Consider the following 122,086-nt stretch of genomic DNA (forward strand, 5'->3'; position numbering starts at 1 on the left):
CTAAAATTCAGCACACACTTGCATTTCTAAAATGTCTTTCAGTATGCTGCAGAACTAAGTTTGCCAATTCTTAAAAAAAATAAACCAATCAAAATTTACCTTAAAAGACAATAATATAAAATGATCTGTTTGACAAGTTAAAATTAAGAACAAGACATGCATTCAATTAAAGAAATTTAAAAATTGTGTTGTTTTCTGTTTTCCCCTTAATTGGAAAAAGAAAAAAATCAAGATCAACACAGAAAGGAGAGTGCTCATGTTCTTAGAAACATCTTGACATAAAGAAAGTAACAAATATGTAAAACTGAAGAAAAAGACAGATTAGAAAGATCCTAAGACTTAGGTGAACCTAGGAAGAAGAGGTAGTTCCATTAAAGATGAGCAAGCTAGTGTGGTAGCTCACACTATAATCGAAGCACTTAGGAGGCAGAGGCCAGAGGATCAGGGTTCAAGGTCAGCCTGGGCTACATGAGACTATGTCTCAAACCTTTTGTATTCTAGTTTTATTTCTATTGCTTTGATAAATACTCTTGACAGAAAGCAACATAGGAAGAAAATAATTTGGTTGGATTATAGTTCCAAGTTATAGTCCATTGTTTTGAGAATGTCAAAACAGAAACTCAAGCAGCTAGTGACATCACACCCACAGTCAAGAACAAAAAGAATAAACGCATGCATGCTTGCTTGCTCTCAGGTAGCTTCTCCTCTCTCATACTGGTCTAGATCCCTTGCCTAGGGAATGGTTCCACCCACAGTGAGCTGGGTCTTCCTACATCAATTACCAATCAAGATAGTGCTGACAAGCATGCTCACAGACCAACCTGATCTATATTAATTCCTCATTAAGACTATTCACAGGTGATTCTAGATTGTGCTAAGTTCACAGTTAAAACTAACCAGCACATCTCCCCCCAAAATAAAAAAAAAATAAGGAAAATAAAAATGAAGTGTAAGTCTCTGTGTACATAGTCAAAACATGTAGGGGTCAGGAAATAAATTCAGACTCAGGAAATAAAGATTCTTAAACAATGTTCCAGGTTAACATTCTTTTTTTTTTTTTCTTTTTTTTTGGTTTTTCGAGACAGGGTTTCTCTGTGTAGCTTTGCGCCTTTCCTGGGACTCACTTGGTAGTCCAGGCTGGCCTCGAACTCACAGAGATCCGCCTGCCTCTGCCTCCCGAGTGCTGGGATTAAAGGCGTGCGCCACCACCGCCCAGCCCAGGTTAACATTCTTGTTCCCTGGGTAATCCTTGATGCTCTCTTCTAGTTTATATTCTATTTACATATGTCCTTTGTTTTTATTGCCATTTTCATCACTTCCTCCTCAGTTTTGGTAGATGTGCACCAGCTAACACACATGTAATCTAGATGTGTTTTTATTTAACCATCTTTTTCTTTTGGTTAACAAATTTAGCCTACTCATATATATTGTAATGGCTGATATTATTGAAATTGTTCATGCAACTTCTATTTTCTATTTAGTATGTTTTTAAGTCATCTAAGGATTTGTTTTGTGTGGTGCTAAGGATCAAACCTAGCGATTTGTGCATGCCGGGCAAGTGCTCTTCTACTCCTAAGCTACACTCCCAGCATTTACTGTGCCTTTTAGTTATCTCTTTCTTCTTTTCTTATAGTTCAATATATCAAATTTTCAGAGGTTTTGCCTTTTTTAAATAGATAAAGTTATATTTAAAGCAATTCTGTGGCTATTTTGGCCCAGTAGTCAGACAGCACACTTTTACTTCCTCTATTTCATGTTTAACATGTCTCTAGATTTTTTTGTTCCAGTTATTTTATTTTATTTTATCTAAATTATCACACACACACACACACACACACACACACACACACACACACACACACACAGAAAGAGAGAGAGAGAGTCCCTCACACAAATCTTCAGTGTCTGGCTTGGTGAATTCTCCCAAGGTGAATACATCCACACAAACACTCCCTAGGTCAAGATACAAAGCATTCTCAATCATCCGAAGGTTTTTCTGTATCTCCTTTCAGACTGCAATTCTGATTTCCATCACCGGCCATTGTCCTGTTTTCCAATTTTATGTATGTATCTGACATCTGCTAGCCCTCTGAGCACTCCCCACAGATGTGAGATGGTCCTACTTACCCCCCCCCATCACCCCTTCCCCATGGTATTCTCTGTTATGACTGTTTGGTGAGTTTTCTGGTCTCCTATTGGTGAACATGTGTGGGTACCAGGCTGTGGGTGTTGTAAATGATGTTGCAGATTCTACCTTTTGAGTTCAGGCATCTTCGAGTTCTTTTTGAAGCCACACCCAGGAACAGACTTGCTAGCCTGGGAATGCATATATGTCTAGCATTTGTGGCACAGTCAGCTTTCTAAGCCATGCCCATACTATTGCTTAAAACTTCATGCTTTATCATTAACACGGGTTGGAGAGATGGCTCAGCATTTAAGAGTACTTGCCACTCTTTCAGAGGACCTGAGTTCAATTTCCAGCAACTACATCTGGTAGTTCCTAACTCCAGCTCCAGAGAATCTGACACCCTCTTCTGGTGTCAGGCCACTGCACTTACATGTACAGACACGCATTCATCCACGTAATTAAAAATACATCTTGAAAAATATTAATGCTCAAGTTTTTTACCCAATACTAGGGTTTGAACCCAGGGCTTTCTACATGCTGAGCTAACCCCAGCCTCTCCACACGTATTCTGGCAGCTTCTACTGTTGTATCTGGTCACCAAGGTTTCTTGCACTCCCTCCTATGCATCTTCACTTTTCCTCTTGCTTCAGAAGCCTTCTAGTGTCTATTTTAGGGAAGTATCTGCGAGTCCTGAAATGTTAGGTTCCTTTCATTCTTGGAAGATCTTTATTCTGAGTGATAATGTTTTATAACAGGCTGAGTCTATAATTACAGGTTCCAAATGGTTTTCACTCTGAACCCTGAGGATACTGCCCTGTCATCCTGCTCCTCACGTGAGGAATCTGTCAGTCCCAGAGCTCACACCTTCTTCTGAGGGGGAGAATTGCTTCTACAATTTCTTGAGCGATAGTTTCTTCATTCTATCTGCTCTCTCTTTCTAGAACTCAATGCCATGACATTTTCAGTTTCTCTCTGTTTTGTGCTCATTCCCTCCATCTTAGACATGTTACCCACATTGGTCTCAAACTCCTGAACTCATGTAGTCATACTTACTCAGCCTCCTGAGTCCAGGGGTTACAGGTGTGTGCCACCCATTTGCTTATTACTAAGTTACTTTTATGGCCTTGGGATAGAGCCCACAACCTCACACATGCTGGGTAAGCACTCTGCCACTAAGCCCAGCCCCAGCTGCCAGCCCATGCTCTTATTTCTTAATAAAATACTTTCATCTTAAAGATTTGTCTTATGTGTGTGAGTGTTTTGCCTGCTTGTGTGTGTGTGTGTGTGTGTGTGTGTGTGTGTGTGTGTGTGTGTGTGCATCCAGCCCAGTACCTGCAAAGGCCAGAAGGACACCAGATGCCCTGGAACTGGAGTTACAAATGGCTGAGAGCCACCATGTGGCTGCTGGGAACCAAGAGCAGCCAGTGCAGGAAACCACTGAGCCATCTCTCCAGCGCCTCTTTTTTTTTTTTTTTTTAATGTTCTGTTCTGGCATCATGCCTTAGCACATCTTCAGGTCACCAATTTGATCTCTGGCTATATTCATTTCACTTCTCAATCTGCCAGCTAAACCATTTTCCTAGTTGAGAAATCGAAATTTTTGAATTTGTATTTTTATGAAGTCAGTATCCTTGACCAGCATTCTCCAGACATCCCTTATTTGAATTCAAGATCCCTGTTCTTTATATTAGGTCTGATTCCTGAGGGACATGTCCCTGTTGACTGACTCCGGCAGCTGTTCCACAGTGTCACCAGAAAGACTAATGCTCAGATTTTCAAACCAGCTTGTAGATTTGCAAATAGATCTGTGCAGTTAGCAGCTCCTACAGCTACCTGGGCTGAGCAGGGGCATGGGTAGGATTAAGGCAGGGGCAGTAAGCCTACCATGCTCCTTTCTTCCAAGTCTCCTGGACTTCCCTGTTCTAGGCATTCTTGACAGGTTAGCTTGGTGTACTTTAGTGGGGAGGTAGTGAGTCCTTAGGAATCGAAGCAAGGTGGAGGTTTCCTCCCTGGTGGAGGGCAGAGGAAGAGGAGAGAGTCAAGATGTGTTGCAGTCTCGGGTTGTGCTAAGGGTTGAGTCGGGAAATGAGATCAGTTGGCCAATGTAGAAGTGGTTGAAAGAGGAAACCGAGGCTGGTGAAGAACTGGAATGGACCACTCTGAGTGTGGTGGTAGGCGGTGAGTCAGTGCTAGGCAGTGTGATGTGCTAACCTTGCTGAACCACAGGGGTCTGTGTGTCAGCCCACCCGGCTGGCCCAGAGACAGAATCTCACTTTTTACACTTCCAAGTCTTCTTAATTTTGCTTTTGGCAAGAAAAGCCATGGCTCTACGTGAGGTGTCAGAAGGAAAGGAGGAAGGGGGAAGAAAGCCTGGAGTTATTTGTGTTCTTGAGACCTGGTAAGTTCAGGGCTATCAAAACCCCAGAGTTTGTATGTAAAACAGCCTCCAGCTCTTCTTCTGTGCCCCACCTTGACATTTTTGGAACTCAGATTGACAGTCTTGTTGGCTATAAACATCTTGCTTGTAAGACCTGAGAAACTCTCCCACACTCCCCAGCTGCTGCGCTCCCCCGGAGCCCAGGACATCCTTCATTCTAACTTGACAAAAAGCACTGTGCTTTGAGGCCTGGTTTATAGGTTTTCTGTGCTACAGGTTTGCGGTCCGTTACTATCATCTGTCAGAGTTATAAAGCAGCAGTGTGCTCACTTTCCTGTTGGTTGATTTTATTTAGACACTAATTCCTATAGCTGTTTAAAAAGAAGAAAAAGGACAAAGGCAGACAGGAGCACATTCCAGTCTCTCGGCAAATTCTCTTCACCTGATCCGTACATCACAGACTCAGGACAAGAAGCACAAATAACTCTGCAAGAAAAATGCATAAACAAAGCCACCCTGACTTTAATAACAGACAATTAGTGGTCTCCTAAGTTGCTCTCAATTTCTGGCTGTCTCCAGATACTGGCTCATGCAGAAGGCAGTTTCAGGGCCAGTAACTATTACTCTACATCTTTACCAGTAGACAGTGGAGGCCATGGAGGCACCAGAATAAATTCTTGTAGGCAAAATGATTTCTGTAAGCAGGAACCAGATCTGAGAGGCCAATGTGCTGGGCCAGGTTTCTGGAGCCATTATTTAGTGCCTGGGAGAAGAATGGAAGGGGGAAGCACTCTGGGAAGGAACCATGGGTATTCTTGCCCAGGTCTGCAGCCAGCTCTGTCCTTCCCAGGCTGTGTCCCTGAGACAGCCTTCTCCACAAAACGAGACAGCTATGCTTTGATCTGTCACAGCCCAAAAGCTGCTCTGGCAGCAGCAAGAGGGATGTCACCCCAAAGACACGGTTGGTCTCACTCTTTATTTTTATTTTTCTTATTGTGTAAAATTGGTACAACTGCTTAGCCATGCGTATGTCTGTTCACTGTATATGTAATCATTTACATATAATAATTTTCCAGCCCCAGCCTTAGCTGCTAGTGAGTTCTATCATCTACTTCAGACCCAAAACTTGAAGCATTTACTTCTCAAAGCAAAAGGGCTTGTCTTTTCTCCTACTCAGCCTTAGTGAAGGATGTTCATTTTAAAATAAATTTACTGTTTTTCTTAGATGTATTTATTTTATATATGTGGATGCTTTTGCCTGTGTGTATGCATGTGCACCACATGTGTGCAGTGCCCTCAGAGGCCAGAAGAAGGCATTGGATCTCCTGGAACTGGGGTCATAGATGGGACATAGTCATACCTAATATGGATGCTGGGAACTGAACCTGAGTCCTCTGCAAGAAAAGCAAGTGCCCTTAACCTCTGAGCCACCTCTCCAGCTCCTATTTAAAATTCTATTTTTGCCGAGTAGTGGTGGTGCAGCCTTCAATCCCAGCACTAAGGAGGCAGAGGCAGGCAGATCTCTGTGAGTTCCAGGACAAACCAGGGCTCTGTTACACAGAGAAGCCCTGTCTCAAAAAAGCAATAAATAAATAAGTAAAATTCTATTTTCTATATTTTATTTTATTTTTCGGTGTTACATGAGACTTTTTCCACACAAGTATGTATGTGCTTTGCACATACTCCTTGCTCCACTACTCTTCCCTTCCTTCTTCTCCCTCTAGTCCCCTTCATTCACCTAGAAAGTTTTATGTCTACTTTCATAGGTGATTTTATGTGTCTGTACAGTGTAGGACCCACCAGGGTGGGGAAAATGTGATATTTGTCTTTCTGAGACCAAGTTAATCTGCTTAAAATGACAGTGTCTAGCTGTACCCACTTTCCTGCAAACTATTCATAGGGTTGAGGAAAACTCCATTGTGTGCATACACTACATTTTCTTTATCCATTCCTCTGTTGATGGACACGTAGGTTAGCTCCATAGCTTAGCCACGTGACATTTGCCCCTTGCCTTGTGGATCCCCTGTAGGTAGCTCTTCTGTGCAGCATGGATGGACACACCCATCAATGGGGGCAGCATGCAGATAGAAGAGGGAGCTGAGACCAGAAACCATGCAAACAGCATCTCCAGGCTGCCAGGATCAGCCTTTCCACTACTGCATTTCATCTGTACTAGGGCAGTGGCTGTGGGCTGGAAAGGGTCTCATATTGTCCCCCAGCTCCCTGCAGGTAAAACCCATAAAATGACCCTACTTTGCCATGAGCATTTGGCTAGAAGAACATTGTAAATACTGGTAAAGTGCTGTTAATATCAACAGTAGGGCTTTAGTCTAAGTACCACTTTTAATGTTTATTTTTGCCATAAGTGAGCTAAGATGCTGGGATGGGGGGCAGCTGTTAGACCTTTTCCTTGTTCTTGGCTGCCTGCAGTAGAGAGCTCTGGGCCTGCACACCCCCTCTGGTGTCATCCAGACTGCCCCCACCACAGCCCCACTGCTTCCAAGTCTTCACAGCTATGGACTACAGCAGAGCCCAGCTTGGAAGGTGCTATCCCAGCCACCACTGCTTCCATAGTTCAGGGGACCTTTCTGCCATCACCAGTTTTGGTGATCTCTAACAGGATGATGGGGAGCACTCCCCTGGAGGCTCAGCAGAAGGCATGCAATGGCTGCACAGTGGTCTTTTATTTGCATGAAGGAGTGTGGTGACTGGTACAAACACTGACTACACCCTCTTCTGGGCAATATGAGCAGGCTGATGAGCTCACTTTTGGAGTCAGCGTGTGGTCTGGTGTTGAGACATTTGGCCCCCAAAAGTCTCCTCTGAAGGCCCCCCTGAAGGTCTTTTCTTGCTTATTTGTGAAGTTTATCATTAGCAGGCCAGGATAGCTGAGATGTGAGGAGCTAACAGAGTGAGAGGGTGTCTGAGGCTCACCCAAGAGCACTTGGGAGCCAGGAGTAAAGGCCAGGGAGGGAAGGCTAAGAAAAGATGGCAGCCCTGTTTATCGGAAGGTTCAAGGGAGCTGCTAAATCCTAAGGGTTGAGGGCCCTGGCATCTTGGCCCAAGAAGTGTAGTCACATTAGCTGTTGTGTAAGCAGAGGGGCCCACCACGGCGGCTGCTTGCTGCTGTCACTCATTACTGTTGGGAGCTAAGTATCTTCACAGGTAACCAGTGCTGGGGGAGGGGAAGCCCAGGGCAGTGAGCCTCCAGTCTAAGCACCTGGAGCTCCTGAGTCTCTACTGCAGCCTGAAACATCAGGGCCCTGGTTCTCCCAGCTTGAGTTACAAACCTCTGGCTCTGCCAACCAAGGCCCTGGGTCTCTGATGCTCAGGGACTGGGACACCAGCCCTAGGGAGCACCTCCCCGGCTCAGATTCCTGTCAAGGGGCATTCGGACATGACCAGCTGACCAGCAGCACTGGGGTCAGTCTCCTGCCCCCGTCCTGCCTTCTCCCATGGTATATGTCTCCAGAGTCTTTCCCCACTCACATTTCTGCCTCCATACTGACCACTCAACATCATGCCACAAATACCTTAAGCCTTGGTTTCCTTGCCTGAACACAGCAGCTCAGTGAGAATCAGAAGTTGCAGTATATGGATGCTAAGTGCTGAGTAACCTGAAGTCAAGGTGCCCTCTACAGGAATACCCTTCCAGCTACTTACCCTGCCCACCACAGTGGGTCTCGGCAGCCCACCCAGGACAGCTTTTAGGAGCTGCCTCTTTCATTTCATCCCCGTGCAGGCTCCAGCCTCTGTCGTTCACAGGACACGCTTACCTACCACAGAGAACCCATGTCATCCTTCCCACTGCATTCAAGAGGAAGACAAGACCCAGAGAGGTGGGGTCAACTGAACTGGAACACTTCTCCCCAGGGAGCTGCCTGCACTGACCACGCCTGGGTGGTTGTCGCATGCTGAAGCCAGCCGGCAACTGGCCCCTTGGTATCCTTTTAACAGGGCTACCTTTCTACTTTGTCTTCATCGTAAAAAGCTTTGGCACCACCCAGTGGTCACCTAGAGAACTGTGTCTTAGTACCGCAGTTTTGAGATCAACCTGGAGGGTGGCACCCTTGTCCAGCCAAGGGCTTGCCAGGCTTACAAATCCTGGTCCTTTGGCCATCCCATCACCAGAGTAGGTCAGTTCGGGCTGTCTCTCGACCATTGCCAGCAGTCTGTTGTGGGGGTATCTTTGTGGATTTCTGTGGGCCTCTCTAGCACTTTGTTTCTTCCTATTCTCATGTGGTCTTCATTTACCATGGTCTCCTATTCCTTGTTCTCCCTCTCTGTTGTTGATCCAGCTGGGATCTCCCACTCACCCAAGCTCTCTTTCCCTCGACCCTCGCCCTTCATTACCCCCACTCATGTCCAGGCTGTTCATGTAGATCTCTTCCATTTCTCCATCATTGGGCGATCCCCGTGTCTTTCTTGGGGTCCTGTTTTCCAGGTAGCCTGCCTGGTGATGTGAGTAGCAGTCCAGCTAGAAACCTCATCCAACTACTGAGGGATCTGGATGCAGAGATCCATGACTAGGCCCCAGGTGGATCTCTGGGAGTCCAATTAGCGAGAATGAGGAGGGTTTATATGAGCGAGAATTGTTGAGACCAAGGTCGGATAAAGCACAGAGACAAATAGCCAAACAAACGGAAACACATGAAATATGAACCAATGGCTGAAGGGTCACCAACTGGATCAGGCCCTCTGAGTGGGTGAGACAGTTGATTGGCCTGATCTGTTTGGGAGGCATCCAGGCAGTGGGACCGGGTCCTGTGCTCATTGCATGAGTCGGCTGTTTGAAACCTGGGGCCTATGCAGGGTCCCTTGGTTCGGCCTGGGAGGAGGGGACTGGACCTACCTGGACTGAGTCTACCAGGTTGATCTCAGTCTGTGGGGGAGGCTTTGCCCTGGAGGAGATTGGAATGGGGGGCAGGCTGGGGGGAAGGTGAGGGGGGCGGGAGGGGGGAGAACAAGGGAATCTGTGGCTGATATGTAGAACTGAATTGTATTGCAAAATAAAAATTAAAAAAAAACAAAAAAACAAATCCTGGTCCTGAAAGCTCATCCCTGCCTGGGTAGTCACTGAAAATGGAAATGAGTTTTTTGAGGATGCTTCACAACGTACTGAATTCACGCTAGAACCTTCCATTGATGCCAGGCCCTGTGTCCTTCAATGAGAAAGCAGAGAGACGCCACGGGGTGTGGCAGAGAAGGATCTGTCTGCCAGGAATGGAAACAGGAGGGCTTCAGGGCTTCCAAGTGAGGCCAGCTGGACTGTGTACTGACTTCTAAGTGCCAGGAGCTAAGCAAAGTCACCCATGCTGAGGGTGGTCTCCTTGCCCTTATTGTTGATCCAAATCCTGAATGTCAGGCTTGCAGTCTTTCCTGTCCAGGGCTGTAATTATCAACACTAGTAACATTTGATGTGGCATTGGGGATTGAACTCAGGGCCTTGCAGATGCTAAGCAAGCACTCTGCAACTGAGCTACACCCCAGTCATTCAAAGTTCCTTCCAGCGCTTGAGTTGACAACCCTTTCTAGGAATTCTTGTCTGTATGCAAGGCCCAAGCACCAGGGGTTGTCACAGAGTGGGCATACCACATGTCACCCAGGTTCTAGGTCTCTGAGTCTGTCCACCCTTCCCTATCCCAAGCCTCAGGTGAACCACACAGCCCTCAGGCTTCCATGAAAAAAAAATACAGGTTCAGAATCCAAAGCCGCTTTCTCCCCTGAGGGCTCTTGGGGCTTGTGCAGATTTGCCATGGCCTGCTAGCTGGCTTTGCTTGTTAAGGCTGCTGGACAGGCAGGCATTTCCATACCAAAGACAACAGCTTCTCTCTACACCCTTTCTCAAAACAGCAGGGCTGAGGATGCCCTCATTTATACAACTTAAGGGGACTCCAGCGATAATAAGGCGAATCTGTTCCAAGGTGACTTCAGGTCTCCTTTCATAGACAGGGGAGCAGCTGGCGTCATTCTAAGTTTCCGCCTGAGTAGGCACTTCTATTACCCTCTGCACCTCGATGGCTCTCGTTTCTGGAAGGATCGACTCCAGCAGGGAAGGAAGGGGGGGCGCTCCTCCTCCCCTGGAGAACCTCAGTCTGAACCCTCTATGGCTTCCATGCATCACAGCCGGAAGGCATCTCCTTCTGCAGTGCTCTGCTGCAGTGGGTGATAAACTGGATTTACTCTGGAGGCATCTGTTAGCTCAGGGGAGCCTCGCTGTAACCACCCAAGGGCCTCTCTGCATGTGGAACATAATGACATGACAGCATAAAAATGGTCCATGTGTGTGTAAGCCCTGCGGGGAGGAAAGACCAGAACTCTCATGTAGGATGAGGGAGGGAGACTTTGTGCTACCTTAAAAAGAAGGAAAAAGAAAAAAGAAACATCTTTGCCCATGACAGAATGATTGCAAAAATGGCCCCTGTCTTGCTGTCCTTCCTGTACCTATGCCCTTAGCACTATGATCATGCAGCAACTTCTCCGACGCTCCTTGTGTCTCCGACCCCTTGGATGGACATGAGTCAGCCTTGGGACTCAGTGTGGTCAACAGAGTGTGGCAGAAGTAAAACAGTTTTCTAAATGTAGGCCTCAAAAGACTGCATGTTTTCTTTCTCTTGGCTCTCTGGGCTGGACTGGTAGGGTAAGAGGATACTCGGAGCCCAGAGAGTCAGCCCAGTTGCCTAACTGAGCCTCCAGACATGCTAGAGCCTATACAGCCATCCCACAAGGCTGCCGGACACTGCGCGCTGTTGATACGTGAGACCCTGCAGAGCCCAGCTAAGTAGAAGCACCCAACACTCAGGAGAGATGCTGCATGGTGGATACAAAATGTTCCTGCTTGGTGATGCAGCAATGGCTAACCAGCACACCTGCTGTACCCTTCCACAGCTAGACTTGTTCAAGTTCATCCAGCTGGAGAGCTAGGCCTCTGGGTGTCTGCCTGCTGTCTTCTGGAGCCAGGCATTAGGAAGTCCTCCGCTACTAAGGAGTCTCTGTGGACTTGGAGAGTTATCAGACGATACACTCAGCTTGGAGGATGCACCAAACCAAGGAGATACTGCTGGGAAAATGGGCAGAAGTTGGGGTTCAGCCTCTGTGACTTCTACTTGGCTGTCATCTAATGAGGGTGGTCCTCAGCTCCTCCCATTCTCCAGGAACAGCTTGTCATTTTGCTGATGAACAGCCCCAACAGACTTACTGGGAAACGTGTGCATGGTCAAGCTGAGAATGTCTGTGTTTTGCTTTTAACATTGGCTTGTGCTGGATGTTTGTGTTTAGAATGATTGTCTCTCAGGTGTTTGAGGGCAATACTCTGATTTCTCCTAGCTCCCAGAATTCCTGGTGAGTATGTGACGTGGATTGCATGTCTCTGGCTCTCACATGCTTTGGAAGGTTTTAGGAAGGTTCCATGCTCCCTGATAGGCTGGAATTTTGTGCTGAAATGACATCTTTGCCCCTTGGAGTAGGCCTCGGGGCTCTCGTTTAAGCCAAAGGCCCAGGGCTTGGGGTGTAGCTCAGTGGCAGGGAACTTGTTTTACAAGGTGACACATGCCTTTGACCCCGGAACTGTGAAGCCGAAGCAGGAAAATCTGAAGCCCTGTAGCAAGTTCTAGGCCAAACTGAACTACATTAAAAAGAGAAAGAAAGAGACTGGAGAGATGGCTTATCAGTTAAGAGCATTTGCTGTTCCTGCAGAGGACCGGGGTTCAATTCCCATTACCCACATGTCAGTTCATGACCATTTTTAACTTCAGTTCCAGGGGATCTGATGCCCTTTTCCAGTTTCTGCCTGCACCAGAAATGCAAGTGCTGCACAGACATACATGTGAGCAAAACACTCATACACATGAATTAAAAATAATTTTAAAAAATAAATTGTTAAAAATGAAGGCCTGTGTGGTTTTGTATCTGCAAACTATCCTCTGCTTCTAGCGTTCCTTTAGATGCCTTGGCCTCTGGGCTGATTTTCTTGGTTTCTTTACTTTCCTGTTTGCTGCCTTTTAATCTATTGTTTCATGTTAGGGGACACTACCTTTTAAAAAATTTTATTTTTATGTGTATGCATGTTTTGCCTAAATGCATGTATGCGTACCATATACATGACTGGTGCCTCCAAAGGCCAGAAAAGGGCATGAGATCATCTGGGACTAGAGTTACAGATTGTTGTGAGCCATCATGTGGGTGCTGGAACCAAACCTGGGTCCTCTGCAAGAGAAGTGCACTTAACCACTGAGCCATCTCTCCAGCGCCAAGGGATTTTCTTAGACAAAGACATATGCATACATGTATATATACAATAAAAGCATACATTTACTACTTTTCCAAATTTTGCAGTATTTACAAATGCATACAAATGAGTTTTTACACTACTTCAAATCTGTCCTAGTCTTTCTTGAGTTTTATTAATCACTTATTTTTCATACCCTATTCTTGCTTTGTTTCCTTATTGTTTTCAGCTCATGGCCTTACAGTGGACAATTAAATAGATTTCTGTATATTCACTGAGTTTTTCACCAATCAGGAAAACCAAGTCTCAAGTACCTTTGTTACCCATTTAAAAACCCCATGCAACCCGAAGCTATTGCTCGAATCCCCAGCACACTATATTCCGTGTCTCCTCTTTCTGTTGGCCTCAGGCAAACCCCATCTGCATGTGCACAGAGTATTCTTGGCTTTATAGTCTGATTTTAATATATTTCTTTTCAACTAATTAAGAATTTACAAGGGATAAGAGGGGATTAATTAGGCCGTATCCATCCTAAGCGGCATATACAGAAGGAAAGGACACGTAAGTAGGAAGGGAAAAGAATGGTGTTACAGTTTGGAGCTTATATGTGTCTCAAAGGCCAGAGCTTGGAAGCTTGTTCCTCAGCCTACAGCACTAATGAAAGGTGGAGCCTTTGGAGGTAGGGTATAGTGGGAAGAAGTTAAGTCGTTGGAAACATCTCCATGGAGTGGGTATTGGGACCCTTAACGATTATATTTGGGAAAAGACGTTGTATTTTTTATTTTTGTGTAGCTGTGATCAAATATCTGACAAAGGCAGCGGAAGGAAGGAAGGGCTTCTCTGGGCTCTCAGCTAGGGGGTGGAATCCGTACGACTGGAAAGCATCATGGCAGGAGGGTGAGGCAGCCAGCGGGTCACATTGCATCCACACTCAGGAAGCAGAAGGCAGAAATACTTGTGCTCGGCTCACTCTCTCTTTTTTTGGTTCAGCCCCGGACCCTGGACTGTGAAATGGCAATGCCCACAGTTGATGTGGGTCGCCACCTCAGTTAGCCTAACCTGGAAGCTTCTCGTAGACATGCCCAGAGGATAGTCTCTGAGCTGATTCTAGGTCCTGTCAGACTGAGAACATTCACCATCACAATTACAGCTCTGTGTCTCCTTCTATTGTTTAAAGGCCTGTAAGGATAGCTGGAAGGATGCTCATCACACGGACAATGGTTTTTATTTTTTCAGAGTTGGCATGATGTTGTCTCACAGTTGCGTTTGTCCTTGACAATTTCATGCACTGCATGAGATTGTTGAGAAAAAAACCCAGCGAGCACGTGCTATTGCCAAGCAGGTGTTCGTGTTATAAAAGGGAACAAGCTGTAAATGAATTAAATGCAACTTTGGAAATAGGGGAAAAATACAAAATGATTATGAGGAACAAAGAAACTAACAGGTCAAAGCAGAAACTCACGGTTTTGAAAGAAAGCCATGTGAATTTCATCAGTAAAGTAGAAACTATGTCAGGCAGAGAACTCTGGTAGAAACAGTTCAACAGATAGTATTGGTTTTTGTGACTATAATGGTGACAAAATGCTTGAAGCAATCCACTTAAAGGAGGTAATATTTATTTTGGTGCATGGTTTCTGAGGCTTCAGTCTGGTTGCTTGGTCCTTGTGCTGTGGGCCCCGTGGTGAAGCAGAACGACATGAGGGGAATGTGAAACGGAGCAAAGCTGTTCGCCTTATGTAGCCAGGAAAAAGATGAGGGAGAGAGGAGTGGGGATGAACAGAAGAAGGAGAGGGGGGAGAGGAGAGGAGAAGGGAGGAGAGCAAAAGGGGTCTGGGGACTAGATACACCTTTAAAAGGCACATCCTCTGTGGCCTCCTCCCTCCATGCAGCTATGAACGCATGAATGAATTGAGCCACTGAAAAGGTTGGTACCCTTGTATTCCAGTCACCTCCCAACAGCACCACCAGCTGGGGGACAAGCCTTTAACAGTGAGTGTTTTGAGGGGACACTTTATATACAAACTACAGCAGAGACTAGAGACAAGACAGAGTAACGAGAAGAGTGGGGACATCCCTTTCATTCTGTCATCTTCCTTCCTCGCTTTCCCCAAACCCTAACTCCTATTCAGTCCACAGGGCCGTCACCTTTCTGATGTCGCACTTCTTTGCATTAGGTTCCCATTTGTTCCCTGGAGACTATACAACAGGTCACGGGCCTCCGCCATCTGCCCCACTTACTCTGTTGGCATTAATTTTTCCCTCACTGCTGCCCACTCTTGGACTCCCAACGTGCCCAGCAGTGCTGTCTCTGCTTGGCTTGTGTGACAGCATCTTGGAATTCAGGGGGCATCCTTCAGTGTGTCAGCACCAGCTCCCACGTACCCTCTCTGTGAAGCTGCCTCGCCAGTCTTGCCCCTCAGTTTGGGCCTCTCCCTTAAGGGCGCTGACTCCTGAAAACAGGTGCTGTCATTAAGCCTGTGTCCTGAATCTGACCATAGCTGGTTGGCATTGTCTGTGGAATAAAGGCATGACATGGGTCACACAGGCCCTGGACAGGGGTGGGGATGGAGGGCAGCTCCTAAACACATGGTCTATGTGCCACCTGCCTGATTTGTTCTAGATAAGCGAGATAAGGAGGAAAAGGATTTGAGATCCTGACCTGTCATATAGGGATAGGAGGGTGGTGTGGACCATGTGGTGGATGGCACAGACCCCATGGCGACCATTGCTGCTTTGCAGCTCACACTTCTCCAGTACCCTTTTACCTTCATTTTTAGTAATTCTCACTATGTGTTATGGGAGTTCCCTTATGCCTCTTCCTTTGGGAAATTTTGTGCGGGCTTTGAGGGATGAAAATGTATAAAACGGCAGCGCTCCTCAGATCATGCCAGTCTCCTCCTTCCCTTCACCAGCTCCACACCTCCTCTTTAGGACCTGAACCCCACTGGAGCTGGACTCTGGCAGGAGCAGTATTGTACACACTGATGATTTATGATCCAGGTAAATCACTCTGTAAACTTCACAGCTTTCCTGCTATGAGCCAGGCACTGTAGGGCTAGAGCTGTGAGCCCAAAGATAAGGAAGCCCCTCCCTCATGGAGCTCACATGGGATAGGGGCTGGGGTATAAAGAGCAAACCATTAAGCCAACATGGTGGAGCTCAGTAGCTCAGCACTTGGGAGGTGGTAAACAGGAGGATCTGGAGGTCAAGCTCATTCTTGGCTACCCAGTAATTTCAAGTCCAGCCTAGGCTGCTGTATTAGTCATGGTCCTCTGAAGGAACAGAACTGATGGAATGAAGACAGACAAACAGATTAGTGATATGTTGGATGGGGATGTATTAGAGAGACTAACTGGCTGTAGTCCGAGTAGCCCAACAGTGCCTGTCTCCTGACACAAAGGCCTATCGATAATCTGTTAGTTGTTCAGCCCATGATGCTGGATGTCTCAGCGATCCCAATCTGGCGTGGAGTCCTAGAGGATTCCTAGAGAGCTGGTTATCTTTAGTCTACCTATGAATTTCAAAGACGTTAGTTCTAAAACTGGCAAAGGAATGTCTCAGCAACAGGACAGATGGACTCGCCTGTGGGAGCAAGGGCAAGCAGGTAAAAAACAAACATTCCTTCTTCTGTGTCTTGGATCTGGGCTGCCGCCAGAAGAGGTGGCCCAGATTTAGGGTGGATATTCCTGCTTCAAATACTATGATAATGAAAATCCTTCACAGGAGTGCTCAGCAGCTTGGGTTGATTCCAGATGTAGTCAAGCTGGCAGCGAATATTAACCATCACAGCTGGGTAAGAGCTCATCTCAAAACCAAAAAAAACAGTAATCAGAGCATTACCATCAACTGCGTGGGCTCCTTATACTCTTCCCAAACAGATATCACAAATAGGCCAGGAGAAACTCTAGCCATGCTGTGTAGCAGAAAGTGGTAACCGTTAGGCAGGTGGGAGCGGCAGCAGGTGGCGCCCCCTAGTGTTACATTCCTCCTGCAGGTCACCCATACTGGGACCCTTAGCATTAGGAGCACCCAGAGCTTGTGTGGCCTGGGGTGGTGGTGTTAGGATTCCTCAGCCTTTGGCAGAGGCCTCTGTTACAGCTCTGGTGTAGGTCTGGAGGGCAGTTGAGCTTCCCTAGTCTTAAACACTGGCCACTGTTAGAGCTCAGTACGGAGCCGTCCCTTGGCCCTGTAGCTCTCTGGAACCCTTCTGGTGACTAGCGCTGCAGTTTACGTTCCTGGCTCCTTACTGCCTTCTTTCCTTCAGTGTCAGCTCTCTGCCTTCTCTTGTGGCCTCTCTACGTCCACCACTGTTATGGTTTGGATGTGAAATGTCCCCAGAGGCTTGTGTATTTGAACATCTGGTCCCCAGCTCTCGGCACAGTCTAGGGACATGTTGCACAGCTGGCTGACCCAGGGCTCTGGGGATAGAGCTGCGGGCTGTAAGCTGGCCTGAGTTTCATCTGGAGTCTCTCTGTGTCTTGGGTGGCTGAGATGTGAGAAAGCCGCATGCTGCTTCAGCCACCTGAAAGCCACCTCACCTTTCCTGCCATGAGTCTGTGAGCTAAAATGAAGTCTTCTTCCCCTAAATTGCTTCTGTTAGGCATTTTGTCCCAGTGACAAGGAAAGTAATGAACTCAACAGCCCTTCCCCTTCCCTAGCCCCCTCCCAGTTGCCCTTTCCCCTTCCCTAGCCCCCTCCCAGCTGCCCTTTCCCCTTCCCTAGCCCCCTCCCAGTTGCCCTTCCCCCTTCCCTAGCCCCCTCCTAGCTGCCCTTCCCCCTTCCTTAGCCCCCTCCCAGCTCAGCCTGCAGACTGCCCAGCCCCCTCCCAGCTCAGCCTGCAGACTGCCCAGCCCTTGCTGGGATGCCACCAGCTGCTTCTTTCTGCATGTTACCGCTCAGTCCACACTACCAAGCGTAGGCAAGGAAAGACCACTCTGGGGGAGCCTGGTGCTGCAACTCCAGGGGAGGCAGCACAGGAGGGCATCTCCCAAGTGAGCCTGAGCAGCCTGCTTGTGCCACCCAAGAAGGGGCATTTGGATCAATCATAGCCATCGGTTTATGTGTGTACCAATCACAGCCTTGCCACTTAACAACATTGGCCCACTCCAGGAGATGGAACCCATATCTGACACCACCAAAGTGTCCAAGAACCCGAGACCAGATAGATCATGGAACCTAGGGGAAAACTTACTACTACCATTCTGCTAAAGGAACATAGCAATAAAGTGACTCCTAATGACATTGATATGACTGTTCACAAGATCAGTGCATCTGTCAACCCTCATCAGAGAAGCTTCTTCTTGCAGTAGATGGTAATTAACACAGAGGCCCACAACAAGAATGTGCAGAGAGTGAGAGACTTTGGAGCACTCAGTTCTAAACGGGATGTCTTCAGCAAACTCCTCCTCTCGGGGCTTTATGCAGAAGAGAAGGCAGAAAGGTTGTAAGAGCCAGAGGTGATCATCTTCCAGGCACAACCAAACGGATACATAAATGAACTCACAGAGGCCGTGGCGGCATGCACAAGGCCTGCAACAAGTGCAGACTGAACAGATCCCAGGTTCTCAAGCTGTGGGTCGTGACCCCAAATGGGGCTGAATAAAAAACGTGGGGTTGTGAAAAATTTGACAACAGTAAAAGGTTTCTCAAGGGGGCTGGAAAGATGTCTCAGCAGTTAAGAGCACTTGGTGCTCTGACAGAGGACCTGGTTTGGGTTCCCAGCATGTACATGGTGGCTTCCAACTGTCTGTAACTCCAGTTCCAAGAGATCTGACACCACTTCTGACCTCTGTGAGCTCTTGTGTGCATGTGGTGCACACACATGCACTCTATACACACACGTTTGTGCACACATGCACACACACACACACACAAAACCACCAAATTTCAATAAAAGTTTTCTGAAAGTCCAACAACCAATTCAAAATGAAAACATAATGAATCCAAGGTGATTCTGCTAGGCAGGGCTTGCCAGTGTCGATTACCTGACTTCAGTGGGGCAGCCTTGGTTCTGAACACAAAACACATGCATGCATGTTTTCCTGTGCATCTCCTCAAACCTACACATGGCCCACAAACAGTGCCTGAAACATGTTGCCTCAGAATGGAGACTATGGAATGTCGTGCATTGCAGTGCTTTTAAAGCTACAATAAATTTTTTTTGTTGCTATAAAAATGAATGATTTAATTACAGAAAACAAAGACTTTTAATATTTTCCTCCCAGCATTCCTCAGCATGTAAGGAACAAATTAGTATATATTTAGACTTGTATTGTGTTAGAATGTTTGATTTCAAAAATTGCTATTTGAGCTGCATACTTGAGTTTCATAAAAAAATTGTTAAATGAATGTTGGCTTGGGATTAGGGCAGAATTTCCAACCATTTCTGAGATAGCTCTAAACATTCTTTGTATTTATGCAAAGCAATAGTCCCAGCATTGACAATTAAAAAAATTAAAATATTGATCAATTATGAAAAACACTGACAATGTTCTACCTTCTTCGGTATCAAATTTTCAGCAGTATTTGTTTTATGTAAAAACAAACAAGCTCATCCATTTCATTAGAATGCAAATTTGCTCTCATCTTTAATAAATGGAGGAATTATATAGATACCTAAGATTTTCTTAAAAATGAAATTCATTATGACTTGTTGCCAGCAAACATTTGGTTGGTGTGTCTATTTAGTGCACATACACATCTGAGTCATGTGAAATTGTTCAGGTTGAAAGGGGTTGCAAGTGAAAAATTCTGAGCTTCGGCAGGTCTTCCAGGACTGAGGCTGGCGGCAGCAAGGCTGGTATACATGTCTGAAATGGTGGAGCCTGCGCCTTCAGACGGGGTCAGCAGCCACATTTGTTGCGCAGTTTTCTCAAGTCCTCTGGCGAGTGAGGGTTCCAGACCACGGGTGCTGAGGGTAGTCTAGCTAACTGCCTGACTAACAATGGCCACTAACTAGAGTCAGTGTCTTTGCTTATTTACGTTTACAGGAAGATGAACTTCAGAAGGGGTGCTTACAGGAAGAACGTCATAACTTGAGCCTGGGGAGAGGGCTCAGTCGACAAAATGTCGGCACACCATGTGTCCTTATTTGACTGAGAGTGAGCCAGTAAGCCCTCTGGCCTTCTTTCCAAATGTCGCCCATAGGATTTGTCTGGACAATGGTGGTTTAGGGGTTCATTTGTTGGGGGTGGCTCCGGAATACTATATTCTCTAGTTACTTTCTGTTGCCACGATAAAACACTGACCAAAACCAACCTAGTGGAGGAAAGGGTTCATTTGGGTTGCAAGTCCCCAGTCACAGTCCATCATTGGGGAAAGGTGGAAAACTCAGGAAGGAGCAGAGGCCCAACAATGGAGGAGTCCTGTTACTGGCTTGCTCTTGATGGCTTGCTCAGCCTGCTTCTTACAATGTAGGACCACTTGCCCAAGGGTGGTACCCCTCCACAGTGGTCTGGGTGCTGCCACATCAATCATTAGTCAAGGAGATGCCCCATAGGCTTGCCTACAGGCCAATCTGAAAGAAGCATTTTCTCAATTGCGTTTCCTCTTTCCAGGTGTTCCTACTTTGTGCCAAGTTGGCAAAAACTAACCAACACACTATGTCACAGGGAATGGGGATGGGGGTTTGTGGGTGGTAGTGACCTAGGAATCTCATATTAAGACTGAATTGCAATGGGAAAGTGATGTTTTATTCAGTTTCGGTAATACAAGCTTAAAAAAAAAATCTGTATTTCCTAGATATAGTTTTATTCACGATTCCCCAAATAAAATGTAGACATCTATCCTTCCTGAAAAGCACCTATCTTGAGACTGGTGGAGAATCAGGAACAGAAGGTACAGCAGAGAGGCCTCTGGGCGGCAGAAACGGTAGTTTCTGATAAAACAATCATTTCAAGAATAGCAGAGCATACAAGCTTGATACCGCACCTTTGAAAAAGGCAAGGGACTGCTGCTGGGATACACTAGATGGCCTGGTTCACCTGCACACAGGGCTGTGCTAAGGGGGCGTGGCTTAGCCTTAAGAAGGCCTTGGAGGTGGGGCGAAACTGCCCGGGGGCGTGGCCGGTCAATAGGCAGGAACTCTCCGCGGGTGCGGTCGCGAGGGCGGGAGCGTGGCCCCGCAGCTGTCCCGTGCGCCGCGTTCTCAAGTTCTCAGTGGCGTTGCTGGCATCGTCCCCTTGGCGGCCGCTCGCGTCGCGGTTCTTGAGCAGGCCCGGCTCTGCCGGGAGCGACAACGAAACCCTGGAGAAGCCACCGTCCCCACCGGCGCCTCCGCGGGCGCAGAAGTCGCCCGGGCTGGGGAAGGCGGCAGTCGCCCCCAACCGCCGCCTGGGCACGGTCCGCGGCGGGCTAATGTCATCGCCACCGGGCCGCCGCGCCCGCCTGTCGTCCCCTGGGACGAGCCGCCAGACCCCCAACGCCCGCGAGGAGGTGCGGCGCCGCCTGAAGGACCTCATCGAGGGCAACCGGGTGATGATCTTCAGCAAGAGTTACTGTCCACACAGCACGAGGGTAGGCGGGGCCGGGCCTGATTGGCAGGGTCTAAGCAGTTCCTGGTGGAAGGAGCGAAGTGGATGTGGACCCCTGGACCTGGTGGGCGTGACGGCAGGAGCGTGGTGAAGGGACTGGGCAAGTTCCGCGAGCGGGATCTAGGGGTCTAGGCACCAGCTCAGTGGGCGGGGCGGAGGTGGAGTTCCCTGGTTGGCGCCTGGTGGGCGGGTCGGGCGGGTCTGAGCACGCTCAGTGGGCGGGGCGAAGCCAGCGCTCAGGGGTTGGCGCCTGATGGGAGGAACCGTTGGGGGGGGGGGGTCTGGGCGGTGCTCATTGGGCAGAGAGGAATCATAGTTTAGGGACAGGACCTGGTGGGCGGGGCTACTGGGGAGGGTCTGCGTGGAGCTCAGTGGGAGGGACCGAGTGGATGGGGGGTCTGGGTGGAGCTTAGTGAGCGGGCGGTCTCGAGTTGACAGGGGCGAAAGGGTGGGCGGGGCTTGAAGGTGGGCGGAGTAGGCCTTTTGTGGCACTTTCCTAGGCGTGTTTCAGGGAGCTGGTTGAATTCTCGTTTCTGAGCATAGTTGCTTACCTATTCCGACCGAGTCCCAACCTACAGACCCCTAGACGCTTGCCTTACAGCCTGATATGGGCTTATCAAAACTTAAAAAAAAAAAAGCGTTTAAAATTGTACTACTAAAATGAAAGAGCGAGGGATAGCGAGGTTCGCTGAAGCTGGATCCAGATCACGCTTATTAATTAGCATGTTTGGCTCCTTGACCAGGTTTCAAAACGAGGCGGGGCCTTGGCTTCCACTTTTTTTTTTTTTTTGAATGCTGGGATTAAAGGCGTGCGCCACCGCTGCAGGGCGACTTCCACTTCTAAGATGAAAGTAGAGGAGGTTTTAAGTCGAGACTAGTTTAAACTCTGTTGCACACTCCGTAATTTGGGGCTAGGTGGACATTCAGCATTGGTACCATATAATGAGTTAAAAAAAAACATTGTCTTAGAAACAAACCTTTGGAAGGAAGATGCAAGATGGGGATATTCAGTATTTTGATGTTTACTTAACATTATCAGGAAGTTAAGGGCCTGGTGTGTGACTTAGTGGAAGCAAGGCCGTGGGTTCACTATTTAAAAGAAAAAAAATAGATGTTGAGGCAGGAGGATCATGCATTCTATGCCAGCCTGGGCTACTATAAGAGTCCCTATCACAAGAAACAGAATGAATATTGCCAGCTCTAGGACCCAGGTTCGATCCCCAGAACTCATAAAAGTGATGAGCATAATGGAGTGCACTTTACCCCAGTGCCTGGAAGTTAGAGGCAGGTAAGTCCAGACGACCTAACCTCTATGCTTCAGGCCAGTAAGAGACTTCATTGAAAAGAAAGTGGACAGACAGAGCATCTTCCTTGGAATGGCACCTGAGATTGTCCTCTGGCCTCCACAGCTGCAACTGCACACACACACACACACACACACACACACACACACACACACACGTATTCATTTTAAAAACTAGTAAAATGACACTGGCAGCATGGAGACTCCTGGATGTTCCCTCCCTCCCCACAGGGTAAACGCATTCCCTGTTCTTCTCTGAGTCACTAGATGCCTACACACCACTGGCAGTACTCTGTTCCTTTTGGCCTGCGTGGGCCTTTTTGTAAGTAGAATCACATACTGTTTTACAGTTGTTCCTTCAGCAGTTTTGCTTAGAGACTCATACATGTTAGTACCTGTAGCTCTGCTTCGTTGCTTCTCACTGCTGTGACGTTCCTTAGGCTAGCATTGAACTTGTGGTAATCCTCCTGCCTCAGCCTCTCAAGTGCTGGGATTACAGACATGAGCCACCACAACTGGCTGAGTATTTTGATCTTAAAAACAATATGGCTTGATGCCTATCCTTGGGTACATCTAGAAGCACACCCCTGACCGTCTTATCTAGGTAGCACTCGATCTTAGCTGAAAAGCCTAGAAGCGATGGGTGTCTTTTGGCTGATTGATTCGTGGAATCAATCACGGGGTCAGGGCGTTTCCAAATGCTTACACCAATTTGGTCTGTGCTAGTGAGTGTGTTACAGTTCTTGCTCTGCAGCTTTGCTGACAGCTACTTTTTTTCACTTTTGTAGTTCTGGTACATAATACTCTTTCTTTGTGACTTGAATTTTTCATTTCCCTAATAAAGTCGGTATGCTTATGACACCGTTGAGTTTTCTCCTGCGAACCATTAAGACCATTATTCTTGTTTTTCTTTTGTTGTGCTGATTTGTAGGTTTTCTTTATATATTATAAATACTAGTCCTTTGGGAAATGTTGGGAAATCTCCCAGACTCTCTTTATTGAGTCTTTTGGTAATTAAAGTTTGTGAGTTCTGCACAGTGAGACCTGTCCCACTTCACTTCGCTTTCATGGTGTGTGGCTTTCAAGTCTTATTTAGGACTTATAAACACATTCTTCTGATTTGGCTCCTGCAAGTTTTGTAGTATGATTTCCACACTTGTTTTCTTTAATCCACTGGGAATTAGTATTGGTAAAATTCAGTTATTTATGATCTCAGCTGCTCCTGTTTTATACACTGAGGAGTCCTTCCTTTCCATCAATCTGATCTTCATATGTGCTGATCTCTTTCTTGATGTGTGTGTGTGTGTGTGTGTGTGTACATGCATGTGTGTGTTGGGGGGTTGGTTTTTAGCAGGGAGCAAAGACTCTTCTTGAGGCAGGGTCTCTTCACAGTCCCTGCTTCAGTTTGGATGGTAGGTCTTCCAGCCAGTTCCTGGGTGTTTTTTTTTCTTTTTTTCTAGGATGTACACATCCTGGAAACCTATCTTTTGGTGACCATTCACTGGCTGATTTTGTGGTGGTTTGTTCATGGGCTTATTAAATGTATGACCCACAGTCCACTGCTGTTTCCACATATGGTCCATACAGTAATCAAGAAGAAAGATTTGTCCCTTTATTGAAGTGGTAATGGCATTTAACAAGCATTAGTTGTTGGGTACTTAGCACTGTAGAGATGTGAACATGGGTCTGGCCCCCCAGGAACTCACAACAGCCAAGCAGCCACCAGCCAGCTCTCAAGTGCAGAAAGAAGAGCTTGTGATAAACAAGGGCTGTGGCAGTAAGGCACACAGTAGCTACTTCAGACGATCTGGACGGGCTAAGGAAAGGACAGGTGGGCTTGTCCTCCGGGGTAAAGAGGAGGTGTGCCTGTAAGGGAAGGCACTTGACATAGGAATTTATGTAAGCGAAGACAACAGGAAGGAAGTGTGGCTGAATATAAGGAGTAAGAAAGGAAACCTGGGTGAGGGCTCCCTGGAAATGGCTGGAATTTCATTTCGAAGGTTTAAGTGTCTCAAGATGTTTTACTGATAAGTGTGGATTAAGATTATTAAGATTATGGTTACATGTTAGCCCAGAGCTGAAAGGACTGACCTGGCTGTCACACAAAACCCAGCAAGCTGTGGAGACAGATGGACTCCCAGACAAGATAACCCGGACTAAACCAGGGCAAAATACCTTGATTTTTTTTTAAACACGTTTGTCACATCAGAAGAGTAGAAGCCAATGATACTGTGTGCGGAGAGTGGAGGAAGCCCTGAGTGAATGTTTGCTATTGACATGGGCAGCAGTCATGCCAAGGACTCAAGTCTCAAGCCTGTGGGAAAATGGCAAAACCTTCCCCAGGCTATGCTCAGAGAAATGACAAAGCCTTCCCTCCTGGTCTGAGTGCTAAAATAAGGAGTGTGTGCATAGAATGTCCATCCTAGCTTTCTGTTCCTACCTCCCTGGATATTTGCAGCCTAGAAGACTGCTTCCCTCCAGAGACTGTTCCTACTAATGTTGGTTAAACTTGCGTCCTTGGCTCACCTGTCTACCATAATCCCTGCCTCCTTGGTTCAGCTGTATGCAATAACCCTGCCTGCCACCCCCCCACCATTTCACCTCTATATGATAAAATGCTTGGGTGGGTGAGGGGATGCTGAGGTTCCTCCATCTGAGGACTAGACCACCATTTTTGTGCATCTGTGTGTTTGTCTTTTCTTCATTCCCTTGTCACCTTGAGTCAGGTTCAAGTCCCTGGAACCACGTGCAAGGACTCAGCAATTAGACAGAGTCACATTGTTGGCTCTCATCGCCACGGTCCATCTCCAGAACTTTTCAATCTGAAATTCTAAACTCAACAACACAGTAACTAATGTTTCCAACATCCCAGCCCTCACCAACCATCTCACCAAAAAGTGAGTTTGACCACTCCAAGTGCCACATACAAGTGACATCATCATTCAGCGTTTGGCCTTTTACATCTGGCTTGTTTTGCTTAGTGTAATGTCCTCAAGGTTAGTCCATCTTGTAGCATGAGCTGGAATTTTCCTAGTTCCTCAGGGTAAATAATAAGCCATTGTGTGTGTACGGGTACCTTTCCTATCAATCCAGGCACCAGTTGATACATGCCTTGCTTGTGGCTGGTGTGAGTGAAGCTGTAATGAACATGAGTGAACATGTGAGTGTTGTGGTATCTTTAATTGTAGTTTTCTGAGGAATTGTTGTCCTTTGCCATGGTGGCTGCCCTCATTCACCGGCAGATTTAGCCTGTCCCTCTAATGGCTGTCTTTGCCTCCTCTTTCTTTCCTGGTAGTCCATCTCCATTGCCTTTGAGCTGGAACTTCCCACAGCCTGTTTCAAAAGAAGTTACTCAGGACTCTCTGCTATGGTGGCCTGCCCCTCCCCTTGCAAAACCCCTGTACGATATTCCTGAGCTGGAGGTGGGGATGCTTCCTAATGGGCCTGCAGCATCTGCTCTTCCTGGCTTACTCTTCTCTTCCTGGGACTTGACCTTACACAGAGAGTTTGATTTTCCAGCTACCTATGTAGAGGGTTTGACCTCAAATAGGGTTGAGTGTTTTGAAGCTTCTGTGACTCAGAGCTGAGAGATGCTGGCGACCTGCCATTTGAGAAGATGTTATTTTGGAGCCACACTCACTTGAAATAGAGTTCTTGCTATAGGAGAGGAGAAAGGGGCAGGACCAGGCTACAGGGCCATAGACTCTGCTTTTCCTTAGGTGATTTTCTGGAATAAATGTTCATTTGCAGAATGCTTTTAGGAGATTTCCAAGACATGAAAGGGTTACTCTTAGGTAATTATCATGGTTACAGATGTGTCATCTGCTTAGACCTTGGAGCCTCTGGGTTTTATCTCAAGGGTGGAGGGTGTTTAAGGGTGGTGTCACAAAATGGCTATGAAAAGACCAGTCAGTGGCTGCCACTGGGTGAACTGGAGAAGACAAAGCTGGGAACACCTGAGATGGAGTGACTGTTGGGAACTCGAGAGTGGAGCAGTTCAACAGAGAACTAAGACTTAGCCATTGCTGTCCGTGGATGGGTGGCGGGCAGGTTAGTGTGACCTGGAAGATGTCTGTCTGAGAGGCAGGTGTGCAGGTGAAGCCTAGCCAGAGCTTTGCACAGTGGTTACCATGCAGATTTGATGCTGAATGACTCACAAGCTCTGGGTGATACCCACACTGTCGTCTCTCAGTCAGACTCTGGGGCATTTTGATGGGCAGCTGGTAAATGGGCTATAGTTAAACTATCATCATGCTACTGAATTCTGTCCTAGAAGGCAGAGAGTGTGTCTGGTTCATCGTTGCATTTTGTGGACTTGGAATCATGGTTGACTGGTCCTAGATGCTTGATGGTTGATTTAGTTGGAGGAACTTAATGGCTGTTGAGAGGAAGCACAGAAAAAGGAAGCGACATGGTTGAAGAAGATTTGCACTGAGGCGTAGCACCCGTGGAGGAGTGCCATGAACCTGTCCTGAACCAGAAAAGAGATTTGAGCAGAAAAGTTGATTAGGAGTCATAAGGAGACAAAGAGTAAAAGAATGGAGGTGGCAGACAGGGTTATTCTGGGGAAGTATATGGAGGAAAATGAGAACACTGTGGGCCAGAACTCATGTCCCTAAGATTGCCTGTGCTGGGCAGCTCGTATCACTGTATGTCAGTCACATGAACACCTTTCATAGCTGCCGAACCTTTTGAGAGCAAGAGGCTCACAACCGTTTCTCTTACAGGTTAAGGAACTCTTTTCATCCTTAGGAGTGGACTACAACATCCTGGAACTTGATCAAGTTGGTGAGTAGCTGTCAGTAATGCTGCTATTTGTAGTAAGTGCCAACATGACTGTTCCACTTTGTTCAACTCACTGTATTTCCATGTCTGTCTGTCAAATGAGCTTTTGTTTGTGTTCAAGCACACCGAAGATGAACCTTCATATGACAAACAATTTGATAAAGATTTTCCATATTTGAGGACAGGAAATGGGAAGTGCTGTGGGCTGCTAACTTTAAAGTGTTTGAGGCATTGGATACTTGCCTGCCAGCATTCTACAAAATCGATTAAACTGTCATAACAAAAGGAATCCGCTCCATTTCCTGGTTGATTACCCATGGGGAAGAGCATGTTAAATTTTCAGCTTAGTTTTGAATCTTTGTCTTCCGTGGCCATGGCAGTCACTGAACACTTCACATCTGCTATTCTTTGCAGGAATTTGGGATGAGATAGTGACCAGAAAAGACCTTCAACTTTGCCTTCATGGCACTGGCTTTTCACCAAGTTGCCTTAAGAAGCAAGGTGCTCTTGTTTCTTACCAATAAGTGCCAAGTCCCAAGTATCATGGCCCCGTTGCATCTTCCAAGAAGAAGGGTGGATTGCAGACCATACTTACAAAAACTTTTAAATGTAATCATAGGAAGCATTTTCTTGTTAGTTATTATAACAGGTTTCACTTGAGTTTTGCTCTCTTAAAGGATACTTGTCCCTTGTTTGTGGCAGAGCTATTATGTATGCAAAAGCTAACCCAAATGTTTTGTCCTAACAGCAATCCATAGGTAGGCCTTTGCGTTTAAGGTGTCCTCTGAAGGTGTAGCTGCTTTCTCATCTTGAGTCATTATTTCCTGAAGTCATGGAGCACATTGGCCTGTCACGGATGTGAACTTGTAAGCAACGAGCAACGAGCAGTGAGCATCGTAAGACTTGAGCTCTGCAAGGGGATCCTTTATAGTGTCTTCATATACTGTTTCATTCTTCAGATGATGGGGCCAGTGTTCAGGAAGTGCTGACAGAAATCAGTAACCAGAAAACAGTGCCCAATATTTTTGTGAATAAAGTGCACGTGGGCGGATGTGAGCGAACTTTCCAGGTAATGATCGTCATCACTCATGGTCCTCAACACTGTTTGTTCGCATTGTAATTTATCAGTGTCAAAGGGGAGTACCAGTGGAAAATCACAGAGGCCAGTCACCAGGTGACCCTGAAGACTGCCAGGGAAGTGAGCTTTCCCACCAACTAAACCTGAGAAGTTACACAGTGCTGACCCAGGCACAGGAGGGCCATTCTTAGCCTGAAGTCAGAGTGGCTGTGACCATTATAGGACTGGGTCCATCACCACTCCCCCTTGTGTGTGTATGTGAGGAGGGAGCATCATGAGGCTCATGAGGGGTTCACAGTGGCTCCGGAGCAGCTCATGACTCAAGAGGTGGCTCATGAGGTCCCATCCCTTCCTAGAGATAGATAAGCTGTTAATTCCCATGAAGACAGACCCTTCTTCAGTAGTGCAGCTGACAGCAAGTCCACACTCCCCTAAGCAGCCCAGTTAAAACTCATGAGTTCACTAAGCCACACCTGGAATCATATCTTTGTTTTGCCCTATCTGTGGTAAACAGATTTGTTCACGTAGCCCCAGGAAGAGCGACAGGTAGGTCACTGGGGCCAGGACAAGTCTCTTCCTCCTGATAGGGGGTGAAACATGCTGTTCTCCAACAAGAGTTGGTCAACACAAACACTGTTTTCCAGCGAGTTAGAACCCCTGTCAGGGCTGCCAATACTGGGTACAAAGCATGGGGCTTTAACTTCTTGATTCTTAGAATGTGGCCATTGGGAAAGAAACATTGAGAGGTGTGTGATAAAGGAAGCCACCCAGCACAGCTGTGGAATGAAGGGTCAGTTTGTGAGAGATCATGAAGACAGCTGTTGATGCATAAAATCCAGGTTTCAAATGAAGACCAGTCCAGAGGACAAGGACTGGAAAAGTGACACTTGATCATTTATCTGTGGAAAGTGGCCTCATTTGACATGATAACTGTCAGAATGTCTAGGTCACAGTGGACATATATGTATGTTGGCATAAGTTGTGCTCTACTTAGATCTAGGTAGATTTACAATCTCAACACAAATGTTTTGACCCATCATTCCTGAGGTTTTTCTTCACTTTTATTTTTTATTTTTGGTGCCAGGAACCAGACGTGGGGCCTTGTGTTCCATTACTAAGCTAAATCCCCAGCATTGAGTATTTTTTTAAAAACATTTTTCATTTTTAAGTTTGTGTGTGTGTGGAGTGGAGTATGCTTGTGTGAGCACATGCACAGATGTCTGCAGGGGACAGAAATGTCAGATCCCCTGGAACTTCAGTTTCCAGCAGTTGCTTGCCAACCATCTTGGTTCCTAGGAACTGGACCCAGTTTCTCTGTTAGAACAATATGTGCTCTTGACTGATGAACTGTCTTTCCAGCTCCAGATTTGTTTAGACAAAGAATCCATGCTGGTTGAAAATGGAGTCATGTGCTATTCTGTCTCCTTTGGTAATCTGTAGGCACATAAGAACGGTTTACTGCAGAAGCTCCTTCAGGAAGACTCGGCTCATGATTATGACCTCATCGTCATTGGCGGGGGCTCTGGCGGCCTCTCTTGTGCAAAGGTGTGAACACAAGTGAACCATCAATGACTTTTCTGAAAGTTAACTGTAATCTTGCAATCTAGGCTTTTATAATAACTGGTTCGATTGGGGGTGGAGGAGTATCTGGCAAATTCAGACTGTTCACTTAAGGGAGAGAAAAATGGGAGTGAGAAGGTGGCAAGACACTTTTTATGTGGTTGTTTTTGTAGGAAGCTGCCAACTTGGGAAAGAAGGTCATGGTGCTAGACTTTGTGGTCCCATCGCCTCAGGGCTCATCCTGGGGTAAGCTGTAGTTCCTGCTTGGCCTTTTAAATTTATCTATCTATCTATCTATCTATCTATCTATCTATCTATCTATCTATCTATCTGTTTAATGTGCATTGGTGTTTTGCCTTCATGTATGTCTGTGTGAGGGTATCAGATCCCCTGGAACTATAGTTACAGACAGTTATGAGTTGTCATGTAGGTGCTGGGAATTGAACTTGGGTCCTTTGGAAGAACAGCCAGTGCTCTTAACTGTTGAGCTATCTCTCCAGCCCTTGTCCTATGCTTTTACAGGCAGCTTCTTTCCTGTAATCTCATGTAACCCTGCCTGGTCTCAGGAGGGTGAGCCGTCCAACAGTGTAGACTCTGCAAAGGAACATGCTAACAGTTCAGCTTTACAAAAAGGAAGGCGGTTCCGTGGCCCAGCACCCACACTTCTGCCATAGATTTTTTTGGCATACATGCACTGGTACTTTTACATGTTGCAGGCACAGTGCATATGCTGTGTCCTGCTCACTCTCTGTTTCTGCCTTAGTCTCACAGCTGGGCTTAATGGCTGTATAGTGGCTGCTATTGTCATTGTCCATCATCATTACTCTTTGGTTGCATGGTACATGGTCCTGGCCATATACCTCTGCTGTGTGCTGCAGGGCACAGTGCTCACCTTGCCGTGTGGGGTTTTTTCCTCCTTCTCAATAAAATAGAACATACAGATTTTGTGCAGAATATTCATGTATGTTTCATTGCATTCTTTTGTCTCTGCTCTGCTCTGGCCTAGAACCCTGACCACTGGTTGTCTCCGTTTTTCTGGTTTTAGGTTGGGCTTTGTCAGTTTGGAGCAGGGGACAGGGAAGGGAAGCTAGGGTCCTGACACTCTTGGCCTCATCGTCGGGAAGGCCACACATGGTTGATACCACTGTCCTGGGACTCACTCTGGCTCCTTGCCCCTTCTCGTGGCCACTGCTATTGCTAGCTTTGGGTACTGCTCTGACCTTTGTTACTCTCCTGTCCCAACTGTGTCCTCATTGCTCTATGGACTCTATTCTGTACCCAGCCTGACTGTGCTGTCTCGTAAACGTAGGGAAAGTATGGGGAAAAAAAAAAACCCCAAAAACAAAAACACTGTTTGAAATTCAAGCTAATTCAAAGGCTTTAGCCTAGAATTCCCAGGCTACAGCAGCACACCTTGCTTGTTCTTTGACTTGTCTGGGTGTACCCTTGACCTTTCCCTCCTGCCTCTTCCCTGTTTCTCTCCTCCCCCATCTAGAAAAGATCCTGCTAATCTGTGGACTGGAAGAGATTGCAGCTGGAGAGAATTCCTTACTTGGGTCCTGCCAAGGGGTACACTGGCCTGGCCTGTTTTGTGTGGGGCACATGAGGCACACAGGCCTGGCCTGTTTTATGTAGGTCACATGCAGAGTAGATGTCACCAGGCAGCTTTTGCGGACTGACAGTTGGCTCAGAGGAGTGAGGGTTAGAGAGGCTAGAAGCTGTCGTTCCAAGAGTGCAGTGCTTATCTCATTAGCCAAGGCAGCTCTCATCCCTTGAGCACCAGACAAGTGCGTTCTGTCTCCAGAGCTCTTCATGTAGACTTATATTTTCACTCATTATTGGGTCTTCTCCACAGATTGCAAGTTAGATAGTTGACTTAACCATTTGTGCCTCGTTTGGAGGATGACAGTTGTCCCTGCCACCGCCAGAGCTTATCTTCTTACATATTTTAATAACCCCACATTGATGTGAGAAACATCATACAAGCACGCTTGTTACACGGGGAATGTTGACATGTCGCTTTCTTTTCAGGCCTGGGCGGCACCTGTGTCAATGTGGGCTGTATTCCTAAGAAGCTGATGCACCAGGCAGCCCTCCTGGGGCAGGCCTTGCAGGACTCGAGGAAATTTGGCTGGGAGTATAACCAGCAGGGTGAGTGGGGGTTGGAAAACCTAGACAGGCTGAGTCCATGACTCTGCAGTTGGTTCTGACAGTCACGCAGTAAGCATTCCTTAGGTGTGACCACTCTGCCCTTCAGTTGCAGAGGCCACAATGCCAGCTGCTATCCTGGGACTTAGACCTAGAGACAAAACTTGAACAAGTCCAGCAGAAGGTGAAAGGCAGTGATGGCCATTTTCATTTTTTCCAGTGTGAAAAAAAAAATAGAATGAAAGTTTGTTGTAGCGGTATGGTGTTGAGTCTGTGTTAAGCATCTTGGCTGAGTCCCATTCCTGTTTGCTGTTGGGACTCGGCCTTGCGAGGTAATGATAGCAGATCCTGCCCGGAAGTAACAGCATCTCTGCAGAGCACGTGAGGGGTACCTGGCGTACCCTGCAGCATCAGAGGAGCACCAAGAAAAGCTTTGAGGATGAAATAACCCTTGACCCATGTTATGTTAGCCAACCCCCGCTTTTGACAGGTCTTGCTCACTATGTTCCCCAGGTGGGATTTGAACTCGTAGGCTCAAGTGATCCTCTTACCTCTACCTCCTGAGTAGCTGGGATGACAGGCATGCATCACCATGCCCAGTTCAAGCTGCATCTTGGAAGTCACAGGTTGGCCAGAAGTGCAGATGTGAGAAAATATGGTCTCTGAGGGGCAGAGTGAAGATGGTGGACGAGGTGACCTCAGACAGCCAAGCAGTTAGCTTTACCTGAGAGGTAAGGGGGGGTTGAGCTCAGGCGGGAGAGAGGCCCAGGCCGCAGCTTGAAGTCCAGATCCCCCCTGACGCACTAAGGAACTTAGAAAGGGGAAGAGAAGGGAGAGATGAGGCAAGAAATGCTACAGGCCTGAGCAAAGATGCCGAGCTGAGAGTGGGAGGTGGATTTAGGGAAGCTGGTGATGCAGATGTGATTGGCTGTGGTGGCCAGCTAGACACAGACGTAGTCTTCATGGTGGCCCTGTCGGAAGATCTTGTGGAGGTTTTCAAAACCATGAATGAGTCGGCTCTCTCCAGAGACCTTGATGCCAATGTGGGTAGTGCCAGTATTACAGGCGACTGATAGCCATAGACCCAGTAGATTCCCTGAGGTGGAGGAGAGAGGCAGGCATTAGGTTGTACACTGGGTGTGGGCCGTGAGTAGTAGTTCAGTTAGTAGCTGGGATCAGTTGAGTAGTAGTTCAGTTAGTAGCTGGGATCAGTTGAGTAGTAGTTCAGTTAGTAGCTGGGATCAGTTGAATAGTAGTTCAGTTAGTAGCTGGGATCAGTTGAATAGTAGTTCAGTTAGTAGCTGGGATCAGTTGAGTAGCTGGATGTGGTAGCTGAGACTAGACCCATTTCACCAGGTGACTCAGTGGAGAGTATTAATTTAGGACCCGCTGGTTGTAGATGGAATCAAGTCTCTCTTTGCAGGTTGGTTTCTGGGTGGGATTTCTGTATTTAAGAATACTCCTCCACTGAAAACATCTGCAGAATGTCCTAGAAGGTTGCTCTCCGGAGAAGGGTCTCCTGGAGAGAGAGCTGAGCAAGAGCTGTGATGCAGAGTCACAGCATATGGTGATAAAGTGGGGACAGGGGATGTACATAGATTGACAAGACTAGGAAACAGGAGGCTGGGATAGTTTAAGACTTGAGAAAAGTTGAGACTGACGTAACTATAATACTAAGTGAATCTAAACTAAAAAAGTGCATCCCATAGGGGTGACCCACGTGACAAGCATGAGTGTCTTAAAGGAGTATGTGTTGCTTCTGAGGGCTCACAGTAGGTAACAAGAGGGGCCTGACCAGAAGTACAGTGGTGACCCAAAGGCATTTATGAAAACCTCATACCTGCTGTGCTTAAATTAAACTCTGATAGTAAGGCTAACATTGAAACTTTTCAGATGAGGAGTGGAAAGCAAAGATTTATTGAAGAGCTTGATTCTGTGTTAAATATGAGTTGGAGCTGCCCAGTGTATGGCCACAGTGCCCCAGAGCCACCTAGTACATGGTAACAGTGCCCCAGAGCCACCTAGTACATGGTCACAGTGCCCCAGAGTCATCTAGTGCATGGTCACAGTGCCCCAGAGCCATCTAGTGCATAGTCACAGTGCCCCAGAGTCACCTAGTGCATAGTCACAGTGCCCCAGAGTCACCTAGTGCATAGTCACAGTGCCCCAGAGTCACCTAGTGCTTGGCTACAGTGCCTCAGAGCCACCCCATGCATGACTGTAGTACCCTTGGCCACTGCACAGGGAATATGGACAGGACAGAAAGGACATCTACTTGTAAAGGGTTAATGGGGGAAAGGTCTAACTTTATGATATGATATATCTAGAACATATAAAAGATTGAGCTTAGCAATATTAGAATTAATTAGTTCAGTTAGTGTGAAAATCACATTTCTTACTTGCCAGCCATAACAAGCTAAAAATATAGTGAAAAATGACAAAAATGATGAGATGCCTTGGAGCAAAGCTAACGGTGTACATGGGAAGACTGTTAGTGCACACCAAAAAGTACTGTGAATTAGAGGGGTTGTGTCAATATTATGAAGAGGCCACATCTCAAGATTAGCTCATGACTATGCAGACCCAGCACAATCTGAGACTTTATTTCCCCCCTTCAAAGCTCAAAAGTGATCATTTTAAAGTTTATATTGAAAAATAAACCTGTGAGACTAGCTGAGCTTTTTCTGAAGAGAGGGTGACTTTTTGCATCCAATTTAACAGTGAAGGAATAGACACAGGGTGGAACACAGCCAGGCCCTAGATTTGGCCGGTCTCCTAGGAAAGCTCAGGGGATCTAGGACTTGGTTATTTGCAGGATATGCAGGCTGATGTACAGCTATGTTTGAAACTCTTACCTTTTACAGAAAAGGTTGTTTGGCTTGTGAAGAGAGTGGACAGGACCCCTGCAGTCAAAGTTCCCCAGAGGGTTGGAATGAAAGGTCTTCTAGGGCTGGAGTTTGCAAAAATGTGCCACTGTGGAGAACATTGCTTCATGAGGGTATGCAGTAACGAAAGTGACCTTTCCAGGCTGCAAACCCCTAGAGCTCTCCTTTTACCCTGGTGCTATGGAAGGCCGATGTCCACACTGACTGTGCTGGGGGCTGGGGAGGGGCTTTCTAATAGAGAGAGAGAGATGCGACCCCACCCCTCAGTTGCTGGTGTGTTTTCTGGACTCTCATCCAGTTATGACCAGATTGCCCAGACAGGCCCTTGTGTCTTCTGAATGTGGAGTTACACAGAGGTGGGTGTGAACCTCCATATCTAGTACCTGTAGAAAAGATGCATTCCTACCTAGAAGAGGTGGGGTAGACGAAAGGCCCAGCAGTTGAATCCTAGCCTCATGCCAGAGAGAACTGGTCAATAATGTGAGGCAACTCTGAGTTCAAGTCTCAATTATTATAAAGAAGTATAAAGACCTGGTAGAGGACTTGCCTAGTGTGCACGAGGCCCCGGGTTCCATTCCCAACACTGAGAAAACAAACAAACAAACAAACAAACAAACAAACAAACAAACAAAGATACTATCATGAAAGCATCTCACAGGGAGCCAAATGGGAGTGGAAGTGGGCAAGGCCAGCCAGGTGAGAGGACTGTGGTCACTGACTGTCACTGTCTGCTGGCTGGACTCCCCTGGCTCTCTACCTAGATCCTGGTGTTCAGCAGGGTGTGGATTCAGACAGGAAGGAGCAGCAGCAGATGGCGCCCTCTAGTGTTACAGTTCTTGAGCTTAACAGGAAGGGATGGGTATCTTGGCAGGCTTAGGAGCAGGATGGGTGTTGCAGCTTGCTGGCTGTTACAGCTCACAGCTCCACAGGCATCTGACTCTTCAGGAGTCATTGCCACCTCTGCCCCTTGGTCAAGAGCTCTGGTGGTTTCCATAGCCCTAACCTTGGCCTCTAGTTGTCTGTTGCATGCAGAGCAGCCCTGACTCCTTTGCTGCCAAGGCCTTGTTAGGAACATGGCTCCCCCTTTCCCGTTGCCTGGCCTGCTGGCTGCTCTCCACAGCTCCACCTCTGCTGCAGCTGTTACGGCGGTGGCTGCTCCACAGTCTGTTGTCCCTGCTGTTGTTTTCAGCTCAGCCTGCTCTACTAAAAATAAGCAAGGACGACACCTTGGGATAAGTGTTTTCCTTGGCCTGATATTGCAACCCTAGGGGATGCAGCGGAGGAGTCTTTTTGTAGATGATTCACTGCATGAGGGGATGTCTTAGTTAGGGTTTCTATTGCTGTGAAGAGACTCCATGACCACAGCAACTCTTACAAAGGAAAACATTTATTTGGGGTGGCGTGTGTACAGTTCAGAAGTTTAGTCCATTATCGTCATGGTGGGAAGTAAGGCAGTATGCAGGCAGACATGGTGCTGGAGAAGGAGCTGAGAGTTCTTACATCTTGATATGTTGTAGACTCCAGGAAGTGAACTGAGAAACTGGGTGTGGCTTGAGCATGTATGAGACCTCAAAGCCTGCCTCCACAGTGACATACTTCCTTCAACAAGGCCATACCTACTCCAACAAAGCCACACTTCCTAATAGTGCCACTCCCTTTGGGGGCCATTTTCTTTCAAACCACCACAGGGGAGCAGTCTTTATGTCCAGAGGAAGGGCATTGCCACCACAAAGACAAACTTTTCATGCAAAGGAAGGTTTCTGTTTGCATCAGTCATAGTCACGTTATTGACCCCTTTAGCACCAGGCACAGCAGTCTCTGCTGGGTCACCAGACGAAGAACTCCCACTCTGGCCTGGGAAAGTGGCTACAGAGTCATCAAGTGTTCACCAAGGCTTGTGACAACAGAAAGTCCAGTGCAAACTGAGTCAGCTTGACGGGGCTGTGCCTCAGGAGCGGGAGCAAGCGGCTGTGATGGGTGTGCAGTTTCTTCAGGGTGTCTGTAGAGTTCTGAACGGGTGGTGGCGGCATGACAGTAGTCCCACTGGCTGTTCGTCCTCTTCTTTAAGGCAGCCAGGGCTCAACCGCTGCTAAGGAGGGAATCAGATCACTCATCTCCAGACCTCCTTGTTTATCTATAGGAAAGTGGACAACGGAAACAAAGCTTGTATCGTGAACTTCTTACACTGTGATTTTAACAATGTTGTACAATGGTCCACACCTGCCTGTGCCTGTGCCCCAGGGCGAGGTGGGTTTCCTTGTCTGTCTCAACCCAAGAACTTCTTCCCACCCAATGGGATGAGGGAAGCAGGCTCCATGGTGTAAGAAGGGTTTCTGGGAGATGCTTCCTGACAGAGTGGCTCTCCCTTGCATGCTGGGCATTGCCATGTGGGGTGTGCACTTCTCCGTGGCTTTTTCCCTTTTTCTCAGAACTCTGCATCTTCTCCCACACTTAGTAATGTAAAGCAGGAAGAAGGAAGCATAGCAGGCGCAGGAAAGATTTAAGCTATACCATGTTCTTGCTCTTTAAATCAATGGTGTGGCTCATGTGTGGTCACATGTAATCTGTCTGTGTGTGGTGGTGCACACATAATTCCAGGAGGCAGGAGCATCACAAGGCCAGCCTGGGCTGCAGAAAAGCACCCTGTTTCAAAAATGAAAGAAACATCAGCACCAAACCTCACTGTGTACTTTGCCCTGGTTATTTTCAGTGAGACACAACTGGGAGGCCATGACAGAAGCGATCCAGAACCACATCAGCTCCTTGAACTGGAGCTATAGGCTGACCCTTCGCGAGAAAGGTGTGGCCTATGTCAACTCCTATGGGGAGTTTGTCGAGCTGCATAAAATAAAGGTACTGCCTGGATTCGCCAGGTTTTTTGTCTTCCATTACTATCTACTTGGCCTTGCTCGGAAAGTAAAATTCCATGTTGCACATTAAGGACTGCAGCTGGCCTGTCACACACACATGTGGCCTCACATACGTGCTTTTCACACCACTGCTTGTTGATTATATGTCAAGATAAACTGTAGCACGTGCATTTTAAAGAACATTTAAAGATATTGTTTGCCTTTCATCTCATTGTTATTCAAAATATTTAAACAGCTTGAAGTACAAAAGACTAAAAGTAAATATTTCAGCAGTGGGGAGCTTTTAGAAAATGAAAACGTAATCTGCAGTCTGCAATGTCCAATAGAGGTGACTTTACATGGTTCCATATGTGATATTTATATACTGTCAGATCTCTGTAAAGAAATGAGGTCATTTGGATGAGCACAGAAATTTTAAATTGGAGTTAGGAAAAAACATCAGCCATTGCCCTCTGTGGATCCCTGTGCGATCAGCATCACCCTTGACATCTGGACAGTTTTGTATTTTCTTTGCAAACACAGCATGAGATAATCTTGACAAGATCTTAGGTTCTTTTGTAGTCAGTTGTTAGACCAGTAGAGACGGGTGCGGGCTGGTTAACTTGAAGTTGCCCCTTCAGACCTTCCAAACTCTGTAGCAGCATGAGGGAGTTTGTTTCTCCGACTGTCCAAGGCCTGGCAGATGGTCCTGTTGCCCTGCCCCACCTAGCCTCCTCTGGGGACGTCCTCTCCCCCACGGCTCAAGCTCAGAGCCTCTCCCCTCGCACCCTCACTTGTCTGCTTCACAACTGTCCTAAGGAGCCACTGACTCGAGGTGTCGCCTTCCCCCTGGTTGTGTCATCCACTTGTTTAAATGCCATCGTTGGCATTGGAATTTCTTACCTGGAAATGTGTTTTGAATTATTCATGCAATCACAAATAACCAGTAACTCTTGCTGGCTCTCCTTAGCTGAAGATCTGTGGCATGGTATGTGAGGGCTTTCATTTTTAGCTCCAACCTTCCTTCCAGGCTTACACTTCTAGGTCATTCAGGGCAGGGATGCAAGGAGGAACGGAGGCAGGAACCATGGAAGAAAGCTGCTTACTGGCTTGCTCCCGGCTCGTGGTCAGCTGGCTTTCTTATACAGCCTGCCCAGGATGGTACTGCCTTCCCACATCAGTCATCAGACAAGAAAACTCAGCGTGGACTTACTCACACCAGTCTGATAGAGGCAATTCCTCAGTACTCTTCTTGTCTCCAGGCCTTCTGTGAAGCCCTCCTAAACTGGCTTTGTAGTCTGCCACCCCTGCCCCAGAGTGAGGCTGTGGCCACTGTGCTGTGTCGACTTGAGCCGTCTGTGTGGGGCCGGTCACATGGCACTGCTGGCTTCTGCATCCCCGTCACTCCTGTTGAATGAGAGGCTGCGAGGGTGGTGATGGGATTGCTAAGATTGATTTTCCTTTATTTCAAGGCTACCAATAAGAAAGGACAGGAAACGTTTTACACTGCTTCCAAGTTTGTCATAGCAACAGGTGAAAGGCCACGGTACTTGGGAATCCAAGGAGATAAGGAATACTGTATTACAAGGTAAGAGTAAAGAGACCATTTCAACCTTACTGTATTGTGTGCATTAATGTTCCCATTTTATATGCTCCTTGTCTTACTTCACAAAGGATTTGAGTTCATGACAAGTATACACAGCACAGGAAGCTTCAGTTAACATAATAAAGCAGAGATGTAAGGTCAGGCAGGTAGCAGGGTCACTGCTAGAACCCACGCAGAAGCCATGCTGTTTCTAGGTAACTGCCGGAAGAGGCCAAAGCAAAGACTGACTAGCTGCGAGGTTGCATGGCCCAGGGTAGATGAGCTAGCTGGTCTGGGGCAGCACTGCTCTTCCTATACTGCAGACCCACTCCAGTGTTCCCCAGCTGTCAATAAGAGACCGTGACACAGCAGGGCCTTCAGACTGTGGAGCAGATGTGCGTTGAGAAAATACATTTTCATCACACTGTTGTTTGGTTAGACATACATCCACACACACTGGACATAACCATACACACTAGGCATACCTCATCCACTGTACACGTCCATACAGACTGCACACACCAAGCACCACACATATCACACACATCTCATACACTGTACACATCTGCACACACCACACATACCATACTTACTACACATATCTTATACACAGTATATACTACACATACCACACATTATACATATCTCATAAACCTTACACATCCATGCATTCCACACACCACACATACATATATCTCATACACTCTATACATCAGCTCATACCACATACCACACATACCATACACACGATACACACTTACACATATACACTGTACACATCCATACACACCACATACCACACTTATCAACACACCACATATACCATATGTACTACACATATCTTATACACTATACATATCCACACATACCACTCACCATACATACTACATGTACTGCCCATCTCATACATCATGCACATTTGCACATACCCTATACTACACATATCTCATACACCACATACCATATACTATGCATTTCTCAAATACCATGTACATTCACACACACACACAGACACACACACCACATACCTCATATACCGTACACATAACATACAGTGCCCCTGCAAAACAAAATATTTTCCTTTCTATTTTATTATTATTATTATTTTATTTATTTATTTAGTTTTTTTGAGACAGGGTTTCTCTCTATAACAGCCTTAGCTGTCCTGGAACTCACTTTGTAGACCAGACTGGCCTTGAACTCATAGAGAACCACCTGCCTCTGCCTCCTGAGTGCTGGGATTAAAGGCGTGTGTCATCACACCTGGCCCTATTTTATTTTTTTAATTAATTTACTTAACCACTACGTTAATTCATTTAACCACTGAGCCATCTCTCCAGGCCCTCTGTTTCATTTTTTCAGTAATTAGCTTGTCATCTCACTTGATTTTGAATGTACTGACCCATGTCTTCTCCACATCCTTTCAAATAGACCTCACTAGAAGCTTCTAGAAACTGTTGTGTTCTTTTGGTGTCTCCACTTAGGCACTGAATCGCCTTTCCAATAACAGATCAGCACACACGAAACCCGTTTTGTAATTTCCACCTGCACTCTGTTTCTCTTGTCTCTTTCAGTGACGACCTTTTCTCCCTGCGGTACTGCCCTGGCCGCACGTTAGTTGTAGGCGCCTCGTATGTTGGTCTGGAGTGTGCAGGGTTTCTGGCTGGCTTGGGATTAGACGTGACAGTTATGGTACGCTCTGTCCTTCTTCGTGGCTTTGATCAAGAAATGGCAGAGAAAGTGGGATCCTACCTGGAACAACACGGCGTCAAGTTCCAAAGGAAATTTACCCCTGTTTCGGCAAGTCTGGGCAGCTTGAACCCTTTTGCTGTCTTTTTTATCTTTTAAAAATTTTGCCCTTTTTCATTTCATCAAATAAATTAATCTGCATGCACTCACACAGTGCTGCAGGTGACTTGTTTACCCCAGGTCTGCATGTACTCACAGTGCTGAAGGTGACATGTTTACCCCAGGTCTGCATGCCCTCACACAGTGCTGAAGGTGACATGTTTACCCCAGGTCTGCATGCACTCACAGTGCTGAAGGTGACATGTTTACCCCAGGTCTGCATGCACTCACAGTGCTGAAGGTGACATGTTTACCCCAGGTCTGCATGCACTCACAGTGCTGAAGGTGACATGTTTACCCCAGGTCTGCATGCACTCACAGTGCTGAAGGTGACATGTTTACCCCAGGTCTGCATGCACTCACAGTGCTGAAGGTGACATGTTTACCCTAGGTCTGCAAACACACTCACCCGAGTCTCCCTTCTTTCCTTCTACATTTCAAGGTTGTGACATCTTCAGTCTCCTGTCTTCTCATCAGCTTTCATCCTCAGACAAAGCGGCCCTGCGTGCCTTTTGACTGGCTCCCTACGTTCCTTTTCCTCTAAAAACACCCTCTGCACACTACCTCTAGTTTGTTGCCTGTTTCACACCCGTTTTTCACTTCTTTAAAGCTGCTTTTCAGAAGCCCAGTGGTCACATCTGTGTCCACACATTACAGGCCTCTCTGCTGTGTATAGTGACACGTCTCCTCTGCCAAGCGCTTGCTGCTCTGGCTGATGCAGCCCCAGCCTGTGCCTTCCCGTCCAGTCTGCTCAGCCAGCAGACACTGGTGCCCATTTATTTTTGTCTGCATCTCTTCACCATCCTATATTTTTTATTAATGATCTTCTTGGGCCAGGAGCTTTAAATTCGATGTGAGTGCTCAGGGCACTCATCTCTCCTGAACCCCATGCTCATTCAGAAAAGCCTATGGACAGCCCTGCTTAAGTCCTCATGAGCACTTCAGATTTAACAAGATGACATTTAAGTACTGTATTTCCCACTTAGACCCCTGCTAATCTTTCTGACCTACCCAGTAAGTGGAACCACTTAATAAGCCAACACCTGGAAGCCCCACTCTGTTTCTTTTTTTTGGGGGGGGGTCTACAGTCTCAGTGAATCCTTGATTTAGTTCTAACTGCAAACTGTAGACCATGGGTGTTTTCTTTCTCTGCTTGTCCAGAGATCTCTAGTGTGCTCAAACACACGTGATCATCACCCAGCAAACACACGCACACACGAGCATCGTTTGGTTAGTTTGTTCTCTGCTGTGGTAGAGCCAGTACCTTGTGTGTCCTTACAGGTTCAACAAGTGGAGAAAGGCTCGCCTGGGAAACTGAAAGTTGTGGCTAAGTCCACTGAAGGACCGGAAACAGTTGAAGAAATGTACAACACGGTGAGCGTATGTGGTGAGCGTTCCTGTGAGGGAGCGGAAGCAAGGGGTTGGGAAATGACGCAAGGTTTAATGTTTCCAGTTCTTTGTAAGAAGAGGTGACAACTGTGAGCAGGGGCTGCCACCACACTCATGTTCAGTGATGTGTAGAAGTCTGTGGTGAAGTGTATACACGTGGGACTGTCCACAGAAAGCTCTGGAAGTCGACATCCAAATCCCATCAGTCTCTTTTTCTGGAGAATCAGATATTTCATACATAAGTTTACTTGGAAATTTTTCTGGTAAATATCAAATGTATTTTATAAACAAATAAATCAAGCTTTCCTTTTCAAAGACAAACAATTCCCCAATCTTGAACCAGTGTGAATGATCTGAGAGGCTGAAGCGCCAAAGGTTCTCTCAGTTACAGTTTTAGTAGAAACTGTACACTTGCTATGTACTCTTTATTTGTGTGCATTATATAAATATCTAAAAACTAAACATGAATGTACGGAGGAACAGACAAATTAAAATTACATAACCAAGCCAGAAGACCAACTTTCAACTGTTGAGGCTTTGATTAGGGTCACGTGGTGTGTACAGATGGTGGCTATTTGCTGTGTTTAGTGGTCCAGAAACATAGTGAATCAGTCCAAGTGCTGAGATCTTAGTGGCTCCAGCAGAGGTCACCCAGGCCTCTAGGAGATGGATTCATCCCTGAGTGCTTATGTGTTACATGGTCACAGGTGGTTTATTTGTGTGTGTGTGTTTAAATTGTCATTGTATATATTTTTCCAGTTTTAAATTAATATTTTCCCAGCTTGATCACATTTTCTAGTCCCTCCTCTCCTCACAGTCCCTCCCCCCAACAACCTCCCCTTTCCCCCTCTATCCACTCCTCCTTTCTCTTCAGAAAAGGGCAGGCCTCCTATGTTTGGCTTTTTTTTTTTTTTTTTTTTTTTTTGGTTTTTTGAGACAGGGTTTCTCTGTGTAGCTTTGCGCCTTTCCTGGGACTCACTTGGTAGCCCAGGCTGGCCTCGAACTCACAGAGATCTGCCTGGCTCTGCCTCCCGAGTGCTGGGATTAAAGGCGTGCGCCACCATTGCCCGGCAGCAGGCCTCCTATGGATATCAACTATCCATGGTATATCAAGTTGCAGTAAGACTAGGCACCTCCTCTCCTATTGAGGCTGAATGAGGCATCCAGAAGGAGAAAAGGGTCCCCAAAGCAGGTAACAGAGTCAGAGACAGTCCCTGCTCCCTCTGTTAGGAGTCTCACAAGAAGACAAAGCTGTACAACCTAACATGCAGAGGGCCTAGGTCAGCTCCATGCATGCTCTTTGGTTGGCGATTCAGTCTCTGTGAGCCCCCATGAGTCCAAGAGTTGATTCTGTGGGTTTTCTTGTGGTGTCCTTAGCCCCTCTTGCTCTCATAATCCTTCCTCCCCCCTTCTTCCACAGGGTTCCCCAAGGTCCACCTAATGTTTGGCTGTGGGTCTCTGCATCTGTTTCCATCAGTTGCTGGGTGAAGCCTCTCTGATGACAGTGGGGCTAGGCACCAATCTATGAGTATAGCAGAATATCATTAGGAATACCTGCATTGATTTTTGTCGTTGTTGTTGCCAGTCATGTTTGGTTCTACCCTAGGTCTCTGGGCTGTCCAGCCTCTGGGTCCTGGCCCTCCAGGCAGTGTCGGGGCTCCCTCTCACGGTATGGGTCTCAAGCTGAGCCAGTCATTGGTTGGTCACTCCACAATTTCTGTGCTGCCTTTACCCTAGCATATCTTATAGGCAGGTCAAATTATAGGTCAAAGGTTATGTGGCTTGGTTGTGGTCCCAATCCCTCCACTGGAAGACTTGCCTGCTCCCTATTTCCCATTGCTAGAAGTCTTAGCTAGGATCACCCTCATGGATTCCTGGGAGTTTTCTTTGCACTAGGTTTCTAACTCATCCCAGAGATGCCCTCTGATTCCAGTTGTCTGTCCCAGTACTGTTTCCCTCCATCCTCCCCCGACTTGATCCCTCCTGTTCCCATGCCAACCCCCCAATACAGATCTTTCCCCACATCCACCTGTGATGTCTATTCTATTTCCCCTTCACAGTGAAATTCATATGTCCCCCTTGAGCCTTCCTTGTCACTTAGCTTCTTTGGGTCTGTGGATTGTAGCATGAATATCCTTTACTTTATGGCTAATATCCACATATAAGTGAGTACATATCATGTTTGCCTTTCTGGATCTGGGTTACCTCATTCAGGATGATCTTTTCTAGTTCCACCCATTTGCTGGCAAATCTCATGATGTCATTGTTATTAACAGCTGAATAGTACTCCATTGTGTATATGTACCACATTTTCTTTATCCCTTCTTCCATTGGTGGACATCTGTCTAGGTTGTTTTCAGGTTCTGGCTATTATGAATAAAGCTGCTATGAACATAGTTGAGCAAGTACCCTTGTGGTATGGTGAAGTGTCCTTTGGGGATATGCCCAGGAGTAGTATAGCTGGGTCTTGAGGTAGGTTGATTCTCAGTTTTCTGAGAAACCACCATATTGATTTCCAAAGTGGCTGTACAAGTTTGCAATCCCACCAGCAATGGAGGAGTGTTCCCCTTGCTCCATATCATCACCAGCATGAACTGTCATTTGTGTTTTTGATCTTAGTTACTCTGAAAGGTGTAAGATGGAATCTCAGAATCATTTTGATTTGCATTTTCCTGATGGCTAAGGATGTTGTGTGGGGTTTGATGTGTGACTTAAGGTTTAGTAATGTTTCTTTTACAAATGTGGTTGTCCTTGTATTTGGGGCATAGATGTTAAGAATTGCAATGTCCTCTTGGTGGATTTTTCCTTTTGTTAGTATGACATGTCTTTCTTCATCTCTTTTGATTAATTTTGGTTTGAAGTCTATTTTGTTAGATAATAGAATGGCTACATCAGCTTGCTTCTTAGGTCCATTTGCTTGTAAAATCTTTTCCCAACCTTTTTTTTCTGAGGCAATGTCTGTCTTTGATTTTGAGGTGTGTTTCTTATATGCAGCAGAAGGATAGATCCTGTTTTTGTATCCATTATGTTAGTCTGTGTCTTTTTATTAAGGAATTGAGTTCATTGATATTGAGAGATATTAATGACCAATGATTGTTAATTCCTGTTATGTTGTTGTTGTTGTTGTTGTTGTTGTTGGTAGTGGTGGTGGTGGTGTGTCTGTGTGTATTTCTCTTCTTTGGGTTTTGCTAGTGTGAGATTATCTATTGCCTGTGTTTTCGTAGGTGTAGTTAACCTCCTTGGGTTGGAGTTTTCCCTCCAATACCTTCTGTAGGGCTGGATTTGTGGATAGATATTGTTTAAATTTGTCTTTGTCATGAAATACCTGTTTTCCCTTATATAGTGATTGCAAGTTTTGCTGGGTATAGTAGTCTGGGCTGACATCCATGGTCTCTTGAAGACATCTGTCCAGGCCCTTCTGGCTTTTAGAGTCTCCATTGAGAAGTCAGGTATAATTCTGATAGGTCTGCCCTTATATTTGACTTGGTGTTTCCCCCTTGCAGCTCTTAATATTCTTCCTTTGTGTTCTGTGTGTTTAATGTTTTGATTTTATGCAGTATGGGGACTTTCTTTTCTGGTCCAATCTATTTGGTGTTCTGTAAGCTTCTAGTATCTTTATAGGCATGCCCTTCTTTAGGTTAGGAAATTTTTATTCTTTGATTTTGTTGAATGTATTTTCTGGGCCTTTGAGCTGGAATTCTTCTTGTTCTTCTATTCCTATTATTCTTAGGTTTGGTCTTTCATAGTGTCCCAGATTTCCTGGATGTTTTGTGTTAGAATTTTTTTAGACTTAAAATTTTCTTTGACTGATGAATCTCTTTCTTCTATCATATCTTCAATGCCTGAGATTCTCTCTTCAATCTCTTATATTCTGTTGATGATGATTGCGTCTATAGTTCTATTCACTTATCCAGATTTTCCGTTTCCAGAATTCCCTCAGTTTGTGTTTATTGCTTTTATTTCCATTTTCTGGTCTTAAACAGTTTTCTTTGCCTGTTTGTTTTTTATCTTGGCTTTCTTGGCATTCTTTAAGGGATTTATTGATTTCCTTCAATTTTTTGTTTGTCTTTTCCTCAATTTCTTTAAGGATTTTTTTTTCATTTCCTCTTTAAAGACTTGTATCATCTTCGTAAAGCTGTGCTTCAGGTGTCGGAATATTCAGGTCTTGCTGTTATAGAATAGCTGGGCTCTGGTGTTGCCATATTGCCCTTTCTGTTGTTGGTAGTGTTCTTACACTGGTATTTAGGCATTTGGGTTTGGGATGCTTATACGTCCAGATGTTAATCCCTGAGTTTGTTTTTGTTGTTTCCTCTCTGGTCTTCTGGTCTAATTGTCCAAGGGTTCCAGTGACTGGGGAGTCTTCAGGTCCAGTAGGGTATCTCCGCTGGGGTTTTTGTGGCCTGAAAGACCTCTGAGTTTGGGGTGCCAATGTTGCCTCTGTGGTTGCAAGTACCTGTGTAGCCCTTGGGATTCTGGGTACCTGCTTGGTCTCTAGGGTTCCTAGAAGGGTATGGCCTCTAGTACAGCAGAAGCTTTCTGCTGAGGTTGTGGGCTGGGATATGGAGCTCAGGGGAGGGGTTGCACTTGGGGGTTGTTGGCCAGCTTCAGGGAGTGTTAGCTGGCTGTGCTCAGTTTCTTACCTTGGGCCCTTAGAATAGGCCTGGCTTCAGTTAATGCAGAAGACTTCTGCCAAAGTTGTTGGCCGGAATATGGAGCCCAGGGAAGCATTGGTTTCTTTTAAACCTGTCAAGGTGTTGAGTGATTTTGTAATCATCAGTCAGCTTTGGATTCTTGGGATCAACCCATTTCAGTGATTTCAACTTGATAGTTTAGAATTTAAATACCTATAGTTATGAGTCATGTTGGTATATGTATGCATAAGCACATATGTGTGGTGTGTGTGTGTGTACACATGCGTATTTGTGTATGTATGCATTTGTGTGTCTTTATTTGAGTCAGTCTCTCACTAAATAGACAAGGCTGGCTTTCAACTCACTGTGTAGCTCAGGCTAGCCTTAAACTCACGGTGATCCTCCTGCCTTGGTCTCCTCAGTGCTGGGATAATTGCCTGGCTTTGGCTTATAATTGTCTTTTACATCTTAAATATTTTGGGCTTAATTCTTAAGCTTATTCTGATTCATGAAAGACATTGATAGTGTACTTCCCCCCATTATTTATTTTCTGGTCATATTTACATAATATTAGGATTAGATTTTTATGTTTAGTGGAATTTACTGATGGAATAACCTAGATTTAAATTTTCCAGGGGAGTGTGTGAACATGTTTTTTTTTTAAAGAAATATCACTTTTGATTTATTATTTCTTCTTTTAGAAATTAGTCCATTTTAGCTAAGATTTCCAACACATTGGTATGCAGTTGCTCATCTATAACTTATAAACAGATGAGCAGACTTATTGTGCAGTTGATCATTTTTGGCAAACGCATGTGCTGGTGCAGGGCACACTCTTTTAAAGCAATGGAACACGTCTGTCAGTTAAGAAAGCTCCATGTCCTTCCCAGTCCCCAGTCACCCTGCTTGTTTCTGTCACCCCAGACTTCATATCACACTATCATATTGTGGCATTTGCTCCTCAGTGCTTGGCATGGTGTATCTAGGAGGCATTTCTAGGGCCATTGGTGTTGTATGTCTCTGTAACTGGGGGCAGGAGGATGGGGTAGACAGTGCATGGTTGTTGGCACAGTTCCCTGTGTGTGGTTTGGGTTTATGGCAAGGCAGTACAGCATGGCAGGTGTACTTAGTGGGAGCAGTGAGTGAAAAGAGTGTGAGAAAGGGCTGAGGTCCCACAATCCCCATTGAGGGCCTGCTTCTAGTGACCCCACTTCCTCTCTATAGACCCCATCTCTCAAACGTTCCTCAGCTCCCTGGGCACCACAGGCTGGGATCCACTCTTTTAACACAAGAGCCTTTGGAAGACATTTGTTCCAACAATAGTAAGGACACAGCTGTGTGGCTTCATTTTCCTTTATTATCACCAAAGCCTTCTTCCCTCCTGTCTCCAAATCCTGTCACAGACTGAGGTGCTCTGGGCTAGTATAGAAATGTGTAGGTTTGGAGGGGACACAACCCATAAGCTTATGCAGGTTTCATGTGTGAAATTGGTGTTATGGTTAATGCTGGACAGACTCCAGAATTACCTGGGAGATGGACCTCTGGGCATGCTTGGGGAATTATCTTGATTGTGTTAACTGAGTTGGAAAGACTTGCCCACTATGGGCTTTGCCACTCCCTGGCTGGAACCTTGTCCTGTATAAATCAAGAAAGAGACCTGAGCAGCCTCTGCGTCCATCACTCTCTGCTTCCTGATTGTGGATGTGTGATGACCAGTTGCTGCAAGCTTGAAGCCCTGATTTTCCCACCGTGAACTGTGGCCGGAATAAACCCTTTCTCCTTTAAGTTGCTTTTCTTGGACTATTTTATCACAGCCACAGAGAAGAAACTAAGACAGTTGCTAAGCCATGTCTTTCAAGGATTCCATCAGATTCACTTGTATAGGTTGCTTATGACATTTCACAGTTACCCTTGTAATGCCTCCAGTATCTATAGTTCTGTCTCCCTTGTCATTCTCATGGGGATTATTTATGATTCTGGTCTCTTCTCTAAATGCAGGTTTTGTTAGCAATTGGTCGTGAATCCTGTACTAGGAAAATAGGCCTGGAGAAGATCGGGGTCAAAATCAATGAGAAGTAAGTGTAGGGTTGTGGCACTGTTACTGCACATAACCCCATAAAAACTCTGTAAATTGCTAAGATATAACATTCTGATGCCTCAAATTTCTCACTGTAAAAATGATGCCAACTTGTGTATTAATTTCTGGATTGGCCAATTAGGGACTTCTAACACAAGCTTTAAAGAGCTTATGTTCTCAATAGCAATCCAAAAACATATTTGTAGAAACGTTCTCCCACTGTCTGTGATTTAGAGTGAATTCTGATGTCTTTGACCAGTCAAAGAGATAAATTCTGAAGTCCTTAAGGTGATCATGGGGAATGTGAAAGTTTCAGACCTGCAGGCAGCATGGTCTAAGCCATTTCTTGTAGGCCACTGGACACCTCGGTGCCCGGACTGTGCGAGCCGCCATGTTGCTGATCTGCATGGTGCCAGGCAGCAGTCCAGGGATTTAGTGTGTGCTTTCCTCCTCACTCTACCAGGACTGGCAAAATACCAGTAAATGATGTGGAACAGACCAACGTGCCTCATGTCTATGCTATTGGGGATGTACTGGAGGGCAAACCGGAGCTCACACCTGTTGCCATACAGGCAGGCAAGCTGCTAGCTCGAAGACTCTTTGGGGCCTCTTTGGAAAAGGTACGTTTTTTTCTATAATTGACTATATGCTTTTCTATAATTGACTATGTGTGTCTCTGTGTCTCTCTATGTGTCTGTGTGTGTGTCTTTGTGTCTCTTTGTGTGTCTGTTCTTTGTATGCCTGTATGTATGTCTAGGTATATGTGTGTGTGTATCTCTTTGTATGTGTTTGTATATGCATATGTGCATGTATATGTGTGTTTCTCTGTGTGTATCTGTCTCCCTCTCCCTCCCTCCCCCTTCCTCCCTCTCCTCTCTGTGAATGTGTATATATCTTCTATGTAAGTATAAGTGTATATGTGTGTCTATCTGTATGCATGTCTTGGTGTGTGAATGTCTATGTATATATGTGTGTATATCTGTGTGTTTGGAGCTGAACTCTAGGTCTCATGAAGGCTAAGTGCTCTACCACTGAGCTTCATCCCAGCCCTGAGGTAGTATCTAGACAAAAATTAAGATTTCAAAATTGGTAAATAATGATTCTTAGAGATAATTTGCAGTTGAGTTACTACTGGTTAAAGAGTTGATAAAACTGGTGTTTTTTACTTCCTTGGGCTGTCCTGTGATAGTGAAAGATTACTGTGGGTCCAGCCCCAGGACTCACCAGATGGGTGGAGGCTGAGTCAGCAGGCTCAGGCGGTCCACAGATGACAGTCCACAGATGTGGTTATGTGCCAGAGTGCTGTGAGCCAGTTGCTCCAGCGCAGGAAAAGATGCCTGAATTATCTGACAGGCTGGAAACAGGCTTCCTAAGTGGCCTGCTGCAGCTGTCCATGGAGTGTCCCCTCCTGAGCAGGACACTAACCTCTTACACCGCCTACTTGGTAAGCCCCATTCACTTGTGATTTCACAGTCATCGTTTGCAAGGCCACTGCTATGAAGTGTAGTTTCCTGTCTTGGTATTCCTTAGTGAGACACATGGGATCTAGGTAATTCTCCAGAGGAAGCAATGGACTTTTTTTTAGTAGGTGTATCATCAGATAATAGAGGGAATAATAGTGTCCTCATGGGGTCTCACCCTCGGGAGGAAAGCACTGTTTTATCAGTAGTACTGGGGACCTGTGTCAGGGCTAGCAGATGACGGGTCGTGGCTGTCCTCTTGTGAGCTTGCATATCCCCTCAGTGCACTTGGGGTGTGCCATGGGGGAGGCGGGAGGCCATATGTTCCCCAGCTTCATTTAGCAAGACACAAGACAGCAAGGGTGCTGAGGTGGCTCCTGCATGAACCTCTCACTAGATGCTCAGGTCTCTTGAGTTGTCCTGCTCAGCCCATTCTCCTCTTTGGAATAACTCTGGCAAGCATACTTTTCTCTTCTGAGGTTTTTGAAGTGGTAGACATCAGCCTAATTTGTCTCTAGCTGCTGGTGCTTGTGTCACTTAAGTACAACGGTACCCTACCTTTGAGACTTCAGTTCAGATGTTGTCTGAGAACTCAACAGAAGTTCAGCAATGTGGGAAGGTGGGACAGTGGTTAAATGATTGCCACTAAGTGTGAGGACCAGAGTTGGGACCCCTCAAGACCTATGTGTGGTGGCTCACATGTAATTCCAGCCTTGGAAAGTAGAGAGGGGATCCCTAGAGCCAGCTGGCCAATAAGACTAGCTGTACAGCCAGCTCTGAGTTTGACTAAGAGACGCTGTCTCAGTCGATGAGGTAGAAGAGTGATGGAGGATGATTCCTTGCATCAACCTCGGGTCTCTACATGCACACACACAGGCGTGTGCGCACACACACACACACACACACACACACACACACACACACACACACACACATGCACACATGCACACATACCATACACATGAAAAACATGCATGCACAAGGGCTGGAGAGTTGGCTCAGTAGTTAAGAGCACATATAGCTCTTGGAGAGGACCCAGATCGGCCTTTGTAGGCGTCAGACACACATGTGGCATACAACCATACTTTCAAGAAAATACCCCCACACAAAATGAATAATAAGTACATTTTGGGCACACTCATTCACATGCTCACCAGCACACTTTGACTTCTCCAGTCTTCCATCAGTTGGCTCTCATAACCACTGGGTCCCTTTTGATCTGACACAACCCCACTGCCTTTTATGAATCCGTGTCATAGAAACTTGCTGGGAAGCAAGTCATAGGACTGTTGTGTGTTTCTCTTCCAGTGTGATTACATTAACGTCCCAACAACGGTGTTCACACCTCTGGAATATGGCTGCTGTGGGCTGTCTGAAGAGAAAGCCATCGAAGTGTATAAAAAAGAGAATCTGGAAGTAAGGACCACGGTTCCTTTATCATCAACCTTCCTTCCCTGAAGCCACTTTTTATGTTGTAACTTTGCAAGTCTCTTTCATGCTGTTAAAGAAATCATCCCCCTGTTTGGGAGAATTTGAAGTGAATCTAAACTCCGTCACACTCGCAAAGTGATAGAAAGAACACAGCCTTGGTGAGAGGGAGGGCAGTGGGGCGTATGAATTAGGACTTTGGAGATACAGGTATAAAAGGCCCTCCCCCCATGCACAGTGGAGACTTGGCTGTCAGAGCAGGGTGGGGGTGCTGGGGGCTCTGCTGGGGTCAGTAGCACAGATGATGCGCTTCATCTTGGAAGTCAGAATGGTTCTGTGTCTTCTGATCTTCTAGGTTTGGGGTGAACATGCCACTAGGTGGGGTCTCAGTTGTCATCTTCTCAGCCCACATAGTTACTAGTGTGGTACCTTGGGCCGACAACACTCTAAATGATTGAAAACGGAGTTTTGCTCACAGGAGGCTGTTTCTATGTCTGACTAATGGCTGCACAAAGCAAATGTGACATGTTGCTGGCATTTCGGGAACCTGGCTCCAGTGCAGCTATCAATGTGCCCCAGGTGGGGCCTCGGGCTTCCAGTGCAGCAAGCTGTTATAGTCTGTCACCTTAGCGGGACTGAGGAGCATGTCAAGGAGTGGGTTACATGCAGTGCTAATGTCAGCCTCTCCTTTCTGTCCAGGTGTATCACACCTTGTTCTGGCCTCTGGAGTGGACAGTCGCTGGCAGAGACAATAATACCTGTTATGCGAAGATAATCTGTAACAAGTTCGACAATGTATGTAGATGCCTGGATGCTGTGCTTTCTGCTCTGCTCTAGTCTACTCCATTTTCTCTGGGGTTGTGTAAAGCACACTCTGTACCCTGGGCTGCTCCCCAAGCCTCACCCACTGTGATTTTTAAAATACAACTTAGGCCAGGTGGTGGTGGTGCACGCCTTTAATCCCAGCACTTGGGAGACAGAGGCAGGCGGATCTCTGTGAGTTCAAGGCCAGGCTCCAAAGCCACAGAGAGAAACCCTGTCTCTAAAACCCAATATATATATGATTCTTGCCAGTTTGGTTTTTATGATCTCTTTAAAGATGGGATTGGGGCAGAAGTAAGCTCTCAGCTGTTTGCAGAGGCTGAGGCAGGAGAAGTTTTCCAGCTCAGCTGTGCCTGCCAGGCAGTGAGAGCTGGCCACCCAGAGCTGACAGTTTAGCCCTGATGGTTTAGAACTGTGAAGGCCAACACTGTGGCCACTATCCGGTACATGTGTGGAGTGCCAGGGAGAGGCACTCCCAGAGGGCAACAGGCAGGTGCTGATGGAGCTGAGATGTCTCCTGTGCCTGCTCTGTCGTCTGCTTACACACTTCTTCGTCTGTCCTCATGGAGGATCAGAACGGAGGCCAGACTGATGAGAAGGTGTCAGTGGACAGCTGTGGCTCACTTCTGCTCTGGACACCCACCACATGCTGCCCTGCTGACAGCCTCTACTAGCCATTCCTGAGCTCTGCTTAGTGTCAGGAGCAGGCAGCTGTGCACGGGCCCACAAACCCTCCTCTAGTAAGACCTGATGCCTTGGGTACTCCAGTGCAGGTGCTTAGTTCATATGTGCAGTGTTTGTGTGGCCCTGGCTCAGTAATCCAGGGGTCACATCCCACCCACGAGCTCCATCACGGGTGGGCAAATTGAGTGCACTAGTAAATTAGAGTGTGAGTTAGTGCTGACCACACTTTACCGGCTCCTTGGCCAAGTCCTTCGAGAGGCTGTTCCCTGCTCGGTTCCTTTCCTGTGGGAGACCCTGTATATCTTAGCTGTGAACAGCAGGGAGTAGATCTCCGTTCTGATCCTAGGCTTATGGGGATTCTCTGTTCTGTCTCTGTATTAAAGGAGCGTGTGGTGGGATTTCACCTTCTGGGGCCAAATGCTGGTGAAATCACACAGGGATTTGCAGCTGCTATGAAGTGTGGGCTCACAAAGCAGCTACTGAATGACACCATTGGAATCCATCCCACATGTGGTGAGGTAAGGAGCAGAGTGTGTGTGTGTGTGTGTGTGTGTGTGTGTGTGCGCATGCGTGTATGTGCACACACATGTATCAGAGGACAGTCTTGAGTGTCATTCCTTAGGTTATCTTAACCTCTTTTGGAGACAGGGTGTCACACTGGCTTGAAGCTTGCCAATAGGCTAGGATGGCTAGCCAGCAAGACGCAGAATGCACCTCTGTGCCTCCATGGTGTGGAGATTTTACAAGCATGTGCCAGCACTAGGCTGGCTGGCCAGTAAGACCCAGGATGCAGCTATCTCTGCCTCCTTGGTGTGGAGATTATACAAGCGTGTGCCAGCACGCTCAGTGTGGGTTTTGGGACTTGGGCCCTCACACTTGCATGGGTAGCTCTTTACCCACGAAGCGTCTTCCCAGTGAGGTGCTTTCAGTGGGCTTCAAGTAGCCTAGCTTTACAAGCAATTATGAAATTCATTGTAGAGTTTCTTTAATTCTAATATATTTTATATTAGCAAGCTAATTTAATGTGTTCTATCGGTGCAGCTGGAGCATGTCCTTGTAAAGCAGCAGTGACATTGCCACATGTTGTCTTCTTCCTTGTAAACAGGTCTTTACAACGTTGGAAATCACCAAGTCCTCGGGGCTGGACATTACTCAGAAAGGCTGCTGAGGCTAGCCCTGCTGTTGTTGGTTCCCCTGTCACACTCTCGCTCTGTGCCTAGACATCTGCTTGGGCACTAGGGGACCAGTTCCGGGCTTTCTCCTGGCCCAGAGATGAGAAGGTGGCAGAGGACCAGCAGCAGCATCTGAAGTCTCCGCTGACGGCGTGCAGCGACCAGGCTGCATCCTTGACGCCTTGGTTCGGAACCCACAGAGGTGAGCCAAGGCCGACTCCTGCACGTCAGCCTCGACTTCCCCCCACGAGGCCTTGGATGGCACAGTGAGCCCACCCTTTCCCAGTTTCCAGCGCTTTGACTCTCTGTTTTCATGAAGATACTGTAGTTTTCAGTGTGGACTTGTCTGTGAAGAGGCTTGTGGGCCTGGAGTGCAGCACCTAGGGATTCATGGTGTCTGGAGAGCAAGGTCAGAGCAGCTGGCTGCACAAGACTGCTGCATTAGCGGGAGGCCCATGCACTGGATGGCCTTTAAAAGGTACATTTAACCTGCTGTCAACCTGACTCGTACCTCACCCCTTGTACATCTGAGGTGAGAACCCTGAAACCATTCTCCTAGTCTCTGCACTAGCAGAGCACCGCATATAAGAGGAAATTGTTGTATAGCTTTTCCATGTTAATCTTAAGGTCACTATTAAAAAGATTTTACTATAGTCTGTGTGATCTGATTTCAACCTGTTAAACATGATTTTGTCATGGTGTGTATAGGGTAGTAAATGAACAGGTAACCCCGAGAGTTCCATTTGAACTACACACGGCAGCATCGAGCAGACCTTTGAAGAGGGTGGGCGACTCTCAGGTCTTTCTGGAAAACTTCTGAGGAACATGGCGCCCTGTTGCTGGGCTATTAGAAGCCACCCACGCTTTTTTTTTTTTTTTTTTTTTCGGTTTTTCGAGACAGGGTTTCTCTGTGTAGCTTTGCGCCTTTCCTGGGACTCACTTGGTAGCCCAGGCTGGCCTCGAACTCACAGAGATCCACCTGGCTCTGCCTCCCGAGTGCTGGGATTAAAGGAGTGCGCCACCACCGCCCGGCGCCACCCACCCTTTTGAGTGTGACTAGCCATTTGAGCCGAGTGCCACAGGTTTGCATGGTTCTGTGGTCAGAATTTCTGGATATGAGGGTTTTGTTTTATTTGAAGTTTTGAGACAAGGTCTTGCTGTGTAGCCCAGGCTGCCCTTGAACTTCAGATCTTCCTTCCTTAGCCTGAGTGCTGAGGTTACGGTTGTGCAACAGGAGTGGAGTGAGGATGAGAGCCAGAGAAGCCAACACAGGGTCGTTCGTGAGATGCTTCTTGTTGGAGAGAAAAAAACACCAGCGTGAGGAAGGACAGCAAGGGGTGGCCTCTGTGGGCGAGGTGGCAGTCGTCCCATGGAAGTGGGGATACTGTCTCTCCCGCTGGACATGTCGGGGCCAGGGAACTGAAGCAGGTTTAAGGGAGGTAGTGATATCTGGGTGCTTAGGAGAGAAGGATTTCTAAGCTAAGAGGCAGTATGCCCTCATCATTTTGGGGTAGACAGAGCTTCCTTTTTCTACACAAATCATGATCCATTAAAAATATTTTACTAAAATTTTTAAATGTCTATTTTGTTTTGTTTTTGAGACATGGTGTGGGAACTCAAAATCCTCCTGCCTCAGCCTTCCACATGCTGGGATTGCAGGCATGCCCCACCAAGGAGGCAGCCCTTTCTCTTTACAAGTTCGCCATCTCTGGTCTTTTGACCTGACTAACAGTACAGTTTGTTGTAAGTCAATCATACTTCAAAACTGATTTTTTAACCAATGTTCCAAGTACTGGGCTGAACCATTAATTAAATGGCAGGCTTGACGAGGTAAGAAGTTGTGTGTAGGTAGAAGGAGGGAGGTCTGTTTCCAGCTGGTGTGGCTGGGAACAGGCCAGATGGGAGGGAGAACAGAGGGGCAGGAGGCCATGCAGCCAGAGGTGTGAAGAGTAAAGGTATTGGGTGCTTCCCCTTGAGGTAAACACACTGACTGGTGCCCAGACGGTTGTCTTTTTTTATTTTATGTGTATGAGTACTTTGCTTCACATACATCTGTGCACTGTGTGCATGCCTGGTATCTGCAGAGGCCAGAAAGGGCATTGTATCCCTTGTGTCTGGAGTTACAGATGATTGTGAGCCACCATGGGGGTACTGCAAACAGAATTCAGCTGTACAAGAGCAGCCAGTGCTCTTAACCAAGGAACTGTCTCTCCATCTCCCCAAAAGTATGAATGTTTCTTCAGCATGTCTGCTTTGAGTGGCTAGTGACCGGGAAAGACCAAGTCAATGCTTTCTGGAGGTGGCCTATCCGCCATGTAGAAAGACTCCTTTCAGTTGAACTTGGCTCGTCTCTTTGGAAGCAAAAGCAGTTGAAGACTATGGTTTCTGGAAAAGGTGGTGTTCATGAGACTAATTCAGCTAGAAGCTGGTGGATGCTCTCAGAATCATTGACAACAGTGGCCTTTGTTAAATGCTACAGTGCCACTTAGTCTCTTGTGGATTCAGCCTTGGCTTGGGCACATGGTGGTGGTAGCTAGCCTGTGTAGGGCCTTGGACATTGTGCCCTCGGAGTTTGCGTCAGAGTAGGAATGCCAGGTCAGGTGAGCCCACAGTTATAGGAATAGTTTTTGTCAGGTCCTGAGAAGGGGATGGGCAGCCAGTGTCCATAGTACTCGCCAATGATAAACCAAAAGGGCTTACTTCCAGAGGAAACAGATGAGGGAACTGTCCCCAGGAAGAGCCATATGGAGAGCCTGGTTCCGTGGTGGACTCCCAACTTCTCCAGTGTGTCAAGGCAACTGGGCAGTATGTTGTAACAAATAGGATCTGGTTCGTGCTTGGGTGATGGGAAAGATTACCCTTACGGAAGTGTGGTGGTTTGAATAAGAATGGCTCCCAGAGGCTATATATTTGAGTGCTTAGTGTTGTAGAATATTTTAAGGGGTGTTACTTTTGTTTATGTTGCATTTGTTTAATTCTGTGAAGCTGTGTTACTGTGCCTGTCTAAAACACCTGATGGTCTAATAAAGAACAGAATAGCCAATGTCGAGGCAGGAGAAAGGATAGGCAGGGCTGGCAGGCAGAGAGTATATATAGAAGGAGAAACCTGGGAAGAAATGAGAAGTAGCCAGAGAAGGAGGAGGACTTCAGGGGCCAGCTACCCAGATACACAACCAGCAATGGAGGAAGAAATAATGAAAGGTGTACAGAAATAGAGAAAGGTAAAAGCCCAGAGGCAAAAGGTAAATGGGACAATTTAAAGCTAAGAAAAACTGGCAAGAAACAAGCCAAGCTAAGGCCAGACATTCATAATTAGGAATAAGCCTTCATGTGTGATTGACTTGGGAGCTGGGTGGTGGGCCTCCCAAAAGAGTGGAAAAAACAAACAAACAAACAAAAAAACCAACCAACCAAAACAACAAAACAACAACAGCTTAGTCATCAGGGAGTGGCACTGCTTGAGAAGGATTAGGAGCTGTAGCTTTGTTGGAGGAAGTGTACCACTGGGGGTGGCTTTTGAGGTTTCAAAAGCCCAAGCCAGGCACAGTGGCTCTCCCTGTCTTCCTGGTGGCAAGGATCCAGATGTAGAACTCCCAGCTACTTCTCCAGCACCATGTCTGCTGGTTGCCACCATGTGCCTCATCATGAGTGTAATGGACTAAACCTCTGAAACTGGAAGCAAGCCTCAGTTAAATGCTTTCTTTTATGAGTCGCCATGGTCATGGTGTCTTCCCAGCAATAGAACACATGACTAAGACATGCAACTTGCTTGTGTTCTCATTAAAAATATAATTAAATGGCTGGAGAGATGGCTCATCAGTTAAGAGCACTGGCTATTCTAGAGGTCTTGAGTTCAATTTCTAGCACCCACATATACCTCAAAATCATCAAAACTGTAGTCCCATGGGAGAAAATGGCCTTTTCTGGTATGCAGACACACATACAGACAAAATACCCCTATACATAAACAAATACATCTTTAAAAAAATAACATTTGAAAGTTAAATAGGATTGAAAGGCAGAGAGCCCATCTCACTTAGTATTTCTTGGGCAGTAGATCCACTAACACTTGGGGTGACCACACACAACGGTAGCTCTTGTAGCAGCCTAGATGAGGCTCTTACCAGCTGTTATTTTTGGTCATCACCCTGAAAACCTAGGCTCAGGGACCCCACAGCTGAGCTGGACAGAGAAGAACGATGTCAATTACCTTTTCTTGCAATGGCCACCATGCCAGCCTCTCCCAGGAGCCTCATCCCCTGTTGCTCTGGCTGGCCCCTGTCCCTCCTGCTGCTAGGCGAAGGCCTTGTACCTCTTCACACAGCTTCTGGGACCCATGTCTTGTGTTGGACGTCTAGGGAATTGAGCTACTGCCCATCTGTAGAGTAAGTGAGAAGAACAACCAGCCAGTTTATCTAGTGTGAGTTCCAGCCAGAACTCCAGCCAGCTTCTCTGGGCAGACCTATTTCCTTGGCTTCCATCACTCTGCAGAGGGCTGTGCTCACCTTCCCTTCTGAAGGACATTTGCTGGATGGGACTCAGTTTGACTTACGTTTCCCATCAGCACTGTGAGGATAATGTCCTGGTCATCTTGTCCATCACTATTGTGGCTGCATCATACCACCTTGTTGAATTTCTCCTGTGTGTGCCTTTCCCCATTGCTTCTTAGCTGCTCTTAAGACACTTGGATGCTCAGCTGGGCTCCCTCTTACCCGGAAGGGAAGGGCCTTGTCCCAGGTCCCCCAGTGGCTTCCTGAATCTACAGATGGGACCAGATCTTGTCCCGTGCACACACAGAGGGCCTTTCCATCTTATACAAGTGTCTCACTTTACCACAGCTGTTCCACAGTTGGTGTGATAGCAAGCTTCTGCTCCTCAGCTCTGTGGGGTGAGGATTCTACCAGGACGCCACAGCAGTCCTGGCACAGTTATCTTTCCTTATTGATAACTTCTGCCATCTCCCCAGAAAAAGCTGCTCCAAGGCAAGTGTGAATCTCCAGGGTCACTGCTTCTGGGACAATAGTAAAACAGGGTCCGCTGAGAACAGGCATGATGATACGGCAGCAGCTGGTCTGATGAATGGGCAGGTGAAATCTACTGTGGATGCACTGTGAAACAGGAGGATCCACATTACAGGTGGGAGGGAATGGGATGGTGGGAGAGCCTGTTCAGAGTGGAGCATCATTTGAACAATGAACTGTGTATCACTGGTCTCCTATTTCATATTTTCACACAGCAGTTGGCGAATAACTGAAACCCGGGCAACTGCACACGGGGAACCATGGTGAATGTTTCTTCATTCTCATCCTTTCTGGGTCCTTCTTGGACCAGTGGGTTGATGTCTTACACCAGTTTGGAGAAATTCCCAGCCATTTCCTCCTCAGATATTTCTTCATATGTTTTCTGTTGTAGACTTCCGGTCTTGGGTGCATTGGACTTACCATTTTATGTGGCTCAGTTTGCTTTTGTTTCCATGTGGACTTGCCCCCAGGAACCCTGTCTCTTTCCCCTGCCGTATCCCATCTGCTGCTAAACCCCCTGCATAGATTTCTGTGGTACTGTATTGTATCTGTGGGTTTGGGTTTTATTGGTAGAACTGCCATGGTTCTTTTTTATTTTTATTTTTTTATCTTTCTGTTTAAATTCCCCATCATTCTCAAATAGCATCCGCCCTTTCTCTTAGGCCATCTGGTGTGTTTATAATATAGAGGCCTCTATCTATTTCCCAGAGCTGGGCTATCCCTGTCTGGCTTTTATTGAATTTTACTCTTATTGAGTTACATTTTCTTGTGTCTTTGCACAACTTCCTAAGTGAATGTGCAGTTGTGATGTCTGGCTGTGCTCAGAAGACATTGCTCATGTTCTCCTGTCTGCTTCACTGTGGGTGTTTACCCATCGAGGCTCTGGTTAGAGTCACCATTCCTGCCCTCCATATTTTGAGGGTGTGATAGGGCTTAGGTCTGGGGAGACCCTAGTGGCCTCTGGGCTGTCAGCTGAGCCCTACTTTCTGATGGCAGAGCTCTCCATGCCTTGTGGTGGTTACTGGATTGTTTTTTCTCTCCAGTCCTGCTTCTGATATTCTATGACTGGAGAGCCTTTTTTCTACCCAGCTACATGACCTGAGTCATCACGGGGTTACTGCAGGGCATCTTGTAAAAGCCTAGGGTGCCTTGGAAGGATGTCACTCAGCTCTACCAGAGCCATTTCATAGCCTTTCTGTGCCAGGATAGATGGCAGTGACCCACACCCCTAAAACTAAGGGGCTGGTCTCCTAGATCCAGTCATCAGGGTGGGATCAGATTCTGAGGATTCCTGGTGGATTGATGATTAATTTGATGGCATTGTCGAGAGATGGTGGAGCCTGGTTGGAGAAAGCAGATTATTGGGGGGTACTTTTAAAGGGTGCATCTTGTCCCTGCCTCCTCTCCCTTTTTCCCCTCCCTTCCTCCACCTCTTTTTCCTGTCCACATCTCCACTGTCTGCCATTGTATAAGCCATTTTGTCCTGCCGAATGCTCCCTGCCATGGTGCTCTGTCTCATCGGAATCCAGAGGCAGTAGAGCCCAGTGAGGAGAGGCTGAGGGACTCCCTGAGCCAAATAAACTCTAAAGTACACTCCCCCTCCGAAATTGCTTATCTCTGATGGAAAGTTAGCTTAACACACTCGACTGTACCCCGGGGCTCTGGATACTGTGGCTGGCCTGTCCCTCCTGCCCCTTGGTGGCTCTGCTGCCTTCCACCACTTTGCCTGCAGGGCAGCAGCTTTTGGGTCTCTTCTAGAGGGCTCCTCACTTCGTGGAATGAATTTGGGTTCAGTTTGCCTTTGATTGTGATCTCGGCTCTCTCAATACTCACTTCTGGAGCTTAAGCAGTGTTCCTGTCTCTGGAGTAGAACTAGTGACCTCTCCTGACTTCCTCCATTTAACAAACATTCTTCAAAAGGTGTTCTGCTTTAAACTACTCCTTACTGTGTGGGATAGCAAAGCCTTGGATCTGTAGCTTGCCAGCTGTCTGTCAACAGCACTTTACCTCTCTGAGGTCCATGTCCCTTTCTAAGGAGTAACCAGAGGACACCCCTGGTGACCGTTCAGGACCCAAGCTATCTCACCCAGTAAAGGGGTATGGAATTTGTATTTTCCATGGTACAAGAAAAAGTAGGCCCCACTAGTCTATATTTAAATTTTAATTGGATTTATTTATTGTGTGTTCTAATTGCATTTGTTTATTTATTGTGAGAGTCAGTTATATCCTCCCACTGTGTGGACTCTGGGGATCACACTCTGGTTCTAGGTGACCCTGCAGCCCCATCCTCTGCCCTCCTGCTGTCTGTGCCCAAGGAGATAGTCTCCAGAACCTCATTGACAGATACCTGACTTCAACTTCCAGTGACAACCAGGGGCTGCTTGGTGTTGGAACTGCTTGTGATAAACCACGGACGGCAGGAGAGAATCTCATTGAACAATGAAGGCGAGGTGGCTCTGGGCTGTGCTGTTAGCCATGACAGGGCCTTCTACTGTCCTAGGTGACATCTGAAAATAACTAGGCCCCTGATGGCTAAGGAGTGAGTGTGTCTGGGCCTTACTCAGTGGATGAGTAAGGAGGCTGAGTCTGCCTCCATCTTCCTGCTCCCCCCTCACTGGGCCCTCACCCTCTTGGGCCACTCGCCTTTCCTAGACAAGGAGATGTCAGCTTGTGTGGTGTGAAAGCCACACATTCGGGATTGTCACATAAGGTGAACGTTGACTAACACACCATTTCAGTGTACTTACTTTGAGGGATGTCAGGCCAACCTAGATGTTTTAAGGATAGACAGCTGTCATAGTGCAGCAGTCCCTCCATCTTCCAGCCACACAGTCTGGCTGGATTTGATGTTTAGCAACATATGTGAGTTTCCTCTTTAATACACCCACAGGCTCAGGATTAGCCTTTTAAAGTCCCAAGATGCCCCAAGGGACACTCCCTGCTCCTGAAGCCTTGGACATGGTGGGGGTGGTGGTGGAGGGGGTGGTAGAGGGGAGGTGGGGGTAAGGGTGGGAGTGGGGTGGGATGATAATTATCCCAGATATCTAGGCAGAACCCCAGTTCACAGCCACGTCAGAAGAATGTAAAGTTAAAAACTGGGCAGGATGAGTAGAGTTCTGTTCAAGATGCTCATGAAGGGTGCATCCCCACTGTGGGTCACTGGTCAGAAGCTCCTGCCTCTGTGCCAGGAGGAACATACCAGAGAAGTGAGGGCATGCCTACTTACCTAGACACCGTTACAGCACAGAAGAACCTAGGGAAGTTCAGGATAGTCAACATTTCAAGAGGCTGCCAGCGTCCCAAAATGAGGTCTTGACGTTTTCCAGGGAGCCTGGACACCTGAGCCTGTCCGCTCCTCTTGCTGTTCCCCCTTCATACCACGCGGTGGCACCAGAGAGCAGGGTATGCTCTGTAGGACGAAGGGAGAAACCGCACGGGGAATGTGGCTTCCAGAATAGACATACTAAATCTTCATGGAGTTTTACAACCTCTGGACTCAGCCCATGTCCTCATCAGGAAGGCTTGCAGTCACTCTTCCTCACTTCCTGTGATTTCCCTGACACTGCCCTTGGGGGAGTGTGTCTCTCCCTCATCCATTCCTTTACCCAGCCAGTGCAGGGCTTCCAGCACCTCCAGGTACTTCAGTACATTTTTCCCCCTGTAATTCTTGTTTTCCTAAAATTCACACACACGACCAAATGCAAGTGGGAACTACAACCTATGCAGGGGGACCTGACAAGTACAGCCTTGAACACGATTTTCTAGATCAGTGTCATACCACGAGGCTGCTGAGTATCCCTTATCCTCACTCTTCAGATGTCTCACTGTGGTAGCACGTGACAGCATCTCAGCCCTCACCGCAACCTAAGGAGGTTAGAACCATGTTATTCCAGTTTACAGATGAGCAGGAAAAGAGAGGCGAGTCACTTTGTCAAGACCACAAAGATAATTAATGTTGAAGCTCGAATTTGAGGCCCTAGGGCCGAGTTCGCAGAGTGGGTGGGGGCTTAGGGGCGTGGTCAGCTGCTGCCGGCTTAGCAGCTGTTACTGCAGCCCTGGGACTGAAGTGGACTTTCTGCGTCCAGCAGGTGGCGACAAAGCATAGAGCCAAGCGTGCTCCTGCCCTGGCTGATGCTTGGTTTGCCAGAAGATGTAACAGGCACTTGGTCACCTGAGATGCCTCTTTTCTGGATCCAAACAGAAGTTGCAAATGGGGAGAGAGACCCTAGGCTGGCACCAATCTGCCAAAAAGAACGACTGCCGTCACTTCCAGAACAGCTGATCACATATCATATGGCTCTGGATCTTAGGGTGGCTCAGACTCAGTTTCCCCTTCAGAACTCCCAGCCTCTGAAGGAAGAAGTGGCCTAGATGTTACTAGCTGCAGAGCACGCCCAACAAGTTCGTACATACACACACACACACACACACACACACACACACACACACACAGAGAGAGAGAGAGAGAGAGAGAGAGAGAGAGAGAGAGAGAGAGAGAGAGAAACTATCTTAGGTCATGAATCCAGTAGCGGCAGAGCTTGAACCTGAGCTTGAGATAACAAAGCCCAAACTTTGGAACAGCCCCAGCTGTGGCTGCACCTCAAGGACCCAGGCAATCAGCTGCTTAATGGGTTGATACACACACACACACACACACACACACACACACACACGTTTCCGCTAGTGTGTGCTGGCATAAGGTCTCTTGACTGACTGAACATCTGCGCAGAGCATCCAGGCAGAGTCCAGTAACTGTTATGGAATGCAGTCGCCCCATTCCCGGACTCTTTCACGAATTAACAGGAACCCAACGCTGGAAGACAGAGCTTACCGTAAGAACTTGACCATAACAGTAATTTTAACGGCTCAAAGCCCAGTGCCCCAGTGAGAGAGGTCCGCCCCTCTCACCCACCCCACTTCACTTGCTCACCCCAACCTGCGAGTTTGTCCCCTATGCGGGGTGAGGGGACTCTCACACACCCCACACTGCTCCAGAGCCCCAGGAGGGAGCTCTACATTATCGAGGGAGGTGGGCAGGGCTGTCGTGCTCTTGGCGGGGTGGCAGTGGCTGAGGTGGCTCTGTGCACTGCGCATTCCCCTGCTTAGCGGCTCCCACTACAGTGAGTCCCTGGCACCTGATACCTATGGCACCGACAGATGGTATCTGGGCACCTAGCCCCACTCCCAGAGGGAGTCTCTCGACTCCACCCAGTGAGGACCAGTGAGGACCAGCTCAGCCACACGCTCAGCTCCGGTGGGTCTACCTCCGGATTTTGAGAGCACCTCCAGGTTGGAGGGGGCTAAGCTGGGGCTAGTGTCAGCTTCTCCCAGGGACCCTGAAGTCCACAAGCACAGCAGGTCCTGCAAGACCACCAACCCAGGACCACAGCTGTCCCCAGAGCACTCAGCTCCCATCAGAAAGTCGTGTGTGCGGTGTGAGGGCGAGCCCCTTTGCAGACAGGGCTCTTTCAGGTAGCAAAAGGGTCCTTGAAGGAAGGACATTCCCTGGCAAAAGCATAAACCACCTATCAGAGCCCTGGCACTGCTCCATTTCCAGAGACCCTCAGACCCCATTCCGAAGCCAGGAGGATAGCATCCTCAGTAAACAGAACTAAATAGTTAAGTCCTGAAGTAGTCAATGGATGGTCAGAAACACCAGGGAGAGATGCTCTCTAGACACCAGCAAAGGGAAGCGAGACAGCCCGACCCTGAAGTCACTGGGGTGGGAGCTGAGAAGCCCTGGGGCTTCACCTGGCGTTTTAGGAGTGGGTCAGGTGACACCCTTACTGGGCTTGTGCTGCGTTGAGCTGTGTCAGCCCTTGTACTTAGGAAGTGACTTGTGTGCTGCACAGTTTGGGGTAATGTGGGGGCCTTTAGTCATGGACAGAGGAGGTGCTGGCACCAATGGCCCTCGCTGGGACTGACACTTTTCTATTGCTTCTGCCTCGATAAACTTATTGCTGCTTCAGAGAGAACCAGACCCTAGGGGTGAGGCGATGATGTGTGAGAGACAAAAAGGTCTGTAGAGCCGCTAGGGGATTCCAGCCTGGAATGGACATGCAACGTCCACTATATATGTCGTCCATTATATAGGCCATCCATTGCATATGTCATCCATTGCATATGTCGTCCATTATATAGGTCATTCATTGCATATGTCATTCATTATATATGTTGTCTATTATATAGGTCATCCATTGCATATGTCATCCATTACATATGTCATCTTTTACTTTCTTGATAATGACCTCTGGAGCACAAAATTTTCATTTTATGTTTTGTTTCATTGTGTAAGTTTGTGTTTGTGTGTGAGCTTCTGTTCTAAGACTCCATTGCCAAGGTCAAGGTTGTGAGTGTTCACTAGTGAGTTTTCTTTTAAGAGATTTATGTGTTTAAACCTTATATTAGGTGGTTAATCAATTTAATTCTGTGTGTGATGTTGAGGCCAGAGTTTAAAAAAATTTTCTTTGGCCTTCAGATACAGGTGACTCAACAACATTATAGGGTTTTGTTTGTATTAAATTTTTTAATTTAATTTTTAAATCATATGTGTATGAATGCTTTACCTGCATGTATATCTGTGCACCACCTGCGTGCACACCCTTAGAGGCTAGAAGAGGTTGTTGGGTCACCACGGAAATGGAGTCACTGACATTATGTCTGCCATGTGAATGCTGGGTATCCCACGCAGGTCCTCTGCAAGAGCAGCCATTGCTCTTAAGGGCTGAGTTATCAGCTCCAATTTTTTATCTTTTGAAAGAAAGCAAACTGTAGTGGTATTGTGTTCCCCAAAATATTGTGCATGCTAATAAACTAATCTGGGGTCACAGAACAGAACAACCACAATATTAAACATAGAGGATAGGCAGTGGTAACACACGCCTTTAATCCTAGCATCCCAGAGGCAGAGATCTACCTGGATCTCTTTGTGTTCAAGGATACAGCCAAGCATGGTGACTCACGCCTTTAATCCCAAGAAGTGAGCCTTTAATCCCAGGGAGTGATGGCAGAAAGCAGAAAGGTATATAAGGTGTGAAGACCAGAAACTAGAAGCTTTTAGCTGGTTAAGCTTTCAGGCTTTTGAGCAGCAGTTCAGCTGAGACCCATTTGGATGAGGACTCAGAGGCTTCCAGTCTGAGGAAACAGGATCAGCTGAGGAACTGGCGAGGTGAGGTAGCTGTGGCTTGTTTTGCTTCTCTGATCTTCCAGCATTCACCCCAATAACTGGCCTCAGGTTTGTTCTTATTAATAAGACCTTTTAAGATTCAAGCTACAGCAAACCTTTCTTTAATTTATATTTTATAGTGCATTTGGTCTCCATTTTGCTTATTTCAACTTTGAGTCCTGCCTACCATCCTTCCTTCTTTCCTTTTCCCTCTTCTTTTCCCATTCCCTCAGTTGCAGTGCTGAGTGGTTTATAGTCTCTCTCTGTCTCTGTCTGTCTGTCTGTCTGTCTCTCCCCCCCCACATACACACTCACTTAAGAATTTCTTCATTAGTACTCATTTTTTTATATTCCTAGGTTTGGGTATTCTGTTTTCATTATCACTTTTCTCATTGAATTTTAACTTCTCTTGGTTCTTTCTTGACCCTGGGTCGCCTCCTTTGGGTTCACTAGCCCCTTCTTTTGCCCCTGGGTCCAATGCAGGGCAACACACCATACTCCGTGCTCACCAGTCTCTTCTGTCCTGTAGCAGAATCTCAACCTGTCCTTATTTTCAGTGTCTTGACAGTAGTGGGTGGCGTGTGTGTGTGTGTGTGTGTGTGTGTGTGTGTGTGTGTGTGTGTAGACTGTTATATGACTTCAAGGAACAAACAGAAGTGAAGTCATAACAGGGATTATGTGACATCCACATGCATCTCTGTGGCTATTTTCCATCATTTGGTCAAGGTTGTCTTTGCCTGGTTCATCCTCTGAGGTTTCATCTTCTCACTCTTCCTGCTTTATTCTTTGTACCTGCCCACCATCAAAACTGGAAGCTTTGCCTCCCTGAAGGTGTGCCCTATGCACATCAGTTAAATTCTTTCCAGGGACCTTCCCTCTCCCCTCTCACTGTCAGCATGGAGAGATGTGTTCATTCTGTACTCCCAGCTCAGCCTGCTGCTGAGTCTCACTTGTCCCATGGCTCAATTTCCAGTGCTGACTCTTCGGTGACTCTCATCTCCACTCCCAAGCCCTTTGCTGAGCATCTGTGTTGTTTGGGAGGACTTCCTTTCTAGCAAAAGACAGCCAAGATCCTCTGCATTTATCTTGTTGTGTCCTTGAATTGGCCAGTTCTGCAAGGAACCAGGCTCCTTTTACTAGCATTTAAATGTTCTTTGTGTGTGTATATGAATGTTGTATACTTACATGTTTGTGTGAATGTACATGTGTGTACATACATATGCAAGTGTGTACATGTACATGTAGAATCCAGAAATGGATATTAACTGTCTTCCTTTATCACCCCTACCTTATTTATTCACTTATTTAGTGTGTGTGTGTGTGTGTGTGTGTGTGTGTGTGTGTGTGTGTGTGTATGTGTGTGTGGCATGTATGTGGAGGTCAGAGGTTAAGCTCAGGTGTCAATTCTTACCTCTCACTTTCTGTGAGACAGGATCTCTTTGTTGTTCTCTGCTGTCTACTTCAGGCTAGTTGGGCAGCAAGCTTCTAGGGATTCTTGTGTCTCAATCTCCCTCCTCCTGTAGGAGCACTGGGTACAGTCTCTCAATCTTCCTCCTCCCATAGGAGCACTGGGTTCAGACAGGCTCTCAATTTCCTGCCTCCCACAGGAGCACTGGGTACAGACATGCTCTCAATCTCCCTCCTCCCATAGGAACACTGGGTACAGACAGGCTCTCAATCTCCCTCCTCCCATAGGAGTACTGGGTACAGTCTCTCAATCTCCCTCCTCCCACAGGAGCACTGGGTACAGTCAGACTCTCAATTTCCCTCCTCCCATAGGAACACTGGGTACAGTCAGGCTCTCAATCTCCCTCCTCCCACAGGAGCACTGGGTACAGACAGGCTCTCAATCTCCCTCCTCCCACAGGAGCACTGGGTACAGACAGGCTCTCAATCACCTTCCTCCCACAGGAGCACTGGGTACGGACAGGCTCTCAATCTCCCTCCTCCCACAGGAGCACTGGGTACAGACAGGCTCTCAATCTCCCTCCTCCCACAGGAGCACTGGGTACAGACAGACTCTACTATGCCAGGCACTCAAGCTCAGGTTCTCATGCTTGCATGGCAAGTGCTTTACCCACCGGACCAGCTTCCCAGCTTACTCTCAGAGACAAAGCCCCTCGCTGACCCTGGGCCTCATCATTTGGCTAGGCTAGATTGTCAATGAGCTCTAGGGTCCCATCTGTCTGCCGCTTGGTGCTGGGGTTACAAGAACTCTCATCTTGAGATCTCCATGAGTAAACTGGGGATGAGGGATGGGCAATGGAGGGTAGGGGATGGGGGATGAGAACATGAGGGAAATGGATGGCTGAGCTGGAACAGGGACGGAGTGGGAGAGCAATGAGATTCTGTATCAATTATTTTTGTACACTTATGAACTTTTGATGGATGATATGCTAATTGTGGCAATGCTTACATATTTAATTAGGTAAAACACAAAGTGTTGAGATGATTGACTTATTAAAAGGTGCTATATACTTTAGCTTATTGATAAGTGCACCCTAAGCTGTTAAAGTGTCACAGGTTTCCCCTACTGACATCGAGCAGAAATGCACAGAATGATGTTTTACTTAAATATCCAGAGGTGTTGGTTATCCATATTTCAAAGGAAGCAGGTTTACCAAATCATGAGTCATATATACATGTATCCAGGAGCATATTGGCACTAGGCCAGCAATCACCATTCAGCAGCTAGCATGTTTGTAGTGGGTAGCCATTCCAGCTTTGATCTGGAAGTTCCAACCCCATTGAGGCTTTGGTAACTATCATGCCTACAAGGTGGGGCCAAGAGAAGACCCTGAAGACCCAAGATCCAGATGCGCCGCTGCTCTTGGTTCCTGAACCCTGGATGCTGGAGATAGACCGAGCAGAGTTCTCCAGAGAACACTGCTGGACTGCGCTACGTCTTTCCCAGACCCTGCGATCTACCTATCCCTTCATTTGTAAGTTACGCCACTAAATAAACCTCCCTTTTAACTATGTGGAGCGGCCTTAATAATTTCACCAATACATGTTGGTTCCTTAAGTTCCTCAATAGTTAAGCATTTCCTATGCTCTTGAATTCCAAGGATTTCAAAAAGCTAGTAATTCGGTTTTCAGTACAAATGAACAGCAAAGGGCTGATGGTGGCATAGCTGTTGGAGACCATCATCTGAATACTGTGGCGGATTGGGTCCCTGTTGTGCATAAGTCTGGAGGCCGATATGATGCAGTCCAAACAGTACATCACCACAAAGAAGCTCATGAGCATCAGGATGGTCCGGGTGGCCCTTTGCTCTGGAGATGCTTTTGGAGAAAGCCTGGTGCTGTGAAGATGCTGGGACTGCTTCTTGTGCCTGCACAGGAGAACCACCATGTACCCGCTGGAGAGTGCCATGAGACCTATAAAGGACACATCCCGAAATATCCTCAATATGAAAAATAAGTGCCTGCTGATATAACTCATGGGTAAAATAATGCAGGATTCAGTGACAAATATGAGCCCATGTGAGGTGGCATTGTAGTCAGCAACAGAGGAGAACGAGAAATGAGCACCACAGGACATATAGAACCCCCACAGCACAAGAAGAGAACACAAGCTGTACTGTGGGGATTTGTTTTTGAACTTTGCCAGACAGGAGCTTCTGGGGCTGAGGGTGACAGCCTGAAGAACACTCAGCAGGCAGGTAGCACAAAGAGAGAGGCCCCTCAAATACCTGTGCAAGTGGACAAGGGATTGACATGTGATGTCATCCCATGTATTCTGAGATGCAAAAATGTCAGCAGCTGTGAGCCCCATGATCGTTAGCATCCCAAGGTGGATGAGGGCCAAGAGACTTATGAGCAGGTCAGTGATCCGGGGCCTATGTTCAAGAAGAAACTCAAGGATATGGAAGAGGAGGAGGATGCTGTTGAATGAAATCCCAAGGCCTACTTCAGAGAAAAAAGTATTTTGTATGTCAACAACTCCATAGAGTCTGTTGATTCTTCTCATCGTATGGGACAAAGAACTAGAGTAAGTATCTGAGGAGAAAACCAAGACAAATTCTTCATTACAAACAGTAACGGTATCATTGGTACCCAACACTATTATCATTAGGAAAACTGAAGGGCCCAGCCCAGTACCCGCCTCAGTACTCAATTCTCCCCGAATCCCAATGCCTCATCATTTTCAGTCATGGCTGGATTACGTGCACATTGATGGGCTCCCTCCGTGCCTAGAGTTCCTGTGCACTAAATGTTCACATATTATAGAAATGCTTCTGTACTATTGTCCCATTCTGAGGTTTTTAGGGGCATTGTGATACATGGTTTTGGTTTTTGTCATCTTGCCAGGTATCCTTTTACTAAAGCTTCATATGTTTTATTTCAAATGGAATGTGTTCTCATTTAGTTTCTGTTGCTGTGATTAAACAACCTATCCAAAACAGCATAGGGAAGAAAGGGTTCCTTTGGCTTACACTTTCAGGTTACAGCATCATTAAGGGGCAGTGAAGTCAGGAACCCATTGCAGCTATTGAGGGAGGGGAGGCTGGAGATGGGGCTGGAGCGAGGGCTCAGGAGTTAGGAGCACTTGCTGCTCTTGCAGGGCAGTTGAGTTCAGTTCCAGCCCCTAAGCAGCTCACAACCACCTGAAGCTCCAGCTCCAGGGGTCTGATATCCTCTTCTGGCCTCCATGGCACCTGCACCCATGTGCATATAATGCATACACACAATTTAAAAATAAAAGTAAGTAAATCTTAATTTATACTAGAAATTTTGATGAAGATGTTTGAAGGAATCTTTCCTATAAAATACATGTTGGAGCTGGAGAGATGGCTCAGCGACTAAGAACCCCGGCTGTTCTTACAGAGAACCTTATAAACACATGGAACTTCACCATTGCTGGAACTCCAATCCCAGGGGATCCGACGTCCTCTTCCAGTTTCTCTGGGCACTGCATGCATGTGGTACACAGACATAAACGCAGGCAAACCATGCATAAAGTAAGTTTTTTTTTAATTTAAAATACATGTTTATATGCCCTGTTTTGCCCTCTGTGAGCACTGCACACACACAGCACACTGACGTACATGCAGGCAAAACACCCATACACTTAAAATAAGTTGCTGTGGGATGGTCTGTTTGTCAAGTGTGTTGCTGATTGGTCAATAAATAAATCACTGATTGGCCAGTGGCCAGGCAGGAAGTATAGGCGGGACAAGGAGGAGAATAAAGCTGGGAAGTGGAAGGCTGAGTCAGAGAGACACTGCCAGCTGCCACGATGACAAACAGCATGTGAAGATGCCGGTAAGCCACGAGCCATGTGGCAAGGTATAGATTTATAGAAATGGATTAATTTAAGCTGTAAAAACAGTTAGTAAGAAGCCTGCCACGGCCATACAGTTTGTAACCAACATAAGTCTCTGTGTTTACTTGGTCGGGTCTGAGCGGCTGTGGGACTGGCAGGTGAGAGAGATTTGTCCTGACTGTGGGCCAGGCAGGAAAACTCTAGCTACAATAAGTTAATTAAAAAACAATTCAAGGTACATGTTTATGTTTTCATTCAGACTTCTTAAACAGGAAAAGCATGTTGCTGCAATTTTTCCAATGGAAAAGGAAATTATCAGAAAGTTAAGGTTTGTAAGGCTAATGTCTCACAGTTCATGCTATGTCCGTGTACTTACAGACCCATAAGTTCCTCAGAGAAGATGGATGTGTTTACAGTTTACGAACAAGTGTACTTTTAAAGTTTCAGAACTAGGGCCGATACTTGGTGAAAACCTTAAAATGTGGATTTTCATTCCATTTTAATTAGCATCAATTTATACTTAGATGCGGGGTACAGTTGTAACATAGTTCAAGACATCCCTGTATCCTGGTCTGACTAAGTCAGGGTAATTCCCACCTTCTCAAACACTGCCATTTCTCTGTGTTTGGAACCTTCAGTCCTTTGGATCCCTTTCAAACATACAAGCAGTTTTTGTGGACTACAGCTATGCTGTAGTGTTACAGGGCGTGAGCATCATGACCCTACACCAACGCGCCATCTGTTCCGTGTCTAACATCTGTCCTGTCCCACGTTCTCTTTCTGGCCTTGACTGACCGCCATTCTTCTCACTTCTTTTGTGTAACAACTTTGTCACTTCCACACTGACTGAGAACAGACATTATCTGTCTGAAAATGAGTTTATCTTCCCACAGTAATAGCATCAGCGATAGGACATTGTCTTCTCCAGCCACTGGTCCAGTGCACATGGGTTTGCTCCCATGAAAGGCACAGCACAGATGTCAATCAAAGGCGCTCATCTGTGTCCAGTCTTCAGTGGGCCATGGTTGATTACTAGGATACAGCCCCATCTCTTACTCTGTGACATCTATCTATCTATCTGTCTATCTATCTATCTTTCTCTATCTATCTATCTATCTATCTATATCTATCTATCTATCTATCTTTATCTATCTATGGCATGCATCTATTTTAGTATATTTGTTTAATAAAAAGTAAATACATATAGATAACATCTTGATTGTATATATTATACACTGATAATATCTTAAGAGTAACTCCGGGTCTGTATAATATAACCAATGTTTGAAAGCAATTCTAATATTGCCTCTACTCACATCGCTCTTGAGAAAACAGGCTCTCTGCAATTTTCCATATTTTAAACACACGGAATTTACAGACAAAGCAGAATAAACCTCATACAATACTAAGCTTTAATGTCTTGTGAATCAAAGGTGCTGGCTGCTGTCATTTTCAGCGTGAAGTGGCTAACCGTGCTTTAAGGGAAAGGGGTGCATGGGTGCTGTGAACTTACCATACTGACCATGATTTGTGGATTTATTTTAGAAGTGCTTTAAAACCTCTGCAAAGCTCTTCCTCCGAGTTAAAGTTATGGAGACAACAATGGAAAAAAATTAGCCCTTTTTTCCAGAGTAAAGTTCAGACACACTCTGATGCCATCGTAGGCTCCAATTTGCCTTTCTCGATATGGTACTAGAAAAACATCCCACTAGTCATTCCATACAGACAACTGGATCAGCAATCCTGTCCCTCAAGTAAACATGGCTCATTTGTGCAAATATCCTGGATCATTAAAAGAAAGGCATATGATGACTTCTGAGCCAATTCATCACTTAGAAAAAAAAGACAATTTTTTTTCATTTTTATTTTATGTGTCTGTGTCATTTGCTTGATGGATTGCTGAACTGGCCCTTGCATAGCCACCACATCCTGTGCTAAGACTGCATTTTACCCGTGGAGCAATCCCGCTCTTCTGTCTTCGCTGCTCTGAACACAGGGAAGCAGATTGTGGGGACAGAGCATGAGTTTCTGAAATGTCACATTTGAATAACCCACATCTGGGAATTTCGTGTACTGGCATTGTGTGTGTATGTGTGGTGGTGGGGGTTTGAGGGAGCACTATGCAGGCAGATTACAAAGCATGCCCAATATGGAAAAAGAAGCAGTAAGAAAAATCTGCACATTCATCACTGAGAGCCAGCAGTGAAGGCCAGACCTCAGGAGCAATGCAGCACTGCCCTTTATGTGGTTGGGTTTGGACTGCAGTTACATATGGCCTCCGCCCTGTCTATGCTGGTCTGCTTGGAAAAATAGGGACACTAGGGAGACATGGCTGCACCATGTTGAAGGCAAAACAGGCACCAGCCAGATGTAGATGCTTTGTGTAGACATGCAGTGCAGTAGCTGCTGTCCAGGACTGCCATGAACAAACACCCAGGAGGTGTGTTCACTTTAAGGGCTGGTATTGCAGTCCGAAAGACCAGCTTCCAGGCTGCTCCAGGGTTAGTAAGGAAAATGCTGCAGAGCAGCAAGGGCTTCAGGAACTTTTTTTTTTATCTGAGGCTCTTAGGAAAGGAACAGACATGTTCTGATGGTAACTTTCTTTATTGTCGCGTTTGCCCTTCCTTCATCTGTCTATTTTCTCACGTTGGCTCCCCTTCCTCTTCCTTCTTACAGCTGTATATGCTCAACAGAAACCTTCAGGCAATATAAAAGTTACATTGGGGGGTCCCATTACATTTCTTGAGTAAATGATAAGAAACCATGACTACATAAACGTTTTGAACTAACTCCCTGCAGTTAGAGGGTAGCTGGTGAGGAAGCACTGAGTCTTCAGGCAAGGAAACCATAAATCTTTCAATTGAGACTTAATCCAGCATTCATGAGAAACCATTTGTCTTTTAGCTTAAGTCTGTATTCTTCAGGATACTATGGCAACATCATGCTTAAATCTTAAAATGTGCTTTTTGCCCTGTGTGTAACTTTTCATTATCTAAGAACACCTGCAGTCCTCATTAGGGTCTACAGAGTCAAGTTATTTTCTGTAGCCTTGGTTAGTCAGAATATATTTTCACAAATTGAGGTCAGGAATGGGTGCAAGGACTTAATCATTTGTCAGATAACAATAATTGGGCTGTCTTTGTATTTGCAACCTAGCCAGGCATCTCAACTGTGTGCCTTTGTGATAGCAAGGCACCTGGTCTTAATCTGAAGTTACTTCAAAGAATTAAATCAGCTAATGATATACTATTGTCTTGGAGCTGGGTGGATATAACTATTTCCTTATATCAACCTGAGCTGTGAAATAAAACAGTTCTCAGGGACTTATAATTCCTGACTTGTGTAGAATTTCTTTGTATTCATATTTATTCAACAAACTCTATGTAAGCTAACATTATAGATATCAACTGGATAATAAGGAGTCATCTTCAGGCATAAATGCCCAATAAGTGGAATATATATTCACGAGGAAAACACATTACCAGTAGAGGCTGTAGAAAAAAATCCCACAGCTCTTTAGGGAAAAATTGTAGTAACACATGAGAAAATTACAGACAGAAGCAAACAGTATCAAGTGTCTGTGGCTTCGTAATCCTTGCTTGAACAAGGTTCCTCCATCAGAGAGTTATTCATCAGGTGTGTTGACACCTGAATATAAATTGTCATCTGCTGTATTATGCCATGGCCCCTAACGGACTGGCAGCTAGGTCTGAAAACAGCTAAGAATTGTCCATTGAGTGCTGTGCATTTACAGGTTTGTGAAGTTCAGCTTAAGGTCTCACCTGCAGTTGTAATATTTATAATAACCACTATTAAAAATTCTCTCCATAAAAGTCAGTAGAAAGAAAAGATGTTTTTTTTTTTTTTTAAATAGAGAAACAAGAAGCCATAGAGGAGTTCACCGCAGTCTCCAGCCACCAACACTGGACCCTGACAGTGCTGTGGCACAACCTCATCACCCAGTGAGACTGGAAGAGGCTGGACTTTGGTGCTAAGCCCCTCTGACCTCCTTGCCAGCTTGTTCATTGACTCAGTGACAAAAAGGAGTGATCAGTTCCTCTCCATCTCTTCACAAAGATTCATGAAAGGATGTATTTGGGGAAAAAACCTGAAAACCAAGTAGAAACAGCAGGACAGGGTTGGGTTCAGTTGTCCAAAAAATTTCCTCAAACAAAATGATATTTGGATGTTGCTATTATCAGAAAAATTGTAAGGAATATTTATTCAATGAATAGAACACAGAGCAGAATAATGGACGTAAGTATCATCTCCTTTAGGACCATGTTCACTGTGTATTAATCAGTGTCCTGGAACCTTGTCATCACAGTGACTTAGGGGACAGTCCCCACCAGACAGAGCAAGACTAAGGGCTGACATCACCAATGTGTAATTTGTGAAATTAAACAGAGAATTCAAAGGCTCTTAAGAAAATTCTAGGAGATAAAGGTCAGTGAGGAGCTCTTGGTGAGATGAAGTTTGAACACACAACCCATTTCTTTCCAAAGGCTTTTAGAACTTTTAAGTATTCACACTATCAAAGTCAGTATATCAACAATCATTCCATTTGATGTACATAACAAACAGAAGCAAAATTATTTGTTTAAAATATGAAATTACACCATCACTTCCTCAAGAAGTTACATACAAATTAGCAATTCTTGAAAACTTTTAGAAATTATACCATACGACATGTGGATGATAAAGTAAATTTGGTAACTTAGTTTAGAAAAATAATTCAAACATAAAATTAACTGGCATCCTATAAATAATTAGGTTATTTTAGGAGTTTAAGGAAATGAATATCCTAAGAAAAACACCCTCGTTGCCATGCAGCATACAGTCCCTGTGCCAAGAGGCTGTCAGAGCTCATTGTCTCCTCTGCAGATGCTGAAAACCTCCCTGAGCCCCACTGCTCCTCCTCCCACAGCCTGCCTGGGACCTGACCACCTTCTGATTCTGCACTTGGGTGCAGAGCACTTACCCAGGTGGACTTGGCAGGGGAGGACTCTGTCTGAGGAGATCTGCACAGGCTTAGGTAGAGGGAGTCTTTAATGCATCTCTACTGTTTGTAATTTTAGTGTCTGTCGAAGGTGACAAGTTCCCACTGAGGAGCACAGAAATGTGGCATCCCAGCGGAGCATTTTACCTGTTGAGCTGACTCTACTCTGTCTTAGATAGTAACCATCTGGGAAGGGTTGAGCACAAACTTTTCTCTGAGCTCCCTTGCCACACCTGCTGGCTGGATCAGGTCACATCATGTAGTCAGCCTAAACTTGCTTATTTGCCCCTCAGACCAGATGAGTCCAAACTAGCCCTCTGCTCCATAATTCCTCTGCTTAACACTGAGATTCCCATGTCTTCCTTGAGCTTCCTTGTTTCTGAGAATGCCTACAGTGAGTGACAGGCTGCTTGTCCATGGTTCCTTAAAACACAGAGCACCCTGTTGTGGAATATTAGTTTAAGATGGGTAACATATGTTTATGCTGTGGAACATTTGTTTGATGATGCAAAGATGTGTTGCATTCTTTTATGCTGCATTTGTTTAACTCTGTAAAGCTGTGTTACTTTACCTGCCTAAAACACCTGATGGTCTAATAAAGAGCTGAACGGCCAGTAGTTAGGCAGGAGAGAGAAATAGGTGGGGCTGCAAGGCAGAGAGAATAAATAAGAGAAGAAGAGCGGTAAGAGGGAGGATTAAGAAAAGGAGGAGAGGAGGACGCCAGGGGTCAGCCACCCAGCCACACAGCCAGCCATGGAGTAAGAAGGAAAGAAAGGTATATAGACTAGAGAAAGGTAAAAGCCCAGAGGCAAAGGGTACACAGGATAATTTAAGAAAATCTGGCAAGAATTAAGCCAAGATAAGACCAGACATTCATAAGTAAGAATAAGTCTCTGTGTATTTATTTGGAAGCTGGGTAGCAGGCCCCAAAAGAGTAAAAAACAACAAACAACAACAACAACAACAACAACAACAACAAAAACAACGACAGCACCCCGTTTCCAGGAAATCTTGGTTCTATGACTTCCAGGTTTCCAGCCTCATGTTTTCAGCTCTCAGTAAACATTAAAATGAATTTTTAAAAAGTACAGAAGTAAAGCAAGACTTGTGGAGTTTGGGACTGAGGTAATCCCAGGCAGCTTGAACAGAACAGTGGCTGTGGCTGAGACCAACCCTGAGCTGGATTCTTCTCCCCAGGGAGCTTGACTGGCCAGCTTCCTCCTCAGTGATGAAGAAGGAAGTCTTAACATGTGTTGTAACAGAAACAAAATGCAATCATACTTAGGTCCCCTACAGACTTTACATGCGGTAATATAAAGCTCCAGACAAAAATGGAGCCCAGAACCTGCAGTCAGAAGAGAGTCTCCTCATCCAGGCTTACCCACTCCTGTTCTGGGTCTCAGAGTTAAGAAGACAGCACTTTATAATATCTGCTCAACATGTCAGAGGTCTACACAGGAGCAAAGGATGGAAGATTTGCTATTTCTAGAGAGGTCTGGCTACCCCAGGAACTAAACAGATAAAAATAAGCAAGTACTGTAACATCTACTGTCTACGATCCCACACAAGGCACCTGGTGGGAGTGGAACCCTCAGAGGAAAGGCACAGCACACATAAACAGATGCTCGACTCATGTGGGGGGAGGGGGAGTCCAAGTGGTTCCATTTTAACGACATACCACAGGCAGAGTTCAGCTGGGGAGGAGGAAGCCCACAGCATGTAAAGCACTGGAAAACTTGCATCCCATGCTCATCCTCTGTCCTGAGTGTACTGGGCTTCTGTCCTAGTCTCTTGCACAGGCCTTTGCCATCCAGTTGTCATCTTGTTCCCTGAAAGACTTCTAGAGTTGGTGTGGCAGAGGGGTTGGCCTGGCAGAGGAGGTGACCTTTGTCTCCCCTGCTTTATGAAGCCACTGTTCTCTGGAGGAAGACTCCTCATGGAGAGAGAAAGAGATACAGACACACATTCCAGATCCACCATGAGTTTGCTGTGTGAGTCCACCTTGCTGAATTTTCATTTCTCTGAATTTTAAAAAACTTTTTTTTTAATTTTATGAGTGTTTTGCCTGCATGTATGTAAGTGTACTGCATACTCATTTGGTGTCCAGTGAGGTCAAAAGCAAGTAGTGGATCCTCTGGAACTGGAGACATGGATGTTTGCGAGCCCCCAAAGGGGTGCTAAGAACCAAACCTGGGTTCCCCAAAAGAGTAGCCAGTGCTCTTAACTGCTGAGATTTATCTCCAGCCCCTGACATCCCAAGCATTTTTATGCTAATTATTCACTGTGCATAGTATTTTGTGTTTCCATATAAATTCTGAATGTTTTTCCTATTTCTGTGAGATATATCTTTAGAATTTTCATAGAGATTGCATTGAACCCATGGATTGCATTTGATAGTATAGCTATTTTCACAATATTAATCCTGCCAGTCCAGGAGCATGCAGGAATCCCTTTTCTTTTTCTTGCATTTTCTTTATTCAGTATGTAAAACTTTTCATTGTGTTAAGTCTTTCACTACCTTGGTTAGATTTACTACAAGGTAAGTTATTTGTTTACTTGTTCATTTACTTGAGGTTCTTGTGAATGGGATTGTTTCTTTCTCAACATGTTTATTATTGCTACACAGAAAACCTACACACACACGCGCACACACACACACACACACACACACATACACACACACACACACACACACACACACACACACACACACACGTGTATCCTGCTACTTTGTAGAGATTTTTGTCACCAAAAAGGTTCTTTGGGGTCTCCTATGTACATAGAGGATCATGTCATCTGCAAATAGCTTGACTTTTCCATTTGTATCCCCATTATTTCATTCTCAAATCTTGCTATAGCTAAGACTTGAAGGGTTGTAGTAAATAAAAGCGGAGAAAGAGGCACCCTTTTCTCACTCTTGAACTTAGTGGAAATGCTTTGGTTTCCCCAATTTAGTATAACATTGGCTATAGGTCTGACAACTACAGCAGTTATTATATAAAGGTATGTTCATCTCTTCAGGTCTCTTTAGGGCTTCTATCAGGAAGAGTTTTTAGACCTTCACAAAGGCCTTTTCTGCGTCTATTGAGACGATCCTGTCATTTCTCCCTTTGAGACCTATGTGCTGTACACAGATTCCTGGGCTCCACCGCTGTCCAGTAACTATGATACCCTGGGGAGTAGCTCTCAGACACTGATGTCTCCTAGAAACTAGGATGTAGCCACTAGTCTGAAGTTCTTGTTAATGGCCAGAGGTCCAGAATAGGGCAGGATGAATGTGAGGTCTGGCTCTGTTATGTACTGATGAGACTGAGAACACTGTCAGCCTCAGAGAACCTTTGTTGCTGGCTTGTCAAACTGGGAGGGAAGCACTTACTTCCCAGAGTGTTGGGGAATTAAGGAAGTAGACTGTGTTCTGTACACAGTGAGTGCTTCCTAAGGAAGCCAAGGGAAGATAGGATTTGTGTATTCTCTCCAGAGGACACCCTGAAGGAAGCGATGTGCTTGGTGGGCACCTCAAACAGATGCCTGTGAGTGAGTGAGTGTTGTCAAAGACAAAGATGTAAGGAAGCAAATACCAGCTATTGTGAAGACAGAGCTAAGCGGTGGCTTTTGACAGCAGGTAAACTACATTTCCCATCATTCTCTACAGGCTGAAGTAGCCATAATGGTTCTTGTCCTTGAGAATTCTGTGGAAGTCAACATTTGGTTTAACTTCCTTTCCCTCCCTGCTCTTGTAGAGCTGGGTTGAGTAAGAATGTGGAATAGAACCAGAGGATTCTGGTGCACGGTGGCTTGGTGTACACCGTGACAGCTCACACTGCCCACTTCAGGGATTATTATTACAGGGCAAATAAATAAATAAATAAATAAATGAATAAATAAATAAATAAATAAATAAATAAATAAATAAATAAATAAATAAATAAATAAATAAATAAATAAGCAAGCAAGCAAATCAATCAATCAATCAATCAATCTCGGTTTTAGCATCAACAACCCCGCCCCGCCCCCCCCCCCAAGTGAAAGGTTACCAGGCATTGGATTTCCGTATTGCCCTTTTTTCTGTCCTTTGTGCTCAGGTACTGGAAAAATCTAAGCCCAGAGGACCAGCAGCCTATCTCACTAATTCCCTCCTTAGCTCTCTGAAGTGGGGATAGAGGCACCACACCAGCTCTCTCCCGAGCCCTATCCAGGCTGCTGTAACTCCTCAGAAGGTTCCCATGCAGAGAGTGAGTCTCTTTTACAGGTACCAGTGCCCAAGACCAAGATCCCTGGGCTTCTGTGGTTCTTCTGAGCACTATATCTAGATTCCACAAACGCTGTTCAGGATGACATGGCTACAGAAAGGAACACGACAGAGCTTGCCATTGTTGCTACAGCCCAGCAGCCACATACTGGGCATGGGTATGATGGCTAATGTTGTTAATTTCATAAGACTCCCAAATCCACTAGTCTTGGATCAGAACTCAAAACCTGAGTTCTAGGCAGGTCTGGGACAAAGTTTCTTGACATATAGGTTTCACCAGGCTGCTAAGGAATTGCCCTGATAGGCTTGCGCACCTCCCACAATGCCCTGCGGCTCGGCTCGCGCGGCTTGGTGACGTAAAGGGCCCTCGCTGCTCCATGGCGCAGGAAACCTGAGGGAGAGACGGAAAAGCAATAACGTCTCTGCGTCGCGCCCGGGAAGCCGGTGTCGCAGCATGACGTGGACAGAGGATCCTGTTCTGCTCCGCCGGGTGACGTCGCATTAAGGCTCCCGGCCGAGAGGCGGGAGGTTTCCTGGCTTGCGCCCTGGAGGCGGTTTGTACTCCATCATCTCCTGCGGAGTTCTGGCGCCTTCAAGTCCCGCAGAGGCCTGCAGAAGCGACGGCGTGGGAGAGTGTGGGGTCAGCACCCACCAAGCTTTCCTTGGAACCTTGTACAGACTTTCTTCTTGCGTCGGAAGTGACGAGTGTGTTAAAAACCTATTTTTGGGGGGATGAATAAAGGAATAAGAAGTGTCTTGCACGTTCCCTTTCTCTCATAAGCCTACACGCACTGTTGGATTGGGAAACACTTATCTAGAACACTTGCTGGGTTGACAGCCCTGTGCTAGGACTCCTTCTTTTTGAATCCAACTCCCAGTTGCTCCTTACGCCTGGGTCGTAGCCATGTTAGAGGCACAGGAAGAGGAGAAATTAAGGAGATAGATTTGAGATGGGAAGAGAGTAGTGGGTGGAGCAGGACGCTGCAGACGATCGAGGCCCAAGGGAGTACCCAGCTGACCTGTGGGGTTCGAAGTGCCATGGGGGACAGACTTAGTAAAGGATTCCCCTCCTGCTTCCAGGTCCTGGCACTTGGGATTTTCTCACCTGTGGGAAATGCTTCCTGCTCGGTCCTGGAATGCGCTAGAATCTAGAGTGTAGGAATCCCCCTCTCAGAATATGCTGAGGCCAGCCCTGTGCGAACCTGATAATGGAGCCGTTGTAAAAAGGGCTCACAAACTTCTTCAGCATCTGCAGCCCCTTCTGCACTTCATCTTGTTTCCCATGTCAACAAGGCTATCTATGGCACGAACTGTACACGCCCAGTAACAAGCTAGGGAAGGCCCCCATCTTAGCACCTCCTACAGCGGGTGCCAATCAAATCATGAGGGTGACCAGCCAAAGGTGGCAGACCGTTTGGAAGTGCACATAACACACACCAGATGCTCTCTGGAATTCACCCTGGTACCTGACGAGTGAGTGATGGAGTACCCCACAACAGGAACATAAAAGCTGTCAACTTACAACCTGAGAGGTTTTTAACCATCAACACCTTTTCTGTGAATACCAAGTTCTTCTTTTATTGGAGGAAAACTGTCCACACAGAACATGGCTTAGTAAAAACCATGGCTTCTCACTGCAGGCCAGGACAGTGGTTTTAGCTTAAATTCCAGAGTTGGAAAGTGGTTGTCAGGAGAGAGAGGAGAGGAATCCCCCAGGTGAGGTACCCATGTCCCCTTCAGGCCCTCCCTGGCTGTGGCTTTGGTGCCTTGGGTCTATGGGACTCAGCAGATCTTGCCCATATCTCAGGAACAGGAATGGACCCAGAGGACAGTAAGAGTGACAGATCCCTTCCACATCCCTGTGCCTGGTCAGCTGCAGCAGTTCACAGGTGTCCCTGTTGTGATAAACACCATGACCAGAAACATCTTGGGGAGAAAAAGTGTGTTTTTTTTTTTTTTCAGCTTAAACTTCCGCATCACAGCCCATTGTTTGAGGGAAGCTAGGCCAGAACCCAAGGCAGTGATCTAAGCAGAGACTATGGAGGAACACTGCTTACTGCTTGCTTCTGATGGCTTGCTGTGGGTCTCGACCCTTTCACAGGGGTCCCATATCAGCTATACTGCATATCAAATATTTACATTATGATCCATAACAGAAGAAAATTACTGCTATGAAATAGCAACGAAAATAACTTTATGGTTGGGGGAACAGCACAACACAGGAACTGTTAAAGGTCAAAGCCTCAGGAAGGTTGAGAACCACTGTCTTAGTACCACCTGCTCAAGTGTGGCACCAGCCACATCACTAATTAATCAAGAAAATGTCCCACAGACTTGTCCACAAGCCAATGTGATGGAGGCTTGAGGGTCTCTCTTCCCAGATGACTAGCTTGTGTCGTGTTGATGAAAACTAACCAGCAGAACAGTGCAGCACGCCTCGGTACACTGGGAGGGGACCTTGCAGGATGCTCTGAAGAGACGCAAAGGAAAGCTGCTGGTTACCATCAATTGTCAACTTGATACAGTCTAGACAGAGTAATCAAGGGAGTAGTCTCGGTAAGAAAGAGCTGCGAAGTCAGCAGTAGAAAGCTGTAGAAAGCCTTCCTCTGTGGTTTCTGCTTCGCTTCCTGCTTAGCTCCTGCCATGGCTTCCCTCACTAATGGGCTATAGCCTGTAAGTTGACACAAACTGTCTCCTCTCCAAGTTGCTTTTGAGCATGGCACTTTATCACAGCCACAGCAAAGCAGACCAGTACAGGGGGTGACTTGGATGATGCTGGTGGGTCTTCGTTTGCTTCTCACAGACGATAATGCAGTCAGAAAAGATGTCTGAAGAATTAACACTCACCTTTACCATTGTAAGAAGTATTTCCATAAAACCTCCTTGGGATAAAAACCACCATAAATACAAAAATGCATGCTAGAAAAACCTCTCAGTGTTCCATGTCAAAACTGAAAGCCAGGTGGAGCTCTGTGTGTAATGGTGGGATACACATTTGTGTTTGGTTTTGTTCCCTTCTTTCTGGGTCAAGTATTAGAATATCTTGACAAAATATCCTTTGTGGAAGGGAATGATCAAAAGAAACACTGGAAAATATAGTGTGAGGAAATAATGACTGTGGAATAAAAAGACATTAAATGCTCTTACCATGGTGTGGTGTTGCATGCCTGTGATCCTCACACCTGGTGATGCTGAGACAGGAGGATTTCTGGAGGTGAGGCCAGTCTGGGCTACAGAATGGGATATTGTTCCAAAACAAGCCTGAGCCCCATGCCTTCGGAGAGGCGAGAGAAGATTTCAGCACACACAGGAAAGAAGAGAAGGTTCTTTTCAAAGGGGGAAGACAGTCGGGTCACAGGTCATAGGTGCTAGATGCCATTTCTCTGTCTACTGTCTTAGTTGCAGAAATTGTAACACTGCCACAAGAAAGGGAGAGAGAAGCTGCGAGTAACTCTCCCCAGTTCTGGTCAGCCTGTCAATAAATCCATTTCCCTTTCCTATGTGTGGCCTAATTTATGCAGAAAAACTAAAGCTATGACTGTGCTCACCTAGTAACAAATAGCATTTTTAAAATTGGAACCATTGGTTTCTCTTTAAAAAAAAAAAAAGATACATGTATGAGTATTTTGCCTGCATTTATGGCTATGTACCACATACACCCCTGGTACCAGCGGAGGCCAGAAGAGGGCATAGGATCACCTGGAACGGAGTTACAGACTATTCTTTGCTGCCACGTGGGTGCTGGGAATTGAATCTGGGCAGTCTGCAAGGGCAGCCATCACCTTAAGCTCTGAGCCATCAATCCAGCTCACCGTTGGTCCTTCAAGGTTGTGCTACTCTTTTTCGTCTCTGTGGAGTTTTAAGAGTTTCTTCCATTTTGAGTCCTCTCATTTTGTCCCTTAGTGATCAGTGAAGACACAGAGTGTGATAGCTGTTCTCTAAAATCTATTGGGATGTAAATTGCAGTCTAGTCAAATGTTTGTCTTAGAGAAAGTCCTGCAACTCCCTGAAAAAATATGCATTATCCCAAGTGTGCATAAAAGTCCCATCAGTGAGCTCCCACTGGCGCCTCATGGTGTTTAAGCACTCATGCTTGGTCCTTTCTTTATCTTTTGTCTGGTTGCCCTACATATTGTGGAGGACGTGTTCCCAGGATCTCACTATGGCTTTCCTTGGGCTCCCTGAACCTTGTGACTTCAGTTGAACAACATCACACAGAGCATAGTGTAGAAGACAGCAAGAGTTTATTACAGAATACCATGAGGCATTCTCATGGCAACAGTGAGCAAAGGCCAGAGTCCATCGTGGAGGAAATCTACTATCCGGAGATGAGAGCCAAGGAGCCCATTGTCAGGCTCTACATGTTAAGGTAGGCTTTATACTTTCCCAAAGTCTCTGGAACAGAATGTTGGTCTGAGGGCTCTTTTCTGTTCACGGTGCTGACATACCCACTTGTATTTACTCTTAAGGAAGGGAGTCATAGTATGTCTTTGTTACTTAGTGGATTATTTCCTCCTAGGTAGTTAGGAATCTATCAAGATGACAGTGAACAGCAGTTCAGAAACACACGTCTCCATACAGGGCCAGATGTGTCTGTAGCTGTGTCTAGTGAAGCCTCATCTTCTGGTAATGTTGAACCTCATCCTGAAACATGTTATTGCACAGCTTGGGTTCTAGAAGACTAGAGGTGTGAGGAAATGAAGAAAGGACAGGTACACACACGTACAGAAAGGCTGGGTCTGGGTGAACTGGGCACTCTAATGGAGAAGCCACAGCACCCCAGAAGCTCAATGTGTTTATGATATTCAGTTGAACAAAGAAGTGGTGTTATTGCAGACATAAACAATGATGCAGATTATTGCATACAGCAGAACAAGGAGGCAGATGTAGCTAATCACAGCACGAGACATCTGTAGGGGAACAGTCTTCAGGCTGTAAACATCTTGGGGTAGAAGACTATGGTGGACATTTTCTGCACACACAACATTTCTACTTGGATCAGAGGAAGGCTTACCATCCCACTTAACCTCATCCAGGGAGGGTTTTGCTCCTACCATGGGTCTGAGGCATTGGACCTTGGCACAGCCAAGCAGTATTAATCATTCACACTCACTGGCTTCCTACAGAACTATTTATTAGTCACATCTTTCTTGACCTCTAGGTAATGCTCCAGCTCATTTGGGCTAATGGCATCATCATGATGGGAAAGGATGAGAGCAAGCAGCAGGCATGGTGGCTGGAATAGGAAGCTGGGAAATCACACAAAGCAGAGACTGAACTGCAAGTGGTGGGGGATGTTAGTATAAACGGTCCTTAGAAGCCTTCTGCCTGTGACTGCCTCACCAACATCCTCTGGCTTTGCCTCTCTCTCTCCCTCTACCTTTTCATGTTATTATTTTTTTAAATTTACTTGTAGATGCCACTCACAGCTCAAATCCTGAAGCCGAGAGTGTGGAAACTGAGGCACAGGGAACAACACTACATGGAAAGCAGGTGCTCCATGTGAGGACTGAGCCAGGCAGAGGCTGCCTGTTAACACTGTAGGGAGAGATCCTCAGAGCCATGGGAAGTCACGGGAGAACCAGGAGTCTCTACCCCAGAGCAGACTCATCAAAAAGTGTGAAGTGGGTCGGGACTGATTACATCTGAGTTCAAAATGAGCCTAGTTAGAATTGTCTATTGGGTGCACACTTTCTGATCCATCCAGCAGCTGTAGCAAGGGAATTCAGACAAAGTTTGTGCTCAGCTCTCCCCATGTGGCTGTTAAGGACACAGGGAGTAAGATCAACAGTCAGGGAAGATGATGCACTGGGATGTCACAGTTCTGTGCTCCCCAGGGAGAACTTGTCACCTTCGACAGACACTAAAATTACAAACTGCAGAGATGCATTAAAGACTCCCCTCACCCAAGCCTGCACAGATCTCCTCAGACAGAGTCCTCCTCTGCCTCGTCCATCTGGGTAAGTGCTCTGCACCCAAGTGCAGCATCAGAAGGTGGTCAGGTCCCAGGCAGGCTGTGGGAGGAGGAGCAGTGAGGCTCAGGGAGGTTTTCAGCATCTGCAGAGGAGACGCTGAGCTCTGACAGCCCCTTGGAACAGGGACTGTGCTCTGCACGGGCAAGGAGTATGTTTTTTCTTAGGATATTCACTTCCTTAAGCTCCTAAAATCCATCAGTTTTCCATGGGGGATATCAATTGATTTTTTGTTTGCATTTATTTTTTCTAAAGTAAATGATTTTCTGCATTAGCACTCAAGTTACACAGTGTATTCTCTTGATTTACCCTTCCCTATACATGTCCTCATGTTATTAAGCAAAGCTTGAACACAAATCTTAACGTAATGCCCTCACCCTCTGTATCTGACTAGAACTATTATTGATGGACATTACTTCTGTGGTTTGAATAATGAAGAGATTTGAATCTTTACAAGGAAATGAGGTTGTAGGTTTAAAGCCCCCCAGAGGGGAGCCTCACACTGGGGTGCAGTTACTCCCCGTTCGTCTTTAGGTACCAGAACACAGAGGCTGTGCTTAGCCTGGGCTCTGCCCACTGGGATATCTCAGCTGAGGATGACATATCACATTAATGTGAACCTCATGGTGGTTTCTGCTCTCCAGGTCCTAAGAGCAGGAACCCATGACTCCTGGGGCTTGGGAGAAACATTTGAAAAGCACTGCTTTGAGAATACCTGGATTTTGGTTCTTTCTCTAAGCCTGATCTGTGTTCTTAGCTCCCAGAATTCCCCAAACTGTATCTTCTCATGGAGTTAGGAATAGATAAAGGGAAATCTGTGTCATTTTTGTTACAAAGGGACCATCAAAACTGCCCGTCCAGAAAACCTGTAACCCATGTCCCACCACTGGTCCACTAGGAAAGCAAAACTCCTGCAGGACAGTTGGGAGTCTCTGTAGTAACAGCAGATGCCCATGAAAAATCTCCTGTCAGGTTTCTGTGATGAGGCTCCTCTAGGACTTCCTGTACCTTCACAGTAAAAGTGTATTGTTTTCTCTTGCTGTTTCTGAAGACGTGTTTTGAAATACTGCAACAGTTTAGTTGAAAGGCTGAGCCCCGATGACAACAAAAAAGATTTCAGCCATTCCTTAGCCCAAGTATTCTTCATGCTTTCCCCCATCACATCCCTACAGTTCCTTTACTTCATGGCCTCTCCGGACACAGGACTGACATCTACATGATGGTTTTCCTTCCAGGAGGCACCAATGGCCTCTCCCCACTGTCTTTTGAGTTTGCCAAGTAGAACTGACAGAATACTGTAGGGCTGGAGAGATGGCTCAGCCGTTAAAGGCTAGGTTCACAACCAAAAAAATAAGAGAATACTGCCCATTGTAACTCAATTCTAAACACAACCTACTGTCATGAAGCAGAGCCAGTCCACCTTCCAAACCCTGTGTTCATTGTACATGAATGCGCAGCAGGGGATGAGAGCTATGACAACATGGTAAAAGTGAGCTGTGTGAAAATGACAAACACAGCACACAATTTCATAAACACATGTGCAGACAGGTATCTCTCCACCCTGACAGAAACCATGATCTTTACACGGCCTCTCAACACCAGGAGATGGGCAGGTGACTCCTTGGTGCACAGGAGGAAACAGACATCATCCCTCCCCTTTCTCCTCCCTGGGTGCAGTGCACACACAGGACCCTGAGCTCCCAGCATGCAGTGCCATCTGCAGAGGGGTTTCCTTCTTACATTCTACTCTCCACTTCCCTCCAGATCACAAGGTCAGGTCGTTGTCCTGAGCACCTGCCATTGGTTTGAGGACTATTTGATGATGCCTTGGCTCTCAGGTTGTCCATGATTGATTGGGTGTACTGCAGGATGACAGCATGTCTACAGTCATGGCTTCCCTGGTTCCATGCCAGACAGGGGGCTCTAACTCTGATGTCCTGAGCAGCTGAAGCCTTCACAGTCGGTTCTAACAAGGAATGCTCAGGTTTCTTCTGGACATTTCTTGCTCCAGGTATGTTTTGTTCTCTTTTGCCCTTTACGCCTTTCCTTTCTCTTCCCCAACGTGGCCTCTTCATATGGGACCTAATTTATGAATCCATGTCATTCCCTTATGTTCACAACATCAAGTCTGTCTAGAGCCACCCTGATGGACCAGGATGTAAAAGGGAATTTTAGTGCATGGTGCAATTGTATCCCAGGGACACAGATGGCAGTTGCAACCTGGACGGTTGTGTAAAAGGCTATCTCTTAAGTTGTTTTGTTGATGATAGAGTCTCTGTCTTGTCGTCTGATCTCCTATGCTGTGCTAGGTGAGTATAAGTGTACAAGGAAGAGCTGGAAAGACAGGGAAGGCAAGCCCTTTCAGCTAGCTTCTACAAAGGGTTGATAGTCACCAGAATGCTTTATATGCAGATGATGCATTAGCCCAGAGTCATCTGTATACCTTCACATAGGCATGTTAAGTGTGCTGCAAAGGCTGGAGCTGGTAGGTGGCTCAGGCTGCTGCTTGTGTCTCCCCTGACAAGCTGGGGCTCACAGTTACATAAAACCTTGTCACTGTCCTATGCCTTTTCTGCAGAAGTGATTGTGAAATTTCACCTCCTTACTCATAAGGTTCTCAAGTGACTTCAAAGCTACGATCTCCTGAAGCCATGATGCTATGAATACTGAAGACTCCTGGGCCCCCTAAATGCCTGACTTCCCTGAGTAATTTACATTTTGCTATAGTTACTGAAGTGACCCTAAAAATAGCACAGCCTGCACCCCACTCTACAGAGGATGACAACACCCTACCTGGGGAGTTTGACAGTGTGGTGTTTTTGTAAGGATCAATTCCTGTGCGTGTGTCTGTGCGTGTTGTCTCTATGTCTGTGTGTCTGTCTCTCTGCTTGTGTGTCTGTGCGTGTATGTCTCTCTGTGTGAATTAAGCTGAATATAAAAAGACCTGCATTTCACAAAAATTATTGGAGAAAAACACATTTAAGGACTAATTTGTTACTAACTGCTAGAGAATACATATATTTCATGGTTTTTAAGCTTTTAAAACTTAACCAGTGTGTACTTCATCTTCCATGACATTTGTACATGAAACATGCCTTCCATTATGAGTGTGCACAGGTCATAAGCTGACATTCAGGGTGAGTGCCAGTGAGCATCATTATCCCTATATCTTGAAGGCAAATGGAGCATTGATTATTGTTTGTTACCCTGGGGTCATCACCACACAGACTCAAACCTGCTGGCTGTGTGGTATAAGCTGTCATTTCACCTTATTGCTGGAACTGGACTTCCTCCCCATCCTCTTCTTTTTTCCCTTCTCCCCAACCCCTGACTTCTCTTTGCTGAGACTGAGGTCAGGGACAAGCCCTTGTATTATAAGGAATTTCACAATTCACAGGAGTAAAATTCAGTAGAGCTTAATTAAGACTCTTACTCTCTGGGACTGATGGCCATTGATCTTTCAAAAGACTAGCCTTTTATACTGATAGAATTTTTATTTTAGGAAATACAAATTATTAGATGTTTTCACCAACTATCCTTCTCTGCTCTGAATTCTTAAATCATATCCAGTGTTTATGAATTTTAATATTTCCCCCTGTGCTTTTTAAAAATATTTCTTTGATTTTTTTGAGGTTATAATTATATGATTTTCTCTTCCCTTTCCTCCCTCCAAACCCTTTCAAATAGCTCTCCTTTCTGTCTTTCATTCTCATGGCTTCTTTTTTCATTAATTACATACATATATATTCTTAAATGCATAAATGCAACCTGTTTGGTCTGTATAATGTTACTTGTATGTATGTTTTCAAGGCTTTGGTTTGGTTTTGGACAACCAATCAGTGTGCTCTTCCCTGGAGAAGACTATTTTTCCTGCTTTCAGCATTCCTTAGTTTTTCGTGGCTCTCTGTGTAGGGTTGAAGAGTGGGCTTTCCTGTTGTTTGCATGTCTGATTGTTGTTGTCCTTGTTAAGCTCATGGTTTGGCAGTCACATTGGTAAGATTTTATTGGTGTAGCTTCTTAACACTATCAGGAGGCACAATATCACAGCACTCCTCGATCCCCTGGCTCTTCAGTCTTCCCACCCCCTCCACTCCCTGATCCTGGCTCCTCGATGTTTCCACCCCTCCTCTGCAATGTTCTCTGAGCCTCGGTTACAGGAGTTCTTTGGTGGATGGATCCGCTGAGACTGGGACCTACAACTCTATATGTTGACCAGTCAAGGTTTTCTGCAAATGGTCTGTTGCAAAGAGAAGTTTTCTTGATGAGAGGTGAGGAGTACACTTATCTGTGAATTTAAGAACAAATATTTAGAACATTTTAAACATCTTTGCTTCTTGTTAATTATATTACAGTACCACATGGTCTGAATAACTATAAAATGATTTATTCTATACCCTTGATTTTCAGTTGATAATACTTTAGTATGAATCTGGGGATTTTTTTTTACAATATTATATACCTCATATGTATGATAGCTCCTTAAAGGAAATGATGAATTCTACATGAAGTACTCACTGAGTTCTTTCACTTACTTTTGGCTGGCTTCTCTAAAGTCGGGAGAAATCCCCTGCTCCCTGAAAGAGATGGAAACTTAAGACTCCTGTGGATCCAATCATTCAAGACTTCTCATTTAACTATGACCTTAGAATGAAATGGCCTTGAATCTATTGTAATTGTAGCTTTATTTACCACACTGATTATATATCCCAGAAGAGAAGAAGTAAGAGTATGTTCACACTGATCGGATCTTGGGGTCTTTTCTTGGAGGCTACTCATCATGGCAGGAGATCACAGTCATAGGTTGGGTGCAGAGTCACTTAGAATTCAGAGAAAGACCTAGATTTCAAACTCTCTGGAAAGGGAACTCTGCTCCATCATTCTACTGTTTTAGTTATTTTTGTCTTTTCTGTTTCAGGCTGGGAAAGAGCTGATCAGTTATTAACAGAGCTGCATTAACTCTCCCAGGCCACATCTACAAGGCACTGTATGAGAAATCCAGCAGCTGACATGTCTATAGAGATCAGTCTGTACCGGAAATACTTCCATGTTTGGTGTGTATACATCTTCTTTCACACCTAGGGTCTTCTTGACCCAGGCACATGAATGTTCACTTGTTCCAGAGTAAGTGACTAGAGCTCAATCTCAGAGCGCTCAGAACCACACTCCGAGGAAACGGCAGATAGGGGGTGGAGTTTGAATCAGAGTTCAAACTGGTAAGCATTTGTTCTTGAGGTTTATTAAGAAGATTTGGACTGGCAGTGAAGGAACAAATAAGGAGGACACTGAAGTACAATGACCCTGTGGTGTGGAGTCCATGGGTACACTTTCCTTGGGAAGGTCATCTCTTAGGCTGTGTGCAATCTTCTCCACTCAAATTCAGCAAACAGGCAGAGCTATTTTGTGTCTGGTAATCAAGACGATGCAGATGAAAACCAAGTAATATGTAGCTCTTGCCGTAGAACAAACCAAACACATGGATTGGGAGAGGAAATGTTTCTTATAACTCTCAGAAATGGTTAATGTATAAGAAAGCTTATATTCTGAGGTAACCCCACAATGGCACACAAATCCAGCCCTGATCGGGAAGCATTAGGACCTTAGGGACAGTGGAGATGCTTTGAGGGGCTGTGAGCTGGGAGTTCTAATTAGATGACATAGAATTGGGATAAATGAATTCTTGTTGCCAGCTCAATGTTGTTTGGCATTCACGAACAAGGCAGTATTTGGTATTTGTAATGAAGTTTTCTCTTTTTTCCTAAGATTTTTGCTATTTGCTTTCTATCCACATACAATGAATAAAGCTAACACACTCCACAATAACACAATCATAAAAATTACCTTGTTCTCTGAAGTGAGTGTTGGGATCTCAGCTAACAGCATCCTTTTTCTCTTCCACCTCTGAGTGTTCTTTGGTGGGCACAGACCTAAGCCCATTGATCTCTCCATTGATTTCTTGTCCCTAACCCAATTAATGATGCTTATAACTATGAGCCTCATAGCCACCGACATGTTTGTATCTCGGGGGAGGTGGGATTCCACCACATGCCAATTCTTTATTTATTTGCACAGGTTTTTGAGGGGACTCTCCCTTTGTGCTACATGCCTGCTGAGTGTCCTTTGGGCCATCACCCTCAGCCCCAGAAGCTCTTGTTTAGTGAAGTTCAAACATAAATCTCCCTATCACATCTCATGTGTCCTTATTGTCCTATGTATCATCTATATGTTTTTTAGCAGTCATCTCTTAATATCAATTACTGCCGCCCCCAATTTGACCTCAGGTCATTTTATGTATGTCACTCGGTCTTGTTCACTTCTTCCCATGAGCTACTTTACACGAAGCACATTTTCTACACTGCTGGCCTTCAGGGAAGCCTTCCTGATCAGTCTCATGGCACTCTCCAGTGGGTATATGATGACCCTCCTGTGCAGGCACAAGAAGCAGTCCCAGCATCTTCACAACACCAGCCTTTCTCCAAAAGCATCTCCAGAGGAAAGGGCCACCTGGACCATCCTGATGCTCATGAGCTTCTTTGTGATTTTCTACATTTTGGACTCTGTTATCTTCCACTCAAGAATGAGGTTCAAGGACAGCCAATATTCTACTGTATCCAGATTCTCGTGTCACATAGCTATGCCACAGTCAGTCCCTTTGTGTTAATTAGTACTGAAAAGCGTCTAATTAAGTTTTTGAGATCAATGTGTGGGAGAACAGTAAATATTTGATTATTCAGTGATGGGTATGATCCCCTAATGTAAGCAATGTGCTGACAGGAGAGCTGTGAATCGCGGCATGACGGGAACATTCTGTGGCTTAAATTGAAATATGGAATCATCCCTTTTCTGTTGAATCTGTTTACTGTGTGTGGATGGCAGGTTATATAAAGAAAATTAAACTGCATGCCCCTCAGATATCACATGAAATTTATATTTCTGAGTGGGTTATCCAAGGATACCTGTGAGGTGACTCTCACTTGATCTGGGTTAGCACATTGCTTTAAATTTTTTTTAACAAGGACTTCTTTTTAAATTTTAACCGTGTGAATATGTTCATGCGTGCATGCCTTTGTGAGTGTGTATGTATGTGTGTGTGTTTCTGTGTGCATACATGGGTACAGATGCCCATGGATGTGAGAGGCATCAGATACTCTGGAGCTAGAGTTATGGGCAGTTGTGGGCCACCCAGTGTGGGTGATGGTAATCAAACTTGAGTCTTCTAGGGGGCAGTATACTTAACTGCCGAGTCATCTCTGTGGCACAGTCCATTACTTTAAATATGTGAGAGTTTATGACATTTTCAATAATTCAGTTGCCACAGTTGTTTATATTTTGGAAAACTACGTAAGGAAACACTGTTTTAAGAATAGATTATAACATGATCTGGAAAACATACATATGGAGGAAAAATATATGCAGAGGACCATACTATTATTTATACAATGATGCTCATATAGCTGGATTTAAAATAGTCAAAGGTAGGAAAAGCCACTGTCTAGAGGTGTCAGGATGTGGGATCAGAACATGGCCTCCCCATGCTGAGGAATGTTAGTCAGTCTGGGTACATGAGGAACAGCTTGAACATCTTACCATGCCAGTGAGTGACATGAGTCCACAGCACAAACGCAGTGAATTACAAAAGACAGAGCTTCGAGGAGTCAAATCGATAGAGACAAAAGACAAAGTGCTTTATGGGGTCAAGACATGCAAATTCAAATAGTGAATTAGACATAGATAATTACTTAGGTGTAGCATCAACAAGTGTCATGAGAATGTCAGATTCTGGCATGCCTACATATTTGAAATGAAGCCAGTACCTCTGCAGAGACACACTTCATGCAGGGGAACTCATACACAGTCACACACTTCACATAGCTGAACACACTCAGAGTCACACTTCATAAAGATGAACACACTCAGAGGCACACTTCACACAGTAAAAGTGTTATCTATCACTCAAAGTGAGGTAATGTCACAAACATGAACCCACTCACACCTAGAGTCGAGTAATTTCACGGTTGACACTTACATGTAATCTAAAGAAAAAACTAAAAACTGGTTGGTGGGAAGAGAAAGACTGGAGAAGATCTGTTCTATGTCCTGTCTACACTTTCAGGGAGTCACAGAGCCTGAGCAAGCTGCACGTTACCAAATGGAATAATGTTTAACAAGGTGATGTGAGAGAACACTTAGAATGTCAAGAATGTGGAGGACTAGAAAGAAACCACACAACAGTAAGATGTATAAAACACGTGGGCAGAGGGGGCTTGTGGCTCAAGTCTGTAATCCTGAGGTTGAAACAGGAAGATTGTGAGTGCAAGGTCAGCATGAGTTACAGGAGGGAGTCCAGGCCATCACACAACAGCAATAAAACCAAAATTAAAAATAAGAATAAAAGTACTTCTAAAAATTCCCAAATAAACATATGGAAACTATGCAAGGGAAAAGTTTAGTCTTCCTTCATGTCACTGGGTGAAGAACATAAAAGCCACAATGAGACACGATACTCACACATCAGAACAGTACCGACACTGACTGGCAGAGGGAACGGCGAATGCTAGGAGCTTTGGGCAAAGTTTGGACATTTCTTAATCCATAACACCAGAGAGAACACTCTCAGAGCCACAGGCAATTCATGGGAGCACCCAAAGCCCCTCATCCTAAGGCACAGAAATTAAAAAGTCTGAAACAGGTAGAGACCAATTACATATGAAGTTAAGAATGAGCGAAGTTTGGGTTGCCTATGTGATGGGACCCTTTCATTCCTCTGGCAGATGTGTCATGGGAGTTTATGAGAAAAGTTTCAGCCCAGCCCCCACCACCTTACCCCCAGTTTGATGTTTTCTAGGATGCAATACAGTAAAACCAAGAGGCAAACAAAATTCCCACCAGGGATGCCATGTTTCTGGGCTCCCCAGTGGGATCTTAATCACATACAGACATTAGAATTGTAGGCTGCAGAGAGGCATTAAATGCACCAGTAACCCAAGCCTGCGGAGATCTCCTCAGGCAGAGTCCTCCCTTGCCACGTCCATCTGGGTAAGTGCTCTGCACCCAAGTGCAGAATCAGAAGGTGGTCGGGTCCCAGGCAGGCTGTGGGAGGAGGAGCAGCGGGGCTCAGGGAGGTTTTCAGCATCTGCAGAGGAGACGCTGAGCTCTGACAGCGCCTCGGCATAGGAGCTGTGTTCTGCACAAAGAGCAATGAGGGGTTTGCATTGTAGGATTTGTTTCCGTAATTTAGAATCTTCCAATTTTATTGCATTAATTTTAAGCCTGTATTTATTTTTGAATGTAAAGTTCATGTTGACTAGCTGTGTCAGCATTCATGTTACATATGTGTACTTTCACAAACATGTCATTCAAGAACTGACGTTTTCTTTCCACATTTTAATTATAAACCCTTTTAGCATCTGTGATTGTCATATCCCAAATACAAGTATTATAAGTGACTTCTGAGTTTTGGTAATTAAAAATAATTTCAGGATCTTTAGAAATGAGTTCCACCCTAATTTCATATCTTAGCGGATACTCTCTCATTGCTACAAAATATCTACCCAATTTTCTCATTACATTTTTGTCTCTCAATTTACCTTCAGAAGTTATCAGCTGGTGGTGTTGGTCCCTGCCCATGCTTCATAAATTAAGAAATGCCAGTGGAGGGGACCGTGGAGATAGGCTGCTGACAACTAACCATTGAACACACAGAGAATGTGATGGTCTCTCTGGACCCTGAGGAACCAGGAATTGGTAAGTTGCAGAGCTTGGGGGAAACAATCTTTACGTTCTATTAACTGAAATAAATATCCTTTCCAATCCCCCTGCTAGTGGAAATTCATGGTCCTTCCTTCCTTCCTTCCTTCCTTCCTTCCTTCCTTCCTTCCTTCCTTCCTTCCTTCCTTCTGAGAAGCCTATGGGACAGACTATCTCTTTCATTTCCTTTGCTCTGTGCATAGCTTTCATATGTTTTCCAAACTGCATCCTTTTCTAGATAGAGAAACTCAAACCTCTGTACTTTTATTGTTACTCACATACAGTGCATGTGACAAGGAGGGTAAAGCCAGCCAGGGAGAAGTTAGTCTCAGCTGTGACTGCATTGTGGGGAGGGTCAGGAAGACAGGTTCTTCTGCAGCCCATGTGAGTTTCCTAGGGCTGAAAGTGGTGTCTGTGACCAAGCTCTCCCAGATTTCTCTTTCTTCACTTTAGAAGAATGCAGATCTACTTTAGTTTCTGGAGGAGTATGTAAACCCATTAGTGAACATTCTTGCTGCAGGTTTGAGCCATGGGAAGGCCTGTAATCATTTCAATTACAAAACCAATGTGAGGGCTAACCAGAAAGAGCTGCCATTCCTTAGCCCGAATATTCCTCATGCTTTTGCTCATCACTTTGCAGAAGTTGATTTACTTCATGGGCTCTCTGAACACAGAGTTGGCATCTGCTTGGTGATGGTTTTCCTTTCATGATGCACCAACCATCTCTCCAGTGTAGCTGTGGCTTTCCAGGTAGGACTGTGCAACACACAGAGCACACTCTTCAGTTCCATGTCATCCTAAACCCCCTTGCAAGAGGCAGGAGCAGTTCCCCTTTCCAAACCATCCCATGCATTTTGCATTGTCTCCCAGCAGGGGTGAGAGTGAAGACCACGTGGTAAAGGTGCTTTGTGGGATATTTGATCACACTGTTACCCCAAGACCGTGTTATTTAAATAAAAACCTGAGATCAGGAGGCAGAGCCAGTGGCTAGTTGGCAGGAAGTAGCCATAGAGGGTAAAGCGGGAGTCAGGAAGACAGATAGAGGAATGAACAGGAAGTATAAGGGAGGGACAGAGAGCTGGCAGTTCCTTTTGGACTGGAACAGTGGAAAAAGGTCTTGCTTCCTGAGACACCAGCTAAGGAGGAAGGTCAGCTAGCTGCTCCTCAACCTCTGAGAAGGTTTTCACCCCAGCTTCTGACTCCCAAGTCTTTATTGATAAAAATCATAAGATGCAAATTTAGATTAAAACAACAGCAACAACAGAAGTGAGCAGTATGAAGATCGCAAAAATCAAGCACATGGTTTCGTAAACATAAGGGTGGACAGGTATCCCTCAGCCCTGACGTAAACCATGCTCTGTACACTTTCAACACCAGGTCGGGGGCGGGCTGTATACATGCTGCAGAGGAGGAACATTACTCCTGCCTATCTCCTCCCTGGATGCAGTGCGCCCACATGACCTTAAGCACCCAGCATGCACTAGGGACTGCAGAAGCATTTCTTCCTCCCATTCCACTCTCCACTTCCCTCCAGATCACAAGTCCAGGTCATTGTCCTGAGCACTTGTCATTTGTTTGAGGCCTGTTTAATGACGCCATTGGTCTCAGGTTGTCCATGATGGACTGGGTAACTGCAGGAGGACACCGTGTCTACAGTTGTGGCTTCCTGGTTCCATGCCAGACAGGGGGCTCTAACTCTGATGTCCTGAGCAGCTGAAGCCTTCACAGTCGATTCTAACAAGCAATGCTCAGGATTCTTCTGGACATTTCTTGCTCCAGGTGTATTTTGTTCTCCTCTTCTGTCCTTTAAGCCTTTCCTTCCTCTTCCCCAATGTGACCACTCCACGTGGTACTTATTTTGCAAATCCGCATCATTTCTCTGTCACTCATGCCCTTATATGCAGAACATCAGCCCTTTCTCTTTGCATGATATAATAGGCCATCCCAGCATGTTCACTCTCAAGTTCTATGTTTGAGAAGTGCCTCTTAAGTCACCTTGCGGAGGTCATAGAGTATTGTTTTGTCTGCTGACCACAAAGACCATGCTGAGCTGGGCAGATGTGAGTCAAAGCGCCTGATCTGGGAGGGCAGGACAGGCTAGGAGATGCAGTATAGCTTATTTCATGAAGGGTACACAATTCTGAGAATGCTCTCTGTAGAAGCGACACAATAGCCCAGAACTGCAGCACCTTTCTTTGCTAGACTTACTTTGTAATGGGTAAAGAATTTGACACCACATATATTTTGATGTAGAAGTTGAACGGATACGACTGGGTGCCCTGCAAAATGTGGCCATAGTGGACAACTAGAGGGAATTTTGTGTCACCTGGTGAGCTGGTGCCCTTGATTACATGAAATCCTGTCCCTATCCTTGGGCTGTGTTCTGAAGAGAGGAGAACTTTCTCTTATTGCTGTGCAATTCCACCTCCAGAAAAGCTCTTCCAGATGGGGCAGAGCAGGTATCCCTGAAGCCATGATGTTGAGGGTATCCCTGAGGGTTCAAGGTCTCTGCACCTGTCTTACTTTCCTAAGAGCTTCAGGTTGCAGGGCTGAGGTTTCTGAAGTTTGGGGCTCCCAACACCCACATAAAAGCCTAGCTTGGAAGCCAGAGAGAAGACTCAGCAGTGAAGAGCACATTCTGCTCTTGCAGAGAACTCAGGTTGGTTCCCAGTACCCACATCAAGCAGCTTACAACTGCCTCTGACTCCAACTCCAGGGACCTGACACCCTACTGTGGACTCCGTGGACACCTGCACATATGTGTGAAAACACAAACACCCGTAATTAAGAATGAAATAAAAATTAAGCCACAGAACATGTGGCTTTACAGGCAATGAAACACATTGCACAGGAGTTTGACAGTGAGATATCCGTTAAGACTCACAGTTCTCTCTCTCTTCTTGCTTACTTTCCTCTTTGCTTTCAGGAACTAAAAAGAATTAACTAAAAAATGAGTATTCCACAGGAATAGCATGCTAATACCAAGGCTAAAGTGTATGTTTCAGATTAGCTTGGTTTTAGATTTTTATTTTATTCTTAAAGGGAAACTCATGTTTATAAATTTTAATTTTTTTCTTCCCCTTAATACCCAATGCTAGAGTCACATGGTCTAAATAATTGCAAAATAGTTTCATCTTACAACCTTGATTTTTAAACGATATTTCTTTTAATATCATTTCACTGCAAAAATGATAAAATGTCAATGTTCTTATGTGTGCCAGAAGACAGCTTTGTAGTTCATTCTCTCTCTCTGCCTTTCCATTGACTCAGGTGACCAAGGTCTCATAACCACTGATCCATTTGTCAGCCCTTAAATATGTATCTTGTCTAGACTCAAAGTTGTGATCCTCCTGTCTCTGCCTCTTAAGAGTATCCTACCAGTGTGCTCCACCACACACACCTTTGTTGCTCACACCACCTGCTCTGTATGTATGATGCTACATGAAAGCAAATGCATGTGGTCCATTAGAGACATTGTGCCAGCAAACCATTTGACCAACTCCCTGGCACAAGTTCTAGACTCCGGACCTTTGAGTCTGGAGAAATAACACTGCTCACTCGAAGGAGAGATGACGTCAGAATCCGAAGGAGTCTACCTTTCATGTTGGCTTGAGTGCTTTTCCTTTCATTAGAACCACATGATGGAATGGCCCTGAAGCTATTGCAGCTGTAGTTCTATTTGAGTTCACACGAACCCACTCTAAATTCTCACATTAAAGGAGAAAAAAAAATACAATTTGTTTTTTGCTCATATGTGATAACTACCAAGAGCTAACTGGTACCGAGACATGGTCAAGGGGAACAGACCCATAGCAGGATTGAGAAAAAAATGTACATTGGAGCTCTTTAGAGGGTTGCTCAGATGTCACGATGCTCTTGCTTTCTTTCCCCATTTCTGTCTTTTTTATTTCAGGCAGGGACCAAGCTGAGCAGTCATTAACAGAGCTGCCTTAACTCTCCCAGGCCACATGCATAAGCCATGCATGGGAAAAGCAGCAGCCAACACCTCCCAGAGACCATCATGTGCTGGACAGAGTTCCATTACTGGTGTGTAGACTTCATCTTACGTCACTCATGATATATCCCAGACACAGGCACATGGCTGTCCACATGGTCTAGAGGAGGTGACTGGGACTCAGCCTCAGAGTGCTCAAAGTCACACTCTGAGACAATGACAGGTCATGGGTAGCATGTGAAGTAGTCTGTATTTAGAAATCACAATTCTCAACATTTGCAATAAAACTTTATTAAGAATATTTAGTAGTAAATGAACAGAGTAAAGAGGGCACTGAAATAAATGACCCTGTCCACGTCAAACCCATGGACATACTGTCCTCAGAAAGGTTGCATTTCTGGTTTTACATAATCTTCCTAATTCAAAGTCACCAAAACAGCTGTTTGTGTACCTGACAATGAGAAAACTGCAGATTATAACAAGGCCAGTTCCCAGGGAAGCTGTCTCAGCAGGCAGGGGATAGTCAGTATGTACTGTGTCCCAGGGCAGTTGTTAATGTATGTGAATACTCATGTACCAGGGAGCCTCACCAAGGACAGACAATGAGGTTGGGGTGAGCTGAAGTAGAGGATTTCAATGGAGAAGGATGAATTGGGCTGAACTGATACGTTTGCCCAAGGTGATAGCCTTGGTTGAGATTCATGGTCAAGGCTGCCTGGGATGAAGTGTATCTCTTGCTTTTCCCCACAAGATTTGCTCTGTGCTTCTTGACCTCATAAGATGAATCAGAGCAGCAAGCTGTACACTACCACTAACATCAGAAACACCTTCTTCTTTGAGATAATAATTGGGATCTCAGGCAACAGTGTCCTTCTCCTCTTCCATGTCCTCATGTCCAGTTGTAAGCACAAGCCCAGACTCACTGACATGCCCATTGGCTTCTTGGCCATAGTCCACCTACTGATGCTGCTGGTTGTGAGCATCATAGCTACAGATATGTTCATATTTCAGCAAGGATGGAATGACATCACATGTAAATCTCTTGTCTTCTTATACAGATTTTTGAGGGGTCTCTCCATTTGTGCCACCTGCTTGCTGAGTATCCTCCAGGCCATCACTCTCAGCCCCAGACACTCCTGTTTAGCAAAGTTCAAAAAAAATTTATCACCATGTCACAGCTTATGGTCCTTGTTTGCCCTTTGTTTTGTCTATTCATCCATTTCCAGTAACCTTCTCGTCTACATAGTTATCACCCCTAATGTGACCTCAGACCACCTACTGTATATTACCGAATCCTGCTCTCTTCTACCCTTCAGTTTCACCATGAAATACATAATGTCCACATTGTTCGTGTTCAGGGAAGCGTTCTTTATTGGTGTCATGGCAGTCTCCAGCGGGTACATGGTGGTTCTCCTGTGCAGGCACAAGAAGCACTCCCAGCATCTTCACAGCACCAGTCTTTCTCCAAAAGCATCTCCAGAGGAAAGGGCCACCCGGATCATCCTGATGCTCATGAGCTTCTTTGTGCTGATTTCCATCTTGGACAGCTTTATGTCATTCTCAAGGCATATGTTCAAAGATGATCTAATATTCTACTGTATCCAGATTCTTGTGAGCCACAGCTATGCCTCAGTCAGTCCCTTTGTGTTCATCAGCACTGAAAAGGGTATAACTAGGTTTTTAAGGTCCATGTGTGAGCGGATAGTGACTATTTGATTATTCAGTGATGGGTAAGCATCCTCAAGACGAGACTACGTTAGCATCAGAATCATGAGTCACTATTAACATGTTGTGTGGCAGAGACTTTCTCCAGGAGGATGCAGTTCACACTACACTCTACAACTCAGCCATAGAAGGCTGCTAAACCTGTGTCAGGGATCCAGTGCCATGCTTTCTGAGTAAAGGGTTTTCTGTTGGATAAGAACTCCACATCTATAGGCTGAGAATATGATCTGTGGGTAAGAACACTTGCTATGCAAAAGCTATGACCAGAGTACAAAACCCCAGTTTACACAAAGAAATGGGGTTTGGCCATGCTTATATACCCACAACAACGGATCTATGAGACAAAGAGATAGGAGGATCTCTGGGGTTCACTGGTCAATAGGCTAGCTCTGAAATCAGTGAGAGACCTTGTTTCCACTGATAAGACAGACAGAGAAAGAGAAGAACACCTGAGGGCCTTTTCTTACTTCAACACCTGTGTAAGGACACAGACACAAAGACACACAGACACTCTGGACCCATGAAGTCAAAGTTTAAATGGTGAATCAGACATGAAAAATGACCTAGCTTTGACATCAGCCAATGTCATGAAAAACGAGGTCTTGTGACATTCTTCTTAAATGGAAAGATAAATCAAATGTAAGATTCTACTCATGGTGTATTTTTATGTCAACGACAGTATCATGTTTCATCTTAAAAAGAGCCATTTGGGGTGGTATTACAGATAGAAAATACAACTCATCTGTGAGCAGTGATGTCACTGTCCCTACTTAGATCTCATTGCTTAGCCTTTAGGATCATTTTAAGAAACTTCAGTACTGGGTAATGCAAATAGAACATCTGGAGAAAGATTGTGACATGTCCCTTCTACCTTGAGCTAGTCAAAATGCTGATAACAGACTATGTGCTAACAAAATTGAAGGTTGTGGATGGCTTAACAGGAGAGAATATTTGCAGCTATGTAAAAGAGAATATTGGGACTTTGTGGAGAAATGAAGGAACTGTCAAACAGAAATGTGTAAACACATGAACATATCTGTTGTGGCACAAGCTTTTAACAAAAGCACTTGCTTTAATAGGCAGAGGCAGGCAGAGTTCTAGGAGTTCAAGGCTAGCCTAGTGAATATAGTGAGTTACAGGCCAGCTAGGGCCACATGGTGAGACCCTGTCTCAAAAAAAAAAATTCAATCCCTCCTAGATTTCCAGTTCTCTCTAGAATGATGTTTCCATCTATAGTGTCTATTTAATAGTTGACACAAGACACAAGTTGTTAAAAACATTCTGTTCAAATTATAAAACCAGGAATATTAATCACTCCACATGAAACATTGTACTTGTTTTCTTTTTTGAAAAGAAAGTCTCTCAGTGTAGCCAAGGGCTAGCCTTGAACTTACAATCCTCCTTCCTCCAGCTGTGGAATTATGACATTATTCAGACATCAGGAGTGCAGTACTAGGCTTGCATGACCGCAAGCTTCAGCTACAGGTCACTCGGTCCTGTTTTGTCACAGGGCTCATGACACTTTCCATAGTGTATTTTAGTTCTGTGGGAGATGGAGCAAAATTGCATTAGTTTCAGGCCTGTTCCTGCCTCTGTCAGTGAGGACGATGCTGGTCTTTCAGGCTCCTTATGGAGCAGAGCCAGCCTGACCTCAGCCTCAGCTACGCTCCATCTGCTGGTGGTCACTTTGGCTCTCCAGGTCTGCCCTGACTTTTACAGTACATCTAATTTCTGTTACAATTCACTTTCAAATTTCCTCACAGCTAAAATCCTGCAACTGGGAGTTGGGAAATAATGGAAACAGAATCAACACTACCTGGAAAACAAGAGCTCCATGGGAAGATTGACCCAGGGAGAGGCTGTCTGTCACATAGTGTAGAGAGAGGACCCTAGATTCACAGGGAAGTCATGGGAGGCCCAGGAGTCCTGCATCCCAGAGAGAGGCATCACGGTGAAGGAACTTAGTCAGAACTGTATCTAAAGAGTAAGGTGAGAAAAGATAGGGTTGTCTATATGACATAAACTTTTTTATTCCTCCTGCAGCGAGGGCAAGGAAGCTCAGAGAAAAATTTGTGCTCAGCCCTCCCCAGATTGCTGTTATCCACGACAGAGTAGAGTCAGCTCAACAGGTAAAATGTTCCCCTGGGATGCTATGTTTTCATGCTCCCCAGTGGGAACTTGTCATCTTCAACAGACACTTTTAAAATTCAAACCTCAGAGATGCATTAAAAACTCCCTCTACTTAAACCTGTGCAGATCTCCTCAGGCAGAGTCCTCCTCTGCCACATCCATCTGGGTAAGTGCTCTGCACCCAAGTGCAGAATCAGAAGGTGGTCAGGTCCCAGGCAGGCTGTGGGAGGAGGAGCAGTGGGGCTCAGGGAGGTTTTCAGCATCTGCAGGGGAGACGCTGAGTTCTGACAGCCCCTTGGCACAGGAACTGTGTTCTGTGCAAAGGAGAATGAGGGTGTTTTCTTCTTAGGATTTTTATTTATAGACTCTTAAAATTATGTTTACACAGTCAGGCAGTGGTGGCAATTGCCTTTAATCCTAGCACTCGAGAGGCAGAGACAGGTGGATCTCTGTGAGTTCGAGGATAGCCTAGTCTACAGAATGAGTTCTAGGACATCCAGGGCTGAAAACAAAACAAAACAAAAAAACAAAAAAAATTTATTTTTACACTTTCATATTTTTTTCTGAACTTAATGACTCACATTGATTTTGTAGATTTACATACATTATATTCTCAATATTTCCTTTTTATATATAGGATCAGAAACTTGAAAAGTCCTAAATTCACAGTTTAATTAAATGATCCCCCTTTTTGCATCTAATATTTTCATAGATCAAATGCAATTGATATTTATACAAGTACCTTATGAATTTGAGATGTTAAATGATCAGAAATCTCTATAAGAAATCAAAGCCATATTCCCAAAATTCTACAGCATTCAATCTCACATGACTGCTGTATGCTTATTAGTGTTTGCTCATGGTCACTTTTCTCCCCATTTTATTTATTTATTTACTTTTCAAATACATTTTTAATTGAGTTGAAATTCTGTCACTTTTCTCCTTCACCTCTGTCATGTCTGGACATTCTCAAATTCATTGACTCTTTATCATTTTTACATACGAATGTTTGTATGTATGTGTGTACAAATATATGAATTTAACCTTGAGTCCATTTTATTTAGTTTGTGAGTATATAGTTTCTGGGCTAACTACTTTGTTAGGAGTAAGAGGGTTCATCCTTGAGAGAGGCTATTTCTCCCTCTCTAGGAGTCTTTAGTTGCCTGTAGTTCTTCGTCTAGGGGAAGGACTCCATGAGATCTTTCCTCTTCCACGTTTGAGTGTCTTTGATATTGCCGTGTTCCTGTTGCGTTCATGCCAGCATTTCTAGGAGACACTGGCTCTTTCAAACTTTCTGCTCCTCTTAGTCAGTATTCTCCGAGCCATAGATGCAGGAGCTGTTTTGTAGATCTACCCATCGTGGCTGTGCAACACAATCGATAGATCTCTGCATTGGGTCCAGCGTGGTTTTCTGTGATGGTCTCCATCTGCTGTAAGGAGAGGCTCCTATGATGAGAAGTTGCAGCTATAAGACTTAGAATGTAGTTAGGAATTGTGTTGGTCTAGCAAAGTGGTGGTAGTAGTTTTTTTTTTTCCTCTAAGGTCTATGTTCTCACTGGTCCAAGGAAGCTGACTAGGTTTCTAGAACCAGGCATGATTTCCCTCCTGTTGTGTGGGCTCTAAAGCCAATCAGGCGGCTGTTGGTTACCACCACGTGAGTGCTCTGTTGCACCTCTATGGATATCTTGCCATGCTCCTCTTTGTGTGGTTCATAGTGTTGGGGCATGATACGATTATTAACTTCTTCCCTGTTTAGATAGTTTGTACAGTATTTTCTTGTATCATGGATGACAGACCACGGGAAGGAGGCATTCAGGTCAGATTCAGTGAAATAATCTGTGTCTTGTGTCCTAAGTGTGAGGTGTCTTCAGCACCTTTAACCTCTGAGTGGTAACCATGGCTATATCAGTAGTCTATATTGTTTCGGGATGCACTGGACCACCCTTACCCATCCCTCTGGAGACTTCTTTCACTTGGTCCTCAGAGTTGGTTACTCTGTGGTTCTTGTGGGAGAATTGTCTGTCAAAGTGGCATAATTTTTTTTTATTTCAATTTGGTTTCAAAATCACAAATTAGGGGTGTCAGCCATTAGCCTTGCTTTGCCTAATAGGAACTGTCACCTGAGGGAGCTATGATGATAAGGACATTGATTGTTAAATACACAGTGAACATGGTCCTAAGGCCCAGGAATACAAATTCCAGGGAGAGACAATATTTTATTCTATTTATCTTTTCTCTTTGTCCTATGTATTGAATAAAAATATGACTTCCAATTTCACTGATAATAGAAATACCTGAATTTCATGTTATTTTATAGTAAATTTGATATAATTGAGCCCCATCCCATCCTGCTCTCTATATTTGGTAATCAGATATTTGTGGAACTATATCTTTTCATGAACTTTTGGTGAAAAGTTAAATGTGCACCACAACTTTTCTTGATCCTAGCACAGGAGATAGATTCTAAGCCTCATCTCTCAATGGGCAAGCTCACATGACCACAGTGGACTTATCAGTGTTCACTCATGGATACTTTTTATTCTCAACTCAAATTTAGACATTAGAAAATAGTGGTGTCAAGACTCAACATCTGCTCTGCTTGCTAGGAAATGTGTCCAGAGCACCAAGACAGTGAGGTTGTTAGAAAACTAAGTACTCAGTGAACACAGGGCACCTTCTACCTTCTGGCTATAAAGACAGGAATTCAACTTCTAGAGAAAGACTACCTGTGTTTCTTCATCTTTTCCTTATGTTCTACACATTGAGTAAATACTTCTTTGAATTTCTTTGACAACGAAAATACTTCAATCTCTATGTTTTGATAACCATTGATCATATATATATATATATGACATATATTCATATACATACACACACACACACACACAGAGAGAGAGAGAGAGAGAGAGAGAGAGAGAGAGAGAGAGAGAGAGAGAGAGAGACCCACCTCACCTCTTCATGAACTTATGTGAAAATGGACAGGAACTGAACCACTTGCTTTGCCACAGAGACAATGCCCATATGACCATGCTGGGAGGGAGGTCAGAGCTGCTTAAGAGCAAAGCATGAGTCTCTCATGCATCATTGCTGGGTGATGAGAGAAGCAGGTTATGTCGCAGCACTGTGCGGGGTCCAGTGATGACAGTTGGAGTCTGTGCCATGTTGCTCCTCCAGGTCTTCCTGTTCTATATTTTAAAAGAATGCTTTTCCTGGTCTTTCTGTGTCTGGAGATTTTGAAATATACTGGTACACACACAAGTTGCAAGTCAGAACCCTGAGAACTGGATACAATCTGTTCCTTTTTTTTTTTTTTTTTGGTTTTTCGAGACAGGGTTTCTCTGTGTAGCTTTGCGCCTTTCCTGGAACTCACTCATGTAGCCCAGGTGGGCCTCAAACTCAAACAAGGATAATTCTGATTCTATTTAAATAACTGCCATTCCCTAAATCAAACGCACCCTGGGTGCTTGTTTCTCGTATTCCTGCTATTACTCTACTTGATGCTCTCTCTGTACATAGAGGTGACATCTGCCTGGTGATGGTTTTTCTTCCCTGATGAACCAGCTCTTCTCTCATGGCTTCCCAGCTTTCCAATCAGAACTGTGCAACAAACAGAGCACGGTGTTCAATCCCACCTTATCCTAAACCAAGTCTCACCTTCCAAAACCCTCGGTCCACTTCTACATTAACCAACAGTAGCAACAACAATAGGGTCAAGGCGATCTATATGATGATGACAAACAGTTCCATAAACACATGTGGACAGGTATCTGTCTGCCCTGACGGAAACCATGATCTTTACACGGCCTCTCAACACCAGGAGATGGGCGGGTGACTCCTTGGTGCACAGGAGGAAACAGACATCATCCCTCCCCTTTCTTCTCCCTGGATGCAGTGCACACACAGGACCCTGAGCTCCCAGCATGCAGTGCCATCTGCAGAGGGGTTTCCTTCTTCCATTCTACTCTCCACTTCCCTCCAGATCACAAGGCCAGGTCGTTGTCCTGAGCACCTGCCATTGGTTTGAGGTTGTCCGTGATTGATTGACTGGGTAACTGCAGGAGGACACCGTGTCTACAGTTGTGGTTCCATGCCAGACAGGGGGCTCTAACTCTGATGTCCTGAGCAGCTGAAGCCTTCACAGTCGATTCCAGCAAGGAATGCTCAGGTTTCTTCTGGACATTTCTTGCTCCCTGCATGTTGACTTTTCTTACCCTGACTGGAATGTATTTCACAAATCTGTCATTTTTTCCTGCATTATATAATGAATGTCAAGTGTCTTTGTAGCAACCTGGCTTTTTCCCAGTGTGTAAAGTGCAGTCTATATAATCACATGATCCAGAAAACACACACACACACACACACACACACACACACACACACACACACGCATGCACACTCACACACACACCAGTTATAGTCACACAATGAAACAGACATATATGTAACAATGCCTGTGACATATTCTCAACATTCAAAGGTACAAACAACCTAAGGTCTTGAACTGTCTGAATATAGGAACACAATATATCCACTACATGAGAAAACTATTACTCAGTCTCAGAATGGAGGAGACTCTGGCACATGAACCAACAACACCAATGCGCCCTGAAGCTGCCCTGCAAAGTGTAATTTCAGTCACACAGGAGCAGATATTATATGAATCTACTTATGGAAGGCAGAGCTCAGAGAAGCCAGCAGGAACAAAACCCAGGAGGGTATTCTAGATACTCAAGAAAGTAGGCACTGTGGAACTTTGGCTGATAGAGGCAGTTTTAGTTCAGGAATAGAGAGTGCTGTGGGTACATGTGCCCTAGCTGCACAATAATGTGAGTGTGCTGACTGACACCGACTGAATGTCAGTGTTCAGAATGGGAAATGCTTATGTTATGTGTATTTTCTCATAATGAAAATGTGTTCAGTTACTTTAAATATGCTGCAAAAAGTATTGCCTCTGTAATTAAAAATGAAAATATTCTAAAAGTACCAAATTGTAATTTCCAACTGTTTTGAAACCTTATGATAAATTTATCCCAAGTAATGGATGGAATATTATTTTCTTTCTTTTTTTTTTTGTTTTGTTTTTTGAGACAGGGTTTCTCTGTGTAGCTTTGCACCTTTCCTGGAACTCACTTTGGAGACCAGGCTGGCCTCGAACTCACAGAGATCCGCCTGCCTCTGCCCCCCAAGTGCTGGGATTAAAGGCATGCGCCACCACCGCCCAGCCGGAATATTATTTTCTAATGTTGATTGATATCCTCAGTTTCCCAGAGAAAGCAAGGAAGACCTTCAGTTAAGCAGCACCCTTGAGGAAGGTCTCTTCCCTCTCTCGAAGGTCCCAGCTTGCATAGGGAGTCAAGTGATGACCTTCTGGATGAGTGTTTATAAGCAGTCAAAACTCCACATGAACACTGCCCACAGAATCAACTAAGCAGGGCTTTAGGGGCTCACAGAGACTGAAATGTCAGGCACAGAGCACGCATGGGCCAGCGCTAGGTCCTCTGTGTACATGCTGTGGTTGTTTCACTTGATGTTCTTGTGGGGTTCCTAACAGTGGGAATGGGGGTGTCTCTGGCTCCTCCCTCTGCTCTAGCGACCCTTTTACTCCTATTAGGTTGCCTCACCCAGCCTTGATAGGAGGGTTTGTGCATAGTCTTATTGCATCATATTATGCTGTGTTCAGTGGATATCCATGGGAGGCCGGCTGTTTTCTGAAGGGAAACAGAGGAGAAGTGGATCTGTAGGAGAATGTAGGTGGGGGGTAACTGGAAGGAGTGGAGGGAGGAGAGGCTGTGGTAGGGATGTATTGTATGAGAGAAAAATAAATGAAAAGAATAAAAGAAAGAAAGTGGATCAAACATGAAAAATGAACTGATGGGATAGGAAGTGTAGGCTTATTCTTTTTCACATGGAAAAATCAATTAAATATAAACCATACCCAGAGGTGTATTTTTATGCCAGTGATAGAGCATCATATGTCCTTCAGCATTTCAAAAAAGCAATTCTGAGAAATGTTGCAAACTAATACCACTTACATCCTATTACCTAGAAATACTGTTCGTGTGTCAGTATGGTCATTTAGTTTTAGGGTTGTTCTTTCCTAAAGTGACTTTACAAATGGGTGATGGCCTCTTTACTTTGGATAACATACAGTGTTTAATATTTCTGTATATTGCATAAAGAATGTTTATATCAAGCTGAACACATTTATCCCCAACATTTGTCACTTGTTATGATGAAACTTTCCAAAGCCTTTCTTCTCGCTATTTGAAATCTCTGGTGGATTTTTATTACCTCCACTCACCATATTGTGTAGTAGCACACTAGAGATTTCTTTCTTTCTACTGTTTTTGTTTTTTCCCTTTTCTTAAAATTAGATTTTTTTTTGCCCATATAGTATATCCTGATTACAGTTTCCCTACACTATACTCCTCCCAGTTCCTCCCCACCTTCCCTCCCATCCAGATCCACTCCTTTTCTGTCTCTCATTAGAGAAAACCAGGCTTCTAAGAGAAAACAACAAAACATAATAAAATAAAATACAATAAAATAAAACAAAACCCATCACATCAAAGTCAGACAAGGCAAAGCAATAGAAGAAAAGGAGCCCAAGAAAACGAGAATTAGAGACCCCCTCATTCAACACTCAGGAGTCACATAGAAATATTAAACTGTAAGCTATAAAACATAGACAGAGGACCTGGTGCAGACCCATGCAGGCCCTGTGCTTGCTGCTTCAGTCTCTGTGAGTTCACAGGAACTTTATTCAGCTCTTCCGAAGGCCTTGTTCTCTTGGCATCCTCCATCCCCTGGCTCTTACCCACTTTCTGCATCCTATTCTACTGGGTTCCCTGAGTTCTCAGGGGAGGGATTTGATGGAGACCACATTTAGAGCTATGTGTAATAAGGTTTTTCTTTTTCTTTTTCTTTTTTTTTTTTTTTTTTTTTTTGTGTGTGTGTGTGTGTGTGTGTGTGTGTGTAATGCTTGCCGGTGGGCCGCTGTATTTGTTCCTATCTCCCACAGGAGGAAGTGTCTCTGAAGATGGCTGAATAAGGTACTGATTGATCTATGAGTACAGCAGAGTATTATTATGAGTCATTTTCTCACTACCTTATTTTTTAAGACCAGTAGTATTTAGTTTTATCTTAGGTCTCTGGGCTATCTTGGTCACCCAAGAAGTGTCAGATATGGGTACCGTCTTGTGGAGTGGGCCTTAAGTCGAATCACACATTGGTTGGCTACTCCCACGAGCTTTGGTCCACCATCAACCTAGATTTATTTTGCAGGCAGGGACAGCACTGTAGATCAAAGGGTTTATGGCTGAGTTGGTGTCTACATTTCTTTTTTGGTAGTTGAATGTAGTGATATATTGTCTACCCTAATAAAATTTGCCTGAAGATCAGAGGACAGAGCAAATCACTAGATTAAACACAGAGGCCAGGAAGTGGTGTCGCACACCTTTAATCCTAGCACTCAGGAGGCAGAGATCCATCTGGATCTCTGTGAGTTCAAAGCCACCCTGGACTACATGAGATTGACTTAGTCTAGGAGAGAAACAGCCAGGTAGTGGTGGCACACACACTTGGGATTTTATGCCTTTGCTCCCAGTACTTGGGAGACACACACACCTTTAATCCCAGCACTAAGAAGGAAGTGATATGGCTGGACAGAGAAAGGCGTATAAGGCGTGAGGAGACAGGAACTAGAAGCTCCTTTGGCTGAAACCCTTTTCTGCTGAGACTTTTTCAGCTGCATCCCTTTTTGGCTAAAGGGTTTTTCAGGCTGAGGAGTCCTAGAGGTGAGACTTGGCAGTGGCTTGTTCCTTTGTCTCTCTGAACTTTCAGCATTTACCCCAATATCTGGCTCTGGGGTTTTTCTTTTATTAAAAGACCATTCAACAATTCATGCTACATCTGAAGAATACCTTCCTGTACCAAAAACACTAGAATGTACGCATGGGTGAAGGATCTATATGGGCTCCAGCTCGACCTCTCCATGTGCAATGAGTTGTGAGGGTGTTGTCTTCAGCAATGAGGCCTTGCTGTCAGTTTGTGGAGAACAGCCTATTATCTTGGCAACTACCTGAGTTCTCTGGGGATGTCCATGAAGATCCCTTTGGCCGACAACTCAAGTGGATGTAATTCAGTCTCTGTACTCGAAGCTTTGCTTGATGACAAGAGATGGTCAGCTGGGACTCCATCTCCACTATTATTTGGAGACCTCACTAAGATTGCCTTCATATATTTTAGGAAGTTTCCATTGCACTAGGTTTCCATAACACCCCTCAAGTGCCCATCAATTCTAGCTGTCTGTACCTGCATTCTCTACCTAAAACTCCCTCTTCAATCCCTCTCCCCACCTGGTTCTCCTGTTCTTCCCTCCTTCCTACCCTAGTACAGCCATAAAATCTATTCTATTTTCCCCTCCCAGGGAGATCCATGTGTCTCCCCTAGTCCCTTCCTCTATGTCTAACCTCTCAGGGTCTACTGAAAGCAGCTTGGTTATCATTTGCTTAATGGCCAATATCCACACATAAGCAAATACACACCATATTTATCTTTCTGGGTCAGGGTTATCTCACTCACAATGATTTTCTAGTTCCATACATTTGCCTGCAAATTTGTGATGTTGTTTTCTTAACAGCTGAGTAATACTCCATTGTGTAAATGTATGACATTTCTTTATCCATTCTTCTGTTGAGGGGCATCCAAGATTTTCCAATTTCTGGCTATTAAGAATAGAGCAGCAATGAATATGGTTGAGCAAGTGTCCTGGTGTTAGGATGAAGTGTCGTTGGGTAGATGCCCAAGAGTGGTATAGCTGGATCTTGAGGTGGATTGATTCCTATCTTTCTGAGAGACCACCACACTGATTTCCATAGTGGCTGCACAAGTTTACACTCCCGCCAGCTGAGAGTGTTCCACTTATTCACAACCTTGCCAGCATGAGCTGTCATTTACTTGGCATTTAATGTGTTATTAATCTTAGCCACTCTGTCAGGTATAACAAGAAATCTCAAAGTAGTTTTGATTTGCATGTCCCTGGTGGCTAAGATGTTGAACATTTGCAAGTGTTTCTCAGCCATTTGAGTTTCCCCATTGAGAATTCTGTTTATATTTGTATCCCATTTTTAATTGAATTATTTGTTTTTTATATCTAGTTTCTTGAGTTCTTTACATATTTTGTCTTCTATTGAGTGTGTAGAGGAGGGGATGGAGGTGGTATGGGGGGAGAGGAGGAGAGGGAGAAGGGGAGAGAGGAGGAACAGGGATTGATATATAAAATGAAAAAAAAATTAATAAAATTAAAAAAATCTTTTCCCATTCTGTAGGCTGCTGTTTTGTCCGAATGATGGTGCCCTTTGCCATGGAGAAGTTTTTCAGTTTCATAAGGTCCCATTTATTAATTGTGATCTTAGTGCCTGCTCTGACAGTGTTCTGTTCAAAAAGTCTTTTCCTGTGTCAATGAGTTCAAAGCTTTTCTCTACTTTCTATTCTAATGGATTCAGTGTATCTGGTGTTGTGTTGAGGTCTTTGATCCATTTGAAGCTGAATTTTGTGCAGGGTGATATGTATGGACCTATTTGGATTCTTCTACATGCAGCCGTCCAGTTCAACTAGCACAATTTGTCCTTTTTTCCCAGTGTGTATTTCTGGCGTCTTTATAAGAAATCAGGTGTCCATAGATGTGTAGACTTATGTCTAGGTCTTCAGTTCTATTCCTTTAATCAACAGATCTGTTATTATGCCAATACCATGCTGTTTTTATTACTATAGCTTTGTAGTACAACTTGAAATCAAGAATGGTGAGACCTCCAGCAGTTTTTATTGTTCAGGATTGTTTTAACTATTCTGGCTTTTTTGTGTTTCCAAATATTGCTGAGAATTGTTCTTTCAAGATCTATGAAAAAGTGTATTGGAATTATGATGGGGATTCTATTGAATCTGTTGATTGCCTTTTGTAGGATGGACATTTTTACTGTTAATCCTACTCATCCATGAGCATGGGAGATCTTTCCATCATCTGATATTATCTTCAATTTCTTTCTACAAAGACTTGAAGTTTTTATCATACAAGTCTTTTGCTTGCTTGGTTAGAGTTACCCACAAGATATTTTATATTATTTGAGACTATTGTAAGGATGTTGTTTTCCTGATTTCTTTCTCAGTCCATTTGTCTATAGGGAGGCTACTGATTTTTGTAAATTTATTTTGCTTCCAGCTACACTGCTGAAGGTGTTTATTAGCTGTAGGAGTTTCTTGGTGGAACTTTTCAGGTCACTTACATACATTATCATGTCATCTGTAAGTAAAGATAATTTGACTTCTTCCTTTCCAATTTGTATTCCCTTGATCCCCTTCAGTTATCTTATTTCTCTAGCTCAGACTTCAGATTACTATATTGAATAGCTATGGAGAGAGTGGACAAACTTGTCTTGTTCCTGATTTCAGGGTAATTGCTTTGAGTTTTCTCCTTTTAAATTGGTTGACTATGGGTTTGTTGTAAACTGTCTTTATTATGTTTAAGTATATCCCTTTTATCCCTAATCTCCCCAGCACTTTTATTATGAAGGCATTTTGGATTTTGTCAAAGGATATTTCTACATCTAATGAGATGATCATGTGATTTTTTTGTCTTTCAGTTTGTTTATATGATGGATTACATTTATTGATTTTCATATTTAAACCATCCCTGTATCTCTAGGATAAAGTCTATTTGATCATAGTGGATGATCTGTTCTTGGGTTAAGATTGGAAGCATTTTATTGAGGTTTTTTTTTTGTATCTATGTTCAAAAGGGATATTGGTTGTAATTCTCATTCTCTGTTGGGTCTTTATGTGGTTTGGGTATCAGGGCAACTGTGGCTTCATAAAATGAACTTGGCATGTTCCTTCTGTTTCTATTTTGGGGAATTATTTGAGGAATATTGGCAGTAACTCTTCTTTGAAAGTCTAGTAGAATTCTGTGCTAAAACCATCTGGCCCTGGCCCTTTTTTGGTTGGGAGACTTTCAATGGCTGTTTCTATTTCACCAGGGTTTATAGGTCTATTTAAATCCAGGTCAAAGGCCAAGAACATATTTCCATCAAAATCACAGAAGAAAATTTCTCTAACCTAAAGAAGGAGATGCCTGGTCCAGGAAGCATACAGAACACCAAATAGCCTGGACAAGAAAAAAATCCCCTTGGCACATAATAATAAAAACATTAAAGATACAGAGCAAAATAATAATATTAGAAGCTGCAAGGAAAAAAGACCAAGTAACATATAAAGACACATTTATTAGAATTACTCCAGACTTCCCATGGAGGCTCCAGAAGCCAGAAAAGTCTGGAGAGATATGCTGCAGAAGCAACACTACAGATGACCTCCTAGGCTAATATACCCAGCAAAACTTTCCATCATCTTAGATGGAGAAAATAAGACATTCCATGACAAAACCAAGTTTAAGCAATATCGGTCTACAAATCCAGCCCTATAGAAGGTACTAGAGGAACACACCAACCTGAAGAAGTTAATTACAACTATGAAAACACAGGTAATAAATAATCTCAGACCAGCAAAATCCAAAGAAGGTAAACATGCAATCACATTCACATTCACAGACACAGACACACACACACACACACACACACACACACACACACACCACACCACACCACCACAACCACCACCACCAACAACAACAATAACAAAATAACAGAAATAAACAACCATTGATTACTAGTATCTGTCAATATCAATGATGTCAGTTCCCCAATAAAAAAGACACAGCCTAACAGAATGGATGTGAAAACAGGTTCCATCCTTCTGCTGCATCCAAGAAACACATTTCAACATCTTAGACATTACCTCTGAATAGAGGGTTGGAAAAAGACACTCCAAGCAAATGAACCTAAGAAGCAAGCTAGTGCAGACATTTTAATAGCTAACAAAATAGACTTCTAATGCAAACTAATCAGAATATAAAGGAAAATGTGGGGAATCATAGAGTTGGCCTGGTCTAGCTACCTTGAGAACATGCATCATAGGTTTTTCACGTTAAAGTCCCTAGATTCAGGGGCACTGTGTGCCTTTCAGTTCCTGAGAAACTGAGGTACTCTCATAGGCAGTGAGGCATTCAGGCCACCTTGTCTTTATCTGCGTTCCCTAGAAGTCAGCAAAGCCTATACAGGCTTGCCAGGAAAATTATTTTAAACATTGATATTGTGTTCCTTGTATAGCTTACAAGTCATTGTAACCTGGCAACTACCATTGTATTGATTTTGGCAAACGCCATTGTATTCTGTTTCTGACAAGGATATAAGAAGTCTGATTGCTTGGAATAAACTTGTCACAGTCTAAGTCTTGGTGTGACACCTCCATCATGGCCTGATTAAAATTCATTTCTCATAGGCCATATCATGTGACCTTGGCCCTGTAAGTAAGCATGGGTACTTACAGGGAAAAACACCACCTACTACTCGAAGGGAAAAAAATCCACCAAAATGACGGTTTTTAATTTATCAAGCACAGGTTGTTCTTCCCATATACCCTTGGTGCGTGACCTTCACTGGAGGAAGGTCCACCCACCAGGAGCTGCACTCTACAGAGAGCTCCCCATCCCCTCCCAGTGACTGTCAACTGCCTACATTCAGGCATGGTGGAGAAACTACGCAGACTGATGGGAAAGGGTTGAGATGATCAAAATACATTGTACAAAATTCTCAAAGAACTCAAATAAAAAGTAAAAATGTAAATAAAGGCACTGGCTCTCAAATAATATTGCCTTTATATAGTAAATAAAAATATAAGAATTAGCACGTGACTGTGCCTGCATGGGAACAAAATAAATTCGTAGGCTGCCAAAGAATTGTGGATGGGGAATAAGGGAAGTTTGTCTTATGGATAAATTTTCTAATGTGAGAAAAACTACTAGACTCTATGAAAAATTTATTTTAAATTGTGTAAAATAAGTGTCTAGTATGAATAATTAATAAAATATTTCTAAAATAAAATTGGGTGAAGAGAGAGGCTACTTGGAGAAAGATTATCATGCCCACTTGGTCCACACTAGGTTAGTTGAAATGCCTGATCATGGGCCTAACATTTAACAAAAATGGAATAGTCTGCTTGTAGAGTATTGCAGGTATTGAAAGGTCAAGAATATGGGGATTAATAGGATAGAATATTTACAGATATGTAAAGATTGAGAATATGGGAAGAAATAAAAAAAACTGCCAAACAGAAATGTGTAAAAACATGAACAGATCCAGGCAGGGTAGTACACGCCTTTAATATCAGGACTTGGTTTAAGAGCAGAGGCAGGCAGAGCTCTGTAAGCTGAAGGCTAGCCTGGTGTATGTAGTGAGTTCCAGGCCAGCTAGTACTACATGGTGAGACTCTGTCTCAAAATAAAAGAGGAACAATCTTCAATTGCTCCTATATTTCCAGTTCTCTCTAGAAACAATATTTCCATCTATACTGTCCATTTAATTTTTGACATAAGACATGAGTTGTTTAAAGCATTGTCTTCAAGTTATAGTATCTGGAATATTAATCACTTTACATGAAATCACTGTATTTTTCTTTATATAACTGAGTCTCTCACTGTAGCCAAGGCTAGCTTTCAACTTACAATCCTCCTGCCTCCAACTGTGGAGTCATCACATTATTCAGGCATCAGGCATGTACCACCAGGCTTGCGTTACTATAGGCTTCAACTGCAGGTCACTGTGTTCATTTGTCATAGGGCTCATAATGTTTTTGATAACTGTGTTAGCTCTATGGGAGATGAAGCAAAATTGCATATATAGCTTCAGAGCCTGTTCCAGCCTCTGTCAGTGAGGACGATGCTGAACTTTCAGGCTCCTTATGGAACAGAGCCAGCCACAGCTGTATTCCATCTGTCTGTGGGCACTCTGGCTCTCCAGCTCTGACTGGACTTTTACATTCCATCTAATTTCTCTTACAATTTACTTTCAAATTTCACTCACAGTTAAAACCCTGAAACTAGGAGTTTGAAAATATTGGGAAACAAAATCAACACTACCTGAGAAAAAAAGCTACACGGGAAGACTGACCCAGGGAGAGGCTGACTGTCATGCACTGTAGAGGGAGAACCCTCCTATGACAGGGAACTCACAGGAGGCCCAGGAGGCCCACATCCCAGAAGAGAGGCATCGTGGTGATGAAATTGGTCTGAATTAAATCTAAGGAGTAAAGTGAGAAAAGTTAGGGTTATCTATTTGGTGTAAACTTTCTGGTCTCTCTCATAGATGTGGCAAGGGAGCTCACATAAAGTTTGCACTCAGCCGTCTCCCAGATGGCTGTTATCCAGGAGAAAGTAACTAACTACTGTGACAGACAGGTATGATGCTCCACGGGGATGCCACATTTCTATGCTCCCCAGCGGCAACTTGTCACCTTCGACAGAAGCTAAAATTATACGCCACAGAGATGCATTAAAAAAACCCTCTACCTAAGCCTGTGCAGAATATGCTCAGGCACAGTTGCCCTCCTTGCCCTGCACCCCCGCTAGCACATCCATCTGGGTAAGTGCTCTGCACCCAAGTGCAGAATCAGAAGGTGGTCAGGTCCCAGGCAGGCTGTGGGAGGAGGAGCAGTGGGGCTCAGGGAGGTTTTCAGCATCTGCAGAGGAGACGCTGAGCTCTGACAGCCCCTCAGCACAGGAACTGTGTGCTGCATGGCAAAAAGGATGTTTTATTTTTAGGATATCTATTTCCTTAGTTTAGAGTCTCTCAAGATTAATTTAGGATCCACATTTATTCCTATAAAGTAACTCACAATGGAAAAGTTGGATAAGCTGCCAAGTTACAAACATTTTACTGATTTACCTATTCCTAAGACAAACTATCAGAGAACTGAAAGGTGGGAATTCTCACTTTAATTAAATGGCCTCAGTCATGCATCTATCACTTTGGCACACGCAGCAGAACTATTTTAGTGTAAGATCTTCTGAGTTTGAGTTATCAAAGCTTTAAAAAAATCTCTGTAAGGAATGGAGGCTGCAGATTCTAAACCACATCCCATAGAGGACCACCTCACAGGACTGCAAAATGCCTGCTAGTGTTTGCTCATGGTCACTATTCATTCCAATTCAATCTCAGAAATCATGAATTTGTGCTGTTGGTCCTTAGCCTCTGCCAGCCTGGTAGGAACTGACACTAGTGGCTATGATGATGAGGTTGCCAGGACAATCGTTATTAAATTACAGTGAATACAGTGGCAGGTTCCCTTCCTGACACATTGAGACCCAGGAATAGGAGTTTCTGGGAAGAGTGGTTGCATGTTTTACCTTATCTCTATGTTCTTCACATGCGCTGTATACAATTTTTTATAGTGGAGAAACCTGAATCTCATTTTCTTTCCGTAAATTTTAGAACAACTGAACCTCATCCAGTTCTGCTGCCTCTACCTGGTTTTCAGATTTCTCCCAAACCTCAACTTTTCATGAATTTATGTGAAGAGACAGGAACCGACTCCTTCTCTTGTCCCGGAGGTGATGATCACTCTGTCAGGGAGGTCACAGCCCTTTAGCAGCAAAGCTGAGCCTCTCAGGTGATGAGGGAAGCAGGTTGTGCTACAGCACTGTGCGGGGTCCAGTGTTGGTGGCTGGAGTCTGTCCCATGCTGCTCCTCTGGGACATCTGCTCCTGCCATTTCTGGAGGTTGATTTGGAAACACTGGGTGACATTCCTGCTGCCAGTCTGAGCCCAGAGATGCAGCTTCAAAGGTTTCAAAATTTAAAAATACAATTCTCAGTTTTTCAGACAATTGCCATTCCTTAGCCCCCAGGCTCTTTGTGATTTGCCCATCACATTCCCACAGTTCATTTATTTTTGGCATCTCTGAAAACAGCTCTGGCATGTCCTTGGTCATGGTTTTCCTCTTCCTCGTGTGCCAGCCATTTCTCCCTACTGTCTTTCTAGTTTTAAAGTTAGGGTTTTGCCAAAGGTAAACATCCTGACTGAGTAACCTCATCCTCAATCACTTGCGTGGAGCAGGACCAGTGTCGTCTACCAAACCTCTCTTTGCTGAGCCTGTGGTTGTGGGTTGTCCATGGTTTGGGTAAGTGTGGGGTGACACAAAGTCTAAGGTCATGGCTTCCTTGATTCAGACAGACAGGGGGTTTCAGTTCCGCTGTCCTGAGCAGCTGCAGCCTTCACAATCAGCTTGAACTGAGGAATGCTTCGACTCCTTTGTCATTTCTTGCTCCATGCATGTTTTCTTTTCCTAATCTTCCAAATGTCTTCCCTTCCTCTTCTCCAATACAGTCTCTTCTAATGGGAGCTATTCCAGAATCTGTGACCTTTCCTGGTGCTATGGACAGATTTTCATGTCTCTGGAAAGCAGCCTGTTTTGTTACATTGTGTAAAATCAACCACAGTGCATGATACAACAGGCTTTCCCAGGCTATTCCAGGCTGTCACAGCTCACTTTCTCCTGCCCACTGTTAGATGACTGTCCTTTAGTCCATTCTGCAAATCTGAGAGTGTCAGTCTTGTCTCTTGGTCTCCTAAGGATGCTTAGCTAGGAAGGTGTGAGCTGTTGAGGTTCAGCTGGGAGGGGAGAAGCTAGAGGATGCACTGTGGCTTAAAATTGAGAAGGGTTCATACGCAACAGAATGTTTTCGGTAGAAATTATACAACCGTCTAGAATCCATGTACATTACTGTTTATTATCATATAAAATTTAGATATATTTGTATGGTGCATGTAAATTGGGAGTAGTGGGATGATACAGAAATGCTGTCTCTGTCTCTCCTGGCAAGCTGAGGTTCATGATGACAAGCAGTCATGTTACTGTAAATTTTCTCCTTTGCTACTATGGAATTACACTTTCAGAAAACAATGCTTTCCAGTGGTTTCAAAGCAGGGATTTCTGAAGCCAT

General features: G+C 45.2%; 4 protein-coding genes across 4 annotated transcripts; 3 read left to right on the top strand and 1 right to left on the bottom strand.

Moving 5' to 3' along the window:
- The first annotated feature begins 20,858 nt into the window (after positions 1-20,858).
- Positions 20,859-55,620, top strand: Txnrd3 (thioredoxin reductase 3). Its single transcript, XM_059258178.1, has 16 exons — positions 20,859-21,246; positions 27,294-27,354; positions 28,311-28,420; positions 29,870-29,974; positions 30,163-30,235; positions 32,021-32,140; positions 37,733-37,875; positions 39,344-39,459; positions 41,031-41,256; positions 42,586-42,678; positions 49,323-49,399; positions 49,865-50,021; positions 52,170-52,277; positions 52,989-53,084; positions 54,179-54,313; positions 54,901-55,620. The coding sequence occupies exons 1-16, from the start codon at positions 21,088-21,090 to the stop codon at positions 54,961-54,963; spliced, it is 1,842 nt and encodes a 613-aa protein (XP_059114161.1). The 5' UTR covers positions 20,859-21,087; the 3' UTR covers positions 54,964-55,620.
- A 14,344-nt stretch (positions 55,621-69,964) lies between these two features.
- LOC131905993 (vomeronasal type-1 receptor 90-like) lies at positions 69,965-71,126 on the bottom strand. The gene has a single exon (XM_059256786.1). The coding sequence runs from the start codon at positions 71,124-71,126 to the stop codon at positions 70,191-70,193; it is 936 nt and encodes a 311-aa protein (XP_059112769.1). The 3' UTR covers positions 69,965-70,190.
- A 22,307-nt stretch (positions 71,127-93,433) lies between these two features.
- On the top strand, positions 93,434-94,365 carry LOC131905994 (vomeronasal type-1 receptor 44-like). The gene is given in 2 exon segments (XM_059256787.1): positions 93,434-94,232; positions 94,235-94,365. Coding segments are annotated over 2 exon segments (930 nt in total).
- A 7,756-nt stretch (positions 94,366-102,121) lies between these two features.
- Positions 102,122-103,057, top strand: LOC131905995 (vomeronasal type-1 receptor 48-like). Its single transcript, XM_059256788.1, has one exon. It carries the CDS (start codon positions 102,122-102,124, stop codon positions 103,055-103,057), a length of 936 nt encoding a protein of 311 aa, XP_059112771.1.
- Positions 103,058-122,086: the final 19,029 nt, after the last annotated feature.

Source organism: Peromyscus eremicus, chromosome 3, assembly GCF_949786415.1.
Source record: "Peromyscus eremicus chromosome 3, PerEre_H2_v1, whole genome shotgun sequence".
Classification (NCBI taxonomy): Eukaryota; Metazoa; Chordata; class Mammalia; order Rodentia; family Cricetidae; genus Peromyscus; species Peromyscus eremicus.

Coding starts and splice junctions, on each gene's coding strand:
- Txnrd3 (XM_059258178.1), top strand. CDS start 21,088: ATGTCATCGCCACCGGGCCGCCGCGCCCGCCTGTCGTCCCCTGGGACG. Junction 28,421..29,869: donor GATGTGAGCGAACTTTCCAG/GTAATGATCGTC, acceptor GGTAATCTGTAG/GCACATAAGAACGGTTTACT. Junction 37,876..39,343: donor TCGAGCTGCATAAAATAAAG/GTACTGCCTGGA, acceptor CTTTATTTCAAG/GCTACCAATAAGAAAGGACA.
- LOC131905993 (XM_059256786.1), bottom strand. CDS start 71,126: ATGAGAAGAATCAACAGACTCTATGGAGTTGTTGACATACAAAATACT.
- LOC131905995 (XM_059256788.1), top strand. CDS start 102,122: ATGAATCAGAGCAGCAAGCTGTACACTACCACTAACATCAGAAACACC.